Below are 121152 nucleotides of genomic sequence, written 5' to 3'. Positions count from 1 at the left end.
CTAGTTTTGTGTGGGCAGCAATATAGGGTAAAAAAAACCACCTGATTCTCCAGCCTTCCTTGCTGTTAGGAGGGACTGTTGGCCTAGTCCTGGCCCACGAGATGAGGGTGGGGTCTGTGGGGCAGGGCTTCTTGAGAGCCGTCGTTTTTCTAATAAAATGGACAGATCCAGCGGGGTTGCTTTTTGCCTTCGCCCCTTCATCCTGCCAGAACCAAGATGTGGGGCCTGGAAACACAGCAACCAGGTTAGTCAGCTAGGGTGGCTGCCACATAATGTCTGGCACTGGGGCCCAAACAACAGAAATGAAACACATTTGCAGGCTGGAAGCCCAAGACCAGGTGCCAGCTGGTGTAATTCCTGGTGAGGCCAACTTCTCACTGCATCCTTCCATGGCAGAGACAGAGAGGGGAGAGTGTTACAGAGAGGGGCAGAGACAGAAAGACAGAGACAGAGAGGGGAGAGTGTTACAGAGAGGGGCAGAGACAGAAGGACAGAGACAGAGAGGGGAGAGTGTTACAGAGAGGGGCAGAGACAGACAGAGACAGACAGAGAATCACAGAGAGAGACAGAGAGAGAGGAAGAGACAGAGAAAGAAAGAGATACAGAGAGGAAGAGACAGAGAAAGAGAGAGAGAGAGTAAGAGACAGAGAAAGAGAGAAAGACAGAGATAGTGAGAGAGACAGGACAGAGTGTGTAGGGACGCATCGTCTGTCCCCACATCTCCATGAAAGCACCCTGCTGCATGGATCTGTGCACACATCTTAAGAGCGGGCCACAGGGCCCTGGCATCACCCTTTCCCCATCCAGCACCTTCCCTCTTGAAGGACAGGCAGGGCTCTGATGGCTTCCAGCTGCACACAGACCCCAGACCCCCTCTGGGCTCCATACCAAGCCATGCCAGGGAGCAAGCTACTTCCCTGGCCCCTGCATGCCAACCTGCTGTCTGCTGCTGCAGTGGTAAGTGACAGCTGACTCCCACGGGGCTCACAGCGGAATTGGGGCAGCTGGTCACAGCTGTAGTGGCCATGGAAGGAACAGCATGGCTTCTGATGTGCCCAGTGCCATCTTCTTTTTCAGAAGGCAAGGATGTATAGTCCAGTTAGAAATGTTTTCATCAAAATGATTAAAAGAGAAACCAGTTGGCCATGATGAGTGTAGGGTTCAGTTGCCTTAAGAGTTGGAGGTGAGAAAGGCTCAGGCCCTGCAGTACAGCATTAGGGTCCTCCCCCTGGGCAGCGCCTGCTCTCTGCAAACCCAGGGTCCCTGGGAACTGTATGCTTTCCTTGCTGGCAAGCCAAGGTCAGGGAGGGAGGGCCTGGCTGAGTGATGCACTCTCCCATTCCAGTTTTCCCAGAGTAGACAACCACACAGGGGCCTGTGGGCCGGGCATGACCTGCAGTTATGTTTTATTTATATATTTTTTAGAAATAGGATCTTGCTCTGTCACTCAGGCTGGAGTGCAGTGGTGCAATCATGGCTCACTGTAGCCTTGAACTCCTGGGCTGAAGTGATCTTCCTGCCTTAGCCTCCCAAGTAGCTGGGACCACAGGAGCACAGCACTACACTCAGCCTGCAGTTGTGTTTTGTTTGGTCTGTCCTGTTTTTAAAAAAATTTGACTTTGTCACCAATGTTTACAAATTGGGAGAAATCCAGAGCTTATTTTTTGAAAATCAAGATATAAGGTAACACCATGTTCTCACCACCTCTGTGGCAGTGATTTACTGGGGGCCCCTCTGGGCTGGCCTAGCTCTCTGCACTTGGCCACAGTCCCTTCCAGTCCCTACAGAACCCATGGTGAGGCGGAGCGTGTATGCTGTTTGTCCCTTGGCATGAGAGTCTATGTTTCCTGTGCCCACCTGTCTCCCACATTTGTGTGACTTGTATGACCTCTGCTGGGATTTGAACTTGTGACCTTTGACAAAGAGATGCTCTTTTGCTCCCCGTGAACCTCATCCCCACTCCCATCAAAATTTGGGAATCCTGGACACTTCTCTGTTAGCAATCTCAAGATCCACATGATGCCTTTTAGCCCAAAAGAGGTGCTGGACATCCAGCGATACCTGGGCTGATGGGATTTCTCCCCACACACAAATAAATCTGAGCGTGCATGCGTGTGTCATCTGCGTCCCTTCCCCTGGCTTCTCCAAAATCCTTTCCACACAGCCTGGAGAGTACAGGTCTGGCTGGCCAAGGCACAATCTCTGTGGTCCTTGTAATTTGGGGCACTCCTTTGAGACTACCAAGTTCAAGTCCCTGCCTGAGCCCCACTGGATGACCACACTGAGCTGACTCAAGCCCACCTGGTGAAGTGGCGTGTCTGACCCTCGCCAGGAGTCCTGTTGCTCCTTTCAGGGTGTCTCAGCAGAAGGCTGAAACAACCTAGTATCTGAAACAACCTAGTATCAGATTTGAGCTTTGGTTGGGTGGGGGAGTCTTAGGAAGCGGGGATTTGCTCTGGATTGGCTCTTACCAGAAATCGGGTCAACACCATGACTAGGTTTCTGACTAAATCCTATATACAGAGAGGGAAGCACACAGATAGACAGGCTGTCAGGGGTACAAAAGCGGCGGTTGCTCACGTTAGCTGAGAGAGGGGCTGCTGGGTATATTGTAAATGGCACAGCAAGTGACCTCGCTTTATCTGGGTGGAGACACATCATGAAGTGGCCTTGCTTTGTCTCATGTCATTGTGTTTCAGTGACCTTGGCCTAAGTTGGTTTTCTGCGTGATGGTTCAAGTCTTACAGAACAGAGTGGCCCAGCTGTAGCACCCGGCCAGTTTCTGGATGGCAGGGGCTGCCCTTTTTCTTTCTCAGTCCCCTTCATTTTACACATGAGGAAACTGAGGCACAGAGAAGTTGTGATAGTTTAAAAATGGCTGCAAATTCTTTCCAGCACCTCCCATTGAGAGGTGGAGTACAAGTTCCCCTTGCCTGGGTCTGCAGTGTCTTATGACTTCTTTGATCACGAGAATGTGGCATAATCAATGCTGCGCAACAAGTTGGGCATGGTGGCATATGCCTGTAGTCCAGTTAATTGGGAGGCTGACCCGGAAGGACTGCTTGAGGCCAGTTGGAGGTCACACTATGACTGCACCTGTGAATAGCCACCACACTCCAGCCTCAGCAACACAGGGATGGACTTGCTGGGTCATGTGGAGATTATGTTTAGCTTTCTGCAGAACTGCCAAACTGTTTTCCACACCGCAACGTTATACATTCCTACCAGCCATATGTGAGAGTTCCAATTTTTCTATATACTGTTTTTAAAAAAATTACCACTATTTGAGTAGGTGTGAAGTTGTATCTCACTGTGTTTTGATTTGCATTTCCCTAATGATTCGTGATGTTGAGCCTCTTTTTATTTGCTTATTGGCTGTTTGTATTATCTTCTTTGGAGAAATATGTCTATTCAAACCTTTGCCTTTTAAAAAAGTGGACTGCTTGTCTTCTTGCTGAGTTAAGAGTTCTTTATATATTCCAGATAGTAGATCCTTATCAGATATTCGATTTGCACACCCTTCTCCCATTCTGAGTTGTCTTTTCACTGTCTTATTGGTGTCCTTTTACCTGAGTAAGTTTTTAATTTTGATGAAGTCCAAGTTATCTATTTTTCTTTCTTGTGCTTTCAATATTATATCTAAGAAACTATTCCCTAATCCAGGGTCACATAGATTTACACCTACTTTTCTTCAAATAGTTTTATGTCTTACGTGTAGGCTTTTGCTCTAATTTGAGTTAATTTTTGCCTCTGATGAGAGATACACGTCCAAATTGGTTCTTTTGCATGTGGAGATCCAGTTGTCCCAGTGCCGCCATTATTGAAATGACTATTCTTTCCTCTACTGAATGGTCTAGGAACAATATGTTTTCGGCATAAACTGATATATATAATAGATGTATCCTATTCTTTTTAATATTATAATTTGTGTTACTTAAAAAAATACTCTTAATAATAAAGCATTCATGTATTTAACAAATATGCACCAAGAGTCTTCCTGGGCACACACAGTGAATAGGACACAGTTCCTGGGCTCCAAGAGCCTACATTCCAGAGAGGGAGAGACAGTGAAGGAGCAGGGAAGGAACTCAACAAAACAACGGGTGATGAGAGCTCTAAGAGCAAACAGATCAGACAGAGGTGGGAATACGGGACTGGGTAAGCATGTGCTTTGGATCAGAAGGGCCGCAGAGTCCTCCCGGAGGAATCAGAGATCAGCTGCGCCAAGTCTCTGAGGCTGGAACCAGCTTGGCTTGCTGGATGAACTGGGAAAAAGAGGTGGGGTGCGGGGGAGGGGTGGGGGGGGCAGCGGGAGAGTGGCGGGAAGTGAGGGCAAACAGGTAGGGGAGGGTAGACTAGCAAGGCCATAGGCGCCTTCGGGAGCAAGGTGGAGGTGAGCATAATTTGATGTGCAATTTTTAGATCATAAAACGGTGCCCCGTGGATGGGAGCGAGTGGAGCGGAGGGAGACTGATGATCAGCTAGTAGTTATTTTTCAGGTACCCAGGAATAAAGTGCGGGTTTGGATCTGAGTGGTGGTGAAGTTGAAGTGGAGGAGTCCAGATTGAATGCGGAGGTGTACGGTGAGGTGGGGGAGGGTGAGGACCGGAAACAGTAAGTAATTAAGCTGTTGCAGAGTGAGGTTGTGCCAAGTTTAGTAGGAAATACAGTTGGAAATACAGGCAGGGGTCCTGCGTATCAGGGAGGCCCCGTGTGCCGAGCAAGGACCTGGGCCAAAGCAAACGAGGTCTGCGCGCCAGCGGCGGCAGGCGAGCTTGCACTTAAGTGAGCTGGGGTTAGGCGTCCGGCCTGTTGGACAGGTTCGAATCCTGGATCTGCCGGCTGCCGAGTGACTCGAGCTCGCCGTCCCTGTTTCCTCACCCCTGGGTGACCGCGCACGCTTAATCAGCTCAGACAGGTACAGCCCCTGGGACGCAGTCAATGCTTACGAGAGGTTGCCTGTTAAGTGTCTGAAATATTAATACGATTCGAAGTCAAGACAAGCCTCGTCTTCCACGCCAGCGGGAACGAGAAGGAATCGCTCAGCGTTGGGAGCCTCACTCCGACCCCTGTCGGTCCCGCGCCCCGCCGCTCGCCCTCGTAGGTGCCGGCGCTCCGCCCCCCGACCCCGCGCCCCGCCCTCCGACCCCGCGCCCCGCCCTAGTCGGTCCCGGCGCCCCGCCCCCGCCTCCGCCTCCGGCGCCCCGCAGCTCAGCCCCACGTCACGTCGGCCCAGCAGGCCTCGCGCATCGCCCGGCGGCGTCCGCGCACGCGCGGTTCCCAGCCGGACTCTACGCCGGGGCTTGGCGCGGATCGCGTCCCGGGGCGGCGCACGCACACCTGGGCGGGGCGCGGGCCGCTCTGCGTCCGAAGCGGCTCCGACGCCGTCGCTGGGACCAAGATGGACCTCCCGGCGCTGCTCCCCGCCCCGACTGCGCGCGGAGGGCAACATGGCGGCGGCCCCGGCCCGCTCCGCCGAGCCCCAGCGCCGCTCGGCGCGAGCCCCGCGCGCCGCCGCCTGCTACTGGTGCGGGGCCCTGAAGATGGCGGGCCCGGGGCGCGGCCCGGGGAGGCCTCCGGGCCAAGCCCGCCGCCCGCCGAGGACGACAGCGACGGCGACTCTTTCTTGGTGCTGCTGGAAGTGCCGCACGGCGGCGCTGCTGCCGAGGCTGCCGGATCACAGGAGGCCGAGCCTGGCTCCGGTGTCAACCTGGCGAGCCGCCCCGAGCAGGGCCCCAGCGGCCCGGCCGCCGCCCCCGGCCCTGGCGTAGCCCCGGCGGGCGCCGTCACCATCAGCAGCCAGGACCTGCTGGTGCGTCTCGACCGCGGCGTCCTCGCGCTGTCTGCGCCGTCCGGCCCCGCAACCGCGGGCGCCGCCGCTCCCCGCCGCGCGCCCCAGGCCTCCGGCCCCAGCACGCCCGGATACCGCTGCCCCGAGCCGCAGTGCGCGCTGGCCTTCGCCAAGAAGCACCAGCTCAAGGTGCACCTGCTCACGCACGGCGGCGGTCAGGGCCGGCGGCCCTTCAAGTGCCCGCTGGAGGGCTGTGGTTGGGCCTTCACAACGTCCTACAAGCTCAAGCGGCACCTGCAGTCGCACGACAAGCTGCGGCCCTTCGGCTGTCCAGTGGGTGGCTGTGGCAAGAAGTTCACTACGGTCTATAACCTCAAGGCGCACATGAAGGGCCACGAGCAGGAGAGCCTGTTCAAGTGCGAGGTGTGCGCCGAGCGCTTCCCCACGCACGCCAAGCTCAGCTCCCACCAGCGCAGCCACTTCGAGCCCGAGCGCCCTTACAAGTGTGACTTTCCCGGTAACCGCGCGCTCGGGGGCGGGCGGGCTGCGCGGTGTTGTAGGCAGGTCCGGGGTGCCACGTCCGCCCCACAGAGGGGCCTGCCAGACCTTAGCAAGCCGGGGACGCAGGCTCTTCGGGATTTGTATTCTAGCTCCTTCCATGTCATTCGATTTGAGATCTTGGCCCTGCCCTGCCGCAGGGATTCCGATGGCAGGTAGCGCAGATCACCACAGCTGCGCTTCCCAAAGGTGGCGGCAACAGATATCCTTAACCTGCTTGCGCTTGATGAAAGCGGCACGCGTCTTCACAGAGTGGCACGGAGCTATGTGTCAGGTCTTTATTTTTCTCAGTCTCGTCATTTGTTTACGGGGTGCACACTCCGTGCTAGAGGAGCAGAGATGAATGTGGCCAGATTCAGGACCTTAACACGCTGGGAGGATAGCCACAGGTGTGCGCACATCCTGGCTTTTTTTGCCTTTTGCACTTCGATTTCCGTTGAACCTCACAGTTTTGTGAAGTTTTAAAAATTAGCCGTCTGTGAAGGTTAAAAACTGTCCTCTTTTACAGACGAAGAGACAGAGGCCGAGCCTTGTGGATAAAGTCCACTGCTGGTGGCTGGGCGCGGTGGCTCACGCCTGTAATCCCAGCACTTTGGGAGGCCGAGGCGGGCGGATTACCAGGTCAGGAGATCGAGACCATCCTGGCTAACACGGTGAAACCCCGTCTCTATTAAAACTACAAAAAATTAGCCGGGCGTGGTGGCGGGCGCCTGTAGTCCCAGCTGCTCGGGAGGCTGAGGCAGGAGAATGGTGTGAACCCCAGAGACGGAGCTTGCAGTGAGCCGAGATCGCGCCACTGCATTCCAGCCTGGGCGACAGAGCGAGACTCCGTCTCAAAAAAAAAAAAAAAAAAGTCCACTGCTTGTTCTTTCTCCTCTGTGTTGACCTGCAGTTGTTGGGAATGTAGGACTCCAACACAGTGAGCTCTTCACCAGGATGGGCAGCTTTCCCTGCTTTCATAGGGATAGGGTTCCTCCAGAAGGGCAAGAAAGGATTCCTCCCTGGAAAGGCAGAAGAATGGAGTCGGCTGGGTGGCAGAGCCCAGGTGGAGATTGTGGTCTGTGGTGAGGGCCCAGGAGGAAGGACCAGTCATTCAAACAGAAACTGGAATATGTGCCTAGCATGCCCCTAACCTGTATATGCACACGGCTCTCCTTATAATGTCCTTAAACAAGAATTTTTAAAGGATGAGATGAGAATTATGAACGGGTTTTATTATTTTTTCCCTCGCATATGCCTGTGGACTGTCTTGCGCATTCCTCTTCAGAGAGAATGTGGCTTGAGGCCACTAGCTCAAAGCCTTTTTCAGTCATACACTGTTGGGAATCTGATGGTGGCTGTAGACCCTTTCCCTGCTAAAAGAGTATCATTCTGTGTATGACACTGGGAAGGTCAGGGATCCCGCCTGCTTCCAGGCATGAGGTCTCTTGAGGGTTTTGTGTTGGCTGATCCATGAGGCTTCTTGTGTTGAGATGAGATTAGATGGTTAGATGAGATTAGATGTTTAGAAGCAGGAGCAGGACCAGGGAAGCATCATCAAAGGGCCCAGACCTGAGTTTTCTGAAGGCCTGAGCCAGGGAGTGGGAATGATGAGGGTCTCTAGCAGGTGAGATTGCAGAGGGAGAACCAAAGGGTGTAATTATCTATGGGGGTGTGGGGGGTTCTTGCCAAGGCAGAGAGAGTCTGTGTTCAGATTTACATGACCAAGTGTGTGAACACACCGAAGCCCAAAATACCCTGGAGGTATTTTGGGACCAGATTGAGGCCAAAGATCAGCATTTCTGAGTTAGATGTTGCTGGGGAAAGTAGGGTTCCTTGGGCTGATACTTTTGGGCAGTGCTATGCCACGTACATCTGTGTGGCAGTTCATAGGCATGATAGTATCTCGTTAAAGGTTCCAAGAGGAGCTGCAGCAAAGACCCCTGTTAAACATCCTGCAGCCTCATGTTTTCCACCCTGTTGGAGCCCTGAATGTTTCTGTCGGAGGAGAAGTATTGCTGTGGAATTGTTGAGGCTTAGCTGCTTTGGCCAGGGGTTAGGATTGAGGTGAAGATTACAAAGCAGGGAACCTAAGGAAATTGCGAAAGGAAAACGAATCCAAACAGCAAGGGACAGGGCTGGCAGTTGGAGGGTGTCAGGGAGGAAATTTGGATATGTAGAGGATGCAGCATCACCCCCAAGGGGTGAAAAATCCTGGCTAGTAGGATGATTTGTAGCCTTTCAAAGATCAACCCTACCAGACAAAATCTTGTTCCTTAGTATTTGATTTCTCTCATGGGGTTCTTGGGTCCCAGTCTGTGTGCAGGATCAGTGCTCCGGAGCCGGCCAGTAGATGGCTGTGAACGGAGGACTTTCTCTTTATCGGTTGCTCCATCTCCAAGTCATGTTGCAACAGGTGGCCAGCGTGTGCCTATTGGCTGCCATTAGCTGCCTTCCTGTGGTGATCACAAAGCCAAGCATTAATGGTCATCCCTTTTTAGAGAGTGCTTCTGAGTCATGTTTTCCCTTGTCTGCTTCAGTGTGAACAGGGTCTGGTGGGTGTGACTAGCATTAGCTATGTTGTATAATTTTGGCCACGCTTTGAGCAGGTTTGTGTTTTCTTTGTTCAGGCTGTGAGAAGACATTTATCACAGTGAGTGCCCTGTTTTCCCATAACCGAGCCCACTTCAGGGAACAAGAACTCTTTTCCTGCTCCTTTCCTGGGTGCAGCAAGCAGTATGATAAAGCCTGTCGGCTGAAAATTCACCTGCGGAGCCATACAGGTAATGAGCTAGGGAACGCACAGCATTTGGACCCAAGATTTGTCTTCATCGTAGCTGTTGGAGCTGTAAATTTTATGCTGTATAATCTTTTCTTTTATAAGGTGAAAGACCATTTATTTGTGACTCTGACAGCTGTGGCTGGACCTTCACCAGCATGTCCAAACTTCTAAGGCACAGAAGGTAATCCTTACATTTTGGTTTGCATTATCAGGTTTGAAAATGAGTGGTTTGTCAGCAGCAGAAACCAATGAATGAAATATCTGTAGACATTTTTTAAGTTGTTAAAAAAGGAGCTCAGTGTTGATGATTTGGAAAATTCAGAAAACTGTAAAAAGAAAATTGCTCAGAATCTCATCACCTGAAGACAGTTTTTTCTGTGTATACTTTTTTTAAAAAAAGCTTAATTGGCATACTCTGTTCTTAAAAAAAAACAATTCCAGTTTTTTTTTTTAACTTAACATTGTAGAATAAGCTTTCTTCATGTAATTACAAGTTTTCATGGTGGTAATGACAACCCTGGAGACTGTGTCCAGGTGACACTCAGCACTTTATATGTGTGTCTTCTACCTTCCCAACAACCTCAAAGCTAATGTTCTTATTCTCCCTGTTTTACAGTGAGACTCGGAGAGATTCAGTGGTTTTTCTGTACTTGCACAGCTGGGCTCTGAGGATTTAATATAAAAATGTCACTTAGGAAAAGACACAGTCGTTACAAGTTGGCTTAAGAGAGTCCTTTTGGCATTGCAGCTGATGCTCTGTGCACATTTCTCACGACCCTCTGTTGCTCGGAAAGCTTGTTGATCATTGGGGTTTCTAAACAATAGAAACACCTTCATCAATACATTTGGGACTCCACTGTTCTTAGATTAGCTTATATTAGATTGAAGTAGCATTAATTGTTTGATGTGTGACTCTGGGGTCAGCTTAGTCATTAAAGTAGAATTTTTATGGGGTAGCTAAATTGCAAATCTGCTCACATGGATTAAAGACAGAATTAAGATTTTCCGAAATGTACTGATCATTTTTGTAAATGCAAAGTTTGTGTTTTGGTATGTTTTGTAGAATTTTAAAGAATCATGGTGAGTTGTGTGAGGAATCACAGCTCCTTTATTTTTCTGTCTGGCAGGAAACATGACGATGACCGGAGGTTTACCTGCCCTGTCGAAGGCTGTGGGAAATCATTCACCAGAGCAGAGCATCTGAAAGGCCACAGCATAACCCACCTAGGCACAAAGCCGTTTGAGTGTCCTGTGGAAGGTAGATTTTAAAACATTGCTTTGAGCAGTAAACTAAGTGCCATGCCAACATTTATCCTGTTAAGTTTCCGTTGTTTAAAGGTAAATGTTAGCTGCTTAAAGACTGACTCAATATAAGTTGCAGCATTATGTTTACTTACCTCATTGAGTTAATTGTACTATTTTGGGAGCAGTGACTTGAGAATCAGACGCAGTTTGACTCATGGCCCTGATCCTCATTAGATCTGTGGCTCTAGTTAAGTTACCTGTTTAATTTGGTGGTCATGAGGATTAGGTGAAATGTGGAAAATGCCTGTTTATCCATCTGGCATGGAGCTCGGACTCAGTAAATGGTAGGTACTTTTGAGATCACGTTTGAATTGTCGCTCCAATCATTTTGTAATTGGAGAGCAGTAAAGCTAGACTGACTTTTTCTTTTTTTGTTTAATTTTTGAGACAGTCTTGCTCTGTCACCCAGGCTGGAGTGCAATGGCGTGATCTTGGCTCATTGCAACCTCTGCCTCCCAGGTTTAAGTGATTCTTATGCCTCAGCCTTCTGAGTAGCTGGGACTACAGGCGTACGCCACCACGCTTGGCTGATTTTTATGCTTTTAGTAGAGACAGGGTTTCACCATGTTGGCCAGGATGGTCTCAAACTCCTGACGTCAAGTGATCCACCCACTTTGGCCTCCCAAAGTGCTGGGATTACAGGTGTGAGCCACCACGCCCAACCTGACTTTTTAAAAGGGATAGTAGAGTGGTTTTTTCCTTTAAAACACTGAAGGCTCAGTTCATTTGCCAGAAATTGGCTGCGTGACCTGTGCGTGACTTGTGCGTGCTGGCCCTACTCTAGTTCTGCAGGTGCACTGGGAGGCAGTGAGCCAGGACACGTCGGGTGGTCATGGATTCAAAGTCTGGCTCTACCGCTCCCTAAAGTGGTGGCCTCAGGCAAGCTTCTTCTCTGGGCCTTGGTTTCCTTACCTGGAAGAGAGAATAATAAAGACCCATTTAAAGCTGAGCCTAGCTCTTAGAACATAATGAACATATATACAAGTGGTGTAACTGAGAAACAGTTCCTCCTTCCGTCAGAGTTTCAGCTGGAGGTGCAGACAGGGGAACAGGTAACATGTAGGGTGCTGCAGCGGCGCAGAGAGTTTCCCCAGACCGGGGTGAGAACGGCCTCGCAGTCAGCTGAAGAAGAGGGGAGAGCACCACACGTGCGTGTGGGTGTTGGAGGCGGAGTGGCCTGGGAGAGCCTCTCAGGGCCAGGAGTGGCAGGCTTGAGTGCTTGGGTGAGCGTATGATGTCATCATGTTTGAGTTGTGGCTTAGCCTGGCTTCAGGATTGAAAGCAGCCAGGGGTGTGGGGAGGTGGGATGGCCTGGACGGGGGCCTTAACAGTGGGAAAAGAGAAAAGGGCATCAATAGCAGAGGTGGGAGTTAGAAGTCACAGTATATGATGATGGATTTGGATTTTAGTTGATGTCAGTGTGTCAGCTGAGTGGATTTGGAGGAAGCAGAGTTTGGTTTGGACATGTTGTGTTTTTGGTACCTTTGTGCGTCTAATGCGCAGAGGGCAGGGGATGTGCCACTGGTGCTGGGGAGAGCAGGCCAGGCAGGGAGCGAAGCAGACAGCACCCGAATCATCATTTAAGCCACAAAAGTGGATGAAATTCTCAAAGAAGAGTATAAATGGAGGAGAGTCAGGGTAGTGTAGTTGATCAAAAGCCTGAATTCTGGAGTCAGACTGCCTGGATTCGAGTCCCAAGTTTGCCACCTAAGTAGGTCTGGGGCCTCAGACAAACACTTGAAGCTCTCTGTGCCTCTTCCTTATCTGTAAAGTGAATAAAACGTCCCAGGGTTGTTGAGAAGGCTGGATTGGTTACTAAGTTTAGCGCATATGGAAAACATCAGTATATATGTCAGTTACTGTCGTTGTTGTGATTGCTGTTAGATTTTCTTAAAAAGGACCTAGGACAGAGCTCTGGGGCTGCCCCAGATTCCGGTGGAGTGGCTGGGACGGGTACTGGCAGGACCAGCAACAGCACAGTGGGGGTGGTGCTGAGGTGAGAGGGGAATGTGTGGAAGTGGGGGTCACCTGGAGTGCTAGGGTGAGCCAGGACCAGGGAACACATGCCTCGGTGCCACCTGCGGGGTTGTCTTGGTGTGCTGATGGATGAGGTTCCGTGGGTCACTCAGGCAGACTCCTGCTCTGGTGCCCTGAGAGGTGGCCTGAGTGGGAGACGGGGATGGTTTGTGCTGACACTTCTGCCAGAGGTGACTGGGGAAAGGGGAAAGGTGGGAGTTGGCCGTGGAGGATAGGGCATTTGTTTCTGTAGAGCTCTGTTTCTTCCAGCAAGTCTAGGTGTTGTGCTGGGAGAGAAAGGGGGCACTCCCCACGTGGTGTATGGGCAGCACGTGGAGATGGAGTTGGAGCTGGTGGGAGGAGCCCAGAACCTCTTCTCAGCTGGACTGAGAGTTGATCATTCTTGGGGTTGGGCAATAGTTGGGGCTGATGACACCATTTTTTCCACTTTGGTAGGTGTTTGAACTGTTCTGTAATAAAAAGTAGAAGGCAAAACTACCTTTTTTGTAGTAACAGGAGGAGGAGGAAAGGACAAGGCCACAGACCAGAAGTATGTCTGAGGGCAGGTGTTGGGTGGCCTCGTTGCGGCCTCTGGGCTATGTGTGCTGGGGCCTGTGTCTCGTGTTGCCGAGCCTCGTGCTTGCCTGGCCGTCCATGTGAGCGCCTCACTGTCCTCTGAATGCAGCTTTGCAGACAGGTCTGTCAGTGATGGCTGCTTCTGCCTCTCCCTGGTTGCAGCTTGGATTTGTAAAGAATGGAAACAGATCTCAATATACTGGCAGAATTTGGAAAAGCCAGCAGTTAGTACACATGGAGAAATGATTACATTCCTGGTTGTCGCAGGAAATACAAACCAAAATGAAATATATTTTTTGCCTATGGAATTAGCAAATACTTTAAGAAATGGAAACCCAGTGCTGGCAAGAGTGTGCAAGGGTCCTGTTGTAGCGTGGCCCTGCCATCAAGAAGGCATTTGACAGAAGATGTGCTCAGAGGCTCTGCTCTGTGACCTGTCTCTAGAAATCCGTGCTCAGGACCCCCAGCTGGGAAAGGGGGTTCCAGGGTACCCTGTGTACCATGGTGAGCAGGGCATGCAGAGGAAACTGTGCGCTTGCAGGGCAGTCCTGGGCCGTCGGACTGTCTCCTGTGTTTCCCAGATGGTTTTTGATGAGCCTGACCTGGAAACGAGTTTGCAGCTGTATTAGAAAATGAAAAATGTAGTTGAAAACTATATTCACAGGCATCCAAGGCCCTTACTCACCTGGCTGTATCCTATCTTCATAGCCTCTTTCCTTAAAATATCCCTCCTCCAGGCGCTGGGCTCTGGCAGTACTGCCCCACTGTCTTAAGAAGGTGCCGCGAGTGCGTCGTTGCTCGCACCACTTGCTTAGGCCCGTGCAGAGGCTCTGTAGGCAGGTATGGCTTTATTGGGCCCTCAGCACCCCTGTGAGGTAGGTGTCACTCCCGTTTCACAGAACAGAAAAAGGAGACCCGCAAAAGATAAATAATTTTGTCTAAGGCCACACTGCTGGTAAGAGGCTGAACTGGAACCCAGGCTGGGGTGCCTGCACTGCTGCCCTTCATGCCCCCATGCCTTGGCTGGGCAGCTCCTGCGGCAGGAGCACCATCTGCTCTGCTGCAGGGTGGCCCAGTCACCTCGAATGCTGCATATTCCTGAGACCGCTTTTCTGCCTTCTCGGTAGGTGTGTGGTTTCCTCTGCTGCTTGCATGTTTCAGTGTTGGCACTGACTTCCTTCTGCCCTTTGTTGCAGCAACTGGCTGTTCTACTTGCCCCTACCAGGTCACAGGCCTCTGACCGCCAACAGCTCCACGTCTCCTTCCTGTGTCCATATGGGGCAGAGCTCCAGCATAGTAGAAAGCCAGGGCACGGAGGGGAAGTGATTGTAACTTTGAATGTGTCTTGTTTTTCCTCTGATGCCTGTGTGCAGATCAGAGACATAAGTGGATTGGGAGTGTAAGCAAGGAGTTGCCAGCCCTGGGCTCCAGGACACCCGCTCAGTCTCCCTGGGCATCCATTGTCTCAGTGGGAAAGTGAAAGGACTGGCTTTGGTGATCTGTCAAGATAGTTTCCAGCTCTAAATGTCATCCTAGGATTACATTTTTATGGTAATAGCTTAATCGAGATGACTAGAATAAATTGTTTGCAACTGAATATTTAAGCAGTTAATACTTAATTTGACTTAATCTTCCCAACATCTCCATGTAGTGGGTGAAGAAACAGGCACAGAGGTTGCTTAGGCATAGATGAGGTAGGACTTCAAATCTCCCTACGGGTTTCACTGTATCTCTTGCTTTTTAAAAACAGTTTGCTTTTGACTTGAATTGCTTGTGATGCTACTTCTAGAGATATTTGGTCTCTGTCCTTGCCAGTAGCCAGGGTGCAAAATGCAGGTCTGGTGGTTCTGATCTGATGAGGAAGTGTCACTTGTTCCTGGTTCCTTGGTGATCCTTGGGTTTCACACTCATTACTCTTTTTGTTCCAGGATGTTGCGCGAGGTTCTCCGCTCGTAGCAGTCTGTACATTCACTCTAAGAAACACGTGCAGGATGTGGGTGCTCCGAAAAGCCGTTGCCCAGTCTCTACCTGCAACAGACTCTTCACCTCCAAGCACAGCATGAAGGCGCACATGGTCAGACAGCACAGCCGGCGCCAAGGTCTGCACTTTCCACGGCCCCCATGGGGAGCTGCTTCCCTGTGAGAAACGGGAACAGTGCCAGTGCCGTCTGTTCCTTCTTCACCTCTTGGAAGGCGTCAGGCAGTGGGGTTGTGGGCGTGGCTGCCAAGCCAAGTGGCCTCTTTTGCACTCTTTGCCACTTTCTTGCCTTTGACCCTCTAATCCCTCCCATGTCTTTTGTTTTTTGAGACAGGGTCCCTCTCTGTCACCCTGACTGGAGTGCAGTGGTGTGATCATGGCTCACTGCAACCTCAGGCTCCTGCTCAAGTGATCCTCCCACCCCAGTCTCCAGAGTAGCTGAGCCCACAGGCATCCACCACCATGCCCAGCTAATTTTTGCATTTTTTATAGAGACAGGGTTTCACTATGTTGCTCAGGCTGGTTTTGAACTGCTGTCCTTAAGCAGTCTGCCCACCTCAGCCTCCCAAAGTGCTGGGATTACAGGCATGAGCCACCATGCCCGGCCCCTCCCATGTCTTTGAAATGCTTTCCTGGAAGAATGTTTCACTTTGTTGACTTTCCCTAGCATATGTCCCCTAAGCCTGTGTCTCTCACTGGGACTTTTGTCCTGAATTCTGAACCTGCCCCTCCTGTGTTTCCGTCTGCCTCAGCTATTCTCTCTCCAAGTAACAAAGGCTAGAGCAGAGTTGTGTTTCAGGAGTGGACTGGGAGTAACGAGGGCTGGAGAGGGCAGGGTTAGAGAGGAAAGTGACGGTGGCCTGGTGACCTGTGAGGGGAATGCTGAGTGTGTGAGTGCCTAGTCATTGGGCAGCTTTGCAGCGTGGGACTAGGAAACCTACCCCACTAGGCCTTCTCCACAGTCCAGGATACAGAAGTGCCTGGCAGCTGTGGTGGCGGCCCCTCTGGGGAGCACGCCCATGTGCCCTATTCTCTGGGCCCTGGTGCGGTTGTCGCTCCTCACCGGGCCTGGCTGAGTTACTTCTGCTGCTCAGTCCGTGGAGGCTGTGTGTGTCACCAACTGGGTCCTCACGTCTCCTGTGTGACCAGCAGCACCACAGCAGAGCACCGGCTTTGGGGCGCAGCTGTGTCACAGCTGCCGCGTTGGCGAGGGACAGGCCTTCATGCCTCGCACAGAGTTCGGTGAGGGGTTGGGCTCAGGGCAGTTCTGTGGCCTTTGCTTTCTTGTGATCCTATTTAGAAGTGGTCATGAAGCCCCTCCTTGGGATCTTGGACACTGATCTTTCACAGTTTACAGCAGTTGCTGTTCAGCTTTATATTTAAATAAATTGCCCTTCTGGCTTTAGTAGTGTCTTGAGGACACGGAATGTGCGTGCCACCTGATTCATGTTGGAGGGTGTCACCTTTGCTCACAGAGGCCCACATGACCAGGCCCCTTTTCTCTGAGGGCTCTGTGAGACTACATCACTTAGGCCTCTCCCCTGTTTGGCCGTTCCCTCTCATGGCACACTTCCCCTTTCCTGACCTGGCCAATTGAGAAGTCTGCAGAGGCCCAGTGTTATACTAGATGCACTTTCCTTAAACTCTAGTGGGATGTGAGACCCTCTTCTGTAGCAGCCTATGTATCCCAGGATTGAATTTCCTGTGCGACAATGACTTATTTGTGTGGCATCCCCCTGCCAGCTGTCAGGGGTAGAAGACCAGGTGTCACCCTTTCGTCTAGTGAAAAACAGGCACTCGAGAACACCCAGTTACCGTGGGATTATGTCACGCCCTCAGTGGGTTGTTTCAGTCCCCCTAATGGTGGTCCTGGGAGTGGGTTCCTCACTGCTTTGTCACTGATGAAACCAAGATAGAAAGGACTTGCCAGGGTCACACCTGCAGGAAGGGCTGGGGCTGGGCTTTGAACTGTGGTGATCATGACTGTTTTGCCAGATGCTCTGCTATCTAATGTTTATTTAGTGATTGTGTTAATATCTGGCCCTTGTACATGTCTGGTCTCTGGTAGTAAATGTTTATAGAATTAGTAAAGTGCTAAGTAAGAAATTTATTAATAAATGGGTATCATTTGCACTGAGATTATTCATGATCTCTTCACAGGGAGCTGAGTCCTCAAGAGAGTCAAGGGAATTTTTAGGAAGTTTTGAAAAACTGACATAGTTTTCCATTTTTAATTTCTCCAAAGGATCACTACCATTTTCTTTCAAAATGCTTCATTGGTACTAAGGGATATTTATTGAAGAAGTGATACTATATTGATACTTTTTTTAATCTTTAAAGTAATATGACAACTAAAGAGGATACATTCTGAATTTGATTTTCTTTTTGTCTAGAATAGATTTCTTTTGTAGATTTGCATTATTAAAAATATAAAATATAATAGACATTCTGGCCAGGTGTTCACAGCCTGCAGGTATGAGCTTGGGAACAGTAACAGCTGGCATGGGAGAAATAGAATCAGAGAACCGAGAGCAGCTTTTCCTCTGGGCCAGGTGCTGGCACAGTCAGGAAGCTGCTGGGGACAGTCCTATGGAAAGCGTGACATCAAGTCCTTATTTGGCTCTTTTGCCCAAATTAATTATGCTCCCATTTTACTGTTTGCTTGATGCTTGAAGCATCCTGTGATTTGGTGTAATTGGCATGTACTTGTATACAAACCCTAAACTTGCCTATGCATTAAAATTTTTTGGAAGTCATTATTCCCCCAAAAGTATGCTGATTATTTAAATTACGTAGTTGAATAACAAATAATCAAATATTTAAAGAGTATTATGACCAGAAATTAAGACTCCAGATGAAGAAGGGCCTGTTAGAATCATGACATGCTGCAGGCGTGGTGGCTCATGCCTGTAATCCCAGCACTTTGGGAGGCCCAGGCGGGCCGATCACGAGGTCAGGAGATCGAGACCATCCTGGCTAATGTGGTGAAACCCCGTCTCTACTAAAAACACAAAAAAATTAGCCGGGCATAGTGGCGGGTGCCTGTAGTCCCAGCTACTCGGGAAGCTGAGGCAAGAGAACGGGGTGAACCCGGGAGGCGGAGCTTGCAGTGAGCCGAGATCGCGCCACTGCACTCCAGCCTGGGCGACAGAGCGAGACTCCCTCTCAAAAAAAAAAAAATAATAATAATTACATGCTGCACCAGGGCTGGGCACTGTGCTGGGGGCTGAGGGGACAGTGGTGGTCAGATGGCTCTCCACCCTCAGGAGGCTTGCAGTCCTGCTGGGGAAATGTGAGGCTGGAGATGCAGTGGTAGGGGAGGCTGTGGGAGGGAAAGCCCATCAGGAAAAGCTCCGTCTAGGGGGCCCCCAGCATGCCTGGAAGTCTTGTGCATCTGCCTAGAGCTGAAGCTTCGGGTCTGTCCTGGCTTTGCCAGGCAGCCAGTTTTATTTCCTTTGTTCACCCCTATATGGCTCCAGTCGGTTTTGGGGTGGCAGCTAGTTGTGGAGTGGAGCACAGAGTTTGGCAAACATGAGCTGACAAGCTGATTCTGAAAATATCCTCAGAGCACAGGCCAGCTAGCAACTGGCAGCTGAATGGAAAGGTTCAGTCCTCTCGGGCAGCTCCGGTGGCACCTAGAGGGGAGAGGGTGCAGGCTTTGAAGCCAGAAAGACATGGATGCAAGTCTTACTTTGCTTCTTGCTGTTACCAGTTGGCCTGACCTTAGGAAATGTTATTTAATCTCTCTCCAGTTGTTTCCCCTGGAGAAAGCCCTGTCAGCCTGAGGATCCAAGACGCGTACGTAAAGTGTCTGATGTCAGCCAGTGTCCCTTCCTGTCCCTTCCTGGGGTGTGTGTCGGTTGCCCTGAGCGACCGGCCATGGGACTCTGTCGTGATAACCAAGCTTCAGGGTGTGGGAAGAGGACAGTCAGTGCTTCCTTGGGGCATCACTCGGTAACATCATGGGCATAAACAAAAGTACTCAGTCTTCAAGGTCATAAAGTAACCAGAGTGTATTCCTTTTTTTTTCAGATCTCTTACCTCAGCTAGAAGCTCCGAGTTCTCTTACTCCCAGCAGTGAACTCAGCAGCCCAGGCCAAAGTGAGCTCACTAACATGGATCTTGCTGCACTCTTCTCTGACACACCTGCCAATGCTAGTGGTTCTGCAGGTGGGTCGGATGAGGCTCTGAACTCCGGAATCCTGACTATTGACGTCACTTCTGTGAGCTCCTCTCTGGGAGGGAACCTCCCTGCTAATAATAGCTCCCTAGGGCCGATGGAACCCCTGGTCCTGGTGGCCCACAGTGATATTCCCCCAAGCCTGGACAGCCCTCTGGTTCTCGGGACAGCAGCCACGGTTCTGCAGCAGGGCAGCTTCAGTGTGGATGACGTGCAGACTGTGAGTGCAGGAGCATTAGGCTGTCTGGTGGCTCTGCCCATGAAGAACTTGAGTGACGACCCACTGGCTTTGACCTCCAATAGTAACTTAGCAGCACATATCACCACACCGACCTCTTCAAGCACCCCCCGAGAAAATGCCAGTGTCCCGGAACTGCTGGCTCCAATCAAGGTGGAGCCGGACTCGCCTTCTCGCCCAGGAGCAGTTGGGCAGCAGGAAGGAAGCCATGGGCTGCCCCAGTCCACGTTGCCCAGTCCAGCAGAGCAGCACGGTGCCCAGGACACAGAGCTCAGTGCAGGCACTGGCAACTTCTATTTGGTATGAAGCACTCTATTCAGTCACCACCATATAGGTCACTTCTCTCATACTCGGTCTTGAGGATATTCTGGATTAATCCTTTCTATGCAGACGTTTCTGGTTTACAAAAGGACGCAGCCCTGGACTACAAGTCTGGAACTGACAAGTTCTTATGACCTTGACAAATCACCTTAACCCATCTGAGCCTTAAATTCTCATTTATTTCCTGCATAAGGAGATTTGGCTAAATGCTTTCTGAGGTCCTTTGGAGTCCTGTGGCTCCATGGTAATGTGCTCCTTTCCTTGAAGATGGGGGGTTTTGTAATGTTGAGATACTTTGCCTCTATGCTTCTCAGCTCATGACCAGTCCTAGAAGAGGAGTCGAGACATAAGCCACCTTCAGAGGTTCAATGGAAACTTTAAAACCATACCAAACTCTTTTTTAAAATTAGAATTAACAAGAAAAGAAAAAAAAAGGGTGGGGTTTATGAGCCTTAGTTCTTGGAGGATTATAAGAGTACTTCCCCAGGTTTGAGGCTGGACAGTTAATATACTTTATATCAATTATACATTTAATATAATTTAATTTAAAATAATTTAAAGATTCTTGGGAGATAGTCTGACTTTCCTGACCCAGATGGGAATGATCAGATAGGGATTTTTTTTGTGGCACAGGCTAAATTTGATGGTGACATTTATATTGTTGAGAATGTTACATCTTATTTTACCACAACTTTTAAAAAATGTTACATCTTTTGCAGTAGGATCAGTTGTGAGGCACATAGTAGCTGAGGCTCCATGGAGCCACCTTTCATTTCTTTCAGTCAGAGAGGAGGATGGTCTCTGTCTCTGCATTTCTGGTGTCTTGATTGTCGGTGGCAGAGCCATGCTTGCCGGCATTTGCTTAGGCAGCCATAGTAGTTGCTAAGTGTACAGGTGACTGGGCAGGGATGGGAGGTGGCCACAGGTCAGAGACAAGTGCTCAGTCAGTCCCTGGTGCTAGGACTGTGTGCCTCGGTGCCTTGGGAAATGGAAGCTCCCTGGTGCAGCTGCAGCTGTGGGTGGAGGTAGAGAAGCCAGCAAGACCTTGGTCCTAACCCCGTGTTCATTTTCTTGCTAGCTGTGTGACGTTGGGCTACCTCGCTTCTCTGAGTACAAATGGTGTGTGGTGAATGGGTCCCAGGTATGCTACGAGCTTTGAGGGCTGCTCTTTTTCTCTTCGTAGCGATAAGTGTTAAACTGTCTTTCTTAGGAAACGTTCACAGACTTGCAACAGCTGATGTCCTCTGAGTACTGTCTGACTCCTTCAGGCAAGTTCCTGAATTCAGTACCATCATTATTATTTTTGTGTAAGACTTTGACAAAGTATAGCCCCTGCCACCAGAGCAGCCTGTACAGTGGGTCTCTAAGGTGGGACCTGCCCCGGGCCTGCCATGCACGTGTGTGAAACAGCGTGAAAAGTGTCGTGGTAAGGTGACCCTGGGTTACCCAGGCAAGGCTCGGTGTTTGTTTCAGAAAGCAGAGAAGTATGTAATTGATTTTAAAAGTTTCTGTGTAAAATATTTTACTATGTTTTAGACTATGGAGGAATGAACTTTGCTTCTCTGGATAAGAAAGTCACATACATTGTTCCAGCTCCAAGTTTGTTCGGCCCTCGCCACAAGTGGACGTAGCGTTTGGCCGTTTGTGTGCCTTGCTGGTGACTCTGGTTTTGGGAGCTCGGATATGTCCCAGAAGCAGGCTTATGGCACTTCTGTAGCTCCCTTGCTACCCTTCCTTTGTGTCTAGATAAGTGACTGACATGCTTTTCTTTGGTCTCAGGAAAGTGGGGGCTCAGCAAGAACTGATTACCGAGCCATTCAACTAGCCAAGGAAAAAAAGCAGAGAGGAGCGGGGAGCAATGCAGGTGAGGCCGTGTGTGCTGCAGCCGGACGAGCAAGGGCCTGAGGGTTCTCTGTCACTGTTAACTGGCAGAAGAAACACAGCAGGTGTTTCTGTGCTCTTGGTTTTACTTTTCTGTTCAGAATACCCTTTTATCAACTCCTTAGTTTTATTTGAACTTAAGGGAAAAAATTAGTAACAAAATTCCCAGCATCAGTATGAACATATTTTATTTGCCTAAACAAGCTTTGTGAAAGTTAAGCGTTCAAACACCAGTGTCAGTTACCTGGAAGGCTACTAAGGTAAATAAGCAAAGCAGGCCAGTTGTCAGGAAAGCAGAGATTGTGCCTGGTGCTGAATGGCCTTGGGGCCTGATCTTGGCATGGCAGAGACCTGGGGACTGCCACTGTCCCCAGGTACGTGTACATGGAGCCAAACTGTGTGTCCTGTGGCATTGTCAGAGTTATGTTGAAATCTTATTTGAAAATGTTAGCAACTTACTTGCATTTTTAAAGACCAAACAAGAGCTGGTGATACCTATGGCCTCAAGCATCTGTCCTTCCTAAAAATGGAATAGTGGGATGTAGTGCTTAATGAAAACTGCTAAATCTTTTTCTAAAAACTAACAGTGGATTTTTAAAATATATTGTTTTTTGTGTATTTCATTTGTCCTTTGTATTTATCTAAAAGGGTTGATATGATTTTATATCTTGCTCTCTATTCCTAATAGTATTATGACTTCTTATTTAAAATAAATAACAATTGCCGATTTTCTGTTAATCAGTTTTCTTAAAGCCAGTGTTTCACTATAATGTATGCATCAGTGTGAATTGTGACTTAGGAAGGGACACCTCAACAGTTCACAAAGTACCAGAATGGAACTTGCAGAGATAATAGAAGGAAGTGTGGTGGTGAAATTTGTAGAAAGAGTTGACCATATACCAAGTAAAGTTCATGAAGGAAAGCGGATGCCTTTATTGAACCTGGTAGATAATCTTGAAGAAAAAAGAGACAAACATTCAAGTATATAACACGTGTCCTATTTATTACATTGCTTTGGAGTACTATCTGTAAAGGAGGTTTGATGTTTTCATTACTGTTTTTGTAAATATTTCAGCATTATCTTTAAAAAGTAAGGACATTGGCCAGGTGCGGTGGCTCATACCTATAATCCCAGCACTTTGGGAGGCCGAGGTGGGTGGATCACCTGAGGTCAGGAGTTCGAGACCAGCCTGGCCAACATGGTGAAACACTGTTTCTACTAAAACACAAAAAAATTAGCCAGGCGTGGTGGCACATGTCTGTAATCCTAGCTACTTGGGAGGCTGAGGCAGGAGAATCGCTTGAACCCGGGAGGCAGAGGTTGCAGTGAGCCGAGAATGTGCCACTGCGCTCCAGCCTGGGTGACAGAGTGAGACTCCATTTCAAAAGAAAAAAAAAAAGTAAGGACATTAAAAAAAATTATAGCCATCTAATGTTGCCACTTCTTTAAAAATTAACAGTATTTTCTTAATGTCAGTATCTAGCAAATGTTCAAATTTTCAGTTGTCCCAGATGCCTCAAATATTTTGTGTAACTGTCTGTTGGAATCAGAATCCAGTGGGGTTCATATGTCACTACTGGTTGATACATCATCTCTTGACTGTTTGACAGCTGTAGGGTTCTCTGCTAGGTCTTGCCTGGTTTTTGTTGAAGAAACTGATTGTTCTTTCGAGTGTGCCAGTCTGGACCTTAATGATCACATCACTGTTTTAATAGGTTCTTTCGTTTTTTTTCTTTTCCTGAAAATTAGTAGTTACGTTTAGTGGTTAGATCTGATTGGTTGGTAAAACTCCGCTGCAGGTGGGAGTGGGCTCTTGCAGGAGACCCCCAGCCTCTGGTGGCAACCATTGTGACCAGATACTGGATCCACTCATTTCTTAGGGGTTACTCTAAACGGTGGTACTCTAAATGTGTCATTCCTTTCTTACTTATAGCTGGGACATGTCTATAAAGCGCAGCTTCTCGTTTTTTTACCCTGAGGTGCAGTTCATGATGTTTGAATCTGTGTGAGTTTCTTAGCATCCTGCAGTGATGGTCAGAGTATTTTAATGCACTCATTGGTTTAAATACTTCATACACTTCTAAGGGAAATGGAAACCTGGTACCTGCTAGGTCTCTGTGTGTGAGTGCAGCAGGAGAATGTCCTCGTGAGGGTGAGGCTGCTGTCAGTGCCACCCACATCCTTGAAAAGCCCCTCCAGGTGCCTCAGCCAGTGCAGGAAGGCCACCGTCTCTTTTCCAAAACATGCAGGGCACTGGTGTCTTCCCGCGCCCATGGGTCTGCTGTGGTTTTAGACACATATTCCTGCACAGCCCTCCTCTGTGTGTCTTGTCACAGTGTTGCATCCTCTGGCGGGGATGCCTTTGCCCGCCTCCCCTCAAAGCAGCATCCTGCATACTCATGCTGCATTTATCACAGCTGAGAGTCCCCTGTGGCCGCAGTCCTGGCAGCTGAATGGCAGACTTGATGTGGATGTGACCAGACTACCCCAGTGCCCTTCCCTGTTCCAGGTTCCATGTGCATTTCATTGTCACCCCTCCCCGTCTCCTCTGGTCTGGGTGAGGGCCTTGGCCCTCCCTTGTCATGATGCTTTCAAAGAGGATGGGCCTATTGCTCTGGACCGTCCTCCCTGTGGGCCTGCCTGATGTCTTCTGGAGATGAGACCCGGGCTGGGTTGCTGGAGATGGGGGTGAGGTGCCCTCCCCACACATCCTCCCTGGGCCATGCTGTCCACACGGCAGATGTGGTAACCTGGATCACTGGTTAGGGTGGTAGCTGCTAGGTTTCTTCACCATCAACTTCTTGTTTTTCCCTTTGTAATTAACTATCTTGCAGTAGATGCTTTGAGACTGTGTGCGGGGCTTGGGGGTCCCTAAGACCACCTTCACTTCTAATAGCAACTGCAAGCTTGGGGGTCCTCAAGACCACCCTTAGGTAATTCTCTAGAAGGACTCATGGAGCTCACTGATAGCTGTTGTACTCACGGCTAAGGCTTATTGCAGCAAAAGGACACAGATTAAAGCCAGCTGAGGGAAAAGGGGCCCAGGCAAGGCAGGGCCCATGAGAGTTCCTAGTGTGACGCTTCAAGTGTCCTCTCATGGAGGTGTGAACAGTGCCAACTTCTCCCAGCACGTGACAGCACACACAGACCATTGCCCCCCAGGGAAGCCCACCTGAGACTCACTGTCTGGAGTTTTGTTGGGTCTCAGTTGTGTGGATTGGCTGGCCTTAGTCTCCAGCCCTCCAGAGGCCGAGCTGGCGCTGTGTGCCCGAGGCCTCCACCACAGGGTTAGCACAGACTGTGGAAGTGGCCCAGGGCACCCAGTTAGACAGACATTCTTACCAGGCAGGACTTTCCGAGGGTCTAGAGATCTCCCAGGAGCTGGGGGCAGAGGCGAGGCCTCTCTGGCAGGGTTAACCCTTTGCCTTGCACTGCAAGTGCCCTGTTTCTCTTTAAGCTTTCCTCTCATGTAACACTCAGCAGGGGCTTTTGCCTGTGGGGTTTAATGGTGATTTTCCATTTCCCTTATTCTTGTGTACTTATTAATTTTGTAAGGAAGAGCTGTCTCTTCTCCCTCATTTACTTATTCGCAGTATGGATTCAATGATACTGATTCTTTTTTTGTTGTTTTTTTTTGAGACGGAGTCTCGCTCTGTCGCCCCGGCTGGAGAGCAGTGGCGCGATCTCGGCTCACTGCAAGCTCCGCCTCCCAGGTTCACGCCATTCTCCTGCCTCAGCCTCCCAAGTAGCTGGGACTACAGGCGCTGCCATGCCCAGCTAATTTATTTTTTGTATTTTTAGTAGAGACGGGGGTTTCACCCTATTAGCCAGGATGGTCTCCATCTCCTGACCTTGTGATCTGCCCGCCTCGGCGTCCCAAAGTGCTGGGATTACAGGTGTGAGCCACCATGCCCGGCCTCAACGATATTGATTCTTTGGGCTGTAGTCAGTATTGGATTACGATCAATATTATCACCATTTATTTTGTTGCTCCAGTTCTTCCAGCTGTGGCCAATCCTTCAGTTGGATTCTTATGCCCCATCAACATTCTCCATCCTGGCTTTTTGTTTTGAGCACTTCCTTCCTTCCTAGCACCACCAGGCTCTTGTATTATCCCTGTCCCTGCCCTGGAATCAACTCCTCCTCCAGAGAGCCCTGGTTTCTTTTGTTAGAGGATGGTATATAGAATCCAACATGCAGACACTCGGTGGACTTATTGTTACTGGGGTTTTGTTATACTAGGGTTTCAGTGGTCAGTGCTAGTATTTATGTATGTTAACCCACGCTGTGCTTTGGATTCAGGCTATTTCAAATTTTAGATAATATGGTACATATATTATTAATACCACTAGTTACTACATTGGTACTTTTCAGCAAAATATATCTAAGTGGGATCAAATGAGACTGTAAATAGCTTTACATCAGTTCAGGTCAGTTATGTTGCTAAATTACTTTTGGCATTAAGTTTAGGGGAAAAAAATTGGGTTTGGGATTTTTTGGGTTTCAACATTTGTGATTGAGAGACTATGGACCTGTAATAAGTCCAAGAACAGCAGTTGCAGTGTAACAGGACTGTTAATGGAATCGGGTCATTTAGAAACAGTCAAGACTTCGCTGTTGTGCATGTGGTTAGGAGCCAGTGCACACGTCAGTTCTTAGGAAATGTACAGTCTGAGCAATAGCATCTGAAATCCAAGACTCTTCCCATTGTGTTGCTGTTGAGTGTAGAAAATAAAATGTGTGAATTTCTTTATCTTGAGTATTGAGATTCTCCCCTTAGAATAAAACAAGAATTTTTCTCTCAGTGTAAAAATGTCAAGTTTTATTCTTAAAATTAATAGCAAAGTTAAGCTTAAAAACGTGAACAGCTTCAGAACTATAAATGGGTATGTATACCTTTCTGCTGTCTAAGGGCAGAGAAGGGAAAGAAAGTGTGGTGCTTATCAGAGGAGACAGCAGCAAGACACATTGTGACAGAAAACCAAAGGTATCCTGTGTCACAGTGAAATGTAATGAGGGCACCTCTCCTTTCAAGAGACAAAGATTGAATACATCGGAAGTACACTCTCCGCTGTGTGTTGTCTAGGAGAGGTGCACCCTGTATGGAAATATTTGGGAAGGTTAAGATTAAGACGGGGTAAAATAAAGCAAAGGCAAATCACAAAGCAAGGGCTAATGTTAATATGAAAAGTGCAGAATTCAAGGAAAAAGCATGGGGACAAAGAAGATTTTTCCTCTTTTTGGTTGCTGTTCATGTGTAGCCTACAACAGAACTATAAGACCCATAGACATTTATATGAATATTTATTTGAAAACGTATAATATCAAACAATGTAAAAGCCGATAGAAATCTCAGATAATTGAATGTATAGAAACTAGCAGTTTGAAAGTGATTAGTTCATTATTTGCTGATCAAGCAGAAAAAATAAGCATATGAAAGATATTTAAAATGGGATTAATAAAGTTGATTTAACAGATCCTATTCCATGTCCTTTGAATATTTATAGAAATTAAATGGAACAAATTAGGGCATCAGGAAAACTATACAAAAGTCTTTACCAAAAAAAAAAATATATATATATATGTATAGTACTGCCTATATATATACATAGTATATAGTACTGCTTATATATATATATGCCTATATATACACATATATATATACACATGTATAGGCAGTACTATGTTTTCTGATCATAATATGTTAAATTAGTAAAAATTACTTGGAAAACAAAACCTCTAGACAATCAGGTGAAAGAAGAAATAAAAGCGAGGCTGGGCGCGGTGGCTCATGCCTGTAATCCCAGCTCAGCTACTCAGGAGGCTGAGGCAGGAGAATCGCTTGAACCCGGGAGGCAGAGGTTGCAGTGAGCCAAGATCGCGCCATTGCACTGCAGCCTGGGCAACAAGAGTGAAACTCCTTCGCCAAAAAAAAAGAAAAAAAATAAAAGCTAATTACAAATACAGGAAAATGGATAGGCCATGTGTTTATAAGTTTGAACTCTTGAGCCAGTGACTTCCCTGCACGTTCAGCTTTCTCCTTTGTGAAATGGTAATACAAGCACGCTGCACTTGGGATTCTTGTGGATTACATGTGAGGGTCTTAGAAACACTTGATGTGTAAGCCAACTATTATGTATTACTGTATATGGAACACAAGGGATGTAGCCAAAACTAAATGCAAGTTTGTGCCTCAGATGTCTTCCTATCAGAACAGAGTCAAATCCAGATTTTGATGCTTAAATGTGACAGCTTATTCAGATTTAGAAAAACTTTTGGTATGGGCCAAAGAAAACATATCCTTAAGGGGATACAGCCCCTAGGCCGTCATTTTCCTTTTCTGTCTGAGCAATTAAAAAAAGCATTAAGTAAATTCCACAAATTCTTTGGAATACCTAGAGATAAACAGATATCATGTTAACTGTATGATAATAAGTTAGAATACTTGCAACAAAATGCAGAGTTTTCTAGGAAAACAAGTAATCATTCAGAAATAAGAATATGAATAGTTCCTCAGTTCTCCCCCTTTGTGGAATTTGTGCAGTAAATGCTGCTCCAAAGCTCTGTGGAAAACAGAAGCTTCCCATGAAAAATCTGACAAGGGTATCTCTCAGAAAGAGAGCTGTAATCCCAGCACTGTGGGAGGCTGAGGTGGGAGTATTGCTTGAGGCCAGGAGTTCAAGACCAGCCTGGGCAACGTGGTAAGACCCCCATCTGTAAAAAAAATAATAATTAGCCACGCGTGGTGGTGCACACCTGTGGTCCCAATTACTGGGGAGACTGAGGCGGAAGAATCACTTGAGCCCAGGAGATGGAGGTTGTCGTGAGCTAGGATCTGCCACTGCACTCTAGCCTGGGTGACAGTAAGACCCTTGTCTCAAAAAAAAAAAAAAAAAAAAACTGCAGATTGGTGACTCTTACGAAGATAGATGAAAATGTTCTAAATAAAACACACTTAGGATCTGGCAATATATATATTTAATGTACTATTCTGACCAAATGGAGCTTAATCAGATAGCTTGAGAATGATTTAATGTTACGAAGTCTGTTAATTGCGTTATCTCAATAATAGATCGGTGAATAACTTTATTATTTTCTCAACAAATCCTGTATTTGATTTACAAAATGGATGGGAGGTTTCAGGGAGAGCAGTTGGAAGCCTATGTGCTCACCTATTAGGAACCAGAGTGGCAACAGCAGTGGGGAGGAGTGCTCGGCTCCTGCACCTGTCTCGATGGCAGAGCCCACAGGCTTGGCTGACAGACGTGGGATGAAGGAAAGAGAAGCCTCTCGCTCTTCCCACAGCATTGTAGTGCGATTTCATGCAGAAGTCCAAGCAGGTTCCAGGACAATTGTGTAAGAAGCTATGGACAAGAATGTCTAAGAAAACGGAAAATGACATAGAGGATTTGCACTGTAGCTAAGACTTCACGCAAGGCTGTGGCAGCTGAAAGCATGTTCTGGTGCTGGGGCTGCGTGGCAGAGCCAGGAGCCCAGGATCCAGCGCACTGGGCACTGACCTGGGACCTGGTCATCTTTGCGTGTGGAAAAGATGGCATTTCCAGTTATTGACAGGTGAATGCTGGCCTTTTAGGGAAAAAAAAATGTTAGAATTCCATACAGAATAAAGAATGAAGATGAGAGGTTAAAGGTTTTTCTAAGGCATGAAGAGCTGTGGGGGCAGCCTGCCCTTGTTCTTTTTGTCGTGTGTCCTTCACATGCAGTAACTCTGTTCACGCCTCACAAAAACCCTATGAGGTGGAGACCTGCCATCAACCCTTCCTGCACGGGTGCCACTGAGGCCCCAAGGTTAAATCATTTCCCAGAGTGTATCAGCAGAGGCACAGCTACAGAGACACGTCCGCACAGAGAGCTTTCCAGATCACCAGTAACAGCGTGAGATCATGGTGCAGAAGGTCATGAGGAGGATGGCAACGAGCGAGACACAGCCGGTTGGTGCTCACAAGGACATTGGTAGATCTGACTGAGGGCCAGGTCGGCTAGGCCTTCCCAGCTGACAGGAGCCCAGTGCCGGCCTTGGTGCACACAGTGCGTCCTTGTGCTTTCTCAGGAGAGCTTCACTGGGGACACTCTGTGATGTTTTTGGAGGGTCATTTGGTAATGTGTTCAGGAGCCAAAAAATATGCATAATATTCAGTCTTACAATTACATTTTTTGAATTTATCTCAAGGAAATCCCAGGGATCTGTGTGAAGCTGCACATGCTGCTGCTGCTCAGTGCGGGACTGTTTATAATATTTGTAACTCAAATGTCCAGAAGAACTGTACACTCTGTGCATGTTTTCAGTAAGTTCGTATTTGTAAGAAAAAGTGGGTGTATTGAGAGACAAATTTTTGTGTACATTTACCTGGAAACAAGCAGTAGTACACATATGCATGCATGAAGTGGTGTTTTCCTGAGTGTTAAGATTGTGAATGTTTTATTATGATCATTTCTACTTTTTCTACTGGAAAATACTTTGTGTAATTAAAACATGAAGATGGAGCTACCATCAAAATGGTGAGCAATAGAGCACTGTTCCTCCTGGGGTGGCCTGGTGGGCCTGAGGGACTCAGGTGGTGATGAGGAGTGGCCTTGAGTCCCTTTCCTTTCCATGGGACAGTGGGGACAAGAGCTAGAGGGATGAGGCAGGTTAAGTGTGTGCCTACCTCCCTGTGGCTGGAGCACTGTTGTGGCCACCCCGGGACCCCCTGAGCCTGGTGTCGCCCTGGCTTGCTGGTACCAGCCTAGGGAGTGGGCCCCTATGGGCAGAGGGTGAGGTGGCTGTGCTGGCACTGCAGCTCAGGCACACACACACTGGAGTGTTCCAATGGGTGATCAGGTTGGATGGAGCCTTGAAATTAAGTCAGTGATGTAATTTTTATAATCTTTCTGTTTCACTTTAAAACAAAAATCTTTGCACACCTGGTCCAAGTTTTCTCCCCTTTCTTCCTGTTGCTGCCATGATGAAAGCAGAAGGGACCACCCTCCAGGGAGAGCAGCAGGAAGGGAGGTGCGGGTAGGGGCCCTGGGTCAGCAGGGGCGGTCAGTCCGGAGGTGCACCCCCATTTATTCCTCGTTCTGGAAGAGATTTCTAGTCACATGCATGTGGCTCCTGTGCCACATGTATCATGAGGTGCCCAGGTGGGTTTGGATTTGGATGAGGGCATCTTTGAGGATGCAGGGGCTTTGTCATACCCTGTGGGCCCCGTGTACACCCCTGGGGCAGATGTGGCCTCTAACAGGGGAGGGTGCATGGATCTCTAAGCCGGGGAGGAAAGCAGATTGCAGACTTGCCAAAGTGGGAGCTGTCTGCTCTTGTGTTTTCTTTAGGGGCAGGAGAATTTTGCCCAGCAGTCCATCGTGGCTCCCTCCACACCACTGACCCTTATGTGTCCAAGGTTGGAGCCCTGGCAGGTAAAGGTTGAGCAAGGTGCAGTTGCCTGTGAGCAGCTGTGGAGGGGCCTTTCCTGTTGTACACTTCCTGTGAAGGTCTCAGACCCCTTGCAGACTCTGGACATCACTTCCTAGAGGGGCCTGGGCTCCTTTAGTCCTGTGAGTAAAGCTTTGGTTTTGATGACTGTCTCAGGGAAAGGTAGAAAGGTGCTTGGTGGTAGTAAACTTCCTGCTGCAGAAGTGGGTGTGACCCCAGTGCTGGAGAATGGGCTGCGAGCCGAGTTTCCCGCACCTGCATGAGTGAGCACCATGGTCCTTCTCCACAGAGCGTCCTGCTGTCACTTTGGTTTGTGTTAACTTTGACGCCTTTCTTGCTTCTTACTCTGCTTTCCTGCATGGAGCACACAGCCCCGGCTCCCTTTCAGTCTGCATGGCAGACACCTGGCCTCTGCAGGTCCAGTTCATTCTGTGTCCCCTTTCGGTCGTCCCTATGTTGCCGTCAGGTGATTGAGGGTGAAGGTCGGCCTTGGCAGCCCAGTGGAAAGTCCCTTGACTCTGGCCGTCAGTGGCAGGTCTCCAGCCTTTGGGAGGAGGAAACTTCTATTTAACAAAGAAATGGAATTGACTTTGCCACACACAGCCAGAGCGATGATTTGTAGAGCCAACCTGCTGAGACATTCAAAGCATCAGTCGTAGGGTCAGGACCGCCAGGTGAGGTGTGGCTCCACCTGCAGCAGCCTGGGGCAGGTTGCCTAGCCTCTGGCTTTAGCATCCCCTTCTGTGAAATGGGGAAAGTGATGGGACCTGGCTTTGTAGGGTGGTTGTGAGGACCTACAGGGGTTTTTGCAAAATACTTAGCCCAGGGCTGACTAAAAGATTCAGAGACGCTGGGCATGGTGGCACACACCTGTAGTTCCAGGTACTCGAGAGGCCGAGGCGGGAGGATCACTTGAGCCCAGGAATTAAAGTCCAGCCTGGGCAACATAGTGAGACCTTATTTCTTAATAAAAAAAAAGGTAAAAGCTTTGGTAATAGTTTTAAACATATATTTTATTCATTACATCTTCTTCTGTACATTCAACATTTTGTCAGAACAAAGTAAGAGAAAGAGTGGCAGGGCTTTGTGTGTATGTGGTTTCAGAGCTGCTGACCTCTAGGATGGGGTCCCGCTACATTTACTCTTCTGAGGCCTCCGGAGCTGGCCTTGGCTGCCCTATGCCATACCCTGTGCTATGTGCAGTGCCTGTGGACCTGCCCTGCCTGCGTGCTGCCCCGTCCCGTCTCCCCAGGCAGTTCCTGCACCTCCTGCCGTGTGGATGCTGGCCGTTGCTGTCTGACTCGCATTCTTGGAGACACTGACCCAGGCTCCTCTCAGCGCTTCCAGCCAGGTTTGGCAGTGGGAACATTAGGGGGAGATTAGAGGGTGTGTGGCGAGAGGCAGGGCCTCACTTGCTCTGCTTCCATGGGAGTTTCATGGCGATGGCCGTCTACCCTCATGGCTGTGGCCCCAGTTCTTCCTGGGTGGCCCCTGCTGTAGTTCTGCTATACGCTGTCCCTGTTCTGGACTCTGGTGACGCCACACCTTCCCTAGTCCCTCCAGCCCTAGGGGTGGCAGCCCCACGACGTGCTGGTCTCTGGTGCTTGCTTCTTAGTGCATGGCCGTGCCATTCCCTGGTGCCTGCCCGGGATGCCTGTGTGGAATGCCCAGAGTGTTCTAGGCAGGGTCCCCTCTGTGATTAGCTCCTCAAGGGTGCTGTCTGTGTCACAGACACTTTGGGGTCCTGTCAGTGGCCTCTCGAGGCTCCCAGGGTACCCTGTACTTTCTCACCCCTTGTTGCTCATCTATTGTGGGTTTGTCTGTGTGCTGCAAAATGCACGGCTGTACTGAGCGCACCAGCCAGCAGCTGTAAGCTCCATGTGCAGGGCCACCATCGTGGCCGAGCACCTGCCATGTGGTGAAGATACAGTACATACTTGTTGAATGGATGATGAAACTTGTGCAGACCTCAAATAAAAGCTAATAATTTAATGTATAAAGCTAACATACCCTGGTTCTAAAACTTGACAAAGGTGTGATAACTATTGAAGACATACGGTGTGCCCTGCACAGTTCTAAGCCCAGCATATCTACATCTATTACCCCATTAGTCCTCGCAACAATCCTGTGAGGTGTAGGTCCTCGTGTCCCCACCTTTCTGGATGAGAAAGCTGAGGCAGGGAGAGTTCAGCCAGGGCTGCATAGCTGGTAGGGGCAGGGGCAGCGGCAGGATTGAACCCAAGGCCGGCTGCCCTCAGAGCTGTTACTGAGCCTGTTGGCCACGTGGTATGCAGGAACACTGTGTCTCACCTCCAGCAGGTGAAGCAGGCATGGGAATCCCAAGTGAAATACCAGCACATGGACAGCGGGCGAGGGTGATGTGGGGCGAGGCAGCCTGTCAGCATGATTTGCCACAGCAAATGCCACAAGAGACGTGCAGGGTCCACCGAGGCCGAACAGGGCAGTTGATGACATTCATCACCTGCTACTGATTTGAAAACATCACAAATATGAATCAACTAGGAACCCAGATTTCCCTAATACTAGAGAGCAGCCAGCTGTCAGCGGCATTTTCAGTGGAGAGATGTTGGCATCCCCCCAAAGCTGGAGGAATGGTAAACCAAACCATTGGCGCAATCTATTTGACACTTTTATGGAAGTCTCTATTTTTAAAGAAGCAGAATCAAATAGAAAGGAGAGAATGATGATTACTTAATGACAAAGTCATTGTCAGGCTTAGAAAACCCAGGGGAATCAACTCAAGCAATTAGAAATAAGAAGGATCAATAGATAGCTAATTGCACAGTACATATTTGTATATATAAAATTAATAGATTTTCCAATAAGAATAATTGTGAAAAACTGACCTTATTCATAATGACAGTAAAAGTAATAAAGTATGCCAGGCTCACTCATGACAAGTGTGCTCTGAATGGGTAAGGTCCTCTGTAGGGTCTGCCAGCTAGAGATGCCCAATTCTTGTTCACTTACATACTTTATTCAGTTCCTGTAAAATCCCAGAGTAACTTAAACACCTGTCCACTTTAAGTTCATCTGGGAAGATAGCTTGGTGAGAATACCCATGAAGGCTGTGAGATGGGAGGAGGCAGTCGGGTACTCAGGGCCTGCCAGATGCCCTGGAGGAGAGAGTGCCCCTGCAGAACAAAGGACCTGTCGTGTGAGCAGCACATCCCTAAGCAAAGGGTGAGCACTCAGCACAGGCAGGGCTGGTCATGTGGGTTTACTCTGGAAGAGATCATTGTGGGTTCCTTATGCTTTCTCCCCTGTAGCTTCACCACCCAAGAAAAACTACTTACAGTGTTTCAGTGTTAAACTGAATGAAACCTACACAAATGTGAAATGTGAAACCTACACAAATGACTTGTTTTTGAAAAATGATAAACATTTTTATCTGCTTTTTGTTCTTAATATGAATATTTTTCCTTGTGGATAAGTATATTAACATATTATATCTTTCTAAGAGCTGTGTTGAACTAACCATGTCAGGGACCTAGTGAGTTAAGCCCCAGTGACCTCTGATCTTCCACCCTTGGGAGAATTGGGAAAATAGTCAGTTACTTCCTGTTCAAGTGAGGATGTCAGTAGAGGAAGCTCGCATGACCACCTGTGGTTATCAAGGGAGGGGCCTGAGCCTCATCTGTGCAGATCCTTTCTCGGGGCACCTGGCTGGCTCTGAACTCTGTCCTGTGGCAGGCACTGCGGTGCTACTGGTGTGGGGATGGCATGCTGTTTGAGCCAGGCCCAGTGCTGTTGACCTCACCTAATTCTCGTCATGGCACGGTGAGGTGAAAGCAGTGTGGCCATCTCCATTCACCGCAGATGATGGGAGCTGAGTCACATAGCTGGATTGTCCAGCTCCCAAGCCGGGGCCCTTGACCACTTTGCTGTTTACCATCATACCTAGATAGGACTCTTCCTTAAGGAGTCCTTCCTTGCTTCCCAGGAGGTTGCTTGGTGTTGGATTTATACTGCTCCTCTCCCCACTCCTGCAGATTCTCCAGCACAAGCAAGCATTTTGGATAATGATTGAAAATATTGAAGCAAAATGTAGTTCGGTGTTGTTACCTTGTTCTATAAGGGTTTGTGGTTGTCCATAGTGAGAGAGGAATTTCATTTTTCTTGTGACTGCTTTATTAATTAAATTGATTATATTGCATTTGATGCCATGGCGCCCTTTACTAGTGAGGACCCAGGGCTTCATGGTCATCGTGAGGACGTGGTGTGGACCCCATTTGTTTGCTCTGGCATGTCTTTAAGCATCCCTAGATAAACATACTTGCTTAGTTAACCCAGGAAGTTTATGATTAACTTTCAGCCATCTTAAATGTTCACGACATACCACCAGACTTCAGGGTGTACCGTCAGGGATTCTAGGACAGAACACCCTGCTCAGGCCTGGGGGACAACTCAGCAACGGGGGCTTGGCCCCTCCTCCCCTGGCTGCCCTGTTCTCTCACAGCTGTTGGCCTGGACCCCTGCATCCTTTCCAGGTTCATCTTCCGGGTGCAGTCCTTGCTGGAACGGACTCTCTGAGAAGGGGTGTCCGAGCTCATCTGTGGCAGGTTCTCCCCTTCACCCACAGCTGTCCTTCTGCTTGCCAAAAAACGGGGAGGCTGCAACTCTCCACCAGACTTCTACTGCAGTGTGTTGCCTTGGAGTGCACACAAAAACAGGATATCCTTCCAGAGCACCAAACCCAGGGGCAGTTCCAAATACTGGTTTCAGGGAAGCATCCTGTAGAGTAATACCGACATTAAAACTTTTATGAGCCGGGCTCGCCAGCTTACCCTTCCTGTGCAGAGATGTGTCTGGGGGTGGACGCTGAGATGTTCTGCTTGAGGTACATCAGAGAGGGGATGTGGGGCATGGATGGACATCTCTCGTAGAAAGTCCTCACCTTTGCCAGCCCTCTGCTGTTGTCAAAGAATGCATTACTTTTAAGGAATGAGCCCTATGTATGTATAAGCGTGAGCAGTTCTTTTCAGCTATTGACTTTTTATCCCTAGACGAGTTGTTAGCTGGGAAGAAAAATACCTTCTGATGCAAATTAGTGGTGGTGTTTCTTCTCAGTGTAACTGGTGTCTACAGGACTACCTGAGACACTGAATTAAATGTGCGGATTGAAAAGAAATTCCTGTGATTTTTTTTCATATTGTATGCTGATACAGAAGTTGAAACCAATTTAGCTTGTCCTGAGATATTCTCGTTACAGCCTATCTTTTTTCCTGTTGTAAAAGTAATACAAGTAAATTGTTAATAAAGATAGAATCATTTTAGTTACTGGTTTAGGTATAAAAGGAAAGTGTAACCATGTCTAGCAACATTAGTGGAATTATTTCTGATTTTGCACCCAATTCTGATTTTCCCATGATTCGAATGGCACATACATGCTAGCACACATTTTGCAAAGGAATATTAGGATTCAGTCATATTTCTTGCTTTGTAGGTAACTTAGAGTGTGGCGTACACATTTGGCATTGAATCATGATGAATGGCTCAGTTTTATCTTGTTTATGTTATAAAACTTGATAATAAATACTTGATATACATCATCTAAAATCTTGCCTGCTTTTAAAAGAAATCTGGAGAGATACACTATTCACTGCCTGCCTTAATTTATTCTACAGTGGTTTTCATATTATTATTATTTTTTTTTTTTGAGAGGGAGTCTCGCTCTGTCACCCAGGCTAGAGTGCAGTGGCGTGATCTCGGCTCACTGAGAGCTCCGCCTCCGGGTTCACGCCATTCTCCTGCCTCAGCCTCCCGAGTAGCTGGGACTACAGGCGCCCCCCACCACCACTGGCTAATTTTTTGTATTTTTAGTAGAGACGAGGTTTCACCGTGTTAGCCAGGATGGTCTCGATCTCCTGACCTTGTAATCTGCCCGCCTTGGCCTCCCAAAGCGCTGGGATTACAGGCTTGAGCCACTGCGCCCGGCCAATATTTCTAATATAATAACATGTTTCAGTATTTTTATTTGAATTTAAAAATGAAGCCAGGCCTTTTATTAGAAAGCAAGCATAATGCGACTGTTCTGGCTGCAGCACCGGCCCTGCTGCTGGGGCTTCGTGGGCAGGCAGTTCCCCCTCACTTGAATGAACTCAACCTGCAGCTGCAAAGTTGTGATGACACATGAGCATCTTATTTTTAAAAAGTTTTTAATTGACAGGAATAGATGCTGACCATGTCTAATTCTAGCAAGAAGTAATATTTAGACACAAATACATGAACCAACTGGGGAAGAAAACCACCAGTCAGTCCCACTCCTCTTGAAAAGCATTTTCAATATAATTTTGCTTTTAATATCATAATTATCAAAGTTTCTGATATATTTTGTTTTGATTTGTTTTGCATTACTAATAATTGCAGTTGTAACAGTTCAAACCAAAAATGTTAATGCCTAGAAGTTAAATAAAAGTTAAGTTTATGTACATATTTTTATATGCTAGGGTGATAAAAGACTTGAAAGCATAGAAATGCATTCAGGTAAAATTCTGGAAGTAAGTGGGATAGTATACAAGCTCACGGAGGATATAGGCACACTTCATTTTTTGCAGTTGACTTTTTTTTTGCTTTTTACAAATTGAAGGTTTGTGGCAAACCTGTATCCAGCAAGTCTGTTGGCACCATTTTTCCAACAGCATGTTCTCACTTCATGTCTATGTCGGTATTTGTTAGCAATAAAGTATTTTTAAATTAAGGTATGCATTGTTTTAGACATAATGTTATTGCAGACTTAATAGACTGCAGTACTAGGAACTGATGTGAAGTTTCCTCAAGGAGGGGTGAGTAAGTTTTGTGCCCCAGGCACCTCTCTTGCCCCAGACCCAGCCCTGCTCTTCTGTCTGAAGCAAGTAGAGCAATTAGAAAAAGAGAAACCAGGCGTGGAGAACAGTCAGAGATGATCCAGAGCGAGGGTTGCTGGGTTTTCTGGAACACTGATGGATGAACAGAAAGGAAGTATTTTGTAATGGAAGTGCATCTCCCTGCAGTGAGGGGGAACTGAATCTGTGTTACCCAGAAACCTCCTGGTTAGCATTTGCACTTCAAAGAAAAAGAGCCCTGAGGCACCCAGAAAAGACAGCAGGCTGTGCCTAAGTACAGAGGACCCAAGGTTTGTGCACCCAGTTGGCTTGCCTGCTGAGTGTGAAGCTCTCCGGGACCCAGGGCACTGTGGAAGACAGGAAGGGATCTGGAGTGAGGTGAGCAGGTCAGGGAGACAGCATATGCAGGGCAAGTCAGCTCTCACCCCATGGGCTGCTCAGAACCTTCCTGTCAAACAGCCTCGTAAAAACAGCCTGCCTTGGGCAGCAGGGTCACCCAATTGAATACTTTTATTAGGAATAACTTATATGATAGTCATTGTACAGTTGTTTTTTTGAAGCCGTTCATAGCTGGATCCCACACATCCAGGCAGGGACGTGTGGGCAGAGCAGTGACAGTGCCTAAACTCCTTGGCACTCGCCAGTCACTGTTCTAAGTTTTGATCACATATTTACTATGAAATCCTCTCCAAAACCTTCCGAGGTTGGGACTAGCATTCCCATTTTACAGGTAGAGAATGCTGAGGCCCAGAGCTTGAGTTCCTTGTCCAGATCCCTGGAGCAGAGTGGGTGGCGGGTCAGGGTGAGCCTAGCCGGGGTCTCTGCAGTGCACGCTCTAGGCTACCTTTGGGCCCTTTTGAAGCAGCTCTTGGGTTTGTTATGGGTGTTAAGATTTTTTCTTTTTTCTTTGTGCTTTACTTCATTTCTTAAGAAGCACATATTTGTAAAACCCATGGAGTAGTGACTTGGAAAGGAGCTGGACAGAGGCAGCAGTCCACCCACAGGTGGGGTGTGGAGACCGCCCGCTTCCTTCCTGTTCCATGATGCTGTGGCTCTGGGCTGTTGGCTGTCCTCAGTTGCGCTTGGGATTCCTGCCAGCCAGCAGCTGCTGGAGTTAGAGGATTCTGCTCTCCAAGAATTTGCAGCTTGTGTCTGATTACCGTACCGTCTGGCAAAAAAATACGTATGATGTTTTTACATTTTTAAAATCAAAATCCTGGTGTTTTTTTGTTGGTATGGTTGTTTGTTTCAACCTCTTAACTCTTGATTTTTTCTGTTGAGTGATTTTATGTCTCTTAGCTGTGCAGAATGACAATTAATGGGAAGGCTGTCTTCCCCATAGTGAGACCTTGGTAAGGGCAGACCTGACTGGTAGATTGTAGATTGGGTGTGCTTGTTTTTGTATTTCATTTTAGGAGCCTCACAGTCTACTCAGAGAAAAATAAAAGAAGGCAAAATGAGTCCTCCCCATTTCCATGCAAGCCAGAACAGTTGGTTGTGTGGGAGCCTCGTGGTGCCCAGCGGAGGACGGCCAGGACCAGCTCCAGCAGCTGGGGTGCAGTGCGGGGCGCAGGGCGTCCAGGTCCAGCTGGTGCAGGTGAGAGCTGGCCAGTCACACAGGCCAGCTGTAGGTGGGGTGGGAGGGTCACGCAGGTCTGAGCAGTGTGCGGCATGCCGCATCCCCTGCCCATCGCAGCACCCCCTGCCTGCCCCTCGCCCATCCTCCCCTGTAGACTGCCCCAAGTCCTGTCTCCTCACAGCCCAGATCCTCCCTTTTTCCCAGCCTGTCCTGCATCTGCTCAAGCTCTGAGTGTTGCTGGGACCGTGCATCCACTTCCTGACCCTGTCTGTGCACAGCCCTGCATCTAGCCCCAGAGTAGCCCGCCTCCCTGCCCGAGGCCCCCAGGGCTGTTTTGCAGCAGGATGAGATCTGTTTGAGGCCACCCTGCCCTTCTGCTGCAGGGCTGGGGCAAAGGGGCTCCGCAGGCCGTCTCAGCCACCCCATTTCTAGGGCGGCCTGCTTGTGGCGCACTAGCAGCCTTTCTATGCTGAAGGTGGTGGGGGTCTTTTCAGTGTTTTTCTATTTTCTTTCCTATGAAACAGAGCCCCTCCAGGGCAGGCCCAGGCCCCTCCCAGCCTGTCCGGGCCACAGATACCTGCAGCTGTGGCCAGTTTCCAGGAGGTCTTTGAGCACACCTGCTTCAGCAGCCCTGAGCACACCTGCATCTTCAGTCTCAGTTTGAGGGGCTGGAATGGGGAGGGAAGATGATTTGGAAGGATTTGGGGAGAGAAGAGATATACAAGCCGGGGCTGTCTGGGTTTGGCCCAGGTGTGTGCCCCTCTTCACCACTCCACTCTGTAGATTCCCTGTGGCAGGGGATGCGGTTGCAGGCCCCACGGAAGTGCGGAGGGTGGAGCTGACGCTGGCTCTGAGTTGGGAAACAGGCACGTTTGTGGGTTCAGAGTCCTGGGAGAGTCTCGCCAAGGAAACAGGACCAGGCCTGGGGCTCAGAGAGGCAAGAGGAGGGGCGGCCTGGGCAGAGGTGGGCTGGGAAGGGGGCAGGGAGGAGGCTGCGGGCAGCTGGGGGTGGCCCTGTGCTGGTTGGAAGCTAGCGGTGAGCGTCAGGTGGGGGCTGAAGCTTGTCTTAGAGAGGGGCAGGAGCACTGGTCCTTTGTTTCCAGCTTCTGAAGAGGTAAGAACTCCCCAGGAGCAGGGGCAGGGGAGGGGGAGGACCATCCAAGGAAACACTGCCTCAGCTGGCAGGGCAGAGGTACAGAGTCAGGACCAGAGGCTTGGCAATAGGGAGACGGTAGGGAAGCTGGTGCCACTGGCAGAACAGGAGCAAGTAGGGGGTATACTTTTAAGAGATGCCTGATTAAACCTGGGTTTGAGTTCTTTTTCTGTCCCTTACCAGCTAGCGTAGTCTTGGTTACTTAAGCACTCCGGGCCTCAGTTTTGTCATCTATGAAATGGGAACAGTAGTGCAGAGCTTGACACACAGGAGCTTCTCAAACAGAAGGAATGAGAGGTGCAGAGCAGCAGCACCAGGAGCTCCACTTCGGGGTGTGAATGGCCATGGGCGGACATGCAGGTGCAGGACAGGCGAAGTGTGGGACAGATGAAGTTTCTAGCCTGGACTGTGAGGGGCCTGGCAGCCTCCCCTCTCAGGAGCCCCTCTACCTGCCCTGGTCCTTCCAGCTGGCCCGTAGGCAAGCTGGGGCATGCAGGGAAGGCCCTCTGTGGGGCCCGAGGATTTGCTGGAGAGCACTGTGGGTACACAAGGTTGGTGGGGGTACAGGGTGTGCCAGGGCACCTGCAAGGAGTTGAGGAGCGTGCCTTAGGAGGGAAATCAGTATTTGGGCTGACTGAGGGGAGGAGCTGGACAGCAGAAGGTTCCAGGCCCAGCAAAAGCTGCTGGGATCAAGGTGACAGAATGAGAACCAGGTGGGAACAGGTAGTACCCAGCCCCCATAAACAATTCCTGCTGGGTCCTCGGGCCTCCCTTGGAATACAGGGGGTGGGCTGGTTCTGCCACGCATTGCAGCTGGAGGAGACTTCTCAGGTGAGACGAGGACCGTTGCTGCACTCTCACAGACATGTGACAGGCCTTTCTGTGTTGCCTTCCCAGGATGACCCCTCCGGCGAAGGTGTCCTGCCCTCGGCCCGCGGCCCAGCCGCCTTCCTCCCCTTCCTCACTGTGGACCTGCCCGTCTACGTCCTCCAGGTCTGGATGCCTTACTGCCGTTTGTTTTTCTTATTGAGACTCGCAGAGCCTTCGACTTCCAGAAGGCTGGCTTCACAGCTGCAGGCTGGTCACTGAGGCCGCGTGGCTTGGGAGGCTCAGTGGGTTGGTTGGTTGCCAGGATGTCTTGCTGCCTTCTGGAGAAGGTGGGTGAGTGGAGCTCAGATCTGCAGGACGCTGCAGCTCCTGCTGGTAGGCAAAGCAGGAGAAGTTAATATGCTCTTGAAAGTGTTGTGCTTATGAATTCCAGTTAATTCTCTGGGAAGAGGGCTGGCCAGTGCCCAGCCTGTGGGAGAATAGACTCGGATGAATTCAGTAGTTTGCTTACGTGGTTAAGCTAAGGATGGGTGGCAGTGAATGATTCAGAGTTTGATATGAAATAGCGAAAGCGTATAGCTTATCACATTTCTAACAGTTTGCCTTATGTGTTTATATATTTACAATAAGCCATGCAAATTGTGTTTTAGTTTTTTTGCATTCAAATTGGGCTATTCAGCATTTCCCTCGCAATCAAAACCAAACTTGGACAGAAGCACTGGTGGGAGCAGAGGGCCGGGCACCCAGGCTGCAGAGGGGTGAGCTGGAGGGCAGTTTGGCAGCATGGATCAGAGAACTTCAGAAGTGTCTGCTCCATCCTGCCTGGCAGCCCCCTCCTGGGACTGCTCCTGAAAAAATAAGGTAGTGACATAATCACCGTAGCCCGGAGTCAAATGGTGCAACAGCAGGAACACTTCTTCTAGCAGGAGGAGACAGGCTAGATGGGGCCTCCATAGCCCTGGGCCACATCCTGGTCAGCTGTGAGGGCACAGGCGGACACCTAATACCTGGGAGAGTGCTCACCGTGTGAGAAGTGCGGAGAAAGGGTTGCAGAAGTAAAGATGATTTTGTTTGTGTAAAAAGGCATATGGGTGTATGAACATGTGAGGGTATACATCAGTGTGCAGACAGAACAATCTTGAGAAATTTACAGTACAGTATTGAGTTCATTTTTCCATCAAAGAACATGTGTTTAGAATAAGGGGAGCCTGTAGTTTTGAGTAAGAGAAGTCAGGTATCTCACCACAGGCCTGGTCAGTGTCCTGCTGTGTGGAGCCACAGGATCCCTCTGCCTCCCCTCCCTCCTCCCTCTTCATGACAATGCTTGGTTTTGCAGGAGGTGCTCCCCTCATCTGGAGGCCCTGCTGGACCGGAGGCCACCCAGTTCCCAGGAAGCACTATCAACCTGCAGGATCTGCAGTGACGGCAGCCTCGGCCTGGGCAGGCCCAAGGCCACAGTCTAGGACACACCTTCCCTGAGACTCATGACATGAGCCTGGGGAGACCTCATTTGGTTTCCGTTCAGAAGACCAGCGTAGCCCTTTTGAGACTTTTGGGTACATTTATCAAAAATGTTTTCCTTTTGTTTTACCAGGAATGAGTTCAGGCTATACTCTTTGAAACTGCATTTGTGAGCAAAGTGCTTTGGCAAGGCAAGGGTCTCCCTCAGCAGGGCTAGGTGCACTACAGCCCCTTTCCCCGTGTCCCGTTGGATCTGAGCTGTGTAGCACTTGTTGCATTACAAAGAAAAAGACTTCTGCAGGAAATAGGGTAGAGAACAGGCTGTCTAGTCAGATGCAACTTGATCTGTGGCAAAACCAAGTGTGGTCTTTCAGCTTCAGTGTGTTAGCATCCCAGCACCTGGGATGGGGTTTGTGGGCAAGTTGATTTTGCCACACTGTAGGGCCCAGGTGGTCCCATTACCACCGTGAAGCCAAATTCTAGCCCAAGTCTGGTAGAGCAGTCGGGCAGCTAGTTTTCGGGGGAGAATGATGTGGTGGGACAGAGGACCTCAGTGGCCTATTACGGAGCCCTCTTCCCAGACTAAATTCATAGCCGAGAGCTCGGGGGGATGGTAGAGTTAAAATTTAAAATAATTTTCTAAATTCTGTATTTGGATATTAGTGTTTAAGTGGTAATTTGGCAACAGTTTATAAAGTGATGTTCTGAATACCATAAATTATGTGTAGGACTGTGATGGTGTGTGTATGTTTTATTATTGAGGTTGATGTGCACATAATACGTCAGTGTATATTTTTACCGAGTGAGGTCTGTCTTGTAAAAGGAGACAAGGTGATCACCTTGCCCATGTTTATTTGTAAGTCTGTCAACTTAGCAATGACACAGGGTCACTCCTAAATGACTTTTTTTTTTTTGCCTTGTGCCTTTTGAAGTATGTGTTCATTCAGAGGCTGTTTTGATTCTCAGACTGAATCATTCAAACTCTGCCCTGTGTTTGTTTCTTGAATTTGGGGGTGACACCAAGTTTGAGTGAGTCCTCCCTCTGTCTTGTCCCACTCTGAGGTGCTGTCCCCAGGTGCTGTTCCACGTGGAAGAATCCACACCTCGTCGGCAAATGGGTCTTCTCCACAGACCGGCGCTCTGTCACCAACTAAAGGCGAGGGGAGAACTTGCCCACCTGGCAGGCTCTTTAGCCCCAAGGTGGCCCGGAGTCCTCCTCCCTCCATGGGAGCCTTTTGGCCACCATGGCGGGTGGAGCCGCACCCACCCCATCTCCATCGGGGAGGAGGGTCTTCCCCCAGGAATGCCCTCTCGGCCTCTATTTTTCTCCCATGTGCCTCCCTGGGAACGTCACCGTGAAGTGACTGGGACTGGCACCCAGTGTTCTGGGCACCAAGGTTCCCTGCCGGTGATGGGCCTAACTCCTAGTGCAAATGAATGAAAGTTTTCTTATAGTCATGCACCGAAGGTTTTTCACCTTGGCTTAATTCAAGTAGCTACATATATGGCATTCAGCCCATTGTTTCTCCTTTAGTTGGTAGTGCTGGCCCTGCCATATACCTAGCTGCCTGCTTATATTTCTTTGGTCTTTGCACAGAGGCTGATCTCACACTACACTCAGCGTGGAATTAGCTTTTGTCTCGCAGAGCAGCTGTTTTAGATGGGAACCAAGGTGTCATGCTCTTGCCCTCAGGCATCTGCTTAGGGTTAAATGATGAACCGGCGGGGTGCTGAGATTTGGCAATGGTGGCTGCATCCTTAAGCAGGCCTTCAAGACCCCAGAGAGACATGAATTTATTCAGGTGAGGAAGGGAGCACACAGGAGACAGAGAGGACTCAGTTGGGCCACTCGAGACCCAGCCCAGTCTCTGCTTCCTCTGCCAACATCTTTGCTAAGCCTTCAGCCAGAACAGCTATGGTCTGCGAAGATTAAGTAAAGAAAAATAGCAGCTCCTCCTCCTCCTTGTCCATCAGTGTGTGCTCAGACTGTTGTTTGATCCTGTGGGCTGGGGGTCGTGAGCGGCATACCAGTGTCCTGCCTCTCTGCAGGGGAAACAAGCCCAGTGAGCCTTGCTGTCTAGTGAGCCGTATGCCCATATACCCCTGCCCCTGGTGCAGGGAGAGGCCCAGCAGCTCCAGTCAGCTCCAGGCCACTCTGGTCAGCCCTGCAGGCTGAGGGCTGGAGTTAACTCTGAAATAACTGGGGGTGTGAGTCTGCCTGGCATTTATCAAGCCTGGTCTCTGGAGCACCACCTATTAGATGTGGGGGCAGAGGGACCTGCTTCCTGTTGCCAGGGTCAGAAGGCAGGAAGGGTGGGGGCCTTGGGACACAGCAGTAGGGGGACCCCAGTGACGGGCAGTGAGCAGGGCTTGGGGTCTGGCCGGAGTGTGGGTAGGGTGGTGGCACCCTGCTCCTGAGCAGAGTGTACCTGGCTGGGGTGGGTGGGCATGGCTGAACCAGGCTCAGCCTGGCATGGGCCATGGGCTGGAAGCCTGGGGAAGAGCCCCCTGCAGGAAGCAGGTCCTGGGAGAGGCCTTGCTCCGAAGGCAGCCTGTCTCCCTCAGAGCCTCATTGAATGCCTTCAGAGTGGTAGCATCAGGGGCTTGGGCTGCAGGACCTCAGCTGCCATGCTGTCTTGGGACCCCCTCCAGCAGAGACCCCCCAAGGCGACCCTGCCTACCTTCTTCTTGATCTCAGCCTGGGCGCGCGCCCGGGCCCGCTGCAGATGCTCCTCCTGTAGGATCTTTTGCATCTGGAGCTTCTCTTCTCGAAGTCTGGGTGGCAAGAAATGACATTGAAAACTGGGGGGACCTGGAAGGTGTTGTGTAATCTCCACACGGAGTCCCCAGGCCAGGCCGTGTCCTCCCTCAAGAAAACTCCCAGCTCCTCTTCACCTCTTTTGCCAGGTCAAGGCCTCAATACCTATCCACAGCCAAAGCACCGCTGCTTTTGGCCAAGGTGGCCTAGGCCCAGAGGAGGACAACCAGGGCCCTGCTGCTCCGAGGCCCTGGCTCTGGCCTCCTGCAAGGGCTGAATCTAAGGTTCATCCAGCAGACCCCTCCCAGAGGCACATTTCTCTGAATCTACACCCATGGCCTGATCTGTGCACCTGTGGCCTCCCTTGCCACCATGAAGGCCAGCATCCCCCTGGGGCGAGAGTCCTGTCTCCTTCCTATATATACTCTCAGTCATGAAAGCCTGGTCTAGTGCCCACTCTGAGCAGGGTACCAGGGACCCAGAGGAGAAGCCCCTGTGCTTGGGGGGACGGATGGATGTTTGCAGATTGCGCTGTCTCAGAGCCCTGCACGGGGTGGATGAACCGGGCTGCCCACAGGCCAGGGAAGCCACAACCCCCATCTACCTTGGGTTCAGGCTGGTGTCCCGACAGATAGCAAGCTGCTGCCCATCTGCCCCCCTCCACTCCCCTCTGAGCTGAAACTCCCAAGGCTCTCTGAGCCTCTGCACTTTGTCTTCCGCTCCAGCAACACTGCTGTAGCCATGCCTTCTCTCCTGGGTGCTGGCAGCTGCCCTTGCCCTCAGCCTCCAGCCCCTCCAGTCCAGCCCCAGAGGGAAGAATCTAACCACACCCTACCTGGCCATGTTTGCCCCACTGCTTAAAGCCCTCCACTGCTGTTCCATGTATTTGAGGCTGACCGTGCTAGCCACACTCTAAGCTCCAGCTCTTCTATCTTCTAGACCCTGTCCCTCCCTGAGCCTCCTGGCCACATCGAGTCACTGTCGTTTGCTCTAGGAAGCTTTCCCTAACCACCCCCCACTTGACTGTGATGCCCCTCTAGATCCCCCCAAGACGTGGGCTTTTGTCTCTCATAGCACAGAGCAGGAGGGGTCTGTCTCCTGGGAGTGCTTTGAGGGTGGGGCCTGTATGTGCCCTCTGCCCTCAGGGCCAGCCAGGACACAGCAGCTGGCAGGGAGAGCCTAGAGCTCACCTGATGCGCCGCTCCTTCTCCTTTGCCCTCTCGGCCTGCTCGATCTTGACCTGGGGCACGTGCTCCAGGTTCTCTAGCAGCTCATCCAGCTGGTGCTCAATGATGCTCAGCATCTGCACGGTGCCCAGGTTGGCCTCCTGCTGGGTGCCGGTGCAGTGCTGGTACACATCCAGCACCTTGCAGTTCAGGCTCTCTAGCAGCTTATCCTGTGGAGGAGGTGGCTTCCAGCAGGGTGCTGGCAGGCGGAAACCCACCCCCATGCCAGTGCCTTCAGCGGTGGCCTGCTGACCTCCCAGGGTGGGGGCCACCGCTTGGCACACAGTGGGAGCTCTGAGAACATGGGCTAAAACAGAACTTGGGGAACTGGCTTTTCTTGGCCAGAGCAGCCTATCCCCCGGGCCCCCTGGAGTCAGCCAGATCCCTGGTTCCAGCCCCTCTCCCAGCTGCCTCTGGTGAGCCAACGGGGCCCAGTCCCCTCCTCCAGGGAACCCTGCACCCTGGGCACCCCACAGGGCTATGTCTTCTCTGAGACTGTTCTGACACTTAGAAAACAGATAACAGCCCCTCCATGTGGGCTATATGAGGAGAGAGGAGCAGCAGGCAGGCAGCTCAGCCCAGCCTGGGCACAGCCAGTGCCCATGGATTCTGGCTGTATCGGGAGCGCTGTCTTGCTCATGGCTGCGTCCCACACCCTTGGCCCTGTGCCTGGCACACAGCAGGCACTTGACAGTAGGAAGCCATCCCATGCCCGGGGTGGCCCCAGGCTGTCAGGTTGGGAGTGGGCTGAGCCTTTGTCTGGGTCCTGGCTTCTGCTGCTCAGAACACCACTGGCTTTCTCTTCTCTCCCAATTCTCTCACCCTCTCAGCCTGGCTTGAGGACACGCCTCTTCCCCCCCTTCAGGATCACCTTGCCAGACACAATATATGTGTTTAAGAAGCAGACACATTTGTTGAATAAAAGAATGAAGCAATGGATGAGGCGTGGGGGCAACCAAGCTGGCTGGCACAGGCATCAATACATGTGGTGGCTCCTGGAGGGAGGCAGGGCAAGGGCAGCTGCAGGGCACTCACCCGGGCCTTGTCCTCCATCTTCCCAAGGGCTGTCAGTGCTCCTCCAGTGGGTGCCCAAGGGTCCCTCCTTACCCTGGGCCTCTGGTCACCTTGATCCCCAGCCTACCTGCTGATCGCCCTTGTACTCGCCGAAGTGGAAGACTCGGGCTTTGAGCTCCAGCTCAGCTGCTGTGTCCTCCTCCTTGGTGATGGACATCATCATTGTGGTGACCCACTGCTTCAGCTGGTTGACCTCCCTGTCCCTGGAAGAGGGGAAAACCGGCAGGGCATCAGTCACTCAGCACAGCCCTGGGCACATCGCTTCTCTGAGCCTGTCTGTACAGTGCTTTGCCCCTACCAGCTGTCCTGAGGGCTGAAGGATCATGGGTGCCAAGTCTCTGCATGCCCAGGGGGTCAGAAATGCTGGTAGAATGTAGGGGAAAATGTAAAATATTTAACAATCAACATTAAAGAAAATAAACAGCTTCATTGAGGCATAATTCACAGACAATAAAATTAGCATAACCATCATAAAATATACAAGTCAGTAATTTTTTATATATTCAAGGAGTTTACACAACCATGACCATAATCTAATTTTAGAACATTTTCATCACCCTGTGTCCATTAACAGTCACTCCTCATTGTCCCCTCTATCCTTTGGTCTTAAGCCACCATGAATCTACTTTGTGTCTACCCTGAACACTTCATAAAAATGGAGTCACACAACATGTTTTCTTTTGTGACTCGCTGCTTTCACCCAGCATATTTTCAAGGTCCCTCCATGTTGCAGCATGTGTCAGCACTTCATTTCTTTTTATAGCTGAGTAATCTTCCATTGCATACGTAGGCCACACTTTGTTGATCCATTCATCCATTGATGGGCATTTGGGTTGTTTCCACCTTTTGGCTCCTGGGAATATTGCTGCTATGAACATTCATGTGCAGGTTTTTGTGAGGACATGTTTTCAGTTCTCTCGAATATATATCTAGGAGCAGAATTTCAACATTCACCTTTCTTTTTTCCTTTTTTTTTTTTTTTTGAGACGGAGTCTTGCTCAGTCGCCCAGGCTGGATGGAGTGCAGTGGCACAATCTCGGCTCACTGCAAGCTCCGCCTCCCGGGTTCACACCATTCTCCTGCCTCAGCCTCCTGAGTAGCTGGAACTATAGGCACCCGCCACCACGCCCGGCTAATTTTTGTATTTTCAGTAGAGACGGGGTTTCACTGTGTTAGCCAGGATGGTCTCGATCTCCTGACCTTGTGATCCTCCCGCCTCAGCCTCCCAAAATGCTGGGATTACAGGTGTGAGCCACTGCGCCCGGCCTCAACATTCACCTTTCAAGTGAAATAAGAAACAGATGCACAAGGGACATACTGCTCAGAGTTGGTCCTCAGACATCCTGGGCATCACCTGCAAGTGTGTCAGAAATGCAGAGTCTTAGGCCTTGACCCATGCCTATTGAATCAGAAACTTCATTTTAAGATCCCTGGGGGATTCAAGTGCACATAAAGTCTGAGAAGCACTTCAGTATAGGGAAAGTGATCTGTTTTCTTCAACAAATGGATGGCAAGGGGGAAAACAGAAAGGAAACCTATAGATTGATTTTATTGATAGAAGATTTTATAGATAGATTGATTGATTTTATAGATAGAAGAATTTAACGATACAACCAGAGGAATAGCATCAGCAAGATGGTGGAATAGGGGGTCCTCAGCTCTTGTCCTTCCACAGAAACACTAATTTGACAACCATCCATGGATGAAAATGTCTTTGTCAGAGCTCCAGAATTCAAGGGAGAGGTTATAGCACCCAGTGGTGCATAAAAACAGAGAAAAGCCATAGAGAGTGAGAGAATAGTTTCATTCTCCCTATGTCACCTCTCCCCCAGGCCATGGCAGTGCTGAAAGAGATCTCATTGGCCTGCAGTTTCTCCTGTTGGGGGAAGGAGAAAGCAAGGTGGAACCCCCAGGTTTCCATTCATTTTGGGGTATTTCCCAAGAGGCCCATTTCTCTCTCATCTCTGCTGGAGCCCTGGTGTAACTGTCATGGATGGATCACCTCGAGGGCAGCTAGGAACAAATAAAAGGCACAGGGACTGATAGCACCCAGTGTGCAGACCTCACCTGTCTGTAGGCCCTGTGCAGACCTCACCTGTCTGTAGACCCACCACAGTAGGCCCCACCCACCTTGGACCCTGGCAGTAGGCCCTGCCCACAGACCCCACCAGCCAACACATGGAGAATCTCTGGCTGAGCTCTCTGGCTTTCTCCTTTGGCTTTCCTTGCTGAAGCCAGTCCCTAAAGACTGAAAGAAGCAAGTCCTTCTTCAAATGTGCAGATAGCAATGCAAGGCCACAAGGATCATGAAAAATCAGGGAAACATGACACCACAAAAGGAACCTGATAAGCCTCCAGTTATTGACCCTAAAGAAATAAAGATCTACAATCTGCCTGAAAAAGAATTCAAAATAATTGTCTTATAGACTCCCAGTGAACTGTAAGACAACACAGATAGGCAACTAAACAAAATCAGGAAAACAATATAAGGTCAACAAAGAAATAGAAACCATAAAAAAAAAAACCCAGAAATTATTGAGCTAAGAATGCAATGACTGAACCAAAAATTTCAATAGAGAGCTGTAACAGCAGACTAGATCAAGCAGAAGAAAGAATCAGTGAACTCAGAGATAGGTCACATGAAATTAGCCAGCTAGAGGAGCAAAAGGGCAAAAAAATGAAAAAGAGAAAAAAGCTTATGGGGCTTACAGACATCATCAACTGAAACAGTATATGCATTTTAAGAGTTCAAGGAAAAGGAGAGAGAGAAAGGGCAAAGTATTTTTTATTTTTATTTTTATTGATACATAAGGTACATATTTTTGGAGTACCTGTGGTAATACATTCATATAATTTATAAGATCAAATCAGTGTAATTGGGATGTCCATCACTTTAAATATTTGTCTTTATACTAGAAACATTCAAATTATTCTCTTCTAGCTGTTTTAAAGTATACAATAGATTACTTTAGACTACAGTCATGCCACTAATGTATCAAACACTAAATCTTATTTCTTCTATCCAACTTTACATTTGTACCTAATAATCAAGAGAACTTACTTAAAGAAATAATGGCTGAAATTTTCCCATGTCTGGAGAGGAAAATAGATATCCAGATTCATGAAGTCTAAAGATTCCCAAATAAGTAGAAGCTAAGAGATCTACTTTGGGACATATTATAATGAAATTATCTAGAGTCAAAGATAAAAAGATTTTGATAGCAAGAGAAAAGTGACTTATCATGTACAACAACTGCTCTAAGATGATCAGTATATTTCTCACCAGAAATCTTGCAGATCAGGAGAAAACGGGTTGATATATTTAAAGTACTGAAAGAAAAAAATGGCTAAAAAGAATACTATACGCAGGAAAACTATCCTTTAAAAATGAAGAGGAGATAAAGACTTTCCCAAACAAAACCTGAAGGAGGTGGTCACCCAGGATACTTGCCTTAGAGAAGTGCTAAAGAGAGTTCTACAAGTTGAAACAAAAAGTTACTAAATACCAACACGAAAGCATACAAAAGTATAAATCTCACTGGTAAATGTAACATCACAAAAAAATGGTTACATTCAGAGGTTTCTGTATGCAATTGAAGTAAATTTGTTATCAGCTTGAAATAGACTATTATAAGATGCTCAATGTAAGTCTCATGGTAAGTACAAAAAAAAACCTACAGTAGATACAAAAGAAGATAAAGAGAAAAGAATCAAAGCAGATCACTGAAAAACAAAAACATCAAACCCAAAAGAAAGCAGAAGAGGAAGAACAAGAGAGCTGTGAAACAGACAGAAAAAATGAACAAAATGGCAGCAGTAATATAGACAAAATAGACTTTAAGTCAAAAACTGTCACAAGAGGCAGAGAAAAGAAGATTAACATAAAATCAGAAATTAAAGAGACATTACAATTGATGCACAAAAAGAAAAAGAAACATAAGGAGCTATTAGACAATCCAGAAAAAACAATGGATAAATTCCTAGAAACATACAACCTACCAAGACTGAATCAAGAAGAAATAGTCTTAACAGATCAATAACAAATAGGGAGATTGACATAGTAATCAAAACGCTCCTAACAAATAAAAGCACAGGACCTCATGGTGTCATGGGTGACTTCTACCAAACATTTAAAGAATTAACAGTAATCCTTTCTTTTTTTTTTGGATGGAGATGCACTCTATCACCCAGGCTGGAGTGCTGTGGCGCAATCTTGGCTCACTGCAGCCTCCACCTCCTGGATTCAAGCAATTCTCCTGCTTCAGCCTCCCAAGTAGCTGGAACTACAGGCATGCACAACCACACCTGGCTCATTTTTTTGTGTTTTTAGTAAAGACAGGGTTTCACTATGTTGGCCAGGCTGGTCTCGAACTCCTGACCTCAGATGATCCACCTACCTCGGCCTCCCAAAGTGCTGGGATTACAGGCGTGAGCCACCACACCCAGCCAGCAATCCTTTTTAAACTCTTCCAGAAACGGAAGAGGAGGGAACATTTCCAAGCTCATTCTATGAAGCCAGTATCACCTCGATAGCAAAGACAGACACCACTAGAAAAGGAAACTTAGACCAATATCCCCTATGAACGTAGATGCAAAAATCATCCCAAAACTATCAAATAGAATTCAACAGTGCATTAAAACGATCAAACACACCTCACCCTAACACATGCACAGCCTCTCCCACTATCAACATCCCCCTCCAGAGTAGCACATTTGATACAATCAGTGAACCTTCCTGGACACATTATCACCCACAGTCCAGACTTTACATGCAGGTTCCCTCTTGGTACTGTGTATTCTATGGGTTTGGACAAATGTATTATATAATGATATGTATCCATCATTATAGCATCATACACAGTGTTTTCATTGCCCTGCAAATGCTGTGTGCTTTCTCTCTCTTTATCCCTCTCTCCCTCTAAGTCCCTGGTAACCACTGATTCTTTTAGTTTCCCTACAGTTATGCCTTCTCCAGAATATCATAGAGTTGGAATCATACAGGGTATAGCCTTTCCAGGCTGAGTAATTCACTTAGTAATATGCATTTAAGGTTCTTCCATGTCTTGTCATGACCTGATAGCTCATTTCCTTTTAGCACTGAAAAATATTCCATTTTCTGGAGGTACCACAGTTTAATGATTAATATTGTTTGGATCTGTGTCCCTGCCCAAATCTCATGTTCAATTGTAATCCCCAGTGTTGGAGGTGGGGCCTGGTGGGAGGTGATTGGATTATGGGGGCAGTTTCTCATGAATGGTTTAGCACCATCCCTTTGGTACTGTTCTCCTGATAGGAGTGACTTCTCATGAGATCTGGTTGTTTAAAAGTGTGTGGCACCTCCCCACTCCCATTCTCTTGCTGCTGCTCCAGCCATGTAAGATGTGCCTTCACCTTCTGCTATGACTATAAGTTCCCTGAGGCCTCTCCAGAAGCTGAGCAGCTGCCAGCATCATGCTTCCTGTACATCATCATATGCCCAGGAGTCACAAATTAAAACAAAATACCACTACACATCTATTGGAATGGCCAGATCCAAAATACTAACAACACCTAATGCTGGCAAGGATTTGGAGCAAGAGGAAGTCTCATTCATTGCTAGTGGGAATGGAAAGTGGTACAGACACCTTGGAAGACAGTTTGTCAATTTCTTACAAAACTAAACATACTTGTACTATATGATCTAGAAATTGTGCTTTCTAGTATTTACCCAAATGAGTTGAAAACCTACGTCCACACACAAAAAAATCTGCACATGGATGAGCCATACAGACACGGCACTGAGGGAAAGAGACCAGATACCAGTGAAAACCTACTATATTATTATTATCTTGAAGTTCTAGAACCAGCTACTTTGGTTATCCATTGCTCCGCAACAGGTTACACATAACATGCATTTATTACCTTAGAGTGTATGGTACTTATGTGGGTCAATTGCTGGGCTCTCTATTCTATTCCAATTATCTATTTCACTATTCTTTCACCGGTACCAAACACCATCTTCATTACTGTAGTTTTATTAAGTCTTGAGGTTGGGTAGTGTCAGTCACCCAGTTTTCTTGTTCATCTTCAGTGCTGTGTTGGCTATTCTGGGTATTTTGACTCTTCATATAAACTCCAGAATCAGTTTGTCAGTAACTACAAAGTAACTTCTTGGATTTTCATTGGGATTGCATTGAAGTTATAGATCAAGTGGGAAGAATGACATCTTGACAATACTGAGCCTTCCTATCCCTGAACATGGAATATCTCTCTATTTATTCTCCTTTGATTTCATCAGAGTTTTACAGATTTCCTCATATAGATCTTGCATGTTTTGTTAGATTTATACCTAAGTACTTCATTTCAGAGGGTGCTAATGTAAATGGTATTGTGTGTTTAATTTTGAAGTCCACTTGCACATTACTGGTATATGAGAAAGCCATTGACTTTTGTATGTTAATCTTGTATCCTGCAACCTTGCTTCTTGCTATAACAGCTTATTAGTTCCAAGAGCTTTTTATTTTTTATTATTTATTTATTTATTGAGACGGAGTCTTCCTCTGTCACCAGGCTGGAGTGCAGTGGTGCGATCTCAGCTCACTGCAACCTCCACCTCCCAAGTTCAAGTGATTCCCCTGCCTCAGCCTCCCAAGTAGCTGGGATTACAGGCACGCACCACCACGCCCAGCTAATTTTTTGTATTTTAGTAGAGACGGGGTTTTACCATGTTGGCCAAGATGGTCTTGATCTCCTGACCTCATGGTCTGCCTGCCTCAGCCTCCCAAAGTGCTGGGATTACAGGCATGAGCCATTGCACCCGGCCTTTTTTTTTTTTTTTTTAAGACGGGGTCTCACTGTGTCACCCAGGGTGGAGTATAGTGGCATGATCATGGCTCACTGCACTCCTGGGCTCAAGTGATCCTTGCACCTCAGCCTGCCAAGTAGCTAGGACTTCAGATGTGTGCCACCATGCCTAGCTAAGTTTTTTATTTTTTCTAGCAATATGGTCTCACTATGTTGCCCAGGCTGGTCTCGATCTCTTGGCCTCAAGTGATCTTCCTGCCTTGGCCTGCCAAAGTGCTGAAATTACAGGCATGAGCCACTGCACTTGGCCATCAGGAGCTTTTTGTTGATTGTTTTGAATTTTCTACATAGACATTCATGTCATCTGTGAACAAGGACAGTTTTATTTCTTCCAATCTATATACATTTTATTTTTCTTGTCTTATTACATTAGCTAAGACTTCCAATACAATATTGAAAAGCAGTAGTGAGAGAAGACCTCTTTGCCTTATTTCTGATCTCATGAGAAAGCTTCTAGTTGTTGCTTTTTTTTTCATTAGGTAAGATGTTAGCTGTAGGATTTTTGTGTTCTTTATCAAAATTGAGGAAATTCCCTTCTATTCCACATTTTCTGAAAGCTTTTATTATGAGTGGATGTTGGATTGTGTTCAGTGCTATTTCTTATGATCATATCATGTGACTTTTCTTATTTAACATGTGGATATGACAGATTGTTAAGTTTTGAATGTTGAACCAGCCCTGCATACCTAGGATAAATCCCATTTGGTTGTGGTATATACTTCTTTTCATATACTGTTGGATTCAATTTGCTAATATTTTGTTGAGGATTTTTGCATCTATGTTGAGGATATTGGTGTCTACTTTTCCTTTCTTGTAATACCTTTGTCTAGTTTTGGTATTAGGGTCATACTGGCTTCATAGAATGGGTTAGGAAGTACTCCCTCTGCTCCTATCTTCTGAAAAGTGATTGTAGAGAATTGGTGTAATTTCTTCCTTAGATGAAATTCTTCCTTTGTAGAATTCACCAGCAAACCCATCTGGGCCTGGGGCTTTCCCTTTTGGAAGGCTATTATTTATTTAATTTGTTTAATGGAATAGGCCTATTAGGATTGTCTATTTGTTTTATATATTTTTAAGACTATATTTTGATTTTTTTTCTGAGAAAAGATGGCTGAGTTCATGGAAGTTAAATACACATGGGCTCTGACTCCCCTGGAAACAAAGTATGGGTGCTCTCAGGGATGGCTTGGCTGGCTGAAGACCAGCTTTGGGATGTCACATCCAGCATTCTGCTATGAGGTTTACGTTTGCATGCATGTGTTGGAGGAGGAACCTGTCTTCTTGCCCAATTATCTGGAAAGCTGGAGCCTGTCCACCTCTCCCCAGCTCATCTTCCTCTGTGTCTGTCACCTCCCAGCTTTCCAGGGCACATAGTCTTGCCTGAGGCTGGGGATTTCAGGTCATTATGGGGACTCTTTGCCATACTGCACCAACGGGACATGGGTGCTCAGGAGCATGGTTCCCCCATGGGACACTTAAGCCTCAGTGGGCTCCCACCTCAGTGCCTTTGCACCTGCTGTTCCCGCTGCCTGGGACCCTCTTTGCCCAGCCTGTGTGGATGGCTTTCCTCCCACTCCTCAGGAAGTTTCCTGACACCTCCTGGAAGCCTTCCCTACCCCTCCCATCTGCTGTCACCCTCCATTTTAGCCCTCTTTCTCAAATTGCTTTATTTTCCCCCTAGAACACATCAGTATCCACAAGTCACATCTGTGGATCTGTTTGTTGTATCTGCTGCCATTAAGGTCAGCTGCATGAGGGCAGGGCCTTGCTTTATCCTTGCAGAGCTTAGACCCAGGCCTGACCCAGAACGGATGCACAGGCAGTGTGTGGGGAGTGAGCAGAGGATTCCCTGCTCTGGACATGCCTCACCAGTGCCTCAGGCTGACCCTGCCCTGCCCAGTTCTCCTGGAGGCAGGTACCCTGCAGGGGACTGAGTGGCCACACCCAGCAGGAGGGACCATAATAGCCTCAAGTGGGCTCCAGGTGAGAGCTGGGCAGCCACCTGACTTCTCCTGCTGCCTCTCTGGCTGGAACTGGGAGGGCAGGATTTCCCCAAGGCCCTAGCCACTTTGCCATGCTGGACAAGCTGTGTTTTAGGCCTGTCCCCAGAGACCCCAGTCCTGGGTGGCCAGATGGCCCTCACCCATCCCTGCCCGTCTCAGCCCCACCTAGCCCCAGCCTGCAGGATGGCACAACTCGCCATGCCCATGTCCTCCTGCTCAGGGCTGCACCCACTCCCGTCCCCGTTAAGCTGCTGAACAACAGCAGGGGACACACTTCACAGCAGCCCACAGGTGGCTTGGCCTTCCCCAGTTCTGTGCCGCGAACACCCGCTCAGTGGTCTACGAAATATGAAGCAGCAGCAGCTTCCAGGCCCTTCTGAGCAAATGACTGCTTTCGGTGCCTGTGTGAAGCATGTTAGTGCTGCCATGAACTGGGGGGTCAGGGTCGCTGTGGACCTCCAGCCACTCCAAGGGCCTCCCAGGAGCTTGGCAGCAGCAGAAGGCGCCTAGGGCAGAAGGTCCTTGGAGAGGCCTGGCTCTAGCCATGGGCTGCTTCAGGGTGGGCACGGGTGCCTGGGCCCTGCCCACCCCCAGCTCCACCACCCTCTCTCCAGGATCCGGCCCACAAACGGAGCTTCGCTCGGAGCTTTTCAGACAACCTGGACCAGGCCAGGGCCACGGACGGGTGTGGGCTGTTTCCCCAACTTGGCTCCCAGTGCTAGGGGGATCCCAGGATGAGAGCGGCAGGGAGCCCCCACTGGCCACCGCATGGCACCTACATGCGGATCTGGGTGTGTTTCAGGGTGTGGCTCAGCTCCTCCAGGGTCTTCTCCGTCTCCTGGCTGTTCTGGATCAGCGACAGGTTCTGCTCCTCCAGCTCTCGGAAGACATCCAGGAGCTGCTGGGGCTCAGTGAAGTACAGCTGTGGTTCCTGCAACCCACAGGTTTTGGCAGGGACTGGACAGGGACAGAGCCAGAGGGGCAGGGGTGGGGGCAGGGAAAGAGAGGGGCGACTTCTGAATTCCAGCCCAGCACTGGGCCATTCACCTCCCCATCGCTGTCGGTGTCCTCCTGCGTGGGGGGGATGGGAGAGTTCGACCTGCGAAGAGATGGCAGGGTCGGGACTCTGGGACCAGCCTGAGCAGACAGGAGCCAGGGGAGGGGGCACAGAGGTCTTGAAGGCGTTGGCGGCATCCCCATCCCTCCTCTCCCAGCTGCCCACAAGTTGCCCAGAGGGCAGCACCAGCTTCCTCACAGTCCCCAGCTGCCACACTGCAGCCAGGGGATAGTTTCAATCCACTCATTTTCCCAAGGCCGTAGCCACTTTGACATGCTGGACAAACCATGTTCCAGACCTGTCCCCAGAGGCCCCAGTCCTGGGTGGCCAGATGGCCCTCACCCATCCCAGCCCCACTGCACTTAGAATAAAACCTGCTCTCCTCTTGGGTCATGCCAGGCAGCCCTCCCAGCACTCACCTTGCCTCCCCTTTCCCAGCCCCTCTGCCCTGCCTGGCCAGGTCCCATCTCTCTAGGTGCTGCCCTACCCCAGGCCTCTGCACCTGCGGCTCCGCTGCTGGGGCTGCCCCTCCTCCCTCACCCTCGTTTACTGAGTGCCACCTTTGAGGCCTTTCCTGCCCTGCCTCCCCCATCTAGGGTCAGTCTTGGCCCCTGTCCTGGGGGTCCCACTCACAGCAATAGAGGGACTCTCAGGGCTGCCTCCAGGTGATCCTGAGTGCCCAGGGGCAAGGTCTGTCCTGGACCAGTGGAGAGGGGCTGGGAACAAGCTGTGTGAGCTTTAAGCACTCAGTGTGGGCCCCAGAAGGCCCCACTCGATGGGGACCTCACCTCCACTGACTTCCAAACCTGCCCTCCCAGCCTGCTCCACCCAGGGCCTCACCTAGGATCTGCAGGTCCTGCTGACTGAGGTGGGGGGGCTGCGCTGGCTTGCCCCAGGCACCTCAGGGACCTAAGCTTGGGCTTGGAGATGCCAGCCCCTGATCCCCAGAAGCAGAGAGGCATCAGGGCAAGGTCCTGTGGGACTCTGACAGCAGATCCAGGAGGGCTTCCCAGGAGAGGCTGTGATGATAACTACAGCACTCGCCAGACCCACGCCTCACACTGCACACCGATGCCCATTTTACAGATGAGAGAGCCGGCTGCCTGCAGGGCGCTGCTGGTCCATACGATGCCTTTCTGATAATCCACCCTCCAGATGGATGTAGCCTGGGTCAGGGAGCCTGACCTGGCGGTTGGTGGGCATGGGCTGGACTTCAGCCCCCATGTTCCCTCTTGGCTGAGTGAGTGCCTTATATAGCTCACAACCTGCCCAGCTATACTCAGTGGCCCTGGTCACCTGGCAAATAGATGGAGGGGCCAGGATTGAAACCCAGGACAGTGTGATCCCCGACTCTGTTCTCAAGTCTCCCAAGTCAGGGCCTGTCTGGTAGGGGGCAGTCCATGGCTGAGGGGGCCCTAGGCGGAGCAGGCTGCCCTGCATACATTAGAACCTCTGCTCCTCAACGCAGAACTGGAAATGTCCCCCCGCCAGCAGGGCGTCATGGCGGGCAACGTTAACAGCAGCCTGTGCGTGGTGCAGCAGCATGCCCCAGTGGTGGCTGGTCTTCACCACAAGGCATGGCCACACTGGGCAGAAAGGAAAGCCAGCTTGGGTCCTCTTCCAACTGGAGAAGCATCAGTTTGGGCCATGGGAGGCTGATGTTGGGGCTACCCATCTGGGTGTGGAGTTCAGGAATAGGCAGTCGTGGAGAGGGGAAGACAGAGGGTGGAGAGCAGAAGGGCTGAGCAGCAGATAAAGGCCCCGTGGAGGAGAGTGGGTTGCCACAGACACAGGGCCCGGGCAGGGATGTAGGGAGCAGCCCTGAGCCCTACAGTGCCCACTTTTCTCCATCCCTGCTTCTGCCACCCTTACCCAAGCCGATAAAAAGCATCAGCTTCCAGAAGAAAACACAGGAGAATATTTTAGTGACTGTGATGTTGGCAAATATTTCTTAAGCAGGGCCCCAAATTCACCAATTATAAAATTAAAGATTGGTAAATTTGGCTTCACTAAAATTAAGAATTCCTGTTCTTCAAAAGACAATAGTAAACAGAAATAAGGTGGCCAGGTGTAGTGGCTCACGCCTGTAATCCCAGCACTTTGGGAGGCTGAGGCGGGTGGATCACCTGAGGTCAGGAGTTTGAGACCAGCCTGCCCAACATGGCAAAACCCCGTCTCTACTAAAAATACAAAAAATTAGCCGGGCGTGGTGGCACATGCCTGTAATCCCAGCTACTCAGGAGGCTGAGACAAGAGAATCGCTTGAACCTGGGAGGCGGAGGTTGCGGTGAGCTGAGATCACACCACTGCACTCCAGCCTGAGCAAGAAGAGCAAAACTCCATCTCAAAATAAATAAATAAATAGAAATAAGGCAAGATGCAAACTGGAAGAAGATATGTGTACCACACCACACCGGGCTGGTCCCCAGAATACATAGAGAACCAATAGGTAACCATAAGAACCAGGCCAATAATCCAACAAAAAATGTACAGAAATCAGACATTTCACAAAAAAATGACACCTGAACGGCCAATAAGTATGAAATGTATTCAGATTTGTCATCAGGAAAATGTCCTGATAACCATATGAGACCACCTCACCCATGTAGTGACCGTGACTGATGTTCTGTGCTTTGATGCTTTTGACACCTGTGGCCTTGCCAAGCCTGGAGGGACCACCTCTCTCAGGGTCCACCAATCCATGGAGACAGAAAATGACTCACCCTGGGCTCTGAGCTTGCCCTCAGCTCACCTTTCAAATGCAAACCACCCAATCCACTGTCCACACCCCAGCCAGATCATCTATCAGACTTTCACACTCAGGACCTATCCCCCCAGGGCCAGGACCAGACAACCAGGGGCAGGCCTTTGTCCAAGAGCCCCAAAATTATTCAAAAACAAATCAGCCCTACACCTGCTCACCTGCCTCAACCTTAATTCCCATGGGAACCACAATGGAAACTCCTGCCCACAGGTCCTACTCCCTCTGCCTCCTGGCCGGCCTGGGACGTCCCTGTCTGGCCCTTCTTGGAGTAGGGACTGTGAGTAACACACTTTCTTTTCTGTGGCACTCAGACCTGACTACACATGGGTGCCACAAGGGAGGGCTCGCCGCTAGGCCTCAGCCCCTCCCAACCACCCGAGCCCACTCACCCTCTGGAGTCGCCACCGCTGGACTCGCTGGGCTGGCTGCCTTGCTGGGGGCTGCTCAGGTAAGACAGGCTCCGCCCCAGCCGCATCGTCTGCAGAAACCTCCAGGGCTTCTTTGTGCCCTGACCCTCTGGAGAAAGCAGAGGAATAGTTTCCGAGCCCTGTGCAGGGCAGAGCCAGGCTCCTCCTCAGGCTGGGGGCGGCAGCTCACCTTTGGCCCACATGGAGCTCGCCTTGCCCTTGATCCCTGGTCCTGCAGGAAGCAAAGGGGGGGCCCCGATGGCCTCAGCTGCAGCCAAGCTTCAGCAACGCCATGTGGCCCAGATGCCTGCAGGTAACCTGCCAGCTGGGCTCAGGGTCGCAGTGGGCCACTGGCAGAGCCCACCTGGGAACCCACATTCTCTTTTCTGCTACCTTTGTCCCCTGGTGTGGAGTTAACACTGCTCTCTTTGGAAGCCTCAGAGACCTCCTTGGCCTTTTTGAGAAACGAGTGTTTCTTTTCCTGTTCTTCAAGCCACTCCTTGGGCGACAGCTTGTATAGGAAATCCTTATAGACCTTGTAATGCTTCAGAGTGTCTTCAAATCTGGAGATCTCACTACACCGGGGCGGGGTGAGGGTGTGGGAAGGAGGAGGTCAGCCTCTGCCACAACGAGGTCCCCATGCCGGGGCCACCCCTCCATCCTGGCCAAGTCTGTGTGGGCTCCTTGTTTTCCTTGAGAAAAGGTGCAGGAATGCCACATGCTGGAAGACGGGCACCCACCCTGCAACAAGCAGAGTCACAGTCCTTTGTGACTTGCAAGTTCCTCTCCACCCTGGAGACTACACCTCTCTCAGGCTGTAGCTGGGCAAGCCTTTGAGCCAAGCTGCCAACCTCCAAGTGGAAGCCTTGAGAGTCACTGAATCTCTCTTGGTCTCACTCCCCTCGTCTATAAATGGGCAACAGCCTCATGGAAGCAGAGTCCCTGGGAGGTAAAGCCATGAGGTTCACATGGTGCTAGGCTTCCCTTGGCCAGGCAAAATGACTGAGGGACCAGGAGGTGGGCCAGCCAATGGCCAGCATGCCCTCTGACCTCACCTTTTGATATTAACAATCTGGGTGGTGAGGTCCCGGATCTCAAGGACCTTCTCTGTCTTGGCTTTGGTCTCCTTCTCGGCCCTAGGGGTTGGGCGGTGGGGAGGAGGGATGGGGGCAAGGGGCCAGGGGTGAGCACACCACCCACAGGCCCCAGGGCTGGGCCCGGCTCCGGACAGGGCTGGAGAGCCACACAGTTAAGCCTTTTGACTGTAGTGTCCCCTGCCCTTGGCTCCCGACCGGCCCTGGTGCTTCCAGAGGAGTTGCAGGGGCTGGGGGCAGAGGCTGGATAAGTGGGTGTGCACAGGCTCAGGGACAGTGGGGGTTTGGCATTGCCCAGCCAGCCCCTCGGGCCTGCAGGCTCACGCTCTCATGGCCTGCACGGAGCTGCAGTCATTCTCCCTGACGAACTCGTCGAACAAGGCGGCGGCCTTCTCCAGGGACTTCTCGGCCCGCTCCAGCCTGGCCTCCTCTTTGGTCGCTAGCGTCTCCAGCCGCTGGATCTCTCTCCGCTTGACATCCAGGGCATACTGGGGGCCAGCAGAGTGGGGTCATGGTGCCTGGCCCGGGCCAGCCACTGCTGGCATCCATCGCTCTGGGGGCCACGGGACCTACCTGGAGGAGGAACATTTGCCGCTTCTGCTTAATGTAGCCACTCATGTTCTCAGGCTCCACATTCTTTTCTGCTGGAAGAAGAGGGAGGTGAGCAGGAGCGGGAAGCCCAGGCTGAGGAGGGGCCTGGCAGGTCTGCAGAGGAGGCTTCCACCGGCTGCTGGGCACTGCTTTGCGTCCACGCCCAGGTGACTACCGGGACCATGGAAGGTAGTGTTCTTGTCCTCTGTCTCCACAAAAAGAGAGAAGGCTCTGCCTGAAATGTTATATTCTCCATGGCCAGAGTCCGGCCAGGTGGGAAGTCCTTACTGTGTCTGACTTGCGCCTCTCTTGCTGTAGCACTCACTTGCAGTAAGGCTCTGGACACCCCACCTGGGAAATTTCACCCAGCTGGACTTAATAGCCACAGGCCTTCTAGCCAGGACCTGAATGGGGATGAGGACAGAAAAATGGGGAGCCATAATTGCTACTTGGGGCACCTAAGCCCCCCGAGCAAACTGGGCAGAGGCTGAGTCTACACTGCCAGGGTTTAAACCAGACAGGAGGAAGTTGAGGTGGACGTCTGGACAAGCTTCAGGAGAGCACGCAGAAGGACAGTGAGGCTGGGGCCAAGGGCCACAGGGGCCCCTTTCCCTGGCCTTCCTGGCATGGAAGTTGTAGGCTGTCTCTGATTTGGGAGCTGTGGAAAGGACCTGGAAACCATGGGGCTCTCTGGCCCTGTCCCTCACACCCTTTCCTCTCCAGGAGCAGAGCCCTGCTTTGGCTGGTGCAAGAGCTCTGTTCCCAGAGTCCAGATCCCGGCAGAGGCCCTGGCTGGGCCTCCCTGGGTAGCCACGGAGATGTCCCTACCCCTGCAGGAGACCCAGCTCCTCGCTGGGAGTCATAGTCCCGCCTCCCCAGTCACTTGCCTCTCCTCCAGGTCTTGGGAATAAGGGTGGAGGCAGGAAAAAGAACAGGCCATGCTGTCTCCCCGTCTAACCCCCATTCCCCCTGCCTGCCCCTCCAACTGTGGGGCCTAAACGCCCCCACAAGCTCAGGGCGCCACTCCCCAGGTGGCGGCTGGAGGCCCTTGTGTGTTTCAGAGTCACATGGTACACCTCTAATCCCCTGTGCGCCAGGACTCTGATCTGACTGACTGCTTCTAACTTTGTAATATACTTCATCATCTGGGTTGGTAGAATATTAATACATATTCAGTACTTAAGATTTCCACCGCTCACACACATACATAGTTCTTTCTTACTACAGCCAATGTATTAGCACATTCAATCCCCACAATCCATGAGGCTGGTACTGTTATCAGCCAGGAAAGGAAACTGAGCTGCAAAGGGCTCAGGTGACCTGGGTATGACCACAAAGCTGTGAAATGCTGCAGCTGCCACGGAAGCCAGGAAACCTAGGTCCAGCTCCATGCTCTTTCTTAGGAACCGCCCACTTCTACGATGTGCAGCCTGCGCCCACTGTACACTGCCCACCTTCCGAATCACGCAATACAGCAGCCTCCCTTATCCAGGAGCCTGTGTTCCAAGACCCCCAGGGGATGCCTGAACCCTACCCTATAGACACTAAGTTTTTTCCCACACATAGCTACCTATGATGAAGTTGTTTTATTTATGAATTAGGCACAGTAAAAGATAAACAATAACGACTAATAAAAATAGAACAATTATAACAATATACCGTAATAAAAGTTAGGCAAATGGTCTCTTTCTCAAAATATCTTGCTGTATTGTACTCACCTACTTTCAGCTCCGGCAACTGAAGCCAAGGAAAGAGAAACCAAGGATAAGGTGGGGAACTATTCTATTAGGATTGAAAAGCTCTTAGGTTTGCAATCCTGGAATAGAGCTTTGGGACCCCCCTGGAGAGGCCAAACACAGAAAGGGCAGGCCTTTCCGAAGCACTTGAAAAGCACTTCCCATCTGTGCAAGACGAGTGGCACGGAGGTTCCAGGCGCGCCCCCTGAGCTGCGGTTGTGGGACGCCACTGGCCCAGGTCCCCCCCGCCCCGCGCCGGAGGGGACGCACCTTTGGTCAAGGTGAGCTTCCAGGTCGTGTAGTCGCGGAAGGCGCGCTGATGCTCGGCCTCGGCGCGCGCCTCCAGGTCCTCCTGCTTGTCCTCCAGCTGCAGCTGCCGCCGCAGGCTGGTGTGCTTAGCCGACACTTTCGAGGAGTAGGTCATCTTCTGGTGCACCCGCATCGTCTTCTGCTGCTGCCGTTCCTGGGGGCGTCGGGCCAAGTCGGGCGGGGCCCAGGCTCCCCACCCGCGTCCAGGCCTCCCCGCGCGGTTCCCCATTCCTAGGGACGCGCGGACCTGAGGCCGGGGACGCGGGTTTGCGCGCGAGGACGCGGGGGCCTGAACACTGCTGTCCCGGGCTGAGAGCCAAGCAGGCAGGGCAGCTGTTGGGGAGGCCATTTGCCCCCGAGAAGGGCGCCAGTCAGGGTCCCTAGGTCAAACACAGGCTGCCCGGTCAGATGAGCACTCCAGACCCACAGAGGGGGCACGCTTACCCGAAAAGATGATGTCTCATTTTCTCCGAAATCCACATTTAAGTGAGAGCCGTATATTTTGATGACCAACCCAGGGGCAGGGAACCTAGAGGCTCTGGGGTTCCCGAAGACTACGACTGTGTAGTGGGTGTAGCCTAGCTGGAAGGTCACCGTTGGTGGCCATCTCCACCTGCTCTCCACCCCACTCCAGCTCCTGTGCGGCCTGGGGGTGGCTTCCAGCCAGCCCTCCCTTGGGAGAAATCTTTCGGAGGAGCGGGAAGGCAGGACTCACCTCCCCACACCCCGACCCCGCCCCGTGTCCCTCTTGCTGTCCTGTTCTCACAGTGGGGACATCCCCTGCCAGCTCCACACCCCCTCCCACTTTTCTGCACCGGCCCTGGGAGTCTCTTCACGTAGACTTTCTGGGGTCACTTCCGCTTCCTGCTGGGACCTACCAGGTACACAAACGGCATCTAAGAACCCAGGCAAATGGGTCCAGCCTGAGGCCCCTGGAATGCACGTCCCCATCACTGCAGTCAGGAAAATGTCACCTACTATATCCTCAGGGTACAAGGTGGCCTTTAGAAGACATTGGGCAGCTGACTGAGGGCAGGGCCAGACTGAGGGGGACCCTGTCGGGAGGGGGAGGTTGTGAGTGGTGGATGCTGGGTAGGGGAGGGTATAAGTGGGAGAGCCTGCCGGGTAGGGGAGGTTGTGAGTGGGAGACCCTGCTGGGTGGGGGAGGGTTTGAGTGGGGGACCCTGTTGGGTGGGGGAGGGTATGGTTTGGTGATCCTGTTGGGTGGGTGAGGTTGGGGTTCGGTGACCCTGTTGGGTGGGTGAAGATGGCGTTTGGTGACCCTGTTGGGTGTGGTGGAGAGTGTGTTGGGTGAGACTCTTAGTGGAAGGTGGGGGAGGCCTCGAGCTAGGCTGGGCTTGAGTGTAGAGGAAAACCGAACGCCTCATTGGAGAAGATACAGTAGGGTGGCCAAGGCGTGGGTCAGAGAGTCTCTGGGTCTCAGCCGGTCTAGGAATCACAGCCCACAGGCCCAGCCCTGGTCTCTGATGGGGAGGCCTGGGCAGGGCTGAAGCCTGTGCATCTCCACCCATGCCCTACAGATGCCAGTGTAGCTGTTGCTGCCTTGGGAACCACAGCTGTGAGGAATCTCAGAGACGCTGAGCCCTGAATCAGGGCGAGGTGATGGAGTCTGTGGGGCAGCCCAGGTGCGACCCTGGGAAGGCTGCCATGCCTGGCACGTGGGGCAGGGCTGGGTGCCCAAGGCAGCAAGATTGGGCTGTCCCCACTCAGGGCTCACAGCTCTCAGGGCTGGGAAAGCAAGAGGACAGGCTGGGGTGAAGATGGGGCAAGAGTGGGGTCGGTGCTGGCCCAGGGACCCTAGGCACCCGGGGGAGCACGTGTGTGCGTGCCGTGGGCGACTGTGTGTGGGTCTGACCTGCAGGGGTCCAGCCAGAGGGACGGCACAAGGCCTGAGCAGCAGGGGGTGCCTGTGGGATGGGAGAGGGCCTGTGAGGGCTGAGCTGGGCCTTGGAGGACCCGGAGAGTGTCAGGAGAGGATGGCGTTTCACGCAGGCAGCAGTGGAAGTGGCGGCGAGGTGGCTGAGGCTGTTGCCACGGCAGCCCAAGAAGTCTATCTGACCAAGACCCAAGAAGAGTGGTGACAGACAGGGGAAGATGGGTGGGATGCTGTGAGTCCTGAGAGCCAGGTAAGGTTTCCAGCTGATTTTATAGGAAGTGGTGAGCTATTGACTATTCTGGAATGAGAAGGACCTGAGGAAAGTGCTCCTCTGAGAAGGGCAATGCGGCCACTCCAGGAAGCAGTGGGAGCAGGGAAGCTCCCGGAGGTGCTGGCGTCTGTCCTGGATACTCACGGCGAGAGCCTTATTCCGCTCCTGATCTCTGAGCAAGAAGAAATCCACATCCCCAGATAAGTGGAAAGGGTTCGCTGAAGGGTCAGGACCATGTTCTGGAAAGGGAGACACCTCTCTGGAAAGGGGAGCCAGCTCTTCCAGGTGGTGGTCTCTGTCTCTGGGGCCCCACTGCCTTCCCAGCCCAGCATGGAAAAGCATGAGTGAGTGGGAAGGTTCCTCTGGATCCAGCTGTGGCTAAAGTCCAACCCTGGACCTTCCACCTCCAGCAAGGCACCTCTGTAGTTTAACCTGGTTCAAGTTGGGCTTCTGTCCCTGGCCCCTGAAAGAGAGCTCGTGAGCACAGCCTTGTCTCACACGTCTGCCCTCAGCCAGCCCTCACTGCAGGCCTCTGGAGTCTCCCTTATGGAGAAGGGAGGCTGAGCCTGCTGTTTGTTAGTGATGGGCCTGGTGACCAGGGTCTGCTGACACTGAACTCATGGCCCTTGCTGTGGGCCTCCAGGTGAACTTGCATCTGTCTTTTCAGGCCTCTCCAGTCCTCCCAGGGAAGGCCAAGAACAAAGTGCTTCAGGCCTGGGGAGGGACCAGAGGCCCAGAGAGGGGCTTGTGAAGGTTTGCTTTGCAGGGTGGACTCTTGTCCCGCTCCTAATTCTACACACTGACTGCAATTCAGAGACGGAGCTGATGCCAGCAGCCTCCCTGTGAGCCTCAAGCAGCCAAGAAGTCAGGTGGAGAGGGTAAACTGAGCACATGGGCTGCCTTCCCCACCAGCCCAACCCCAACCCCCGAGAAATGTTAGAAAATAAATTTAAAACTCTAGGACAGCTCTGGAAGACAGGGAGGGTGACTCTGGTGTCACAGAAGTTCTGGGAGAGGGCAGGCAGGTGGGATGGGGTAAGGAGGCGCAGCCTGGCACAGCTGCGGGGACAAGGGCATGGAGGGCAGTGTGAGGCTCCAAGGCTCTGGGTGGCAGACACTGGGACACAAGCAGCTGGTGGAGGAACTGCCAGGCACCCGCTTCACCTCCCCAGTCTGCACTCGCTCTCCCTTCTGCTTCTGTCTAGCAACTCAACCAGGGCAGAGGTGTTTGCCCTCAATTAGGAATCATGGGACCTGGTGCTTGATCAGAGGGGCAGAGAAGTAAAATTCTTTATGCTCCCAAACTGGTGATGAACACGCATGGGCGGCCCATCCCATGTCCCCATCACAAAAGCAAATGGATAGCTAGCAAGCGCCCAGCACTTGCCATGGGCCAGACTGGGGACTTCCTGTGATTTAATGTTCCTGACCACCCAAGGAGGTGGGAATCATGGTTACTCCCATTTTACCTGTGAGGAACTGAGGCTCAGAGCAGTCAGATACTCTGCCAAGGTCCCATAGCTGTAAGTAGCTATGGGGAGACTGGCTTAAGAAGTCAGACACTGCACCTGCAGTCCGGTGACTTGGGAGTGGTCAGAATTCATGTGAAGATGATTGATGTGTTTAGGTGAAGATGAGCCCACCCCAAAAATGGCAGTCATTTGAGGCTAATCATTCCAAAAATGCAGAGTTGGTTGAATATTTTTAAGCCAATCAATGTAATACCTTCCATTAACAGAACAAAGAAGGAAATGATATAATCATTTCAAGAGATGCAGTAAAATTATTTGATAAAATTCAAAGCTTATTTTTGAATAAAACTCTTAGCAACTAGGAATAGAAGGGAACCCCCCAATCTGATAAAGGGTATTATGCTTTGGTCGAGTAACAGCCCCCAAAGATGCCCGTGCCCTAATCCCCAAACCTGTGATAGTGTCACCTTCTATGGCGAAAGGGCCTTTGCAGATGTGATTGAGCTAAGGATCCTGAGGTGGGGAAACTGTCCCGGCATGTCCAGGTGGGCCCAGTGTAACCACGGGGGTCCTTGTAATTGGGAGGCAGGAGGGTTGGGGCAGAACAAGGAGTGCAGGAAGAGAAGCCAAGGTGGAGTGATGCGATAGAAACACACGGAAATAAATAATCTGCTCTTGAATGACATCTGGGTTAACAAGGAAATCAAAATGGAAATTTAAAAATTCTTTGAATTGAATGATAATAATGAGATAAGTTATCAAAACCTCCAGGACACAGAAAAGCGGTCCCAAGAGGAAAGTTCATAGTGTTAAATGCCTGCATCAGAAAGTCTGAGAGAGCACAAACTGACAACCTCATGTCACACCTCAAGGAACTAGGGAAACAAGAGCAAACTAAATCCAAACCCAGCAGAAGAAAAAAAAATAGCAAATATCAGAGCAGAACTAAATGAAATTGAAACAAAAGAAATACAAAGGATAAATGAAACAAAAACCTGGTTCTTTGAAAAAATAAAATCTGTGTAGACCACTCACAAGATTAACCAAGAGAAGAAGAGAGAAGATCCAAATAAACTCAATTAGAAATGAAACTGGAGATATTCATCCACCACCACAGAAATACAAAAGATCATTTGAGACTACTACGAACATGTATGTGCACAAACAAAACCCAGAGGAAACTGGTAAATTCCTGGAAACACACAACTCTCCTAGATTAAATCAGGAAGAAATAGAAACCCTGAATAGACCAATAACAAGTAGCGAGATTGAATCCATAATTTAAAAATTGCCAACAAAAAAAAGCCCAAAAGCAGATGGATTCACAGCTGAATACTACCAGACATTCAAAGAAGAATTGGTACCAATCCTACTAAAACTATTCCAAAATATTGAGAAAGAAGAGATCCTCATAGAATGAAGCCAGTATCACCCTGATACCAAAACCAGGAAAGGACACGACCAAAAAAAAAAAAAAAAAAAAAAAAAAAAAAAACCAACAACAAAAAAAACTACAGACCAATTTCCCTGATGAACATAGATGCAAAAATCCTCAACAAAACATTAGCTAACTGAATCCAACAGCACATCAGAAAGATAATTCATCGTGATCAAGTGGGTTCCATCCCAGGGATGCAGGGATGGTTCAGCATACAGAAGTCAATACATGTGATACATCACATAAGCAGAATTAAAACAAAAACCATATGAGCATATCAAAAGATGCAGAAAAAGCATTCGACAATATTCAGCACCCCTTTATGATAAAAACTCTCAACAAACTGTGCTGCTACCTTCGAAGACAGAGTGAGAGGCTTGAGCCAAGTGATGTGGGCAGCCACCTCTAAAGGCTGGAAAAGGCAGGAAGATGGATTTTTCTCCCAGCCTCCAGGAGGAAGGCAGCCCTGCCAATGCTTTGGTTTAGTCCTGTAAGACTTCTGACTTCCAGAACTGTAAGATGAGCTATTTGTGCTGCTCAAAGCCTTTGAGTTTGTGGTGATTTGTCATAGCAGCAATAGGAAATAAATACAGATATCTACAAGAAACCTGCAGATGACATACTGAATGTCCCTCCACCCATGTAGGATCAGACCAGGAGCAAGGCAAGGATGCCTGCTCTTTACATTGCTATTCTGCATTAAAATGAGGGTCCTCACTGGGAGAGTGATTCAAGAAAAAGAAATAAAAAGGCTGGACAGGGTAGCTCATGCCTGGAATGCCAGCACTTTGGGAGGCTGAGTGGGAGGATCACTTGAACCCAGGAGGTCAAGGCTGCAGTGAGCCGAGATGGCACCACTGCACTCCAGCCTGAGTGACAGAGTGAGACCCTGTTTCAAAAGAAAAAAAAAAGAAAGGCAGAAAAGGTATAAGGATCACAAAGGAAGAGAAAATAATGCCATTCAAGGTGACATGATTGTATAGTAGAAAACCCAAAGGAATCTATAAATGAAATGGTTACGATTAGGTCAATTAAGATGTGGTTTGTAGGTCTTATTGTGAAAGTAAAACAAAAAGTTGTAGAAGACACAATCAGAGGATATCATGACCTTGGGGGTCACTAAAGAGTTTTAAAATAAGACACTAAAAGCCATAATGAAGAAACGATTGAGCTGCATGAAACTGAACTACACTAAACTTAGGAACTTTTTTTTTTGAGACGGAGTCTCGCTCTTTTGCCCAGACTGGAGTGCAGTAGCAAGATCTTGGCTCACTGCAACCTCCGTCTCCTGGGTTCAAGCAATTCTCCTGTCTCAGCCTCCCGAGTAGCTGGGACTACAGGCTCCCAACATCATGCCCAGCTAATTTTTATACTTTTAGTAGAGACGAGGTTTCATCATATTGTTCAGGCTGGTCTCGAACTCCTGACCTCAGGTAATCCACCCGCCTTGGCCTCCCAAAGTGCTGGGATTACAGGGGTGAGCCACTGTGCCCAGCCAGGAACTTTTTATTGGTGCCTTTTAGCACCACTCAGAGAGTGAAAGGCAGTCCCAGGAGTGGGAGAAGATATCCGTCATACTCAGAACTAGCAAATGACTTCTATCCAGTAAAGAGCTCCAAGAAATCGTTAAAATAAACAGGCAATGCAACAAACAAGTGGGCAGAAGATGGAAACAGGTACGTCCCAACACAGAATCATCAAATGGCCCAGAACTATATGAAAAGGCAATTGCTCTTCTGGGTTACCAGGAAATATGAGATACTAACATATACCCAGAGGACAAAGTCATATTAAAAGGATCGATGGTGTACCAAGTTGGAGAGGACACAGAGCAACTGGAAGTCATATGCCTGTTGGTGGGACTGTGAATTGGTACAGTCCCTCTGGAAAACTTCATTTATCCACTAAAGTTAAACACACGACCAGCAATTCCACTCTTGGGTGTGTACCCAGGAGACGCAAGTGCTTATGTCCCCAAAGTGACATGTACAAGACTTCATAGCAGTATTATTTGTAAAAACTGGAAACAACCTAAATGTTCACCAGCAATGGAAAGAATAAATGGTTGGCATATGCACAGAAGGGACTCTGGCTAGGTGCAGCAATGTGGATGCTTCTCCCAGACGGGATATTGAGCGAAAACTGAAAGGATAGACAGTGTGCGATTCCATTTACAGGAGGCTGGAGAGGACAGCCAGTGGTTTGGTGGGGATAGCTGAAGAGTGGCTGTCTCTGGGGGACGGACGGATAATTTCTGGGGAGATGGAAATGGTCTAGATCTTCATAGGGTGGAGGAAACACATTGTACACATTTGTCAAAACTCATAAACTGGGCCAGGTGCAGTGGCTCACGCCTGTAATCCCAGCACTTTGGGAGGCCAAGGCTGAAGCACTGATTGAGCCCAGGAGTTCAAGGCCAGCCAAAGCAATATGGTGCAACCCTGTCTCTACAAAAAATACAAAAATGAGCCAGGTGTGTTGGTGCGCACCTGTTGTCCCAGCTACCCGGCAGGCTGAAGCAGGAGGATCGCTTAAACCCAGGAGGTTGAGGCTGCAGTGAGCTGTGATGGAACGACTGCACCTGCACCTCAGCCTGGGTGACAGTGTGAGACCCTGTCTCAAAAAAGGAAAGGGATAGATGGGTGATTGGGTGAATGGCTGCCTTGATAGTTTGTGCGGAGGGTCAGGCGCTCGCCCCCAGGACTTTCTCCCTCCCATGCCTCTGCACCCACAGCAGATGTGGGTGCTGCCTCTGCCCATGAGAAGAGCCTCATGACCAAGGGGAGCCGGGATCTAGTCAAGCACCTGGGGCTAATGTCCAAGGGCAGGAAGGATGGGCACAGAGAAGCAGTCCCAGTGCCAGCATCAGGAAGCAGACACACAAATGCAGAATGGGGACACTGGGGCTTGCTGCAGGAGAGGCAACACCACTGCTCAAGAAGTCAAAGGCCAGAGAGTGATGGGATGGGCCAGGGAGGGGGCTGCTAGATTCACAGAGCCTGAAGGAGCTCAGGTCTTCTTTGAATTCTGATTAGAAAGAGTCTTCTACGGAAAATGTTTCTGAGATTACTGGGCCAGTCTGACCATAGGTTGGGCTGGTTCACTTTGTCGGGTGTGGTGATGGTGCTTGGGTTTGTGTGGAAACACCCCTATTGTTGAGAAGTGCACGCTGAAGTGGATGAAATGACATGTCTGGATTTTACTTTAAAATGTCCTGGCAAAGAAAAAGAGAGAAAGGACAGAGGAAGCAAATGGGCATATTTGAGTCAGTGGCAGAACCTGGTGGTGGGCCTGTGAAACTCGTTGGCTCCAATCTCTACATCTGGACATGTTTAAATTTTCATTTTATAATTTCATAATAATAAAAGAGAGGAAATGTGGTGGGGAGAGGGGTGGGAGCCTGGGCCATGGAGCACAGGCTGGGAGAAATGCTCACATCTGCAGACCTCTGCGGAAGGATCAGAGTGGTCTGTTAGCCCAGGGGCAGAGCGGGAGACAGCAGGGAGTCCAGGCAAGGGAGGTCGGAGCCACAGTGCAGGTGGCAGCGATGCCCTGTTCAGGGCTACCAGGGTGAGGCACATGCAGCTAGCTAGCTACCTGCCCTCCTTCCTCCTAACGGTGGCAGCAGTGTGCCCTCCTTGTAGATCCTGATGGCCATATGGCAAATTTAGCTGCCGGAATGTGGGAAGACATTGCTGCTTGGAACTTTTGGGAAAAATCCTTTCCCCTAGAAGGCTAAATTGGCTGGAGGGTAGTTTTGCCCTTCCCTTTGTTACTTTTCCCTGCCTGGAATCAGATGTGCTGAGGCTGGAGCTGCAGCAGCCATTTTGTGAGCATGAGACACTCTTTGGTTGAAAGCCTTAATTCCTTTCTGGTGGAGCAGAGAGACTTGGGGACCTGGTCACCTGAGTGATTTTATGGAACTGCTGTTAGTGGAGCCTTAAGAAAGTCTGCATTTCGTCCCACATTTCTCATTAACAGAGGGAGCAATAAATCCTACTTTGTTTACATGCCTGTTATTTCAAGTCAACCCAATTCCTAATGGAAAGAGAAGCATTTCCTTCTGCCCTTAGCTCTAGAGACCTGGTCTGAGGGGATCTGGGGGCAGAGGGAGAGGAGTTGCCTCCTGCCAACTTGGACTTTAGCCTCCCAGCTTGAAGGTTACCTTCGTTTTTTCTTGCCTGTTTCTTTGGGTTCTCTTCAGTGCTTGAAGAAGAGCTGATGTTCATGGATTCCAGGCTGTTCTCTGAGGAGACACAAAAGTGAGGGCCGCAGCAGTGACTCCCCTGGCCCATGAGAACTGTGAACACAGCCTGAGGCGGGGAATGTCTCAGACACACAAAGGCTTAACCTCAGCTCCCTCCCCTGTGAGACTGAGGGCTCTACCTCCCAGAGATCACACTGACTTTGCCGGGAAGTTGTGAGAATTGTGCAAGAAAATAGCCTGAGAAGTCCCTGGCACCTGTGCCTGGTGCACGGATGTTTTGTGCCCCCCCTTTCCCATCCTTCAGTGTGTTCCTTAAGAGTAGCAGTGCAAGGCTGTTTTATAGATGGACATACCGGGACCCAGGGAGGACAAGGACCCCAAGCCTCTGACCCCGGCCTGGCCAGTGCCTTGCCTCCCAGGGGCTTCCTGCTGGACTTGGATGGAGGCCCCTAAGACCCCACCTCCTCAGGGAGCTGCCACCCCTATCCCACTGTGAGGAGTGGCCCTTCTGACCAAGCTGGAAAACTGGGGTTGTGCTGCCTGGAAGCTAGAGCCATTTTCTCCCCAAGGCCAGCAAGTCTCCTTCCCACCCGGGGTGGGCTCCCCGGCACCCTGTTTCTTCAGGTGACTACTCAGGTGTTACTGCTGGGTCTCCAATGCCTTGCTGTGCTGATACCCACAGGGAAGGAGACATGTGGCCGGACACTTCCTCCACTCCCACCCAGGAATACTTTGCAGCTCGGAGATCCTGGTCGGCGCCTGAGGGGCAGGGGCTGCCAGAACGTGGTCTCCGGTGGGCTGCTTAGGGTGCCAGTCCTCCTGGGGCGGGATGGGGGAGGGACTGTGTGGTCCCGGAGTGAAACACTGAGCGGGAAGACAGGGTTTCTCATGAGGTGGGGCTATGATACCAAGGCCTGGGCCCTGAGCAAATGGTCATGGGGTGAGGGAAGAGTGAGGAAGATGGCGGGAGTCTTGTGGGACAGGCGGGAAGGCCAGGCCTGGGCTGAAACTGAGAGGCCTTCGGGGCCACACAGAATCCATAATGTATAGTCGGGGAGGCAGAGGCGGTCGGGAGAGGTGAGGCTGGGGAGAACTCAGGGGCTCGGTTGCTGAACCATGATTGTCCTCTAACTATCTTAGTAGGCATGTGGTTACATTTCCAGATAGAATTTAATTAACCATATCATATAAATCAGAAGATACCACTGCTATTTAAATAGACCAAAACCCAAACCACACAAACCAAAACCCTATTAGAAATGAAAAAGCAATGGATCTGGATGTGGTCCCAGTTACTAGGGAGGCTGAGGGGGGGAGGATCCTTTGAGCCCAGGAGGTCGAGGCTGCTGTGAACCATAATTGCGCCACTGCACTCCAGCATGGGTGACAGGGTGAGACCCTGTCTCTAAAACAAGAAAGAATGAAAGAGCAATGCACATACATAGCACATATTTCAAACAACACAGGTTTGATGTATTGATATGATGAAATAGCCTCACCTGAAGCTCTTGCTACCTATATACATTTTATTTATTTATTTATTTATTTTGAGATGGCATCTTGCTCTGTTGTCCAGACTGGAGCACAGTAGCACGATCTCGGCTCACTGCAACCTCTACCTCCCAGGTTCAAGCGATTCTCCTGCCTCAGCCTCCCAAGTAGCTGGGACTACAGGTGTGCACCACCACCCCCAGCTTATTTTTGTATTTTTTGTAGAGATGGGGTTTCACTATGTTGGCCGGGCTGGTCTTGAACTCCTGACCTCAGGTGATCCACCCGCCTTGGCCTCCCAAAGTGCTGGGATTATAGGTGTGAGCCACCGTGCCAGGCCAAGATTTTTGCAGCTCTGACTAGAAGTATTTTATGCCCACATACACTTATATGCCCTTGGTTTTTCACTAAAAAGCTCACCTGCTTACATACAAAAACAGAAATGAACCTTAAGGACATTACACTTAGTGAAACAAGCCAGCCCCAAAGGACAAATACTGTATGCTGCCACTCACAGGAGGTCCCTAGAGCATTCAGAGACTAAGTAGAACAGTGGTCACCAGGGCTAGGGGAGGGGGAATGGGGAGCTAGTGTTCAGTGGGGACGGAGGTTCAGTTTGGGGATGAGAAGAGTTCTGAGATGGATGGTGGTGATGGTCGCACAGCTGTGTGAATGTGGTCAATGCCACCGAACCATACATTTAAATATAGTTAAGATGGCCAATTTTATGTGTATTTCATCACAATTTTAAGACTTGAAAGAAAGTTCATCTGTGACCGGGCGTGGTGGCTCACGCCTGTAATCCCAGCAGGGAAGCTGAGGTGGGTGGATCACGAGGTCAGGAGATCGAGACCATCCTGGCCAACATGGTGAAACCACGTCTCTACTAAAAATACAAAAATTAACCAGGCATGGTGGTGTGCACCTGTAGTCCCAGCTCATTGGGAGGCTGAGGCAGGAGAATCGCTTGAACCCAGGAGGTGGAGGTTGCAGTGAGCCGAGATTGTGTCACTGCACTCCAGCCTGGGTGACAGAGCAAGACTCCATTTCAAAAACAAAAGAAAACAACAAAAAAAAGCCAGGCGCGGTGGCTCATGCCTGTAATCCTAGCACTTTGGGAGGCCAAGGCGGGTGGATCACGAGGTCAGGAGTTTGAGACTAGCCTGACCAACATGGTGAAACCCCGTCTCTACTAAAAATACAAAAATTAGCCAGGCGTGGTGGTACGTGCCTATAATCCCAGCTACTTGGGAGGCTGAGGCAGGAGAATCACTTGAATCTGGGAGGCAGAGGTTGCAGTCAGCTGAGATCGTGACACTGCACTCCAGCTTGGGTGACAGAGCGAGGCTCCATCTCAAAAAAAAAAAAAGAAACTTCATCTGTTCACGCGCACAAGTCTCATCCATACTTAGCCGAGTCCCTTGGAGGACCCTGGGGTTTTTTTTCAATCATCTTTTGCAATTTCTGAATTTCTGTAATGGTTACTCATATAAAATAAAATTTCAGAATGCTCTAGATTTATTAAGCCAAGGAGGAAGTTAAGCCCTGGCACCTGACATACGTAACCTGTTTGCAGTTCTGCTTCTTAGGGAGTAACCCTCCTCTGGAGGTTGCAGTGAGCTAGATTGCACCACTGCACTCCAGCCTGGGTGACAGAGCGAGACTCCATCTCAGAAAAACAACCTCATTTTCTCTGCTCTGTGAATGACCGGGAGAGACTGGACACCAGAACTCCCACTTCCAATCACTAGACTTTGTTACCGATTAACTGCCTTTTTATTGTCCCATACCTAATTCAGAGCAGATGGCACCCAGGACCCCATGACAGTTGCATCTTCAGTGTGGAATGATAAATATACCTGTCCAGAGAGAAAAGGACCCCTTAGCGAGTCAGATCCTTGTAATGTGCAGGCAGCCTTCCATAGAAGGATGCTGAAATTCTGCTAAACTTCCCAAAGCTTTGTCTAGATAAACAATCTCAAACTTCTACACTTTGGAACATGGACTTTCATTCTCTGGATCTCTGATTACTGGGTGGCCTGTACTTCTCCTCAGCTTCGTGCTTGGAGAAACTCTAAACCTGATTCTGACTCTTTTGGTTATTTTAGCTTGATACTCTTCCATCACCAACTTTAGTGGGACTGCTTTCCCTACACCAGAAACGGTCACTCTAACAGGTCACAAAGGGCATCTCAGTTTTCATCTGCATTTCTTAATTAGGAAGAAACTGTGTGTCTTTTCGGATGTTAATTATCCATCTTCTTGCCTCATTCTGTTAGTATCCTTTGCCCATTTCTCTACTGAAATGTTCTAGTTTCTAGACGATTCTTGAGAACCTTCATCTATTATATTGATGGACACTGGCTTATTTGGCAGAGCTGCTGAAAATAATTCTCCTTCAGGCAATTTGACTTTATCATTCATTTTCCTTGTATGAAAATTTAACTTTTGCTTAATGAAATGCTTTGGGGTTTAGTGTCTTGTTTAGAAAGGCATTCTGCCGCTGAAGTTTAAATATTTTTTAGAAAAAAAAATTGTGTTTTCTTCTAGTATTTTAACATGATTTAATTTTTTAACTTAAAAAGTCTTTATTAAAGTGTAAGTCTACTTTTATAATAATTCAGGAGAGATAGGAAAAGAATGAACTGGGTGTGAAACATTCTCATAAAAAAGGTGCGGTGGTTTACGCCTGTAATCCCAGCACTTTGGGAGGCCGAGGAAGGTGGATCACTTGAGGCCAGGAGTCCAACAACAGCCTGGCCAATATGGTGAAACCCTGTCTGTACTAAAAATACAATAATTAGCCAGGCATGATGGTGCACCTGTAATCCCAGCTACTCTGGAGGCTGAGGCAGGAAGATAATTTGAACCTGGGAGGTGGAGATTGCATTGAGCCGAGATTGCACCACTGCATTCCAGCCTGCATGATAGAGTGAGACCCTGTCTCAAAAAAAAAAAAACAAAGATAAAATACACTCGACTGGGCACTCCACTCATGTGACATGAGTTCCAAACATCCTCTATCCATCAGAGTCTTTTGGGCTGTGTCCCGGGCCATTCTCTCTCCTTTCCTCCTAGACGCCTCACCAGTGCCCATGGCTTCAGTTCCAGCCCCAGCGGATTTGCTGATGCCCTCACATTTCCGCCTACTCTCCTGACCTCTGGGCCTCCATCCACAGCAGCCTCTTCAGAGTCTCGGCTGGGAGTTTCCCACAGGACACTGACACCTACACATCGCCAACTGAGCTCCTGGCCTTCCCCCTCCTGCGAAACCTGCTCCACCCCTGGCCTTGGCCATCTCAGCAAACAGCGCTGTGATGCACAGGTGTCACTGAGGAGACAAGGCATCCCCGACACCCTCTTCTCCCTCATTCCACACCTAGTCACCAGATCCCACAGACTCTGTCTCCTGAGGAGCACTGGACCCATCCGCCCCTGCCACCTGCACCCTCACCATCATCCTATTTGCTGGTTCTCTGTGATTGCCCCCACCTGGACTCCCCACAGCAAGTCTGGACTGCACCCCCCACCACCGACCCCCAGGCAGTAAACTCCTGGAAGGCAGGCATATTGGTAAAAAAACAAGTCTTTTACCTTCTCATTTAGATGCTTTGACCTCTGGGGCCTTCCTGAGCCTAGAGGACCTTCCCTTCCCTCCCCCTCGGATTAGCTAATCCCTGGAGATAGAAAATGACTTGCCCAGAGCACACCTTTCAAATGCAAACCACCCAATCCAGAGCCCACACCCCAGCCACAGCCTCTGTCAGTCTGTCACTCTCAGGACCACTGATCCCTGCCCTATCCCCCCAGAGCCAGGACCAGACAACCAGGGGCAGCCCTGTGCCCCAGAACCCCGAAACTATTCTAACAAATCAGTCCTACACCTGCTCACTCACCTCACTGTTCCTTCCTGTGATTCCACAGTGGAGGCTCCTGCCCACGTCCCCCTTTCCCTCGGGCTTTCTGGCTGACCCTGCAGCTTCCCCCGCACCCCCTGCGTGGTGCACCCCCTTCTGTCCTAGGGATCTGTGAGTAAGCAGCCATCTCTCCAGTGACAGTCATCTCCTGCTCTGTTGTCCTCACCACACAGCAATAATAAAACCTGTGTTTTAAACCAGCAGGAGACGTGTTTGTCCCATCCCTCACCACCCCCAGGACAGGGTTAGTGATGGTGCCAGACAGTGGCCAGGCCTCCTCAGAGTGGCATCTGCCTGGCCACAGCTGTGGGCGCTTTCTCAGGGTGAGGTGTGGCTGGGGATGCCACCCTGAAGGAGGTGCCATGCCTACCTTCCTGGAGTCCACATTCTGGACCGGCAACAAGCACATAAAATAAAGAGAAGTGAGAGATATTCCAGTAGCTGGGGCAATCAGGGAGCCCACGGAGGAGGCACCATGGGAGCAGAGCCCCAAGGGGAGTGTGGTGACAGCGTGGGGTCATGGAGGCAAAACCTGCAGGCAGAGCTGAAGAGGAGCCACTGGGGCCAGCATGGCTGGCAGGGTGTGAGCCTGGGGAGCACAGGGATGAGGCCCTTGGGAGCCACAGAAGGACCAGGGTTTGGCAGGGATGTTCCCCACGGAACTGGGCCACGTCTCCTTCCCACTCACAGGCCAGTGTCCTCCCCTGCAGCTGGGCACACCCACACCTCCCTCCATCCCCTCCCCCTCCCACCTGCTGCTCCCTCTCCCGAGACACTCTCTCTGGGCTGCCCATCCCCATTATTCACCATCTCTACTCAAATGTCACCTTCTCCAGGAAGCCTTTCTGATCCCCCTGTCTAAATGCTTCCCACAACAATCACTGAATCAGCCTCCTATTTCAGCACTGCTGGGAACCATCCTGTCTATTTAGTTGTTTACTTCACTTATTTAACACATTTTAAGAACACATTTTTTGATTGCAGTAACATAATACTATATATATATATATATATATATAATACGATTTGCCATTTTATGCCATTGAAACTTTTTTAGTATGGTAAAATATAAATATAACATAAAACTTGCTATTTTAATTATTTTTAAGTGTACAACTCAATAGCATTAATTACATTCACAATGTTGTACAACCACCACCAATATCTATTTCAAAAACTTTTCATCACCCCAAACTGAAACTCTGTGTGCATTAAACAACTCCCCATCCTCCCCTCCCCAGCCCAGGTGGCCTCCATTCCCCCTTCTGTCTCTATGACTCTGACTGCTCCACTCACTTATATGAGTGGAATCATACAATATTTGTCTTTTTGTGTTTGGCTAATTTCACCAGCATAAGGTTTCCCAGCTCATTTGTACTGTAGCATGTATCAGAATTCCCTTCCTTTTTGAGGCTGAATAGCACTCCACTGCATGGATGCACCACATGTTCTGTATCTGTTCCTCCATTGATGGATACTCAGGCGGCTTCCACCGCTTGGCTATTGTGAATAACACTGCTGTGAACATGCGTGTGCTAATATCTGAGTTCCTGCTTTCCGTTCTTTTAGGTACATATCTAGAAGTAGAATTGCTGGATCATATGTTAATACTGTTTAACTTTTTGAGGAACTGCCTATTTTTCTTTTTTCTTTTCTTTTTTTTTGAGACGGAGTCTTGCTCTGTCGCCCAGGCTGGAGTGCAGTGGCGCAATCTTGGCTCACTGCAAGCTCCGCCTCCCGGGTTCACGTCATTCTCCTGCCTCAGCCTCCGGAGTAGTTGGGACTACAGGTGCCCGCCACCATGCCCGGCTATTTTTTGTATTTTTAGTAGAGACGGGGTTTCACCATGTTAGCCAGGATGGTCTCAATCTCCTGACCTCGCGATCCGCCCGCCTTGGCCTCCTAAAGTGCTGGGATTATAGGCGTGAGTCACCGTGCCAGGCTGGAACTGCCTATTTTTCTCAGTGGTTGAACCATTTTACACTTTCATCAACAATGTAAAAGGGTTTCATTTTCCCCACATCCTCACCAACACCTGTTATTTTTGTTTGTATTTTTTGATAGTAGCCATCCTAATGGGTGTGAGGTGGTATCTCATTTTGGTTTTGATTTGCATTCCCTTAATGACTGATGATGTCGAGTATCTTTTCTCCTGCTTGTAGATCATTTGCATATCATCTTTTGAGAATTATCTATTCAAGTCCTTTGCCCAGTTTTGAATTGGGTTGTTTGCTTTTTGTTGTTCTTGTTGAGTGTTAGGATTTCTTTCTATATTCTTGATATCAATCATTTGTCAAAGATTTCTAAATGTGAGCTAATGTCAGATAAAAGTCTAGCTCTCACAAGAGTGGAGGGGGTGGGGAAGGACAGCCCTTGACCAACAGAGCCGGGAGGTTGCTTTAGACCCTGGAGTTGGAACAATGGCCAGCCGCTGAGCCGGCCCCTCAGAAGCAGGCCATGATCAGCAATCAAACACACAGCCCAATTTTTGGAGGACAAGATCCTTATTTCCCACCCTGGCACCAGCAAGCTGTACCGGGAACACAGGCTACCTTCTCCCTGCTGCCTGCTGCAGGCTGGAGGCTGGTACAGCTGCTCCAGGAAATGCTAAAAATTCACTAAAATGTCCCAGCCTCCTCATCAAGATCTTCCCTGCAAGCTGCAAGCATTTCACTAAACTCCAGAGTTTCAGAAGAGTTGCTTCTGATAATTCACGCCAGCACAATTGTTTCAGGGCAGGGATTCCCAGAGCTTCCTACTTTGCCATGATGTCACCCCTGCTGTCAATGAGTGGCTTCATTTATGGGCTATTCATTGCTGGTGAACAGAGACAAACTGGTTTTTCTGTGTTGGTCTTGTAACCCGCAACTTTGCTGAGTTCATTCATTTGCTCTAGTAACTTCCTTGTGGATTCTTTGAGATTTTCTATATATAGGGTTGTGTCATCTGTGAATAGTTTTACTTCCTCCTTTTCAGTCTGGGTCTTTTACTTCTTTTTTTCTTTTTCTTGCCTAATGACCCTGGCTAGAACTTCTAGTGCAATGTTGAACAGCAGTGGTGAAGGTGGGCATCACTTTTTGCTCCTGATCTTAGAGGGAGAGCTTGCAGGCTAACAGGTTTTGACTGAGGCCTGTGATGTTCCAGGCTCTGGGGGAACAAATGCCACTGCTGGATGGGAGCAAGACAGTAAGCAACACAAGTGAAGAAGGGTCAAGAGGCCAGAGGGTAGAACGTGCCACTGAGAAAATGAAACAGGGAACAGCAATGAGGGATGTAGGGCAGGTGGGGCACCGCGTTTTACCTTGTTTAGGGGAGGCCTCCCTGTGGAGCTGACATCTAAATGAGCTCCTGTGGGGTGTGAGGGAGGGAGTCCCAGGGAAACTGGGGAGAAGAGCATTCCCTGTGGAGGACACAGCAGTGCCAAGACACTGAGTGGGAGTGAACCAGGCCTGGCCTGGCCAGGGCTGCAGGAATGGATGGAGCCAGTGAAGCTGAGAGCTGTTTGCTGCACTCTACTAAATGCTCAGAGAGCAGGCGCCTCCGTCTCATGGCCCTCTGTGCCCCAGCCCAGCACAGTGCCTGACACACGGTAGGTGCTCCATGAACATTAGTGAAGTGACTGTGGGTCCCTGAGTGGCCTGATGTGGGCTGCATGTGTGGATGGCCCACTCTGCCCACGAGGCCACCAGGCCAGGCTTCGGATGTCCCAAGATGAAGGTTAGATTACTGAAGATCATGTTTCTCCACACTGCCAAATTAAACTCCTGCCTCCAGCCCTTCGCATCCCTCATAGCCAGAACTGGCAGGGGGAAGGCCTGGCCATCTGTGGTTTAACAACCTCTCTAGACCCCATGCCCTTCCTGAATGCTCCCATTGTGGGGGACGTGCACTTGAGAAGCAGCAGTGAGAGCCTGCAGGGCATCCTGGCCTGACGCGCATGCACACGGCTCCTTCAGCAGGGGCAAGCCTCTCCCAACCTGCTCCTCCTGGAGTCTTGTACCTGGAGCCTGGTGACTTGGGAAATATATTTGGCCGCTCAAGGAACAAACTCTCCACACCCACAGTGAGGCTCAGGCAGGGTTCTGGCCCAGAGGGACCAGCCGCAGGCCCTCTCCTGACAAGTCCACGCGCGACCCCAGTGCCTCTCCTGGAACTGGCCCCGCACTGGGCTGGGTGCTGAGGGTACAGGGTCAGAGCTCCGGGCATTCCTGCAGCCCCCACCCCTGCCCGCCCTGATGCCTCAAAGGAGGCTGTGGCCAAACCAGCCCCTCTGCCAAGGCTTAGGGAACAGCGTTCTCGTCACAAAAGTCATAAAGCTAGACACTGAGCAGTCTCCCTCTTAAATCCTTCCCGTCATCTCGGCAGAGGCCAATAGTCCTCCCGGGCCACAGGCCCTACCCAGTTGGCCCATGCTGGCCTCCTGTCTCTCCCTTGAACACACCACGCCCACTCCCACCTCAGGGCCTTTGGGCCTGGCCAGCCACCTAGAATGCCCTTTCCCTACTTGGCCTCCAGGCCCCTGCCCTGGGCCCTCTGGTTGAGGCGGGGGTCCTATCTGTACTTGGCTCAGCATCCCCAAATCTCTCACTCCAGGTGGCTCAGTGTCATTTTGGCCCCTACCTTTGTCCCAGCTCCTGCAGCTGACCCCAGGACACAGAGCTCAGCAGTCCTCTTGACTGAAGCCCCTGGCCAGGTCCCCTGCCCACCTTGCCCATGCCAACCTCCCTGACCCACCTGACTCTGAGACCCCTGGCCCTGGGTGCCAATCCTGGCTCTGCCTGTCTGGCCTGGTTTTCTCACAAATGCACAGGCCCTCAATCAATCTCGAGGAATTACCAATGCCACAGGGTCATAGGGTACCCCAACTAGGCACTCCCCCTCATACCAACAAACAAATCAATATAGTTTACACGTCCTTCAACTGTCTTGTGGTAGCATAATTATCTGCATTGTTTTATGGGCATATTGAGAGTTAATTTGTTATCTATAGATATTTCAAAGCCATCTTTGTTTTTAAACCCTATTCCAGCCCTTCTTCATTTTAAAATTTACTCTGGAGCAAAAAAAGAACGAGAGAGCGTGTGCACACATAAGTGTAATGGTGGGGGTCACTGTTTATAGCAGCACACTTTCTGAAACAAGCTAATCACCCATATGAACAGAGAATTGGTTTAAAAATTATGATACAGCCATACTGAAAGATTACTATTCTACTCAAAAGCACAAAAAGTATAAGGGGATTCTTGATGTATTGATAAGGAACAGTCTCTACAATGTATGGGTTAATTTAAAAAATCAAGGTGCAGACAGGGTTTTCATTGTGTGATCTCCGTGTAAGAAAAGAACAAACCTCATCTACACACATTTGCCTGTATGTGCACTGAGCTGGTAGCCTAGAAGAGACAGGTGACAGTGGCCATCTGTAAGGAAGGGGCACTGTATGCCTTTGACAGGGTGGGAGGGGCTTTTCACAATGAGGGGCTTTTAACACACTTTTGAATTTTGAACCATGGAATACTATGCCTGGTCAAAACCAAATTAAATTCCAATAAAAAAGCTGAAGGGCCCCAGGTGGGCCTGGGCAGCCTCCCTCAGCATCGCCCTGTGTGAGATCTTGGCAAATGCATGCAATTCCACTAGGGCAGGCATGTTTCATCCAGGGCCTAGCGCCAGCTGACCACCTCCTTGGAGCCCAGCCTGGCATTTGTGGTCAGAGGGGTGCTGAGAGAAGCTCACCTTCACGGTGACACCTTCCTCATGGTCTGTTGTGGGTTGAACTGTGTCATCCCAATTCGTATGTTGAAGTCCCAACCCCCACTGTCTCAGAATGTGATCTTGTTTGGAAATAAGGTCTTTGCAGCTGTAATTCACTAAGCTGAGGCCATTCTGGAGCGGGGTGGGCCTCCAATCCAATGTGATGGGGTCCCTGTAAAATGGGGAAATTTGGACACAGACACACACAGGCAGAATTCCACATGGGCAGGAAGGCTGAGATGGGAGTGATGCTTCTACAAGCCAAAGAGCACCAAGGATTGCCTGCAAAGCTCTGGAAACCAGGAGAGAGGCCCAGAATGGGTTCTCGCTCAGAGCCCTTGGAGGGACCTAGCCTTTTGGACAACTTCATCTCAGACATCCAGCCCCCAGAGCTTGAGAAAACAAATGTCTCCAGCCTCCCAGTTTGTGGTGGTGCTTTGTTACAGCAGCTGCAGGGAATCCATTTGCCTTGTTTCAAGGGAAGTGGGCAGATCTATGACTCCTGCCTAGTGTTTGGTTTAGAGCTACCTTAACCTGTGAGGGAGCTGGACAGGCTCCGAGGCTGCCCCTGACCTCTGAGAGTGCCCACCTTGGCCCAGTACTTACTGTCATTGGTCATGTTCTTGGAGACTATAGTGGACAGTATCTCAGACATCTTGGCTGAGGCCCAAGAGGTTGATGCAAGGCTTCTCCTCTTCTAAAGGAGATCCTCACCTGAGGAGTGACACAGTGCTTGAGCCTGGTGGTCCCCAAGCCCAGAGCTTCCTTCCCCCTGGGTGGCTGACAGCCACTGACATTTGCTGAGGGCTCACCTTGTGGGGACACCTGCCGGCTCCCTGCCTCTCCCACCCGAGGGTCCACTCTCACCTCCTGGACCTGGCTCTAGCTGCCTACTTTGTCTATGCTTAGAACACATCAATCTTGGCCTCAAGCCTTTGCATTTTCGGCCTCCTCGGCCAAAAAATATTCTCCCATACCCAGCTGGGGGTGCTGGGCTTCCTTCTCTTCAATTCTGAGCTCAAATGTCACCTCTTTAGAGAGACCTCTCACCATCCCATCCAAAGTGGTTTCTTCCTCCCCACCCCCCGTGTGGCCTTTATTTTCTTCTCTGCAATTCCCACTATCTGATTATCACTTTAAAAATCCATTCGTTGTCTATTTCCCCCTAAAATGTGAGCTCCATGAGAACAGGGGGTCTTTTCTGCTCATCCAAGCTCCTGACATACCCTTGGCACTTCTTAACTTCATCCACTGAATGAATTTTCATTTTTGCAGGGGAGGAAGCAGAGATTCAGCGAGGTGTCCAAAGTCACAGTCAGGAGGGGCTGCCTCTGGAAAGGGCCCCCACTCTAAGCTTGTGCCATTCCTGCCGCATTCCTGCTGCAGCCCCCTATTGGGTGAGCCTGGGGTTCGCAGGGTCACCTCCTAACACCTGCGCTCTGCAAGGCCCCGAGCCACACAGCGAGGTGCACAGGGATGGTAGGACAGATGGGGTGGATGGTAGATGGGTGTGTTTCAAGCAAGTGGCATGCGAGCGGGGAGCCTTGGAAGGCGCCTTGCAAGTCCGCTCCCGGCCACGAGCGCCCCTCGGGCCCTGGTTTCGCACCCCTGCCGCCGCCCCCACGCGCCCTCACAGACCCCGCGCGCCCCCTCTCCCCGGACCGCGAGCGCACCCACCGACCCCGACTGCCCCGGCTCGCTCCGAAGCCTCCGCGCTGCAGTTCTCAGCTCCAGGAGCAGGGCTCTTGGGTTTACGTCTCCAAGGCAACCATTCTTCAGGCTGGCTGTGACGCCACAAAGGCCGCGGAGGCTGGGCGCTTGAGGGCTGGGCCTGCGGGCCGCGGGACAGGGAGGGCGCGGGGCCGGGCTGCTGGGTCCGAGCTCTGGGCACTATGTCCTCCCTGACGCCGCCAGGACAGCGCCTGGCCCAGGCCTGGGCCTGGTGAACGCGGGTTTCTTCCTCTGAGGTTCAACACTCCGCACTTGGGTTGGCTCCTTTCATCCTGATTGGTTTATTCGCCACGTGCCAAGCACTGAAGAGGGCGTGCAGGATGGATACTTTTGGAGCAAAAATAGCCCTGCTTCTTTCCTGGGGAGGGATCGCACTTTCTAGAGGGGCGGTTCTCAAAGTATGGTCTCAGGACTAGCAGCATCGAAAATGCTGGGAACTCGTTAGAAAAGCAAGTTTTCAATCCTCGCCCCAGAATCAGAAACTCGGAGTGGAGCCCAGCAATGTGTGTCCTGACAAGTCCACGCGCGACCCCAGTGCTGGCTGGGGTTGCAAAGCCACTGCTCTACGGAGCGAGCGAGATCCATCATAGTGGGACAAGCGAGAGGATGAGGCCATGCAGACCAGGGCAAGTTTTGAGCGTCCAGATCCACCAGCTGCTTGAAGCCAAGGGCACCAGGATGTCTGGTCCCCCAGCTCAGGGATCCTGTCTCCCCACAAAAAGCAGCAGCAGGAGACCCCTCTTTGAGTTCTGAACATGTTCCTAGATTTTCCCAGTATCTATGGGGATTGAGAGATTGATAAAGGCTGCTTGGAGCTGAAAGCACAGTCAGTGACTCATCTTTTCAGGGACATTTAGGGGCTTCTGGGGGGACTCTGGAGCAGTCTGCAGCCCAGCAATGTAGTCCCAGTGAGGATCCCAGCTGTGCCAGGCTCTGCCTAAGGCCAGTGTAGTGGGTGGGAAGACCACATCCACAACAGGAACTCCATTGGAGCTGGGGGTGGGAGTGAGGAGGAGCTCCCAGATGGAAGGAGCAGGGATCCCCGAATCTTCGCTGGTAGAATAGTGTCCCAACTTGCAATATCCACAGTGGGCTTTGCACAAGGGAGGAAGAACATTGTATTGTGTTAAGCCACATATGTGATTTGTGCGTGTGTGCATGTGCACATGTGTGCACATGTAGTGTGTGTGTGTGCATGTGTGCACGTGTGTGTTCGTTACAGCTGCTATTGTCAAATGTGCTGAAAGACAAGTTGTCCCTTTACCCTTAGGAGAGAGGCTCCTTACACTGACATTCAAAGTCCTCAATGACCCGGCCCCAGCCTGCCTCTGCAGCCTTATCTCCCTACCAACCATCAAAGCAGAACAAAAAGCTGTGCCTCCGATTTAGGTTTTAGCAAACCACAAGAAGCATTTCATAAACTTGTGACTCAAGTAGAAAAGTAAGTGTTTTTGAAATGGTTTATCTAAATACAAGGTGCTCTAATGAGGCTTTTAGGAAGCTAGAACATAAGTGACCCAAAGAGAACAAAGGTACCCAGGCTCCTGCCCATTCATTGTCATCAACAGATCAGTTTATGAACGGTAGTGAATCTCCCCATGAACCTTACAGAGTGTTTTCTATGTGCCAGGTACTGTTCCACGCACTTGACACCAATCCACCCATTTCACCTGCATGATCACCCTGCCTTTGCATGAGTTGCCGGTGTGGACAGAGCAGGGACACAGTGAGACAGCGGATTCCAGCTTTGCTCTTACCTAGAACACACTGCCTCTCACCAGGAATCGTCCTTCCATTTTATGCAGTTATCCCAGACAATGATGCACAAGCTTTGGGAAAAAAACCTCACAAGTCCAAAGGTGTACTTCATAATAAAGGCAAGTTCTCTGTCAGTTTGTGTGTTCTGGCCTTTGTTTTTGCTCTTGGTAGCTTACAAGGTTAGAATGAAAACCACATAGAAAACATGACCTGATTTGGAACTTTTAGTCTTAGCCTAACAGGTCTAACTAGAAATACCATTTGCTGATTAAAAGCTAATTTTTAAAATCAGATGCGTGATTGGTGGAGCGATGGTGGCTGGCTGGCTGTGTGGTGAATCGCAGTGGCCTGTGAACTGTCCAGCCCAGGCAGTGGGCATGTGGATGTCTGCTTCAAAATCCTTCCAACATTTCTGTATGTTTGAAGCTTGAAAATGTTCATAATCAAACATTTTGGGAAAAGCTAACAATCTTCTTAAAGGAGAAATTCGTATTTCTGATTTCATATTTTCCTCCTCAAAGAAGGTATATCAGTCTGGGCTCTCGGGAATAAACAACAGAAAGCAACTATAGCCACTTGGGGGAGAAAAGGACATGGGGATGCCCCCAGACTCTGTAGGACGATAGGGAATCAAGCTGGGAGATGCTGTAGCCTGGAGCAGAACCCAAAGCCACCGCAGGCGCGTTCTGGCAGAGAACATGCTGTGATCCGAAGTCTGCTATGCACTCCTGACCGGTAGGCAGCACCTGGATCGCCTGCCTGCACCTCCCGCCTTCCACACAAGATCTTTGGCTTCTGCCGTGGGAGGAGGGACTCAGAAACCAGGGGGGTCAGGAGTAGTCCTGTACCCAGACAGGGTATTCAGAGGTCTACCAGAACGACAAAGCCTGAGAGAGCAGCTTGTGTTTCTTTCCTGCAGCACCTGGTCTCACCGTTGTTCTACAGCACAGCAGGCCAGGCTGGATTGGAGAGTCATCTTCAAGGTAAAATGCCTTAGATGCCCAGATCTCTCACATGGGGGTTTTCCTTTTGCTGAGAGGTGGTAGGTTATGGAGAATGACAGCCATGTCTACCGTGCTTCACGGTGAGTCAAGGGCTTTCCACAGGGAGGGCAGTGATATGAGCTCTTTGCACTACTTACACTGCCCTAGGAGCCCCTGCATGGGTTGTGGCCTGCAGTACCATGTTTCAGGGGAAAGCTGCAAAGTCCTTAAAGAGTGTCTGAAGCCCCATCCCCCCTCCCTCTCTGGGAACGTGTCCCCAACCAGTGCCTGCCAGGTGCTGTAGCCTGGCATGCTTTTTATATTTTGTGAGCAATCACATTAATCAGATTGCTTTCCTGCCAGCTCAGATGGACGGATAATTTGATTGGAGTCTAGGAAAAAACAGGGATGACTTTTGGCATCCACATCCCAGGCATATCACATTTGACCACAGTGTCAGAGAAACAGTGCTAGTGGAATAAAAAAGAAGGTCTTGGAGCCCAGAGTAAGACTGGGCTCATATGTGGTCACAAGAGACCACATATCCTATGAAGGCGCCTAGATGGAATTGGGGAAACAGGCAAATGGGCAGTGGTGGCTAATGGAGATGGGATTTTGCTCTTTAGGGTGATGAAAGTGTTCTAAAATTAGACTATGGTGAACATTAGATTTACTCTGAATATAGTAAAATGCACTTTAAGTGGGTGAAGTTTAGATATGTAAATTATATCTCAATAAATATTTTCAAAAGGAGAAGAAGAAAGGGGTCCACATTGCCAAGTGCTCTTGAGTGGCCAAGTGAGAGGGACTGAAGAGTGTTCACTGGATTTGCCAACAAATCGGTTGACCTTGGTGTGAGCAGTTTCAGGATCTCCTGGGGGACTGAGATGGATGGGTGACGAGGAAGAGGAGAAAGTGCCCTGGACAGCACTTTTGAGGGTCCTGGCAGTGGCTCTATCTTGCTCCCTTATGGGTGTGCAGACCCACAGTGGGCCTGGAGAAATGACCCTGGTCTTCCCTGCAGCTCTGGTGGAGGCTAGGTCATTAAAGCCAGACCCCCAGTGCCACAGTTCAGAAGGCAGGATGCTGGGGCATGCAGCATGGCAGGTGAGAAAACTGCATGGCACTGGCCTGGTTCCCAGGTGTGCTCCTGGGCGTGGTCTCCACAGGTGGGGGTGGGGTGCAGGTCCCAGGTGGTTAGGGGACTGTGGTCAGCCAGGAAGAGGGGTTGAGACTAGACCAGGTTGTGGGCGTAGAGGAAATGAAAGAGACATACAGAGAGAGAGACAGAGAGACAGAGAGAGAGTGTGTGTAGAGGCAGAAGGCAAGCTGGAGGGACCATGGTGCTGAGGAGGCTAGGGTGGGATCCAGATACAGGAGGAAGGGTAGGAGACGTGAGCATCAGGGGTGCTCCCCGGGAGGGCGTGATTTAGCCCCAGGAGCCCGGGGAAGGTAGTCTTTACACTAGTTTCAGATATCATTTAGGTTGTATTTTGCTTCAAGAAACAGAAAGCTTCACCAGAAATGACTTACAAAGAAATTTCTCATGAGTAGCCCCTCAGAACACCTCTCCTCATATCTTAGCCAAAAAACTGCATGCCTAAACTAATCGCTGCCAGGGATAGAAGCTGGGGACTCTGTGGGAGGCCCCATCCCGGGGCCATAGGGCTGGTGCTTGGACGGCATCCGTTGTGTTAGGGAAAGGGATGGGGGGATCTGAATGGATTCTGGCTTGGCCATAGCACCCACTCCATGACATCCCCACCCAGGTGTCTGCAAGCCCTGAGGTAGGCAGCTCGCTCTGGGATCCCCCGTCATCTAGCCCAGGAGCGCCGCTCTCCAGCGGATGCCTGGGGAAACCGCGTATGTGCACATACACCGAAAACTATGTCTGCGAGGCGAGATTATGGCTGATTATTTTTTTCCTATTGCTCGCTCTCATTTTTCTTTACAATGAAGTTGTAGACATGTATTACTTCTATAATAACAAAACAGTGAAAAGTAGAAGAAATTGCTGGGGGGCACCGTGACCCCCGGGTGATGCCCGAGCTTTGTGGCGCTGTTGACGAGGACTTTCGGGTCTGGCCTCTTCCCGCGGCCCCTCGGTGCCCTCTGCCTGGAGCCCACTTGGTTTCCAGGCTTTCCCCTCTGCCGAGCCCCTGCCAAGGGCCTAGCCCCTGTCCTCCTCCCATCTCTTCCGCAGCCAGTCTTTCCGTCTCAGCCCCAGCCTCGCCACCCCTGAGCCCAAGTCTCGGCTGATATGTCCTCTTTTTGCCCCCAGAGCCATGGTCACTTCACGAGGACCTCTGCTGGTGTCTCCTCTGCTGTCCTGGAGGTCCCAGAGGACAGGAGCTGTGTCCTGTGACCTGCTGACCGCAACACGTAGCACCCGGAAGGTGTTCACTAGATAGTTCCTCAAATGAGTCAATGGACAGTGAATGGGGAATGGAGTGGACGGTGGACGGGAGGGTAAGTTGTTTCCATGAAAGGAGGAAATTCCTGTGGAGGGAGTGGACAAGGCATGCCTGTTTGAGCCACGCGCAGATGAGTGAGTGGGTGGACGAGGCACGGACTGCGGGGAACCCGTGGGTGGGCGAGGCGTGGACGGCAGGACGCTGTGGGTGGGTGGACGATGTAAAGGGGGGTGGTGGCCGAGGCTACGGGCAGACTACGCGCCCGGCGGGAAGAGCAGGGCGCTAGGGGGCAGACGGGCGAACCGGCCGCGCGCTGTCCGCATCCGCCACGGCGTGGCGCCCCGCACCGTCAGCGCGCCGGGCGGCGAATCCTCTTTCTGCCCAGAAGGGACTTATAAAAGAGGAACCTTTTGTCCCAGGCGGCGGTGAAAGGTTCCCGGTGACGCAGGCTTGTAAACAAGTTGAAAACTGGCCCTGGTCAGGCGTCAAGACGACCGCGCAGGCAGTGCTGCCGCGACCTGGGCTCGCTCGCCCGCTGCCGGGTCCCGACAGTTCCTAGCTCGCAGGCGGGGCGCGGTACCAAAGGGGCGCCGGAGGGGCCAGAGACCCCTCCACAGGCCCCAGTGTCCCTTCCTTGAGTTGTTACAGGAATCCACAGAGATATGTTGGGCAGGGCCTCCAAGCCTACAGAGCCCCTCTGCCAAAATGCTAACACATTTTTCTTTTTCTTTTTCTTTTTTTTCTTTCTTTTTTTTGGCAGCGTTTAGCTCTGTTGCCCAGGCTGGAGTGCAATGGCGCGATCTCGGCTCACTACAACTTCCGCCTCCCAGGTTCAAGCGATTCTCCAGCCTCAGCCTCCTGAGTAGCTGGGACTACAGGCACCCGCCACCGTGTCCGGCTAATTTTTGTATTTTTAGGAGAGACTGGGTTTCACCATGTTGGCCAGGCTGGTCTTAAACTCCTGACCTCAGGTGATCTGCCTGCCTTGGCCTCCCAAAGTGCTGGGATTACAGGCGTGAGCCACCACGCCTGGACCACTCTCACACTTCTAACCCTGCCTGATTTCAAACCTTCAGCCTGATTTTATGCATAATTGAGATTTGTGTGTTTTGTTTGAGACAGGGTCTTGCTCTGTGGCCCAGGCTGGAGTGCAGTGGTGTGATCTCGGCTCGCTGCAGCCTCAACCTCCGTGACTCAGGCGATCGTCCTGCCTCAGCCTCCTAAGTAACTAGGGCCACAACAGGCATGCCACCACAGGCATGCCACCACACCTGGCTAATTTTTGCATTTTTTTGTAGAGACAGGGTCTAGCTATGTTGTCCAGGCTGGTCTTGAACTCCTGAGCTCAAGTGATCCTTTCACCTTGGCAAGTCCCAAAGGGCTGGGATTACAGGAGTGACACCTCCCCCCACCCCCCACCACCAACCACATCCGACTTCAAATCCAGCTCCACCCCAGCCTTGGCTTCATCAGATCCAAATTTATTCCAAATCCTGATTCAGGCTCACATTTTGAACCCAATCTTCCCCAAACCCTAACCTAAGGTGTCCACCCCAACTCTAATAAGGTCTTTTAGTGCAAAACCCGTTACTAACAGGATGCTAATTAGAGCACCTGGTAAACTTATAGCAACATACTTTCTTTCTTTCTTTTTCTTTTTTTTTTTTTGAGACAGAGTCTCTCTCTCTGTCACTGAGGCTGGAGTGCACTGGCCCCATCTCGGCTCACTGCAAGCTCCACCTCCCGGGTTCTCCTGCCTCAGCCTCTGAAGTAGCTGGGACTACAGGCACCCGCCACTATGCCCGGCTAAATTTGTTTTGTATTTTTTGGTAGAGACGGGGTTTCACTGTGTTGGCCAGGATGGTCTTGATCTCCTGACCTCGTGATCCGCCCGCTTCAGGCTCTGGAAGTGCTGAGACTACAGGCGTGAGCCACCGTGCCTGGCCTATAGCAACAAGCTTTCACCCAACCCCAATGTGAACCAACTGCAAACCCAAACATAAATTGACAGACTCTCCAAAATGCTGTTTGCAAAAATAGACAAGAAATGCATGAATACATTGTGGGTGTAAAAAATCCCAGTGATACAACAATGAAGGTGGTAAAAGCTGGACGTTCCCCTTTACGAGCCACCACGTCCTCCTCCATGTATGTATTCTTCAACAGCAACTTGCTTGGCTTTTCTTACTGGCAAACCTTCATGGAATGGAATCATTTGCCCTTACTCTCCAGGGACTGGCTGCTTCTGCTCAGCGTTGTGAAATCCATCCACACGGATGCATGTGCCTGGGGCTGATCCTTCATTATTGCTGCATAGTAGGATTGCATTGTACCAATACAGCAAAATTTATTTGTTCCTTTTACTGTTGATGACATTGACTTGTGTCCAGTTTTTTCCTTTTTAAAAACAATGCTTCTAAAACCAATTGTGTACATGTCTCCTGATCCACAGAAAGAAGGATTTTTCTTGGGCACACATTCTTGAGTGGACCTGCTGGGTCATCAGAGGTACATGTGTTCAGTGTTACTAGATAACGCCACACTGTCTTCCAAACTGGTTGTACCTATTACACTTCACCAGCGGGGACTTTTATCTACTTCCTTGCCAACATCTATTGCCAAGGCTTTTAATTTTTGCCAGTCTTTTAGGAGAGTCCTATCTCATTGTGGCTTTAATTTGCATGTCCCTGTTGACAATAAGGCCAAACATCTTCCCACCTGCTTATTAGCTTTCAGCTTTCCTCTTTTGTGAAGTGTCTCTTGAAGTCTTGTGCACTTCCTATTGGGTTATTTGTCTTTGCCCTGCTAATTTGCAAGAGTGCTTTATGTCCTGCGGATACTTGTCCTTTGTCAGATATATATCTTCATTTTCCAAAAACCTTACCGATTTGCCTTTTATAGTTTGGTCTTTAATTCACTTGGAAATTACTTTTGTGCATAGTGTGAGACAGAAGGTTAATTTCACTTTTTCTCCATTTGGATAAGCAATTGCCTATCATATATAAAAAAGTCTATCCTGGGGCCAGGCGCTGTGGTTCACACCTGTAATCCCAGCACTTTGGGAGACTGAGGTGGGCAGATCACTTGAAGCCAGGAGTTTGCGACCAGCCTGGCCAACATGGCGAGACCTGTCTCTACAAAAAATACAGAAATTAGCCAGGCGTGGCAGCACATGCCTGTAATCCCAGCTACTCAGGAGGCTGAGGCATGAAGATCGCTTGAATCCAAAAGGCAGAGGTTGCAGTAAGCCAAGATTGCACCACTGCACTCCAGCCTGGGCAAGAGTGAGATTCCATCTCAAAAAAAAAGAAAAAAGAAAAAATGTATCCTTTGTCCTCTGGTATGCACTTTTATTGGTGCCATATATTAAGCATCTATGGATACATAGGCCTGTGTCTGGGTCCTATTTTGTTTGACTGTCATCTGTTCCATTCTGTATATTATTATCACTAATCCTCACGACCCTGTGGATATCATTTTCTTTTTCTTTTCTTTTCTTTTCTCTCTCTCTCTTTTTTTTTTTTTCGTGAGGGGGACAGAGTTTTGCTCTTGTTGCCCAGGCTGAAGTGCAATGATGCAATCTTGGCTCACTGCAACCTCCGCCTCTCGGGTTCAAAGGATTCTCCTGCCTCAACCTCCAGAGTAGCTGGAATTACAGGTGCCTGCCACCACATCCAGTTGATTCTTGTATTTTTGGTAGAGACAGGGTTTCACCATGTTGGCCAGACTGATCTCGAGCTCCTGACCTCAGGTGATCCACCCGCCTCGGCCTCTCAAAGTGCTGGGATTACAGGCGTGAACCACCGCATCTGGTCAAATGTCATTTTCTAACAAACAAACACACAGATAATTCCATCAGTGCCATAAATGTGTATGTTTTCCTGCAGATATCCCGCCTGCATCTGCCCTCCCTCCCGCTCTCATCTTGACTGATCAATTTTTTTGGCTTCTTGTATAATTGCCATCATAGGACCTCCCTTCCCCTCCTTGTGTTAGATTCATGCAAGGAAGTGTCTTTTGCTTCCTTGACTTACTTTTATATTTTAGTGGATCATTCTTTGAGTAACTTTCTGAAAGAGAATCGCAGGAGGTAAACTTTAGAGAGGCAGCATGTCTAGAAGTTCTCCTGCTTGGCAGATTAGCTGGGCACAGGATTCTAGTTTGGAATAAGTTTGTCCCTGGGATGTTGAAGGTATTTTAGAGCTGTTTGTGACAGATAGTGTTTTCCACAAATAGCCAAAGCAGTATGTCCAGTCCTGCATGCTCTTTCCGAAACTTGTTATTCTCCATTAGGACGCAGAGACTGTTTCCCATGCCCTTGATCTGGGTGGGTCTTTGGAACTGCCTCGACACACAGAAGGTGGCAGAAGTGAAGCTGCGTGACTTTCTTTCTTTCTTTTTTTTTTTATTATACTTTAAGTTCTAGGGTACATGTGCACAATGTGCAGGTTTGATACATAGGTATGCATGTGCCATGTTGGTTTGCCGCACCCATTAACTCATCATTTACATTAGGTATTTCTCCTAATGCTATCCCTCCCCCAGCCCCCCACCCCCTGACAGGCCCTGGTGTGTAATGTTCCCCGCCCTGTGTCCAAGTGATCTCATTGTTCAATTCCCACCTGTAAGTGAGAACGTGCGGTGTTTGGCTTAATGTCCTTGTGGTAGTTTGCTGAGAATGATGGTTTCCAGCTTCATTCATGTCCCTACAAAGGACATGAACTCATCCTTTTTTATGGCTGCATAGTATTCTGTGGTGTATATGTGCCACGTTTTCTTAATCCAGTCTATCATTGATGGACATTTGGGTTGGTTCCAAGTCTTTGTTATTGTGAATAGTGCCGCAATAAACATATGTGTGCATGTGTCTTTATAGTAGCATGATTTATAATCCTTTGGGTATATAACCAGTAATGGGATTGCTGGGTCAAATGGTAATTCTAGTTCTAGATCCTTGAGGAATCACCACACTGTCTTCCACAATGGTTGAACTATTTTACACTGCCACCAACAGTGTAAAAGCATTCCTATTTCTCCACATCCTCTCCAGCATCTGTTGTTTCCTGACTTTTTAATGATTGCCATTCTAACTGGTGTGAGATATTATCTCATTGTGGTTTTGATTTGCGTTTCTCTGATGGCCAGTGATGATGAGCATTTTTTCAAGTGTCTGTTGGCTGCATAGATGTCTTCTTTTGAGAAGTGTCTGTTTATATCCTTTGCCCACTTTTTGATAGGGTTGTTTGTTTTTTTCTTGTAAATTTGTTTGTGTTCTTTGTAGATTCTGGATATTAGCCCTTTGTCAGATCAGTAGATTGCAAAAATTTTCTCCCATTCTGTAGGTTGCCTGTTCATGCTGATGGTAGTTTCTTTTGCTGTGCAGAAGCTGTTTAGTTTGATTAGATCCTATTTGTCTATTTTCGCTTTTGTTGCCATTGCTTTTGGTGTTTTAGTCATGAAGTCCTTGCCCTTGCCTACGTCCTGAATGGTATTGCCTATGTTTTCTTCTAGGGTTTTTATGGTTTTAGATCTAACATTTAAGTCTTTAATCCATCTTGAATTAATTTTTGTATAAGGTGTAAGGAAGGGATCCAGTTTCAGCTTTCTACATATGGCTAGCCAGTTTTCCCAGCACCATTTATTAAATAGGGAATCCCTTCCCCATTTCTTGTTTTTGTCGGGTTTGTCAAAGATCAGATGGTTGTAGATGTGTGGTGTTATTTCTGAGGCCTCTGTTCTGTTCCATTGGTCTATATCTCTGTTTTGGTACCAGTACCATGCTGTTTTGGTTATTGTAGCCTTGTAGTATAGTTTGAAGTCAGGTAGCATGATGCCTGCAGCTTTGTTCTTTTTGCTTAGGATTGCCTTAGCAATGTGGGCTCTTTTTTGGTTCCATATGAACTTTAAAGTAGTTTTTTCCAATTCTGTGAAGAAAGTCATTGGTAGCTTGATGGGGATGGCATTAAATCTATAAATTACTTTGGGCAGTATGGCCATTTTCACAATATTGATTCTTCCTATCCATGAGCATGGAATGTTCTTCCATTTGTTTGTGTCCTATTTTATTTTGTTGAGCAGTGGTTTGTAGTTCTCCTTGAAGAGGTCTTTCACATCCCTTGTAAGTTGGATTCCTAGGTATTTTATTTTCTTTGTAGCAATTATGAATGAGAGTTCACTCATGATTTGGCTTTCTGTTTGTCTGTTAATGGTGTAGAGGAATGCTTGTGATTTTTGCACAGTGATTTTGTATCCTGAGACTTTGCTGAAGTTGCTTATCAGCTTAAGGAGATTTTGGGCTGAGACGATGGGGTTTTCTAAATATACAATCATGTCATCTGCAAACAGGGACAATTTGACTTCCTCATTTCCTAATTGAATACTCTTTATTTCTTTCTCTTGCCTGATTGCCCTGGCCAGGACTTCCAACACTATGTTGAATAGGAGTGGTGAGAGAGGGCATCCTTGTCTTGTGCCAGTTTTCAAAGGGAATGCTGCCAGTTTTTGCCCATTCAGTATGATATTGACTGTGGGTTTGTCATAAATAGCTCTTATTATTTTGAGATACATTCCATCAATACCTAGTTTATTGAGAATTTTTAGCATGAAGGGCTGTTGAATTTTGTCGAAGGCCTTTTCTGCATCTATTGAGATAATCATGTGGTTTTTGTCGTTGGTTCTGTTTATGTGATATATTATGTTTATTGATTTGCATATGTTGAACCAGCCTTGCATCCCAGGGATGAAGCCAACTTGATTGTGGTGGATAAGCTTTTTGATGTGCTGCTGGATTCAGTTTGCCAGTATTTTATTGAGGATTTTCGCATCGATGTTCATCAGGGATATTGGTCTAAAATTCTCTTTTTGTGTGTGTGTCTCTGCCAGGCTTTGGTATCAGGATGATGCTGGCCTCATAAAATGAGTTAGAGAGGATTCCCTCTTTTTCTATTGATTGGAATAATTTCTGAAGGAATGATATCAGCTCCTCTTTCTACCTCTGGTAGAAGTTGGCTGTGAATCCGTCTGGTCCTGGACTTTTTTTGGTTGGTAGGCCATTAATTATTGCCTCAATTTCAGAGAGGCTGCATGACTTTCAAGGCTAGACCATAAAAGGTGATATGGCTTCCTCCTGGTGTTCTCTTGGGAAGCTTTACCTTGGAAACCAGCCTCCATGTAGTGAGGAAGCCCTGGCCACATGGAGGGGCCACATGTGGTGTCCTGGCTAAAAATCCCAGCTAAGGTCTCAGCCCACAGTCAGCATCGATTCCCAGACAAGTGAATGAGCAATCTCTTAGGTAATGTCAGCTCCCAGACTTTGAATCATCTCAGCTGATGCTGAGCAAAGCAGAAATCTGCTATCCCCTCCCAGCCCCATGCAAGTGGAAGATTCGTGAGCAAAATAAACATTGTCATTGTTTTAGCTACTAAGTTCTGGCACCTTTGTTATGCAGCCAACATGACTGGGACTCCCCTCTGTATGCCAGCTACTGGCTAACTAGACCCTGGGGAAATGGTTTGGTGAGCAGGCCATTCCCTGCATCTAAGGAGGTCAGAATGGATTCAATGCAACCTAAGTACACTTGTGAAGGCCAGGTGCAGTGGCTCACGCCTGTAATCCCAGCACATGAGAGGACTGCTTGAGTCCAGGAGTTTGAGGCTGCAGTGAGCTATGATCACACCACTCTACTCCAGCCTGGGCAACAGAATGAGACCCTGTCTCAAACAATAAATAGAAAAATACACTTTCAAGACAAAGTAACAAATGTCAGAAGCCATGTTTGTTTATTTTTATTTTAATTTTAAATTAAATTTTGCAGAATTTTACAAAGCCCTTGCCTCTATGATGAGTGCAGCCCTCTGGAAGAATGCTTTGAAGACAAAGCAAGGCAGAGCACATGGTCCCCTATGTCTCTTGCCTGTGTCACTGTATTCTTTAAAAGAAAATGACCCTAGTCCTTGCCTTTTTTCTCACATAACATCTGATGAGCTTAGTGATTATGCCTCTGTTATCTATAAGCAGATATACTCTTGCACCCAAACTCTGATGGGACTGGATATACTGCACCTGCACCACCTGGGTATAAGCCATGCGCAGAATCACTGTGCAGAAATGGCCTGATAGAGCCTTTCAAAAGGGCTGCTCCCAGCTACAGGCCTCGGTCTATAGTCCTCAGTAAGGCTTCTACATAAAACTGACTTTAATTCTCTAAAAGCTTGACTTTTTTTAGTAGATACACTTAAAAATAATATAAAAGAGTGAGTGATTCCCTGTCCCCCAGTGCCTTAACATTTGTTCCAGTTTCCATCCGGACACTTTGGATAGCCCTGAGCTCACTGGTGTGCTCTCCCGAAAGGTAGAGGGAGGGATGGTGATAGTTTCAACCAGGCTCACCCGGCCCATGAGGAGGAATTGGTTAGTGATGTGGGGTGACAAGAACTTGGAGAACACTGCCCAGCAACGCTTTTGCCTGTGCTGCCCCCCGGAGCTGTGCTGTGGGGCCTGTCCTATGCACGCCTCTCCTCTGCCGGCGACGAGCCCAGCCACCGAAAAGGCTGTGAGCACAGATGGCTTTTTCCTCCTCAGCCCAGAAGAGAGTGAGAACTTGGGAACGCTTGTGGAGCTGAGCTAGAGAGCCACGTTCCTAAGACTTGAGGTGGCAAAGTTTAGATCGGATAAGGGATTGCCGGACCCTGGGTACATCCAGCTTAGTGACCCCAGAAACACAGTTGCCCTGTGCAGTCCCTGTCACCTCTGAGGAAGCCAGAGAGGTCTGTCCCTTGGAGAAGAGTGCAGCTGCTGTGAAGGGGACTCTGGCCAGCCCAGGACCAGCATGCAAAGGCCCTAGGGTCCAGGATGAGCTGCCTCTCACCTGCCGGGTGCTTCTCTACCCTGACCCTGCAGTGGAGCGAGGTGGGCAGGGGCTTGAGCTGCAAGAGGAGGCTTTGGGAGAAACACGGGGGGCAGGCCACAAGCACAGGTGAGAATCATTCCTCCCTCATTTGGAAAAGCCAGATGGAGCATCCCCCAGGCCAGGCACGCTGGGAATGTGGCAAGGAACAAAAAGAGCAGAATCGTCCCTCGCAGAGCTAACCTGATGCAGGGAGACCCAGGCAGCTCCTCCTGCAGGCAGCAGGCTGGGAGAAGGGGCCCGCCAGGGGCTGTAGCCACCTGGGTGGTGGGGCGTTCTATTTTACAGAGTGGCCACGGGGTCTCCCGGGGCACAGGGACCTGAAGGAGGAGAGGGCATGGGTCAGCCACTGCTTGGGAGAAGAGAATGCCGGGCAGAGAGCCAGCAAGAGGGCGAGCCCTGACCCAGAGCGGGGCCGAGGGACTGGGCAGGGTCAGTGTGGTTGGTGCAGAGCCAGTGAAGGGAGTGTGGTGGGCAGCCCAGAGCCCACAGGGTCGCTGGCCACTGCCATGCTCCTCACTCCCCAGGGAAAGGGAGAACACTCATAGGGGCAGGATCTCACTCATAGTTTTTTTGTTTTGTTTTGTTTTGTTTCTGGGAGAGGGTCTGTCTCTTTGGCCCAGGCTGGGGTGCAGTGATGTGATCACAGCTCACTGCAGCCTCAAACTCCTGTGATCCTCCTATCTCAGCCTCCAGAGTACCTGGGACTAGAGGCACATGCCACCATGCAACTGGTTAATTAAGAAAATTTTTAGAGATGGGGTCTTGCTATGTTACCCAGGGTGGTCTCAAACTCCTAGCCTAAAGTAATCCTCCTGCCTCAGCCTCCTAAAGTGCTGGGATTACAGCCATGAGCCACTGTGCCCGGCCTCACTCAGAGTTTTGAAGGGTCACTGTGGCTGTTGGGTTGAGAAGAGACAGGAAAGCAGGGTAGACACAGGGAGCTAACCTGATGCAGGGAGCATCACGTGCCTGGTGGAAGGCGACTGCAATGGTCTAGGAGAAGGGTGACAGTGACCTGAAGCAGGGAGGGGGGCTGTAGAGGTGAGGGAAAGTGACCAAACCCTAGCTATGTTGTGAACGATTTGCTAGATGCAGTTTATAAGACAGAGGAGTCAACGAGGACCCAGTGATGATTTTGGCCCTAGCACCTGGAAGGACAGAGCTGCCTAGGAGGGACCAGAGCCATGGGCTCTGGATAGTTTTTGTTTCCTGGCCTGTGGCCCTATTTGTTACTCAGCAGGGCTTCAACTGACCCATGCATCCCACCCTGAACTAACATATCCTGCATGTTGCAAGGGCTAGGTGTTGGTGAAAAAGATGACTCAGATGTAGATCCTCAGTTCAGTCAGTTCCTCACTCAGCAAACATTCATGGAGCTCCTCCTATGTGCCAGGCATGGTAGAAGGGGCTGGGGTGTGACAGTGAGCAGAGACATGGCCTCTGCCCCCAGGAAGCTTATAGCCCAGCAAGGGAGCGAGATGGTAATCAGGCAGAGAAATGAGAAGGTGAGTGAGAAAAGGGCTTCTCTGCACAGGAGACCCTGCACGCTGGGCTGCTGGCTGCATGTTCTCCCCTCACAGAGGGAGCATGAGGAAACAAAATGAGACTTACCTAAAGGGAGGTCAGAGATGGCCTTCTAAAGAGCAGCTGTTGAAGGTGAAGTCTGAAAGCCAGTTAAAGAGCTGGCCTGGCAAGATCTGGGTATAGCGAACTCTAGAAGGGAAGGTGCAAGAGTGACAGCCCAGTGGTAGGGAAGGCCTTGGCGAGCCTGAAGAACAACAGGAAAGAGTCAGTCAAGTTTTGCTCTGGAAGAAAACACTTGAAAATATAGCGCTTAGAACAACAACCATTGGTTTTGCTCACGATTCTGTGGATCGGCAATTTGGGCTGGCCTCAGCTGAGACATTGTTCTGCTGGGCTGGGCCTGGCCCTGGCCCACGTGTCTGAGGTCAGCCACCAGTCGGCAGAGCTGAGTGGCCTTGGAGAGCCTTAGTTGGCATGGCCTGTCTCTGTTCCACATGGTCTCTCCTCCCCCATGGGTTTGTTACACACAGCTGGGCAGGGGTCTTAGGTGTGAGGGTGGAAGCGGCAAAGCCTTGAGACCCAGGCTCAGAGGGGTTCAACATAGCTTCTGCCACAAGCTGTGGACCAAAGCAGGTCACAGGCCAGCCCGGATCCAGGGGATGGAAGACTCCATGTCTGCACAGGAGGAGCTTCATGGAATTAAGGACAGACTGCATCTTCCCTGGCCCATGGGGCTGGAGCAGAGCAAGAGGAAGGATGTGGTGACGGCAGGGGTCCCTACTGCTGGGCTGTCACTCTTGTTCCTTCCCTTCTAGAGCCTCAGGCTGTCACTGTTGTTCCTTCCTTTCTAGAGCCTTGGTTACCCTGATCCTGCCAGGCCAGCTTTTTTTTTTTTTTTTTTTTTTGTGACAGAGTCTTGCTCTGTCACCCAGGTTGGAGTGCAGTGGCGCAATCTCAGCTCACTGCAACCTCCGCTTCCTGGGTTCAAGCAATTCTCCTGCCTCAGCCTCCTGAGTAGCTGGGATTACAGGAGTATACCACCTCACCCGGCTAATTTTTGTATTTTTAGTAGAGATGGGGTTTTGCCACATTGGCCAGGCTGGTCTCGAATTCCTGATCTCAGGTGATCCACCCACCTCAGTCTCCCAAAGTCTTGGGATTACAGGCATGAGCCACTGCACCCAGCCCACCAGGCCAGCTCTTTATTGGCTTTTAGACTTCACCTTCAGTGGCTGCTCTTTAGAAGGCCTTCTTGCCATTGAGGTCACAGTGAGGAGTCTGTGTGTTTCCACATGCAATGGAAAACCACTGAATGGGGAAAGACAACTTAATTAACATTACAAAAATCCAAGCAAATTGGAGAGGACAACGGTAGATATGGAAGCCACTACTCTGTGGTCCGGTTGAGGAGGAGAGGACTGGGACAAAGATGGAGGCACTGGGGAGGGAAGAGGTAAAGGAGAATTTGCAGGAGAAGGCCATGCATCAGGCATGGGATCAGGAGATGAGAGTGTTGGAGATGAAGTCCTGGGTTTCTGGACTCCAGAGTCTCCTATGCAGACAACTGGGAACCTGGCTTCAAGATCTGCACAAGCCTTTGCCACTCATCCCCAGTATTGGAGTCTGCACCCGCTTAAGCCCAAGAGAAGCCAAGGGGTGCTGTTTGCCTGAGTGTGGTGGGGATGTGGACATAGCATGGACTCAGCCTGGGTGTCCGCAAATGTGTGAGTGAGGCCTTAGACCTGAATGTGTCCAGGGCAGGAAGGGAAGGGCAGTAGACTCCATTTTACTCTTGGCCTGAGTTCCACAAATATTAGGGGTGAGGCTGCTGGGGTGGGAGAGTGCCTGAGAGAAACCCATGTAGAGGTAGCAGACACGTGGCTGGATCCGTGATTGGAATTCAGCTGGCAGATCCTGGCAGGAGTCAGAAATTTGGAAGTCGCTACCCAACAGATGAAATAAAAGCCACAAACACTGATGAAGTCATTTGGGAAAGGCATACCTCAGGGCATGATATAGTGCCTGGCACACAGGTGTTTATCAGGGAAACAATTCAATGAGAGCAAAGAAAAAACACTTCTTTCTTTGCTAGGAACACCTATGCTGCATGAGTCAGAAGCAAGTATCAGAAGATGATGGATCTCATTACTTAGTGAGAGAAAAGAAGGCCTCAAACCCATTGCACATGGGTAGGGAGGATGAAAAGAAACACCCACAGAGTTAAGCCACAACACTGGGAAAACTGATGGATTTGTGAACATGGGAGATAAACTTGACAAAGACTCCAGATGCACCAGGAGTGGGATATGAATGGGAAGGATGGCCCTCCAGACAGCTGGCAGAGGACTTCCCCTTTAGGGCAAAACACATGGTTGAAATTTACCAGCTAAGATCCCATAGGGGAGTGAAGAAGCCGGCTGGGGTTGGAGAGCACCCTCCTCTGAACTGAGGAAATTGAACATGAAAGCTCAGCAGCAGCCACAGCTGGGGCATTGTTACAGATCTCAGAGAAAAACGCCAACCCTCAGAAGCTTTCTGGCAGAAAATAAAAGTTACTTTCAAAGATGCAAGCTTCAGATTTACAGCCTCAGAGGGACCAGAACCCTCGGGGAAAAAGAACAAGACAGACGGATTTTGCGTTTCACAGCAGCAGAGGGGCAGGTTCCCGGCTGGCAGAGCACATCTAGTGTTTGCAGCAGGAGGCCGTGTCCTGCTAGCCGTGCCCTGACCAGGAGGATTTCTGGTGCAGCCAGTATTTTGCTCCTCTATTCTGCAGATGAGGAAACAGAGGCCCAGAGAGGTCCAGACCTAGGAAGGCTGCACGCCAGCCGGCCTCTGAGCAGGGGGCTGGGGCCGCCTCCACTCTGTTTCCTCTGCTTCCCAGGAGGCCACTGTCCCCCCGGAGGCCCTTGATGCAGCTCCACTGCTGTGGCCACTCCTGCCTGTCACAACTCCTGCCGGCCCTGGGGCCCAGACCTCCCCAGCTCCTGTCAGGCCATCCCATCTCCGGCCTTGCCTCTTCTGCTCAGTCAGACCACCTCTGGCCCCTGCTGGGGGAATGGCGGGGCTAAGGCACCTTCCTGAGCACATGGTGCCCAGGCCGTCCCTTGCCCCCCGCCACAACTGCGAGGCAGCCCTGTCATGGCTTCAACTCCTGCAAGGTGAAATGGAGACGTGGGGAGGCCTAGGGACCTGCAGGAGCCCACACCGCCAGGAGAAGTGCAGTTGGGACCGCCCAAAGTCAGACTGGAGTGGACCTCTTGTCCCCCTGATGGCCCCTCCTGGATCCAGGGCCCAGTGTTCTCTTTTCTCTACAAATGTCCTCCCTCAGGGCAGGGCAGGGTAGGGTTTGTGCTTTTGTCTCTGAAACATGTGGCTCTTTTTTTTTTCTTTTTGAGACAAGAGTCTCTCTCTGTTGCCCAGGCTGGAGTGCAGTGGCATGATCTTGCCTCAATGGCAGTGGCGCCATTCTCCTGCCTCAACCTCTGGAGTAGCTGGGACGACAGGCATCTGCCACCTTGCTCGGCTAATTTTTTGTATTTTTAGTAGAGTCGGGGTTTCACCGTGTTAGCCAGGATGGTCTCGATCTCCTGACCTCGTGATCCGCCCTCCTTGGCCTCCCAAAGTGCTGGGATTACAGGCATGAGCCACTGCGCCCAGCCAAAATGTGACTCTTTAAGGGCTTGGGCTCTGACTTTAGACTACTTGGGTTTGAATCCTGGCTCTGTCGTCTTTTGGCTGTGTGGCCCAGGGTGAGTTACTCACCCTCTCTGTGCCTCCATAACCTTCTCTATAAAACAAGTCAATGAGTGTGCCTGTTTTACAGGGCTGGGCAAGCATTAAATGAGTTATTACTCGGGAAGCACTTGGAACAGAGCTTGGCCTGGCTGAGCAGCCCATCCCAGGCAGGATCCTGTTAGATTCATGCCTTGGCTGTCACTCGCCTCAGACACCCTTGCCCCAGTTACAGAAAGAGTCTCCAGCTGGTCTCTGGCTTCTGCCTTATCCTCCCCAACCCCACACCCAGATTCTGTTCTTGGTGGGCCAAGAGGGAGGGATCCTTGAAGACATGTTAGACCACGTCATCTCTCTGCTCAAAACCCTCCAATGGCTCAAACTCACTCAGCGTTGCATCCCCAGCAGGCTCTCTGGCCTCACTGTCTCTTCACTCTCCCTGTGCCATTGCAGCCACACAGGCCTCCTCCGCTTCGCAGTTACACCAGGCGTGCTGCCTCAGAACCCTTGTACTGCCTGTTTCCTCTCCCCTTACTCTACCTCCAAGATTTCAGTCACCTCAATGAGGCCTGTTCTCACTGGCCTGCTCCACATTGTGGCCCATAGCTCTAGCCTGACACCCCCAGCACCGCCACCTGTCCATGATCACTTCTCATGTCTCCCTCTGACACTCCCTGTCACTTACTGCCTGAGTCTATTGCTTGCTTTCTGTCTTCCCCTCACACAATACAAGCTTCCTGAGAGCAGAAGTCATTGTCCATGGTGTTCACGGACGTGGCCCAAATGCCCGACAAGAGCTGGCACATGACCGTGACTCTGCATGAAGATTGACTGAATTAGGAATTTCAGAATTGGCCGAGTGTCTCCTGCAAATGCAGATTCCTGGGCCCCTGGCTCCCCCTGTCTGGGAGTGAGACTCAAGACCATCTTGTTAACCTTGCTGCCAATCTGCCAGTTGAATCTGATACAGTTACACATTCTCGTGTCATTGCATGGAAAGAGTTGCACTCCCAAGTGCAGAGACCACAGACCACATCTGACTTCTGAGGCTCTCTAGCCCTTCAAGTCCCTGAATTTTTCTGGCCTCTCTAACAGTGGCAAAATGCCCAGTGCTATATGAGAAGCATTTGCTTTTGCAAGAAGTGGCCAGAGGCATGGAACAAGTCCCAGCCAGGACCGGGACCAGATAAAGGCCCGTTTCCAGGTGGCTGAAGAGGTCAAGGCCTTGAGGAACGAGGATGGCCTGCAGGCTGGTGAGGGGAGGTGGCCGATGACTCCCAGGCAGGATGATCCACAGGCCTGGGCAGGTCCAGAGAACAGCTGGTGACCCCGAGCAGAGTAGGGGGCCTGGCTCACAGGGTTGACCACCCTACAGGAGGAAGCAGAGCTGGTGCAGGGCTGCTGGCACGTCCTGGCATTACGGGAAGAAAGGGGCTAGAGGTTCAGCATGATTCTGCTCCTATGGTGCTCACATCAGGACTCGGCACTGTAGGATGACGCGTCGAGCCAGGGGAGGCAGAAACCAGAGGGAGAGGGAGAGATCGCAGGTCAGGGGCGCTGAGTAAGGGGAGTGGGTGCAGGGGGCCGGGTGCAGATGTTGAAGAGAAGCCAAGACCCCTGCCCACAAACACAGCAACCTCTCAAGGCACTAAAATGTTGTAACCTGAATTCAGAAACTTATTCTCTGTCCCAAGCCTGAAAGGAGAGTGGACACCACTTCTTTGCACCCGCAATGAGCTCTGCTGTGCTCTCCTTTCCTTTTCTATTTTATTCTTGTCTTTGTTGATTTTCTTGACAGTGCTGACTACACTTTCCTAAATGTGCAACTGGAAACAGCCCTGGCCTGGCCAGTGACATGTAGGGACTATGTGAGGTCCAGGCCCGGCCCCTTCCCACAGGCCTTTCCTTGAGCAGGCAAGGCAGGGAGAGAGGAATGTCCAGGTCTTTCTCCTCCCTGCAGGTTCTGGCTGGTGGCCTGACCCCATGGGCCACCCTGGGCTGGGCTCTGCCTCTGAGTTTTTCCTTTGTCTTTAGAATATTCGAGCACAACTTCCCCACTCTTTTGGTAGCACACCCAGGAGGCCCTGGCATGGATGGAGCAGCTGGGAAAATATTCCAGCCTGGGCAAAGGGCACGGCCTGAACACCCCAGATGCCCCTGACTCCCAGCGACTGCAGTCGCTGGCCCTCCTTGGTGACCTCTGGGCTTCTCATGGCCAGTAACAGAGGGGACACCTCTGTCCCATCCCTCTGCGGCTCCTGCGCCCTCCCGTGGTTAGATACTGTGAACGTCTCTCACCCTTGGGCCTGTGCTGGAACCCGCTGGCTCCAGGCCTGTCTGCCTGAAACCTGGTCTCTCTCCACTCCACCCTGCCTCTCTCCAGCACAGTTTAGCACCTTCTGCCTTTCAGAGTTACCAAAGAAAGGCAAAACAAAACCTGTTTCTCAACCATGTCCAATGCACCTAGTCTTGAGGTTCTGTCTCCAAAATATGTTCTCAAGGCCATTTGCATCTCCACGGCCACTACTGGGGTAGAGCCCCCACTCCCTCGACTCCCATCTGTCTCCTGTACTGCTCAACTCCCTGTGCTGCCCTGTCCTGGCCCCCACAGTGTCCTGAGGCTGACCTCTAGGACAAGACACACTGACTTCTGGTTTGGTTTCATCAATAGGAGGCACCAGCACACTGGGGTAGAGGCAGCAGAGCCAGGGCACCTGGCTGCCTACTCCTCTGCCTGGGCGAGGTTCCAGCAGTGCCTGTCGGGTGGCTCCTATGCGTCCACCTACCGGCCCTGCCCTCAGCTCCTCCAGGCCTCTGGGTGGGGTGGGAGCCTCCACTCCTGGGAGCTGCACCCTCTAACCTGCCTGCCTCTGTCATGAGCCCTGGCATGACATTTATTCTGTTCGGCTGCTTGAGTGTGCTGGTTTCTCCTGGGGGGCACCAGCTGATACATCCCGACAGCCCTTGTTTTATTTTAAATTGTGGTAAAGTATACGTAACATAAAATTACTGTCTTCATCATTTTTGAGTGTACAGTTCAGTACATTAAGCATATTCACATTGTTATGCAACAATTACCACCATCCATCCACAGAACTTTTTCATCTTGTAAAACTAAAACTCTGTCCCATTAAACACAGACTCCCCCAAAGCTTGGTGACCACCATTCCACTCTTCATCTCTGTGAACCTGACTGCTCTAGGGACCTCGTATAAGAGGAATCACATGGGACTTGTCATTCCATGCCTAGCTTGTTTCCCTCAGCACCATGTCCTCAAGGTTCATCTGTGCCTTGCATATGACAGATTTCCTTCCTCTCTAAGGCTGCTCATGTTCCATTATGTGGATAGAGCACATTTAGCTTCTTCATCTGTCGATGGACACTCGGGTGCTTCCACCTTTTGGCTACTGTAAGCCACACCATGATGTGCATCGGTGTGCTCAGCTGTGCTTTTGCACATGGCAGCAAAGGAATCTTAAAAAACTGAAGTCAGATCAAGTCTCTCTCTTGCTTAAACACGTCAGCGTATTCCCGTTGCTCTGAGAATACCAACAAAAATCTTTATTATGGTCTACAACAGTGTTTCTGAGTTGCCAGTTGCAGCCCCTCCGTGGGTCAGGATGGTTAGCTGCATGGCTGCACCCTCGCTTCATAGAAGGAGGGCAGAGGTGCATGGAATGGAGCAAGAAGCTGTGCACCCAGGGCTCACACCACCGCAGGAGCCGGCGAGCATGACGGTGTGATGCTTGCATTGCCGGAAGACACGCGCAGGTTGAGCCAGGTGATTGCTCACTGTGGGGCGTGTCCTGCTTGTTGCGACCCAGGCCCTCCTCCCAGCTTCCACAGCTCCCACTCATCGCCCACATCTGCTGCTCTCAGCCTCAGCGTCCTGCAGAGCCACCAGCGTGCTGGCACTTCCCCGCCCCCAGCCCATGCCTCCGCATGGCTCACCCTTCCCTGGTTCCTCTCAAGACAGCTCCTTCTCAGCTCCAGCAGGACCTCTGTGGAGAGGCACCCCCGACGCAGCCCACCTGAAGCAGCTTCCCTTTGCCTCCATGCTTGTCTGGTTGGAATGTTCATGAGGACAAAGACCGTGCTGTGCTCCCTGCCCTTGGGCTGGGCGCAGGCTGGGCTGGCACGCCGTGGGCCTCCACAAAGAGCTGTCCTAGCACTCAGCACCACTGGGACTTCTCCATTCTCTGCATGGAGCCCCTGTATATCCCGCAGTGGAATACAAGCTCCCAGAAGGTAGGTCCTGCCTCTGTGGCGAATGCTGTGTCCCCAGAACAGTACCAGGCACATAGTAGGTACTCAGTAAATGCCTGTTGGGTGAATAAGCGTATGAACTGCATCTGTAGCCAGGAACAGGGGGATGTCAGGGAAAAGCGCCCCCAGGAAGGTGCATGCTCTGGGCTCTGGGCTGGGGGCTGGAATCCAGGAGTGGGTATGGGTGGGGGCAGCTGAGGGTCCCTGGGTCTCAGGCTTGCAGACTCCTTGCCTGCCCTCTGCTCTGGTGTGCCTGGCCAAGCTCCTCAGTCTCCCTAGGCAGCCCTGACAGCTTGCAGGGTCCACCAAGGCTCCCACCTGACAGCTGCGGCTCGGCTGCCCCCGAAGCAGAAAGTGTAGACGCTGTGAGAGCCTGGCCCTGCCTCTACGCCCTGTAGCTATGTCACTGAAGTCCCTCTGTGCTCTTGGCTTCTCTCAGCTTCTTCCCTAGAACTCAAGCAGCAAAGCCTCCTGTGAGGACTGAAGGAGGCAGTGGCTTTGTAATCGACTGGGTGCAGTTTGATATCACCGATAATGAATTGTCTCCAGGTGCAGGGAGAGCAGGTACTCACTGACGTGGCTCTTGGGGAGGCATAGAGCCCCCCATCCCATGGTGGCTCCTCCATTACTAGGGACAACAGTGGTGCCTGGAATCCCAGCCATAGGACCTCTGCACCTGGTATGTTCTCCTGGGTCCTCCTATAAACAGTAAAGGTCTCCGGGCAGGCCTGTGCAGGGAGGCTCAGCCTTGGGCAGCGGACGGTCTTTCTCTTCTTGCAGGTGGGGACGGTGTAAAGGTCTCACACATTGTGGGGAAGGTGCTGAGGGAGGACAGGCAACTGGGGCTGGCCTGGCCATGGCTTTAGACACATCTGAGATCTGACCTTGGCACAGGCCCATCAGAATAAATTAAAGCTGCATGAAAGAGGCGGATGGTAACATTAAACCATGACAGTCCCAGAAGTCATGTGAACATGACTATGTGACATCAGTGAAAAATGTGACTAGATACACACACAATCTTGAAGCAGACGGGTTCTAAATAGAACACCAAAGGCAGAATCCGTAACTATATTTGGAAATACAACAAATTCTGCAACTCCCAAACGATTGCTGGCCATAGATCCAGGCAGAGTGTGAGGGTCCTTCCCATGCAAGTAGATCGTGCACCTCAGCAAGGAAATGGGCAAGACTCCTCTAGGAAGCACAGGCCCGAACAGGCCCTGTAAAAGGAAGGCCCATCTGCCTGTCCAATATTTCAATAGTATGAACTAACCTTCAACTTCATCAAGTATCAAAGAGATGCAAATGAATACAATGACACTTTTTAACCTGTCATACTGACAAAAATTGACAGAAAAAAGTGTCACTTTTTACAAAGTGAGGCCACCCAGTGGTGACAATGACCATGAGGACAGGGAACTACTGATGCAGGGGTCTGCATGAATGTAAGGTTTAGAGGGCAACAGGGTCACAAATATCACCCCTTGAACATTTGATGCTCAAATCCCACTTTCAAATTCTCTTTAAGAGATAGTAGGATCAATATACAAAGACATATGCCCTAGGCCAATTACTGCAGTTTTGCATATGAGAGTAAGAAATTGGAAATAATATACATGTTCTTCAAGCATGGATTGGCTGAATCAATTATGAAGCATCTACCTCTATGGATCACTAGGCAACTTTTAAAAGTGATTGATATTAATGTATCATTATCGCCATAGAAAAAATATAGAAATGATATAATAATATATTATTCTGTTTTTAAAAGGCTTTGGAAGCAACCCAATTGTCCTTCAACGAGTGAATGGATAAACAAAATGTGGCCTGTCCATACAGTGGCATATGATTTAGCTTTAACAAGGAAAGAAATTCTGACACATGCTACAACATGGGTGAACCTTGTGAACATTACCCTAAGTGAAATTAACCAGATACAAAAGGACAAATACTAAATGATTCCCCTTATATGAGGTACCTAGAGCAGTCAAATTCATAGAGACAGAAATTACAATGGTGGTTGCCAGGGACTAGTGGGAGGGGGAATGGGGACTGGTTTAATGGGGACAGAGTTTCAGTTTTGCAAGATGAAAAGGTTCTGGAGATTGGTTGTGCAACAATGTGAATATAATTAACCCTACTGCACACTTAGAAATGGTTAAGATGGTAAATTTTTTAATGTGTCTTTAACCATAATTTTTTTTTTTTTTTGAGACGGAGTCTCACTCTGTCGCCCAGGCTGGAGTGCAGTGGCGCGATCTCGGCTCACTGAGAGCTCCGCCTCCGGGTTCACGCCATTCTCCTGCCTCAGCCTCCCCAGTAGCTGGGACTACAGGCCCCCACCACCACGCCTGGCTAATTTTTTGTATTTTTTTTAGTAGAGACAGGGTTTCACCGTGTTAGCCAGGATGGTCTTGATCTCCTGACCTCGTGACCCTCCCGCCTCAGCCTCCCAAAGTGCTGGGATTACAGGCATGAGCCACCATGCCTGGCCTTTAACTATAATTTTTTAAAAAGCCTCCAAAGCAGTATGTATGATGTGTTCCCATTTTGGTAATATAGCAAGAAAATATTAATAATAATGTGGTTATCAATAATTGTTTTCTTCTTATACTTGTCTGTATATTCTGATAGTTTAGTCAGTGAGAAAATTTACAGAAAAACTATTGCAAAATAATAACTAAGTTGCACAATCAAAACAAACATAAAGCAAACCATTTTTTTTCTGTTTATAAAAGTAATACATGTTCATTGTAAAAAATCTGAAAAAGCAAAATATGTAATGCTAAAAAGAAAGAGCACTTGTCATCCCACTATTCAACATAAATATTTGAAAAATCATTAACTTAAATATTTCTATATTGATTTCTTTCTAATTTTTTTTCTATGAATAAATTTTCCTTGCAAAATCATATCTAGAATAATTCCTATATAGAGTTTTAACTTTCATCAAGTAGTCTTAAAAACCTGATTTAAATAGATAAATGATGTTCCATTGCATGCATGGGACATAGTTTATGACCAGTTTTCCTTTTGTTGGTCATTAACTAGTTTCCATTTTTTTCTCAATGGCAAGTCATATCGGAAAGGACAAGTTTGTGCATAAATCTGGCTGCAAATCTGAATTTCTTTGAATCAGTTTCTGAACATAGACTTACCGGCTCAGGGCTCTAGTGCAAGGTTGTTTTCTGGAAATGTACCTATTTAACCTCTTTCCAACAGTGTTATAATTCCAGAATATCCCTGTCAATTGGATGAAAATAGCATCTTGTTTGCATTTGTGTTTCTTTGATCAATGGTGAGGTTGAACATTTCCCAGTGTAAGGACTGGCCGTTGGCATGCTCTGTCTTCATGTTACTCGGACTGGTGTTGTCCTTACTGTGTGGAAGTGCCTGGTATCGGGCTGGGTGGGTGGTGCCATCTCATTGCCCTCTGAGGCCCCTCCTTGTGTGTGAAGCTTCCCCCTCATGTGCTGAGCCATGGCCCACCCTTGGTTCCTTTTGGGCAGCTTGGAGCTGAGTGACAGCCAGTGACCCCAGTCTGCTGGGCTTACGGGACGGGCACCTTGGGGAAAGGGGATGGGAACTTCAGGGCCAAGGTTGGCCTGAAAAACATGTGTTAAACTTTGAGGACTTTAACCAGGCAAGAGTGACTCATTAACTCCCTGTCACCCATCAATGCCTGCCAGCCAGATTCATCTGGGGAGGGCAGGCTGGGGCTGGGGAGGTGATTTGGACCTGTCTTCCCTTCTGAATGGGAACTCAATTCATTTCCAGTGGACACTGAAGCCTTGGCTGTGGAATATTCTCATGATTTCCATCTGTCGTTTTTATTTGGCTCCTTTGGTGTGTCCATTCTGCTCTTCAGTCTTTGGATTGAGTTTGCATGGATATCATCAAGCATTACCTTTCCAGGAATCACCTCTCGTTTTCTGAGTGCTCCTTTTTCATGGCGGCTGGTTCTTGTTTTATGGGTTCACCATGCCCATGGCAATAGCAATAGCGCCTGCCTCGCGGGAGATTATATGTTAGGTGAGGTGGAAGTTGTTGAGCACTCAGAACAGTGCCCGGCCTTCAGTAATTGCTCGAATGTTAGCTCTCAGCTGTGTGCCTGGGATACAGGAAGCACTCAGTAAAATTACCTATTATATTATCTGGTGGTCCACAGATGTTTTTCTAAGAAAGCTTGGAAGTTCCAGGGCTATGTCAATGGTCTGCCCCCTTCCTCATGCCATAGCCCAGGGAGGCCTAGCAGCCCAAACCATCTGTCCTTCCCCAAGGCATTGTCCCATCTGCCCCCAAAGAGCTGTAAGTTAAGAGTCCTCCACTCAAGACCCCCAAAGGCTGTTTTGGCTGAACTCTTGGTGCAGAGGAGAAAGCAGAGACCGGTGGAGGGTGGTGACTTGCTCAGATCTCTGCAGCCAGTTACAGCAGGGCTTAGCCTGCAGGTCTCCAGGCTCCCAACCTGCTGGCAGGGAGACATCACACCCTGGGCTGATGATGACTCCTTCTGCTGGATTCCCTTATAGAGTAGCTCTGTGCCTTCCCGCCCTCCTTCCTCTCCCCAGGGGCTGGAGCCCGTGTGTGTGTGTGTGTGTGTGTGTGTGTGTGTGTGTGTGTGTGTGGTTGAGTCATCTTGGGCCACGTGAGTGAGGGCTGTGACTGAGCAATGGCAGAGCCACAAAGTGGGAGGAGCCTGGGCCCCACACTGGGTCACCATCCCCATCCCTGACACTCAGCAGGTGGGAGGCCAGAGGCAGAGAGACAGTCTCCTGTTTAAGACACTGTTCTTTTTTGTCTCTGTGCCAGCTTGGGGACTGTGTCCTGGCTCCTCGCAGTGGCTGGCCTGTACCCACCTAGCCACTGGTCACTGTTGGGACGTCCAGGACCCTGACCCTACATTCCTCACTCCCAAGCCAGGGGGCAGCAGGCTCCTACAGTCATGCAGGTGCAAGGACAATAAGGACCCTGTGGCAGCCAACACGGGTACAGGTGAGTGCCAGGCAGCACTGCCCTCCGTGTGCCTCAGCTGTGTCCTGCCCCAGCTCTTCCTGCAGGCTCGCACTTCCCACCTTGTATTGGGTCCCTCTCTACCTCCTCCCCCTTCCTGGGGTCTTAAAGCCTTCTCTATAGAGGAGGTAGCAGATTCTCCCAAATTCCCACTACCTTGCCATTTTCTGGATTGGGAGTAGTTTTTGCTGCCAACAGACAGCAGGGCCTGGCTGGTCAGCACTCACAGTGCCGGCAGAGCTTTAGGCTGCCTTGCAAAGCCCAGCACCTCATTCACACCAGCCTAGGTGGGGGTGTCATGGACCCTGCCATGGGCTCAGTCACAGCTCAGGGAAACTGGGACATGGCCAACACGGTTCTGAGAGGCAAGTGTTCGGCGCAGCTCTGGAGCTTTGCTGGTCTCTGAGCAGCATGTCCTCATCTACAGAGCGGGGAGCAGACTGCGGCCTCTCAGCACATGCTGAGGGCTCAGGAGGCCTCTGCAAAGGGCTTTGTTAGCTGTGAAGTGTACTGCATATGCTGCCACTAACCAAATTGCTGGAGAAGCCTCCAAGGAAGGTTGCCCCAGACAGGGTGATTTGTGGTGAGGATGGGGCAATTAAAGGCAGAGGCAAAGATGTGAGGCCAAGGCTTTGGGAAGCTCTGCCAGACCGAAGCCCCTCCCCAGACTGAGGGTGTCAGTGGTGGAAGGAATTCCTATGCCACTTGCCGCCATCTCCATCCTGAGCTGGCTCCACCAGGGTGGTCTAGACACTGCCTTCTTCCCAAACCTCTGCCTCTCTTGGAAGACCAGCCTGAATCACAGCCCCAGACCTTGAGTCCCGCCCACAGGGACCCACTCCTCCACTGCCTGGGATCCTCCTCAGAGGCCCAGCCCTGAACCAGCGTGGCTGTAAGCGAGGAAACTTGGGTGTGAATTCTGCTCTGCTGAGGACCCAGCACTGCTTTGGGTGAGCTGCTCCGCCCTCTGCTTCCTCCTCTGCAGGCAGAGGTGGGGCAGGCTGCATGCTCACCAGTATCCTCCTGTGCCCTTCTGGTAACAATGACAACACTCTGGTTTTGTGCTGGGGACTTGCCTCCCCACTCTCTGTTCATGAGATTCAGCAAGGTCAACTCTTCTCCCTTTCCAGGGGTGGCCCAGGCCTGGCTGTCAGTGGCCCACCTGCCCCTGGCCACAGCAAATGGGTCAGAGATGAGCATGTGACACTAGCAGGACCAGCCAGCAGCCAGCCAGGGCCCCTGCTGGGCCCATCAGCATCAAGCAGTGCAGCCTGGAGCTGCTGAGACAGGCCCATGTGGAGGGAAGTGAGACCAAGAAGCCAAGGATCAGGGTCCCCCCAGCAGCAGAGGCCCTGGCATCAGCTGGGCCTGGAGCCCACATTGGAGGCTCCACTTACTTCAGCCTATCAACTCCATTTCCCCTTAGACAAATGTGGGTTGGACTGGTTTCAACTGAAGTGTGCTTGAACTAGGAATGGTTGTCTCTGAGCCTGGGGCTGGAGAGTGGCCTTGGAATAGGAGCCACAGCGAACAGGATTCTTGAAGGAGCAGGAGGGAGGCTCAGGTCAGAATGAGGAAGGCTGGCCAGAGGCTAGGAGGTGCCCGAGAGCGGCACACCCAAACACACATCTGCTGTGTATCTGCTCTGGACTGGACACTCAGACAGCGTGTCTGTGCTGGGGGCCTGGCCTTGTGCTGGCGGCAGGGGATCTGCAGATGATGCAGGCCTGGTTCCCACTGCCATGGTGCTCATGGTCTAGGGGAGGGAGCAGCATGTGCCCAGCACACTTCATGGCTCACTCAGAGCTCAGTGGAGTCCTGGGAATGGAGGGCCCTGCGGCAGGCCACTGCTTGGGAGGGCCGTTAGAAGTTACAGGTGGCCAAGGTGGGGAGCGCCTGGGCCACAGGACCCTGAGGAAGCTCCACTGGACCTGTGGACAACAGCGCTCAAGTGGATGAAGCACCAGTGAGGTGGCCTCAGAGCACGGGGGACTGGGGAATGAGAATGGAAGAAAAAACGAAAAAAAAAGTAATATAAAATTTTTTCAGAGCTAAATAAAAGCATGAAGTCTTCTTCACATGCTGACCAAATAGAAGAAGAATGAATAAATGAAGCCAACACCAGGTAAGTCACCATAAAATTTCAGATAATCAAGGATAAAGAGAAGATCCCAAAAGCTTCTTAGAGAAAAAAAACAGGTAGCCTCTGTCTTAGTCCACTGAGGCTGAGATAACAAAACTACTGTAAACTGGGTAGTTTATAAACAACAGAAATGTATTTCTATCAGTTCTGGAGTCCAGGAAGTCCAAGATCAAGGAGCAGGCAGATTCAGCCTAGTGAGGGCTCACCCTCGGGCTCACAGATGATGCCTGCCATAGATGGATGTTTGACCCTCCCAAGCTCTTGTGGAAATGGGGAGGTGGAGCCTGGTGGGACGTGTCTGGGTCAAGGAGGTGGTTTCCTCGTGAATAGATTAGTGCCCTCCTGGGAGAAAGGGGATGAATTCTCACACTGTGAGCTCCCTAGAGACCTGGTTGTCAAAAAGAGCCTGGCACCTCCCCCCAACCTCGCTTTCTCTCTCACAGTGTGACCTCTGCACATAACGATTCTCCTTCACCTCCACATAATGATTCTCCTTCACCTCCACCATAAGTGGAAGCTTTCTGAGCCCTCACCAGGAGCAAATGCTTCCTGTACATGCATTTGCTGTACAGGTGCCATGCTTCCTGTACAGGTGCCATGCTTCCTGTACAGCCTGCAGAACTGTGGGCCAAATACACCTCTTTTCTTTATCATTTACCCAGTCTCCGGTATTCCTTTATAGCAATGCAAATGGACTAAGACAGCGTCTTCTCGCTGTGTTCTCACATGGTGGGAGGGAGGAGGGGTTATCTGGGGCCTCCTTTATAAGGGCATGAATCCGCTCAGGAGGGCTCTACCATGTGACCTCATCACCTCTCAAAGGTCCTACTTTCTAATACCATCACCTTGGGGGTTAGGATTTCAACATGTGAGTTTTGGGGGGACACAAATATTCAGACCATAGCACCTACAAAGGAATAAACTTCCAGTTGGTATCAAACATCTCATAGCAACACTGGATGCCAGATGACAGTGGAGCAATACCTTCAAGTTCTGAGCAGAAATCATTTTGAATCTAGAATTCCATAACTATCAATAAAGTGTGACAGCAAATTAAAGATGTTTTTAGACATGGAAAGTCTCAGAAAGGTTATCTTCCAAGCACCTTTACTGAAAAAAATTACTTGATGATGTACTCCAAATAAAATAAGAAGGAAACTCAATCATAATCAATTATAACCATAAAAATAGTGGTATTATGAAAGGAAATCTGAGGGCGGATTTTCAAAAGGTTTAGAAAACACCAGTTCAAATTAGAAAAGAAATGTGATTTGCATCTTGAAGTATGACAAGTCCATGCTCTTAAGGAGCTTGTCTCCTGGTGGGAGAGACAGGCAAGAAACAAATCAATAAATAATATAAAGATCAGGATCATGAAGCAAAATAAACAGAGGCCAGGAAAATGAGGGCAGCAGATGTGCTGTTTTAGACGGGATGGGTGAGGAAGGTGTCTGGGATAAGGTGGCATCTGAGCAGAGACCTGAGTATGTGATGGAGCAATCCATGCAGCTGTTTAGGGGGAAACAAGATATAATAGAAGAACGTTTCCCTGAACTGAAGAAAGACTTGAGTTTCCAGATTAAAAGGATACACCAAGCATAGAGTAGTAACAATGAAAACAGAAGGAGGCTAGAGTCAGACATATCCTGGTAAAATGTGTGAAATTCAAGCATGGAGAAAGATCACTCCAAAAAGGCACCAGGCCCAAATGGTTTTATAGGCAAGGTCATACAATATTTAACCAATATAATTTATATCCTTCCAAGGCCCTTTTCTATACTTGATTATGTAGAAGTAGGGAAGGAATTGCTTTGGAAGAAAAGAAACTTAGAGATTTTCACTGCTAGGAAGATAAATCTTTACTGTTTTTGGTCATCTGTTTTGAAGAGCACCACCTGACTTTGTTCTCTCCTTTCTGCCAAGGAATCTCAATGATAGATTCTCCCCACTATATTGAGGGAGCTTTTCTCCTTAGATATGGTTTGGGGTAAATGCTGTATCTAGCTGTAGGGCATTAAAGATTGTGGTGAAAACTTGGGCTTTACTTACTCTGAGTGAGTTGGGAGCTGCTGGAAGCTTCTGAATCCAGAAGGGACCTGATCTGACTCAGGTTTTAACAGGACCATCTTGGCTGTTCTCCAGTTTCTGGCCAGTGGGGCCTCCTCCCTGTGTGCTGAAGCTGCTAACGATGTGTCTTTGCTTCCAAGCTTTTTCTGACCTTTTGCTGCAGCTTTCACCAAGGAGATGGGAGGCACTAGGCTGAGAGTATGTGAGGAGTGAAGACTGAGGGCGGGCAGGGCAGATGGAGAAGTGCTGTGGCCATGCCCGATCCAGACCTGCACTGAGACAAAATGAGGAATACAGGCCTCTATCTCTTCTCTTATGAAAATGGGCAAATTCCACTGTTCTGCCCAGGCTAGCCAGGGCTGCTGTAACGCCAGAGTGGTCATTCCAACTTCTGTGAACTAGAAAGCCTCTCACCATCCTCAACACAAATGTCCTTAAAGCCCTCTGGCCACGCATTGGTTTGGCTCCTAGTGGCAGCAGCAGCTGAATCCCTGGCACTGACCTGGTGCACAGTGTCCCCAGATCCCTGGTCAAGCAAGCCCAGACCTATAGCATTCCAGAGAGCCTGGAAAGGGTATAGTTAAAAATTCCTGTTCTAGCAATGTCTTCCAGAAGAAGCAGGAGAAAATGCTCCCCACCTCCCAGTGCCAGGAGGGGAGAGGAAGGAAGCTCAGTAGGACAGCTCTGCACAGGTAGCCTGGGGGTGTCTGCAAGATGACCTGGCTCTACCTCTCTACCTGCTCCTTCCCAGCTGTGTGGCTGGGGAGGGCTGGTGCCCTCTCTGAGTCGGTTTCTTCATCTGTAAAGTGCTTGGCTGAGGATCCAGCTGGAGTGTGGATTAAAGGTCACAGCAGGGTGCCTAGCACCGTCAGCCCACGTGTTTTTCTTGGGCAAGCCACTCTGAGCCTTACTCTTCCTGTCTCTAAGCGGGAACCCAAATGCGAGCCAGGATTGCTGCGGACTAAAGCAGTCTATGAACGCTTTTGTAGACTGCGAAGCATTGTTTGGTCTTCAGAAAGGTGCCCCAGAGACAAGGTGTCATTGGTTTAAGGTGTGGGGGGGGCGGTCAGCAAACCTCCTCAGTTAGTCCTGGAGGGCAGGGTGGCAGCGCAGAGCGCGCGCGCAATTTCCGGAGGGTAACTGATTGTCCTGCTGAAAGCCCAATACCGTATTTATCCAAAAATACGTCCTTCTAGGCAAGTCTGATTTATCTGACACTCAGCGGGGGACAGAGCTGCTTGTACCGCGCTGGGGATGAAGGTGGGGGCGTGGGCCAGACCGGGCCAGACAGGCTCCCCAGCGCTTCCCGCTCAATCACGCAGACTGCACTTTGGGGCGATCTCAGAGCTTTTCTTAAGTCTTCAGGCCAGTCTCACGTTCTCACCTTGGGAACC

The 121152-nt window shown here is 49.9% G+C and overlaps 2 protein-coding genes and 3 long non-coding RNA genes across 41 annotated transcripts; 4 read left to right on the top strand and 1 right to left on the bottom strand.

Moving 5' to 3' along the window:
* The first annotated feature begins 5285 nt into the window (after positions 1-5285).
* On the top strand, positions 5286-43641 carry ZXDC (ZXD family zinc finger C). Of its 7 annotated transcripts, none has more exons than XM_016941843.4 (11): positions 5286-6308; positions 8959-9111; positions 9213-9291; positions 10238-10368; positions 14936-15106; positions 19018-19703; positions 20803-20865; positions 21504-21588; positions 39300-39481; positions 41514-41609; positions 42781-43641. In XM_016941843.4, exons 1-11 carry the CDS (start codon positions 5402-5404, stop codon positions 42865-42867), a joined length of 2640 nt encoding a protein of 879 aa, XP_016797332.2. In that variant the 5' UTR covers positions 5286-5401; the 3' UTR covers positions 42868-43641. The 7 variants fall into 7 exon arrangements, 4 of the variants coding, with proteins under 4 accessions (XP_016797332.2, XP_016797333.2, XP_054536926.1 ...); XR_010155744.1 differs by having other exon boundaries at positions 5310-6308; positions 19018-19968; XM_016941844.4 differs by lacking the exon at positions 14936-15106 and having other exon boundaries at positions 5304-6308.
* A 1015-nt stretch (positions 43642-44656) lies between these two features.
* CFAP100 (cilia and flagella associated protein 100) lies at positions 44657-87155 on the bottom strand. 28 transcript variants are annotated; one of them, XR_010155746.1, is made up of 19 exons: positions 86892-86940; positions 86441-86545; positions 85821-85928; positions 74011-74091; positions 67080-67174; positions 64729-64921; positions 62705-62772; positions 62456-62619; positions 62093-62173; positions 61431-61612; positions 61228-61269; positions 61020-61138; positions 57589-57908; positions 48262-48326; positions 48031-48166; positions 47761-47884; positions 46854-47059; positions 45587-45680; positions 44657-44948 (listed from the first exon to the last, which is right to left on the bottom strand). XR_010155746.1 is itself a non-coding variant. In XM_063807089.1 (19 exons), exons 5-19 carry the CDS (start codon positions 74072-74074, stop codon positions 44835-44837), a joined length of 1770 nt encoding a protein of 589 aa, XP_063663159.1. In that variant the 5' UTR covers positions 74075-74091; positions 85197-85386; positions 85821-85928; positions 86441-86545; positions 86892-86940; the 3' UTR covers positions 44657-44834. The 28 variants fall into 28 exon arrangements, 26 of the variants coding, with proteins under 26 accessions (XP_063663159.1, XP_063663158.1, XP_063663161.1 ...); XM_063807089.1 differs by lacking the exons at positions 47761-47884; positions 48262-48326 and adding an exon at positions 85197-85386 and having other exon boundaries at positions 57589-57740; positions 57857-57908; positions 61020-61146; XM_063807088.1 differs by lacking the exons at positions 47761-47884; positions 48262-48326 and adding an exon at positions 77334-77402 and having other exon boundaries at positions 57589-57740; positions 57857-57908; positions 61020-61146.
* On the top strand, positions 47394-48037 carry LOC104005730 (uncharacterized). Its single transcript, XR_008547077.2, has one exon. It is a non-coding gene; the product is annotated as an uncharacterized LOC104005730 (long non-coding RNA).
* Positions 87020-94526, top strand: LOC107970751 (uncharacterized). Of its 4 annotated transcripts, XR_010155748.1 has the most exons (7): positions 87057-87571; positions 88216-88386; positions 88576-88822; positions 89623-89686; positions 90438-90793; positions 91968-92155; positions 92861-94526. It is a non-coding gene; the product is annotated as an uncharacterized LOC107970751 (long non-coding RNA). The 4 variants fall into 4 exon arrangements; XR_001713593.3 differs by lacking the exon at positions 90438-90793 and having other exon boundaries at positions 87042-87571; XR_010155747.1 differs by lacking the exons at positions 89623-89686; positions 90438-90793; positions 91968-92155; positions 92861-94526 and having other exon boundaries at positions 87020-87571; positions 88576-88837.
* Positions 94527-115278: 20752 nt separating this feature from the next.
* On the top strand, positions 115279-118769 carry LOC134809526 (uncharacterized). The gene is made up of 2 exons (XR_010155459.1): positions 115279-115530; positions 117598-118769. It is a non-coding gene; the product is annotated as an uncharacterized LOC134809526 (long non-coding RNA).
* The last annotated feature ends 2383 nt before the right edge of the window (positions 118770-121152 follow it).

The sequence above is a fragment of the Pan troglodytes genome, chromosome 2 (genome assembly GCF_028858775.2).
Source record: "Pan troglodytes isolate AG18354 chromosome 2, NHGRI_mPanTro3-v2.0_pri, whole genome shotgun sequence".
In the NCBI taxonomy this organism is placed as follows: domain Eukaryota; kingdom Metazoa; phylum Chordata; class Mammalia; order Primates; family Hominidae; genus Pan; species Pan troglodytes.
Note: the sequence above shows the minus strand (reverse complement) of the source record. Positions and strands in the feature narration are given on the sequence as shown.

Excerpts from the sequence above, each read along its gene's own strand:
- CFAP100 (XM_063807084.1), bottom strand. The coding sequence starts at position 74,074 with ATGAACATCAGCTCTTCTTCAAGCACTGAAGAGAACCCAAAGAAACAG. Across the intron at positions 62,174-62,455 it reads TCCGTGCAGGCCATGAGAGC|GGCCGAGAAGGAGACCAAAG; the intron begins GTGAGCCTGCAG and ends CCCAACCCCTAG. Across the intron at positions 61,270-61,430 it reads CTCCACACCAGGGGACAAAG|GACCAGGGATCAAGGGCAAG; the intron begins GTAGCAGAAAAG and ends TGCTTCCTGCAG.
- ZXDC (XM_016941843.4), top strand. The coding sequence starts at position 5,402 with ATGGACCTCCCGGCGCTGCTCCCCGCCCCGACTGCGCGCGGAGGGCAA. Across the intron at positions 9,112-9,212 it reads TCACCTGCGGAGCCATACAG|GTGAAAGACCATTTATTTGT; the intron begins GTAATGAGCTAG and ends TTCTTTTATAAG. Across the intron at positions 9,292-10,237 it reads AAACTTCTAAGGCACAGAAG|GAAACATGACGATGACCGGA; the intron begins GTAATCCTTACA and ends TCTGTCTGGCAG.